The 128,775-nt window shown below is 39.3% G+C and overlaps 11 protein-coding genes, 2 long non-coding RNA genes and 1 pseudogene across 15 annotated transcripts in view; 6 read left to right on the top strand and 8 right to left on the bottom strand.

Annotated features, from left to right (window-relative positions):
* Nucleotides 1-46: 46 nt before the first annotated feature.
* On the bottom strand, nt 47-1,462 carry LOC140952177 (uncharacterized). Its single transcript, XM_073401598.1, has one exon. It carries the CDS (start codon nt 1,363-1,365, stop codon nt 355-357), a length of 1,011 nt encoding a protein of 336 aa, XP_073257699.1. The 5' UTR covers nt 1,366-1,462; the 3' UTR covers nt 47-354.
* An 8,425-nt stretch (nt 1,463-9,887) lies between these two features.
* LOC140952776 (DGAT1/2-independent enzyme synthesizing storage lipids-like) lies at nt 9,888-19,576 on the bottom strand. The gene is made up of 8 exons (XM_073402222.1): nt 19,335-19,576; nt 16,917-17,084; nt 15,346-15,419; nt 14,467-14,589; nt 13,747-13,810; nt 13,308-13,383; nt 12,339-12,402; nt 9,888-10,961 (listed from the first exon to the last, which is right to left on the bottom strand). The coding sequence occupies exons 1-8, from the start codon at nt 19,543-19,545 to the stop codon at nt 10,860-10,862; spliced, it is 882 nt and encodes a 293-aa protein (XP_073258323.1). The 5' UTR covers nt 19,546-19,576; the 3' UTR covers nt 9,888-10,859.
* Nucleotides 19,577-19,907: 331 nt separating this feature from the next.
* Nucleotides 19,908-21,829, top strand: LOC140952856 (uncharacterized; annotated as a pseudogene).
* Nucleotides 21,830-21,842: 13 nt separating this feature from the next.
* LOC140952855 (uncharacterized) lies at nt 21,843-23,342 on the bottom strand. Its single transcript, XM_073402308.1, has 2 exons — nt 22,595-23,342; nt 21,843-22,255 (listed from the first exon to the last, which is right to left on the bottom strand). Exons 1-2 carry the CDS (start codon nt 23,256-23,258, stop codon nt 21,843-21,845), a joined length of 1,077 nt encoding a protein of 358 aa, XP_073258409.1. The 5' UTR covers nt 23,259-23,342.
* Nucleotides 23,343-23,977: 635 nt separating this feature from the next.
* Nucleotides 23,978-29,189, top strand: LOC140951566 (uncharacterized). The gene has a single exon (XM_073400843.1). It carries the CDS (start codon nt 24,076-24,078, stop codon nt 25,675-25,677), a length of 1,602 nt encoding a protein of 533 aa, XP_073256944.1. The 5' UTR covers nt 23,978-24,075; the 3' UTR covers nt 25,678-29,189.
* A 2,046-nt stretch (nt 29,190-31,235) lies between these two features.
* Nucleotides 31,236-38,713, bottom strand: LOC140951620 (uncharacterized). The gene is made up of 3 exons (XR_012167311.1): nt 38,400-38,713; nt 34,089-34,300; nt 31,236-31,551 (listed from the first exon to the last, which is right to left on the bottom strand). It is a non-coding gene; the product is annotated as an uncharacterized lncRNA (long non-coding RNA).
* A 4,950-nt stretch (nt 38,714-43,663) lies between these two features.
* LOC140951616 (polycomb group protein ASXL1-like) lies at nt 43,664-60,023 on the top strand. Its single transcript, XM_073400905.1, has 13 exons — nt 43,664-43,878; nt 43,994-44,073; nt 48,078-48,189; nt 49,201-49,240; nt 50,201-50,574; nt 51,746-51,922; nt 52,660-52,687; nt 53,035-53,114; nt 53,444-53,553; nt 55,108-55,181; nt 56,455-56,528; nt 56,716-56,747; nt 57,878-60,023. The coding sequence occupies exons 1-13, from the start codon at nt 43,813-43,815 to the stop codon at nt 58,674-58,676; spliced, it is 2,046 nt and encodes a 681-aa protein (XP_073257006.1). The 5' UTR covers nt 43,664-43,812; the 3' UTR covers nt 58,677-60,023.
* Nucleotides 60,024-70,690: 10,667 nt separating this feature from the next.
* On the bottom strand, nt 70,691-74,012 carry LOC140952640 (uncharacterized). 2 transcript variants are annotated; one of them, XM_073402072.1, is made up of 3 exons: nt 73,883-74,012; nt 72,257-72,385; nt 70,691-71,628 (listed from the first exon to the last, which is right to left on the bottom strand). In XM_073402072.1, the coding sequence occupies exons 2-3, from the start codon at nt 72,327-72,329 to the stop codon at nt 70,850-70,852; spliced, it is 852 nt and encodes a 283-aa protein (XP_073258173.1). In that variant the 5' UTR covers nt 72,330-72,385; nt 73,883-74,012; the 3' UTR covers nt 70,691-70,849. The 2 variants fall into 2 exon arrangements, with proteins under 2 accessions (XP_073258173.1, XP_073258174.1); XM_073402073.1 differs by lacking the exon at nt 73,883-74,012 and having other exon boundaries at nt 72,257-72,565.
* Nucleotides 74,013-74,102: 90 nt separating this feature from the next.
* LOC140951875 (eukaryotic translation elongation factor 1 epsilon-1-like) lies at nt 74,103-78,830 on the top strand. The gene is made up of 4 exons (XM_073401244.1): nt 74,103-74,233; nt 75,421-75,621; nt 76,946-77,101; nt 78,548-78,830. The coding sequence occupies exons 1-4, from the start codon at nt 74,114-74,116 to the stop codon at nt 78,617-78,619; spliced, it is 549 nt and encodes a 182-aa protein (XP_073257345.1). The 5' UTR covers nt 74,103-74,113; the 3' UTR covers nt 78,620-78,830.
* A 175-nt stretch (nt 78,831-79,005) lies between these two features.
* Nucleotides 79,006-87,845, bottom strand: LOC140951874 (leukocyte surface antigen CD53-like). The gene is made up of 9 exons (XM_073401243.1): nt 87,510-87,845; nt 85,636-85,716; nt 84,544-84,592; nt 84,115-84,167; nt 82,450-82,524; nt 82,055-82,123; nt 81,562-81,660; nt 80,494-80,577; nt 79,006-80,192 (listed from the first exon to the last, which is right to left on the bottom strand). The coding sequence occupies exons 1-9, from the start codon at nt 87,576-87,578 to the stop codon at nt 79,881-79,883; spliced, it is 891 nt and encodes a 296-aa protein (XP_073257344.1). The 5' UTR covers nt 87,579-87,845; the 3' UTR covers nt 79,006-79,880.
* Nucleotides 87,846-90,354: 2,509 nt separating this feature from the next.
* Nucleotides 90,355-99,103, bottom strand: LOC140952528 (histone acetyltransferase KAT8-like). 2 transcript variants are annotated; one of them, XM_073401950.1, is made up of 10 exons: nt 98,884-99,103; nt 98,739-98,810; nt 96,943-97,112; nt 95,488-95,541; nt 94,849-95,013; nt 94,155-94,244; nt 93,031-93,171; nt 92,821-92,914; nt 91,455-91,605; nt 90,355-90,981 (listed from the first exon to the last, which is right to left on the bottom strand). In XM_073401950.1, exons 1-10 carry the CDS (start codon nt 99,083-99,085, stop codon nt 90,765-90,767), a joined length of 1,356 nt encoding a protein of 451 aa, XP_073258051.1. In that variant the 5' UTR covers nt 99,086-99,103; the 3' UTR covers nt 90,355-90,764. The 2 variants fall into 2 exon arrangements, with proteins under 2 accessions (XP_073258051.1, XP_073258052.1); XM_073401951.1 differs by lacking the exon at nt 94,849-95,013.
* A 4,329-nt stretch (nt 99,104-103,432) lies between these two features.
* Nucleotides 103,433-103,807, top strand: LOC140951617 (uncharacterized). Its single transcript, XR_012167309.1, has 2 exons — nt 103,433-103,495; nt 103,581-103,807. It is a non-coding gene; the product is annotated as an uncharacterized lncRNA (long non-coding RNA).
* Nucleotides 103,808-109,825: 6,018 nt separating this feature from the next.
* On the top strand, nt 109,826-120,095 carry LOC140952593 (monocarboxylate transporter 10-like). Its single transcript, XM_073402022.1, has 4 exons — nt 109,826-110,249; nt 115,251-115,867; nt 117,050-117,419; nt 119,297-120,095. Exons 1-4 carry the CDS (start codon nt 110,090-110,092, stop codon nt 120,067-120,069), a joined length of 1,920 nt encoding a protein of 639 aa, XP_073258123.1. The 5' UTR covers nt 109,826-110,089; the 3' UTR covers nt 120,070-120,095.
* A 3,655-nt stretch (nt 120,096-123,750) lies between these two features.
* LOC140951904 (uncharacterized) overlaps nt 123,751-128,775 on the bottom strand; it is a 7,229-nt gene continuing 2,204 nt past the window's right edge. The window contains exon 4 of the mRNA XM_073401279.1: nt 123,751-128,258. Within this exon, the coding sequence (XP_073257380.1) occupies nt 124,093-128,258 (4,166 nt within the window). The 3' untranslated portion in view covers nt 123,751-124,092. The remainder of the gene's footprint in view (nt 128,259-128,775) is intronic.

Genomic DNA, 128,775 nt, shown 5'->3' with positions numbered 1-128,775 from the left:
TTATGGGGATCTTAAAATCAAGTGAGTTGACAACCAGCCGGCCATCTCGACACGAGGTCAGGTTTTTATTTATAAACAGTGTATCACATGACATTCTTCAGGTGAAAATTATTCTAACACCCCTGCTTGTTAATTTTCACACCTTTCTATCTTAGACTTGGGTAACTGAGTTGTGTAAAATAAATCGAAACTAAAACAAGGCATTTAGACGCAATACCCTGCCACTAAAATGCTTACAAATTTTGTCACAGTGATCGTTTTCACTTTGGGAAAACAATATCGCTATTAAAACCTTTACATTAAATAAAATGTTAACATTCCTAAATAAACGGGGAAACAACAAGCTTCAAGCATTTAATAAATTGGAGGGCATGCACCCTGAAAGCCTCCCAGCCAAACGTTTGGGGCGCTGCCTTCACAGAGCTGGAAACCTTCCCAGGTACTTCCTGCGTGATTGTTGCCGAAGATCGCGGAACTCGATCGGCATTTTGATCTCAGCTCAGCGAATTCAGTGAATTCTTCCTCCATCTCACCGTCTTTACTGTTGTTAGTTGCTGTAACAGTTATCAAAGGCGACGGAGTAAGATTGGGCGTCCTGGTTTTTCCAATTTGAGTAGGATCCGACGCGCTCCTTGCATGCTTACGACAGTCACTGATCAGGACAGTTTCGTTTTTAACGGGCAATTTACGTAACGTAGTTGGGATACTTTCTTTGTTGGACGGACCATTACCACTCGGAACCTGCAAAGAAGATTCTTTGCCATCGTCAAACCCGGCGTCGGCCATTCGGTTGAGGAAATTGCTTTTCTGTTCATCACTATTGGATGAGCGGTCACCGGTTGTTCCCGTCCCGTTCGGTGCACAGCGGGCAAGAGATGCTTGGTAGCATTCGTAGTTGATAATAAACGCCAGTGAGAGCGCCTTGAAAGCTTCTCTGGCTTTGGTTTTACTTTCGCAGGTAAAGACAAATGCTTTGAAGGGATTCTCGGGTTTGTCACGCGCAACAAAGACGAAGGCCTTCTCGTAGAACTTGTCGAGGTTACAGAATGTAATCTTCGAGATAGGAAAACTGGCGACTAGTTTACCACAAGATTCGTCAGTGACGCTTAGGTTCTTTGAGCACAGTGTCAAAATCAGTTTCTTTTGCGTTTTTCCATTTTCTTTTCTTCTCTGCTGGTCAAACACGTGGGCGACGGGTTTTTCAGTTTTTCCGCTACCTGTTCCGTTTGCCGAGGCTACTTCTGTAGATCCAATGTAGCGGACAACAAATTGCACCCCAGCTATAATGCGGTCCTTTTCGTCCGCTTCGCTGCCTGTGATTTGTTGGTGTCCTTTTCGAGCAAAATTTGGACTTGTCTTGAACATATTTTTGTCTCTTGTATGTAGCTTTACTTCGGGCAAGGTGACTAAACACTCTGCATACCACTAGATAAGTGAGACTTGATGCATTTCAGTTGTTCTTTTATATAGACGCTCAAGAATTTTGTTTTCCTTTTGACGTCATGAATGCGCCGCTCTGCCAATCAGGTAAGTATATACGGATAAATGTTGATGACATTGTACGTCTTTCGACTCTGCGGATCGATAAAATTGGAAACCGAAGACAACAAATAAGTTTAGAAAATTGATTCCCACCCGATTATTTCTTTCAGTCTTGTTTTCGCAGTTTAAGTGTGAGTATCTCTCTATCAGTCTGAAAACGGAGACCAGAAAATGTCGCCATATTACACATTCCATTGTCAGCGATCGATCATGCCACTGGTCATGGCATACGAGTCATGACTACTAAATATGACGTACGCACGTATACAATTTGTAAAACACATAAAGCGGCAAACTGATCCTTCTGACGGCAAGTCGATGAACAAGTGAACAAAAGAATATTAAAAAATATGTATATTTATACAAATTTGCCCAATATTTCGGTTTGAAGATATTAAACATATATTTTTTGTTATTGTTCACTTTTTCATCGCCTACATTGTAGCTTGCCGTAAGGATCAGTTCACCGTTTTACTGATTTTCTACAAGTTGTTATTGTACTGATCCAGGTCTACAACTGTGATTTCGGGCACCACTCAACGGTTTGTCGCTGTGGACTTGCTGTTATTTAATACTGATTTACGTATACGATGCAGTTCTCAAGCAGAACCACCCCAAATTTAGACTGAGAACGCAACAATCTACAAGGTCAAAAACCAATTTCTAAAAAGAAAAGTTACAAGCAGGTAAAGATAAAGAAAGAGCAGCAGGAAGTTGCATACCGTCCGGCAGATAACTAACTACAATGTAAGAAGAACTGGCTAGACAGCAAAAGATGAAAAAGAATTCATAAAGTAGTGCTCAAAAACCGAAAGGAAATCATCTTACAACACACCCGGGTATATTACGTAGAAAATTCGTCTGTAAATAGCTCTTTTCTGTCTGATGACGTGGTCGACGTGTTTTCTGGTTTTGGAATCGCAGTTAGATCCCTTCGAGTAAGAGATGACAAACCGGTATACCGGTAAGATTACAGCAGAGTTGCATGTAACGTTATGAATTTACGTATTTTATTGCTTTTAAATACTATAATTCTATTATGTCTTAATGACCTTAATTGATTTATTTAACATCTATTTATAACAATTTTATTGCTTCTGTTGCTTTGCAATCTGTTCTTGAATATTTGATTTATTTACTGTGGAACAGGTCTTCAACAAAACTGGCCAGCTCTACTTATGAGCCGGTTTGCTTGTTTCTTGGTTCAGTTTTTAAGAAGGGCTTTGGTCATCCCACAGGCTGAAGTAAGCCGGATGAGTAGAAAAAGCCACTTTACATTATGTCATTTTTTACTCGGATGAAGGTGTAGTCATGTTACGTCACTCGATGACGAGAATACTGACTCTTTATAATCGCGTTAAGTAGCGCGCAATAGCCTGCGTGGGCCCGAAATCTCTTTTCCCTTTCCCTTCGAAAGCCGCCTGCCACGCAGGCTAAGCGCGCAAGGGTCAATACAGCGAAATAGAGCATACAGCGTAGGTCTCTAAGTGTACAGCACGTAGTGAGTAGGTGATGTATCCTGAAAAAATACTTTGCTACACGAAAGCCTAGCCTGCGTAGCAAGCGTTTCCGTGCGGTTTAGGAGCAAAAAACGAGGAACGAGAGTCAAACACCGCGCGAAAAATGGCGTAAGTAAAAGAGCAGGGAGGGGATGGGGAAGAAAGGAAGCTCTTGGCTCTTGTTTCGTTAACCGAGAATCCCGTTCTTTTGTCTTTCTTTGCTCCGAAACCAAACGGAAACGCTTGCTACGCAGGCTAGAAATCCGTGCGATTCGAAATACCACTGAAAAATAATGAGATAAAAGAGAAATAGGGAACTTGCAATTTTACGAGTGTGTCCGATAGGATAAGGCTGAAAGCAAGAGAGGCCGAAAAGTTTTAGAGTTGCGTAAAGGCATTTTATGAGACAAAACTCCCGAAAATGCCATCCTTTGGGAGGTGTGGACTTTCCAAGGGTCACGTCCCGTCCACCAAGCAGAAGCCTTACAATGTACCAAAATATTCCCTCATACACTATGGTCTTTACATGAGTAACGTTAAATTCAATTTCTGGGTACTCCGCATTGCTGAAAAGAGGACACAAGGTACACGGAACAAGGCATACCTGTAAAGGAAAGCCGGCAGGATCATCAGATTACCGGAACTGCGGACAACCGAAACCTTAGAAGACCAGAATTATATAGGGAACATAAACACCAGACCAGACAACCGGAACACCGGAACTGTGGAACATGAAACCCCACCGTCGTTTCTACGGCTTCCGCTGCGGAACACCAAACCACCAGACTGTTTACCAAAACTTTTAATAGATGCTTACTTATGCACGAGAGGTCGTGTTCAATTTTCTTTTTTTTTTTTTTTTTTCAAGATTTTTCCAAACAAAACTTAATTTAAGGCTAGCAATACGACAAAGGGTTGATTTATTTGAGGCCAATATCTCCGCTAACAAAATTGGCCTTCCTCCTGGCCAGAGCTACACTGAAAGAGAATACTATAAACAGTGATACCTAAACGGCTCCTGAAATTTGAATTTAAATTTACATGAAAGGTTAATGATAAACTAAAACTGAGAACAATTTTAAGTAGCATGATATAGATAGGTAAATAATTATACCGTGAATAAAGTAATTGATAAGGTACAGTTCAACGTTCGTCCACGCGGCTTAAACCATCTTCTGAACGAGTTTTGCCTCTATTGATGAGGTAAGCTTCTCTTGCTTTATAGACTGTTCACAGGTCCCGTATTTTTCCGTAAGATCTTCGAGATCGAGCCCTTTCCGTTACGGGCAGCCATCTTGGATAAGTTCAAAACTACTTAATATTGGGCTGGGGGGCCGTTTTGGGGGGGAAGCGAGAAAAATAGAGGGACTGTCCTTAAATCACTGCAGCTCGCCTTCACGGATCGCGTTGTACCAGCAACGCAGGCGTTTGATTAATTGTTAATTTGTGCTGACAACAGGTTTAGTTTTACTTTAATTAAGTTGCCGACCGTCTGACAAGTCGTTGACAAGTCGTCGTTTCTACAAAACGTACTCTTTCGTAATACCTGTTCTCCCAACTACGACTTCCCCTAGGAGGACCAAACATGTACAAATTTTATAGCGCCACTTAGAATTTATTTCTACGGATCTAAAAGCACTCTGGATGGCCTAAAAAGTGTTTTCAATGTATTTAGGGGGAAACCGTCGTTGGGTGCCCCTGACACTCATCCCCAGGCTAGATTCGGTACATTTTGAAACCAAGATGGCCGCCCGCAACGCAAAGCTTTTGATCTCGACGAACTTACTGAAAAATACAGGACCGTGAACAGTCTATTAGTTTTCTCCTTTTTTCAACTATGTGGATCTTTCTGCAGAGCGTACAGGTAATGCAGTAGATGACACTAGCGGGGGGCATAAGGCAAAAATCCTCGAAATGGGGGCGAAATGTTGGCCTTCCATTCCCAATAACCACAATTTCTTCAGAAACAACCCTTCATCGAAACAATCTCTTCTGTCAGGTAACCAATCAGAGAACTTGAGAGAATAGAGAAAACTTTGACCAAGTTGTATTAAACCCCAATGGTCTAGCCTGCGTAGCTGGCCTGGGATTAGTCTCCCACGCAGACGTTCTTAGGGGTTCGTCACGCGTTCCTGCCGCACTAACGTCTGCTGAACCGAAAGATAAATTTCTTTCCCATTGTTCGCGAATATCAGCTGGAGATCACATGCAGATTATCGGAGATCCAATCGGCACTGTATAAGTCAAGGTGTTGACAAGCCAAACACATACGTACAAGCTCTGTAGAGTGAGATACGTGACCAAAGATTTTTGCTCCGGACGAGAATCTAAGAGATAAACGTTGACTTTTTGTATATTTCTCTCTGTGAAGGCTGGATTAGAGGTCACTTGCTCATAAAGTTGTTCTTTGGGTGATGCAACGGCGGGGCTACCTTGTAACTGAACAAAAGGTAGAATTTTATTTTCACACTTAATTGTTAATTGTTAATTCACGTTACAGTCATTGCGTTTCTGTACAAATTTCATCTAGCAAATGAATTCGATCTTGCAGACAATACCCTGTTTATAATAAGGACAGACCCGCACAAAATTATTAACCCTGTCAGGAGCGCATAACCATAGAAAGAAAGGACCCACCCTGTCCGGCACATCTCCATATAGGCCCCCGGGGTAACTGGCGGGATCGTTTTGTGCAGGTGCTTTGCTACAATACTGGCTGCAAAACAGTCCGGTACTTTTGCGTATTCAAGTACGCGCGAACAGTCAAACAAAAGGTCTGGAGCGAAGCTGAAAACGGAGAGCGAGACTGGCGAGAGTAGGGCGTGTGGGCCTCGGGCGCTTCGCGCGCGTTAGGCTTTGTCGCTACTCTTACGCTATACTAAACCGATTTTGAGAAAAAAAAAATAACGACTGTTTTGCAGTCTATTGCTACAAACCACTGGCCGAAAATCACCGACTGTTTCACTTGCACGCTTTCTCTGTTTTTTCTTTCCTTTTTCTTGTAATTAAAACAGGTAAAACAAAATTACTCATAACAGGGATTTTAGAACAAAAAAGGAGTAATGAAATACTGAAAGGTTTTGAATGGGGCGCGGAGGAAATTTTACGAACACAGGAATGTTGGGCACGAACTCCCCATACGAGACATACCTTTCTTCTCCGTTTATAGGAAGATCATCTGCGGTTCTGATCTGTTTTCTTTTTAACCTCTGACTCCCACTATCCGTCATATATGTTAATTTTGTAAAACCTGGGTGCATTTGACTCCTCACCACCACATCACACGACCAGGTTCCCGCCACATTTAATCCCAATTGTTTTCAACAGCCAATCAGAGATCTCGTTGTAAAAAGCTGCTTGTTATAAGAAAGATGGCTAAAGATCTTGTTTGATTTGGTAGTATCGTGGTTTCGAGGTTTTAAGCTTAAAATTAGAATTATATATAACGAAAACAGTAGGGAAGCTGGCAAACCGGATTTGTATTGCTTATTATTTTCCACCAACCTGCACCAATGGTTGTTGACAGATATCCTGCACAACACCCGCAACCTGCACAACTGCCACAACCAGAACAACGTCCACAACCAGCACAATTCCCACAACCAGCAAACTTTCCACAACCAGCGCCACTCACACAACCAGGCCAACCAGCAGAACTACTACAACTAGCTCCACTCAACAACTACAATCAGCACAACTCCCAGAACTGGAGCGCAACAAAGCCTACTGATTTTAGACATTTCCTTTGATGCTGCAAAGTGAAGTAAGTGGTGAAATTACAACAAGACTGGACTTGAAAGTCATCTCTTTCACGATTCCAGTCAACAACCATCGGTGCAGCCTGGAAATTAACCTACAATGCAAATGCTGAAACGTCTAATAGTCAAGCCTACACAACTACTAGAGTCAGGAAAATTACGAACCTAAGCACAACTCCCACAACCAATACAGCCCCCTACACCATGACAGCGATCACCCAACTCTGACAACCAGCAAAGCTTTCACCACTCCCACAACCTGCCCAGTTCGCACAACTTCCACAACCAGCGAAACTTTAATAACCAACCCATTTTCCACAAATAGCCAAACTCCCACAGCCAGAACAACTTTCACAACTAGCACAATTCCCTTAACCAGCACAACAACTAGTACAGCCAGCACAACTGTAACATCCATTACAACTCCCAGAAAAAGCACAACGTCCCCAACCAATTACAACCAATGCAACTCCCATAACCAGCACTATATTAGCATAGACCCTGCAACCAGCAAAACTGCGAAATATGGTACAACTGTCACAAACAGCACAACTCCGACAACAAACAACTGTAACAGGGGACACTAGTTTTTATAAAGTTTGGCTTGCTGTGGGAGTTGTCGTGGTTGTGGAAGTTATGCTGGAAACACAGTTTTGGGTTGGGACAGAACCCCATTTCTGGTTGGGAAGAGTAATGCTAATTGTTGAAGCTGGGCTGGTTGTGAAAGTTGTGCTGATGCGCGAGTTACACTTGTTGTGAAGGTTTTGATGAAGTTGTGGGAATCACGCTGTATGAAGAGTTTTGCCGATTGTGACAGTTGCCACTAGTTGCGGGAATTGTGTTGGTTGTGACACTTGGGCTGGAAGCGAAGGATGTGCTGCCATTGTGATAAGTGTGCCGGTAGGAGTTGTCCTGGTTGTGGAAAATGTACTGGTTGTGAACGAGGTGGTAGTTGTGGAAGATGTTATAGATGTGAGAGTAGTGCTGGTTGTAGAAGTGGTGCCGGTTGTGGAAGTTGTGCTGGTTTGAAGAGTTCCCTCCTGCTTGTCGGTATTGTGCTGGTTGGTGCAGTGCTTCAGCGTGTGGAAATTGTGCTGGTTGTAGACGTTCTCCTGGTTTTGCGAGTTTTCCTGATTGTGACAGTTGTCCTCGTTGTGGACGTTGTGCTGGCTGTGCTGTTGGTGATGATTTTGCTTTTTGTAGGAATCGTGCTGGTTGTTGGAGTTTTGCTGGTTTAAGATTTGTGCTGATTAGGCTCGGTAGATGTGGAAGTTGTTCTTGTTGAGGGTTTTTGCTGAGTATAATAGTTGTGCTGGTTGTCCAAGTTGTGCTAGTTGTTGGAGTTTTGCTGGTTCTGACAATTTTTGCTATGCTAGTGCTGGTTATTGTGGGAGCTGTGCTGTTTGTAGTTGGTCGTTGAAGTTGTGCTCGCTGTAGCAGTTGTACCAGTTGGTGGAAGATGTGCTAGTAGTGAGAAATGTGCTGGTTGTGGGAGTAGTGTTGGTTGTGGGAGTTGCGCTGGTTTCGAAAGTTGTGCTAGTTTTGGAAGTGGTACTGGTTTTGACAGTTTTGGTGGTTGTAGGAGTTGCGCTGGTTGATGGAGTTCACTGTTTGTTAAAGTTGTACTGGTTGTGGCAGTTGTGCTGGTTTTGACAATTGCGCTGATTGTGCAGTTGTGCTGGTTGTGACAGTTATGCTTGTTGTAGGAATGGTGGCGGTTGTGACAGTTGTTCTTATTTTAGCAGTTGTGTTGGTTCTAGGAGTTACGCTGGTTGTGGGAGTTGAGCTGATTTTGGGAGTTGTCCTTTGGTGGGATTATTGATGAGTTGTGGTGAGTGGTGGTGGTGGTGGTGGTGGGGGGGTGGAGGGTATGCTAGTTGTGGGAGCTTTACTGGTTTTGGATTTTTTTAGGCGTTGGGAGTTTTGCTAGTTTTGACAGTTGTTTTGGTTGACCAACCCTTAAAGAAAGGTGCCATATTTGCAGCTTTTATGCTCAAAATTATGCCGGCATAATGTGAAGCCTTGTGAGCGCCACTAGTAACGCTTGTTAAGCAGGCTACTGATTCTAGGTTAGCCCTCCTGGCCTCCCAAAACCCACCGTAAACTACCTCATTACCAGACTCGAAGGCGGAACAGCGAAAATGGTGGTGGTTGTGACAGTTGTTCTTATTTTGGTCTTATTATCGATCTTCTTTTGAATTTTTATTCTAACCTCGCGAAAGGGATAATGCTGATTCAGATCTAACTTAAATTAATAAATTTATCTGGACGAGAAATATTGTAGCCTCACGAACCTGTAATTTCACGATAAGGTGGAAATTGGGGGTTGGAAAAGATCACTGTGGTCCTCAAAGTGGATCTTAAATAGTTCGAATGCATCGCAACAACAATATGTATGTTCAATTTTATCATCCGTTGCTTCATCATGTTTGGTCTCTCATTAGCAGGTATGGTTTTCATAGGACCGTTGCGATGGGTGATAAAAAAAAGGTTCAGCAATGGTACCCATTCACAACGTAACAACTCTTTCATGACAGCTTCGCTGGATAACAATCGCTTGTTGTTTTAAGGCTGGTTTCCAAATTCAGTGGACCTGCATTGTCTCTTAGCGGGAACACAAATACGGCACTGTCCTTCACGCCCCCTTTACAACAGGTTCAGGTGTTTTATATATAAGTAACCTGACCCATCTCATCCAAAAGCCCCACTGTAATCAGAGTGCTGAACATAGAAAGCCCAGGAAAAAACCCCAAATCCACAGCCTTCATAGCCTTCAAATACTCAAACTCAAACTTCGGACATCCTCGTGACTTTCTTCACCACTTGGAAAGCACAGTTCTTATTTTATAAAATGGAAAAACAAACGCTAATCATGAACATAGGAAAACCACCACGACCGGCAACCAGCACGGACACCACCAACAGAGTAAAAACCGTACACGAGATCTAAAAGAAATGGCTTAAAATAGCAAACGGAAAGGCTTATCAAAGCCTCCTTTTTTTAAATAATTTTGAATGAAGAAGGACAATCAAAATAGAGAAGCAACCAATTTTAAAGAAAAATATATCAATATTTATTTGACTTTCATAAATTTATAAAATTTGCCTACTATTATTATATCTGCTAATATTAGAATTGATTTAATAATCAAGCGCAAACGATTCTCCTGTAATAAATATATTATACGAAATATATTACAGAATTTGGTGTAAATTTAATACATTTTAAGGATTTTGTTTTTATAATGACTTTATGGTAATCCTAATTGTTTTTGGTCAATTCAATTCCATTGCGTCAAAAATATCTCTTTTATATAAACAAATTTGTCACACAATTCTAAATAAATAGAATTCAATCACACAAATAACATACAATTTTGGAGCACTCCCTCCCACAAAATCTGTAAAATACATCAGAATGTTCTCATCTTAAAATGAGTTTTGTTACTTTCATTATTACAATAATACATAACAGGTGATTATTATATTGTACAACTAATAACATAATTAATAATAATAGGTTATTTTTATATATTAATTACTGTCATCATTAGCTTTTTCTATTCACTTGTTAGTAGAACAAAAAGGGGAATGAAGTATTCAATTTTAGTCCTTCTATAAAAAAAATAATTTCAAGCGATAACACTATTGCCGCTTCTGCAAATATCATCAACGTGTTCAATTCTACAATTGGTTTACTTTAGGCTCTATTAAATACAAAAATATTGTTATTTCATTAAACCCCCCAGGATTCAGAACTAATTTGCTGAACTGGTTGATATTAAACTTAAATCAAACGGTGGAATTTTCTACATGTTGGTAAATAAAAGGTACGTGTTCCAATAAAGTTATTTCACACATGTACACAATTGTAGACTTGGTATTCCTTCAAGCCTTAAATTTCTCACACATTTAAAAGATGCTGGCTGAAAATCCATTCAACAAAAATATTATGGCAGTTTCGTCAGTGCATGTCCACAGTACATGGCTCTTTGGAAACACCATGAAGTAATTCAAACGGATAGATTTTAATTTTAAAACTTTGAACCTAAAGGCTGGTTTACTGCTGTTTAGATGATTTCCATCTCGCTCGCAGGGCACTGATAATACTCCCAGGTAACTGTTGGTGTGCCTCTATCATCTTTTGAATATCCCGTTGAACCTGAAAATCAATTCAAAATAAGTACTGGCAGACTGACGTTTTCCCGTTGATTTATGGCCGAAGCACAAACTGCAGAAGACAAAAAAAACAAAAACAAAACAAAACAGGGATCCGTAACTTACAATAAGTACATAGTACGGACCGACAAACTAGTTTCGTGAGATATATATTATATTTATTACAACTTTCAAATTTAGCAGGCTGCACAGTAAGTAGTCAGTACGGCCTGCAAAGTTGACTAATCAGTGAGAGGTACAAAATTCACTTATCCAGGTAACACTGAACACTCTCTGTGGGCTGACAAACCATAGCCCCATGTAAAACACCATACATTGTTACACTAAATAGAAATTTTAATTTTCAACAGTACCTTGAATAAGAAATTGACATTTTGAAATTATCATTGTTTTTTATGGAGGAAAACTGGAGAACCTGAAAAAGGCCCTTGGGGAAGGGGCAATCGAAGCAACAACAAATTAAACTGAACCCAAAAAGGAACATGGGATAGAAACCTGCACTTTTGTCAAGGCGAGAGTTAAGCACCAGCATAAAGATAGCCCAACAACTAAGGTAACTAATTAAACCCAACCTATATATTTAGATTAGATAACTAAATCATGGGAATCTTCTTAGGAAAGCTCTACAGAGCTTGCTTGAATCTCCTGACATTATAGTATATGGATATGTAGCAGATGATGTAATTAAAACGTAATGAAGGTGAGTGGCAAGGAAAAAAATTGAGGTTCCCAACATAAATTTTGAAAAATAAATAACGATTTGAAGGTAGCACATCCACAGAGTGGTTCTTGGTCTACCATTCCTGATTGAATTGGATTTTGAGTTGGTTTTTGAAGAGTGGGGAAAACTGGAGTACCAAGAGAAAAACCTATCGGAGCAAGGGAGAGAACCAGCAACAAACTCAACTCACATATGCCGTTGATGCCGGGACATGAACCCAGGCCACATTTGTGGGAGTGGAATGCTCTCAACACCATGCCACCCTTTCTCCCTAAAGGAAAAAACTATTTAAACTGCTCCATCCCAGCTATCCCTTACAGAAACCTAATATCTCAGTTGGTAAGTTAGTCTGAGAGGTTAATATCTATTACATGTAAAAAAGCTGTTCTCTTTCCAGTTGTAAAAGTTTGTAAATCATAACTGGGGATCTTTAAAATGAGATTTTTTATGTATCTACAGTATTATTCCTATCCCTCCTCCAACTTCCCAATCCCTTGACCATTATCACAAATTAAGAATATAACCCTCTTCAGGGTTATATGCTTCTGCCGTTATATTATAAAAATAGTATTGAGAGTTACCACAGGTTTTGCTTATCACTCTTATTATTACTCTTACAAAGTTCAAAACACTGCTTACTTTTCCAGCTAGCTCATCACATGACAGTTTTGGATCATACAAAATGGGCTCTCCTATAAAAGTCCTAAAAAGATCAATGGCATAAATTGCATCACTTAGGTTGACTGACAAACAAATGTTATTAATTACAACTTTTAGAACTCCTTCTTTTTCTTACAAACTGTTCAGGTATAAAATCTTAAATGCCACTACTTTTGGCTTGACAGCTGAATGTTGCAGGTCTAAGAAATTTGATTGATATCAAGCAACATCATCGAGAAAATTTTAAATTTTAAAGGTTCTTGTACATTTTCTTAAAGATCTCCTGAAAAATGCAAAAGAATCAAATTAAGAAGAAATTATCTCTCTGCAGGTGACCACAGCAAGGTACCCTGTTATGTGTTAAGAGTTTCAGCTTAATTACTTAACACCTGGGAACTAAGGTAATAAAGCTGGAATATTTATGAACAGTTTCTTTGAGGTGTTCATTTTTAGAGCTTACAATGACTCAAGCAGACAAAAAGAGAGGTATAACATTCCACTGGACTGATACTTTAATCAGCTATCTTACACAGAATTAATAATTAAATTGATGAATTCACAGAATTTTTCCGTAAATTCACATTTGTTGAAATTTGTCTCATTATGTAATGATTTACGTGATAATTTGTTATCAAATCATGCTGATGACACTTGATTGACTATAGTAATCATTGCATTGCATTATCATTGTTATGATTTGTTTGTTTGTTTGGTTGGTTAGTTTTTTTTAAGGTTATAGCTTTTGCAAGACTGTAACTACATAATTATAGTCATGCAAATAAAGCTTATGTTGTTGTTGTTGTTGTTGTTGTTGTTGTTGTTGATACAGACTGTATGAGCTTCAATGTGATTTCTGATAACTTTAACTGCCCAGTTCCTCTCCACACTTTTCTTAGGGAGGCATGTACAGGATCATCCACATTAACACAGCAAAACAATAAATTCTACCTTAATTTAACTGGAAATCCTCCATACAGTGGTACTAAAGGTAATTTTGTCCATTCATACAATTTACGAAACCACTCTGCAAACAAGACATATTTTCTAAGTCAAAACATTTACAGGGAGAAAATACCAGCAACTTTAGGCTTTGGTTATTGGGACTGTTAAAGCAGATTAAACTAATGTATGGTTAATACCATACAGTAAGGGCTCAGTTCCTGCAACAAACTGTTGCCACTCTGAAGTGACTTTGTCAAGTTTAGGGCAGCTTAAAAAGTATACACAATAAGCTACATCTTAATCCGCCTTTTCATGTACATGTCAATTAACCCTAAACTAAATGACTGGATGCATGCATGAAATTTGAGCGTAACTGACCGTCAATCTCAAATCACAGCAACTGTCCCAGTATAGGAGAAAAACTGATGCAAGCCATTTGACTTACTTCTTCCTATTTGAACTGAACGAATAGCTTCTCTGACATTTTGAGTATAAATTGGATAAATGGGCTGAAACAAAGAACATAAAAAGACAAGTTATATAGTACTTGTCTACTTGACAGCCATTTCAGGCCATTTTACTCCTGCTTATAAACAAAAGTTTTCAAAATGACAAAAATTTATTAAAGTATGCCTCCTTCCACTTGCTAAAGAAGAACCTCCGCTCACCCATTTGAGGAAAATAATTATTAAGCCCAGTTTTAAACCATTTGCAGATGTCATTACAAAGGCAGCACTTTATTCTCAGTCATTTAAAGACCCCAAGTGTTAGTCTGGCCAGAGCTTGAGCCAGCAGCCTATCCAATTTGCTGAGCTTACTGGGTGGCAGTTAACTTTATTTTAAAAGTTTAATAATATTCATTGCTTTTGAATGCTCTTGACTGGAAAGTTACCACAATACACAAACAATGATTCAGATCTGCATGCACAATGAGATATCATTTCACATTAAGTAACCGAGTTGGTTTTCCTGATATGGTGCGGTGTACTTACAGTACTTGAAAAAAATGCATGCTTGGACACTTTAAAAGTGAATATACATATTTCAATATAACAATATTAAATTTGCAAGGAAATTCATTGATAGGATCCTAGGCCGAATGACACTAACCCTATACTCATTCATTAAGTACTGTTGGTAAATACTTTTGAAGTTACTAACTCACCACTTTGGCTTCAAGTGCAACCTTGGCAAATCCTCGCCTGCCATTCCAAATCATTGTGTAATACTCATCAGAAAATAACGCTTCCCTAACTCCTCCTGGTGAAATGGCCAACAGTTCTCCATTCTGAAAACATCCCTATTTTAGTCTGTGCTGGGAGACATTTTAAAATTTACATTTTTTGTTTTAACTACAGGTACAAATACTTCATTGAAATAAAAACAGGGTATTGATAAAATTCCTTCTGGTCAGAAATAAACTGGTCATCATATTGTCCAATGTTGCAGATGTAGTAGAAACATTGTGGCATTAATGGTTTATGTACAGGCCGGCTAAAGAGTTAGAGTGATGCAGTGGTGAGAGCCTTTGGCTCCCTCCACCTCACCCATAATCAACATTCAAAGGCAAGAGACCAATATTGCAGTGCAGTAGTTGTAGCAGTTTGAGTTCCACTTACAAATATGTACTTAATCTATTACAGAAAAACAATTTTTATTCAACAATTATCGTAAATGTATTAGTTGACAAGCAAATTTTCTTCTGTATCAGTAGTATAGCAGGGACCAGTTGCTCCTTTCTTATCGGTGGAATGTGCTTATTCCTTTGAAAACATGAATCAACCAATGAATATTACATTGACCTAAAAATAACTAAAAAATTGTCAACTGGGTAAATCTCCTAAGAATAGCTCATGACCTTGTGAGATTCCCTCACATTTTTATTCATAAGATAAACACAAAAGGCTATGACATCATCAACATTAATGTATTCCACTGGAAATTGATGAGACTGAATGTAGCATTAAACAGGAGTAACTGCTGGTCCCTACTATACTATGTGTATAACAGTGATTTAAAATAATGCATGTAATGAAAGACTGACCTTAAGAATCTGTACACACTGCTCTCTGGAACGTCCTTCAACAGCACCACAAACTTCTAGAAGCAGCTGAATACCTTAACATAAAAAGTACATTGTATTGCAGATTACTGGAAAAGAGAAACAAACTCTACATATTAAATAACTTAATTCTTCAATTGTTAATGATATTAAAATCATGACATGAAAGGAAACAAAAAGACTAGGTCAACCAGGAAAAACAATAATTACAGCTGCACTGTTGCTCACAATTTGGTCACTTTGTATTAATTCATGACATTTGGTGATCTATGAGGCATTTGCCTGATAAGAGTACATATTAAATTCTTCATTTAGTTGCCAACAGGGCCGCCAGGAGAAAAACCTGTACCACATGTCAAAAGTGAGCAGTCTTTATATCACAGGTCATAATATCCATGATGCCTACCCCCACAACAAAAAAAAAATGCATACCAGTACTAGTTACTAAAAACACTTGAGCATTAACATGCTGTGCCTGCAAAAAAAAGTTTCATGACAAGACTACAGGCTAATTTAATTCACATTGGCCAGGTGCATTTATAACTTACACTGTCTAATAATGAAAGAGTTCCAAAGAACAAAGAAATAAAAATAGATGCACTTTTAGGTGTGTTCCTTTCAGAGAAGCCTAAAATGGCTCCTCAGTTTTGTACTGTCAAGACGGGCAGTTGAGTTCCTGCAAGGCTTGCTTGAAATCCAATGAATCCTTTTTGGAAAAGGATTCATCAGATCAAAAAGCCGGATATTGTGGATTAATTGTTGACAGGAACGCAAAATCTGTTTTAAGATTGAAAATCTATTTTTGGCTTTACTGAAAGGTTCAAAAAGGTTTTAAGTTGGTGGTAAAAGCTTTAGAGTGGGGGAAGAAGGAAAAATTCGCACCACAAGCGCAACTTGTGTGCGCTGAAAGTACAAGTTACTAGAGGGGGTCCTGGGGCATGCCCCCCGGAGAAATTTTGAAATCTGGGGCTCTTAGAGTACATAGTTTTTCCAGCATTCTGGAGCGAAAAATTATAGCGTTTAAACAGAGCACAGACATCATTAAATTTTGGCTTTTGGGGGGTAATTTCCAAAGAAAAGTAGGCAACATGAAATAGCCAGCAAATTTCACCAGCCGCCACCTCTTATTGAGAACCCTGTTATTGTCATTATTGTCATTAATGTCAGAGATTAGGAAACATAACAATTAATAAGTTTTTTTTCCCTAAATTAGATACAAAAAATAATAACTTATTATTGCAGCATTACAAATAACTTTTTTCCATCAAAGAAAAGAAAATTTATCTTACAGAAATGATATAGCTGTATTTAATAACAGCAACTGAATAATAATAATAATAATACATTACACTCAGCAAAACATAACATAAGGTATTTATCAAATGATTTGATCTAAAAGGATGGTTTTTTCAACCCCGTGGGTATGCCATCTATAAGGATAACTACTTTTGCAGTGTACTTCAAGCCCTATGTAAATATATACCTTCAAGTTGGAGTTATTAAGTAATTAATCCAAACAAAAGTAACAAATTCTCTATCTAAATATGTCAAACCTGGTATTTGAAAGAGAAATGTGGCAGCCACATTTCGCACCCTCCTCTTTTTACAAAGTATAAGCCTAGCAAGAATATAGTACATATCCAGTGGTAATGCTCCATGATAATAAATCAGTAATGCTGGACCTTCAGCTGGCAACTTTTCAATTCCAATCAGTTCATAGCCTGACAAAGAATTAATAAAAGGGTTATGAAAGGAGTCCTTTGAGTATTTTGGGATGATTTAACCTATAATCAGATGTAAACCCCTTCAGGGCCGCAACTAATGCCCTGGGATCAGGAACATCCCCTTGTAAATGTATGAGCATGACCACCAGTAACTCTCCAAGGAATCAAAAGGAAAATAAAACAGAAATATATTCCTGGCTGTTGAATTCCCTGCCAACTACTTTAATTCATATACCCCTCCCTGGAATATATCTGGGGTCAACATCATCCATTTGGAAGAGAAGGGATTTGAGTGAGCTGAAGCTAGCCTGTGTACAGACGCTGCCTCTCCTAAAAAAAAATCGGAGAGAGAGATGTCTGTGTCACACTGCCCTCAATAGTGTTCTTGTTTCCCCAGAATGTGGGGGAAAGCCTCTGATTGGTTGCTATGTTAGACGTGCCATGACGTAATTAAATTGCGGTGTCGTGATTGGCGAATGACAGCTTAACAAAACATTTATACATTTACTTATTTTTAGGCATTCTGGAAATAAGTATGTAAAGCTAAAAGTTATCACAAATGTTTGCCGCACCAGTTGCAGCTGCATGTTTTCTCTGCAGGTTGCTATTGCAAATAAAAGAGAACTTGGATGCAGGCTTAATCAGGGATCTTACATAACTGGATTTCAGCATGGACATTGCATGGAAGTTAATTTTTGGGCATACATGTGTGCATCATGACTCATAAAATAAGAGAAAAGAATAGCTCTAATTTCTTGCTGAAGAGAAGTGAATGATTCTTTACATTCAACCTACTCAAAATCATTGACTGGACAACATCCTGCATTAAAAACTCTTGATTGGAAATGTAACCATTGCTTCTGAGATCAAACTTCTGTCAAACCAAAAACCACAGGAAATCGATGCACAGGAAATGGACAAGCTTTATGACCTCCCAATGTAAGATGGGAGAACATGTGTAAGTATCCTCCAAAGCACAATACACTCATTATAAAGAAAAGATGACTGACAAAATAATATTTTAGCTGGAAATTCTAGTTAGAGCCCAGCTACAAAGGCTGAGAACTGTGCTGTACAAGAGTCGTGTTGGTCTGTCAACATCTTTTCAACTGACAGAGAAAAAACAAAAAAAAATTACCTATAAAAATGTATACCAGAATACAAATATTAATGACGGCATGACAAAGAGGTCTCTCCCCCCAATTGTTTTTGAGGGAAGGGGGAGTCAGTACACAGGCTAGCTGAAGCCAGACTGTCTACAGTCAGATGATAATTTTATATTTCACGTTCCTGCTTTAGTTTTATACCTGGCTAATGGAACGCAAACCATGTGTATGTTTGTACCGTAAAAGAAAGAAAATGCATGATCTTTATGCAATTATAAATAAACACAACTGGTTATATTCACACACAACAAGAATAACAGAGGGACCACCTTGCAGGGCCAACTATTAAACACCTCACTTTTTAATTAAAAATGTTCGGGAGTTTTTGAACAGTTTCGATCTTCCTTAGTTAAAGACAGACTCATGGGGGTCACCATGAATTTCCGGTTGCTTTCATGAGGTTCTGGAGACAGTTTGTTCTTCCAATTCAGCCGACACACACACGGAAAAAGGGTACTAGAGACCAGAGAATAAACTACTCAAGCACATCCACCGTCTGCGTTGATTTGTCTTGCTTTGAAAACAAACATTGATCCCCGAGGGAGAAATCTGAGGATTTCCTGTTGTATTTCAAGGTCACACACGTTGGAGTGCAGCCGCGTAGGATTTTATCATGCCATGACCACGGTCGACGTTAGAACTGGTTTTCTGCGCGAAAAAATCCTGTTCAACGGGAAGGAAGATTTTCCTCAAGATCTCCACACAAAACAAGTTTGTATGTTTTGGGAAAGGACGCTGCAGATGTGTTCGTTGAAAACAGTCAAACGCCAAAATCCTCAAACAAAACATTAAACGTAGTAAGAGGGAAAAATTTAATAAAAAAAATTGTTTAGTATACCGAATACAACAAGACGGGAGAAACAGAGCACTACTACAGTACAATTTTATACACAAAAACCCTACTACAGAGGTTTAATTATAACCCGATCGTAAAACGCGCATTTAGCGCCAAACTAAATGATTAAAATTAACTGACATGTCTACCCAAGTTTTAGCTGATTCTGCACGGTTTTTTACTCATGATAATAGGTGATGCTTTATAGTTTTCGAAATCAAAAGCAAAACAAAACAAATCACTTACCGTGCCAAAGGGTTCCGTGTGCGTCAAAAACCGCAGCAATCGTCTGTTGTCCGCCGTCCCAAAAATTATCCGCGTATGCATCGTAAATTTGGCGTCGTCTGTGTCGGTAGACGTGAAGAAACACGGCACCTCCGTACATCGTAATAAGAAAAATTGCGGGGTAAATAAATACGATGACAAAGGGCGAAAGAAGGAGCATCAACCAGTCCATCTTGCACGTTGCACAAGAACTGGTGTTTTGATCCTTTGATGTGCGTAGATAACCTGTGTGAAAACCACACCACAGGTAACCCAAGCATTGGAATGATAATTGTTCAGGAGGTGGGTACACCGAATTTTAAGTGTCGGGGTTTTTTGGGTTTGAAATTTTCGATTCCGGGATATTTTTGGATAAGAAAATTTGGCAAGTATTTTTTCGGGTGGCTTGACCTAGGTAGGGAATGGGTTCTTCCCGATATTTAAAACAATAGGATGATAGCAACAGTTGACGACGGGAAAGCGAGCGGAGAAAGGACAAAACACGACTTCCGGTGCTCAATTTGCCGCTCTGCCATTAGGGAGTTTAAGATACAACGACGCGGACGTGACGAAAGCCGACCGGAAGTAAAAATACCCAAAATGACTACCACTGCGCATGATCGTGACGTAAACAAGCCGCGTCCTTGCTCAAGACGAACGCGCTGAAGACCATTTTGACGTTGTTGACAAACTGTAAGTATTTCAACCTATTTTGACTTATTTAAGACAGTGAATTGGCACTTTTTGTTTGTATATTGAAAGCTTAATTATCCCGGCTATATTCCTCACGTTTTTTTTTTGTTGTTGTTTCCTTTCAGGCTCAGTTGAACTTGCGAACAGTAAACACAAGAAACATCAGTTGCCATGGCCTCGAATTCCAAACCGCAGTGAGTAGATTTTTGCATTCTTCGTTCAGTGAATTACGGCTAAAGAAACAAAACGATTTGTTGTATAAAAGCAATGTTGTTCCCGATTATTTCCTTCTTGTCGAAGATTTTCCCATCCTGATTAAATTTATTCACAGATCTTGGTTACTCGCATTACGCTTCATTTTGCGGGAATTTAATTCACGCACTATTTCCCGCAGAAGTTGTGTGAGATTTTAAAGAAAAGACAACAAAACAAATTAACAGAAACATGTAAAGGACTATGTTTGCCAAATAAGTGCCTCTGACGGCAAAATGTTTGCTTTATTAAGCAGTTCCTACAGAGTAGCGGGTTTATAACTCTACACACACTTGGCTTGGCCAGCCGACGTCCAAGACTTTGCCGCTGTAAACGATAGATTCAAATTATTTTCTAAAAGTGATTTCCGCATATAGTACAACATTCAAGGTTTGCTTTAATTTTCTTGTAGCTGTGCACGTATATTAAAAAATGTATATGTCGCTTATTTTTGTCGGCAGGATTATGAACTGGACGGAGGAACATGATGTGGTTTTTTGCCGAGAAATAATCTTTGTAAACCCATTCAGTGCAAAGAAGAAATCCGTTCAGCGAAGTGCCTTGTGGCAAAGAGTGGCGGATACCCTAAACAGCATTAAAGATCCTGTTTTTTTTTGTGGATAAACGCTCAGTTCGAGACCATATCGGGGTTTTGGTGCAAAGATTTAAAAGAAAAGAGGCCAAGGAATTGAAGGAAAGTGGTATAAGCCCTACGAAAACTGAATTAGATGAAGCTATAGAACAAATTATTGCCATGGAAGAGTCTGCCGATGAGCAGCACGACCTGGAAGACGGCGAAAAGAGGGACAAGATGGAAGGAGACAGGCTGAAAGCAGAAGAGATGCGCAGAACTGCTATGGAGACATTAGGGAAAACACAGAAGAGAAAGTCCGAGGAGGGGCAGAGCAAAGCGAAAAAAAGCAGAAGAAGTGGTAGTGAAACGGTAGAGTTTCTTAAACTAAAGGCGGAGCAAGACATGGATATTAAGAAGCAAGAATTGGATTTGAGAAAACAGGAGCAAGAGAAGATGGCTATAGCCCAAAATCAGCAAACTTATATGTTCAACCAAATGTTAAAACAACAACAGGAACAGCATAAACAAATGCATGACATGCAATCCTTACTAATGCAGCAGCAGCAGCTGCAAACCACAGCAATGATGAAGATTATTGAAACACTAGTTCCGAAATAAACAAACTCGGTTTTTTTTTTAATTCCTTGCGGTGCTTCAGGTCTCGGTTTACTTTGTTGTTATATAAACTTGAACTAAGTTGGCCTGGACTTCAATCCGGCGAAAGACAATCAGAACTGTAACCGTGTTAGATGTTTAATGACTGGAGTTTGGACTTTATTTCCACGTGTTTAGAAGGTTAAAAATTTACATTTTTCATGACTGGATTTAAATTGATGCTGACAGCCATAATAAAGCCAAGTTATTCGTTGTGTTTAATTTTATTTGACATTGATTTACTTTTCTTGGTATCTTCCCATATAAACGCAGAACAGTTTTTAGGTCTTATGTTGGGTGGTTACAAAACAGCATGATTAGGAAAAATAATGCTCTAGAGAAGGTGGATCTAGGTCAAAAAACTGGGATGTTGAATTACCGTACAAGCATGTTAAAACATTTTGAAGGATTGCACAGACAATGTACATTTTGCCTACTTGGCTTAGCCCTATTTTTAAATTCCGTTTGAAATCAAGAAATTTGAAATAATTTAAAATATCAGAAAAAAGCCATTCAACGGAACAGCGAACTGCACTCATGGAACTGTTGTAAGCTTGCTGTTGGGGAGTCAGTATTCGCTGCCGGAAAGGTCCCTGGAGATGCATTCGAAGGGGATATGCTGGATCCCCGTATATACACATCGGTTGGCCAGTTGTTGAGACAGCATGCGCCCTGAGACTGTTGTAAAGGCCAGACTCTGCCAACATTGCTGCGTCATGCCTCCTACCTTCTGTTTAGACAAGATAAGAAACTTAAGTTAATAAATAGAAATCAGTGTTGATATGTTATCCATGCAGTTTACTTCTTTACTGACAGAGAGTGGCAAGAGAAAATGGGCCGGTGAGGGTGAGGGTGGTCAATGGAAAAGCCCGTGAAATTCGAATTTGCTTTTCTCACAATTGTTTTAACCCTTCTTCTTATAATAAGCATAGTAATTGGGAGGAGACTTAAGAAAGAGTAAGTAATGAAAGCAATTTTAGATCTTCCTAGTAGGTTTGTTTGTAGGGTAACTGAAGTGGAGGCTTGCAAGCTAAAATATTATTTTTAGTTTGTTAGCAGCGTGGCTTACCAACTGGACCATACAAGTGTGCAATTAACCCATTCGGTAGGACCAAGGACTGAAACTTTAATCCATGTACGCGTTTGTGACCGTTGTAGAGTAGTCGCTGGTTTTCCCCAGGTCGAGTAATTGGGCGCACAGTTCCATCTACGAAACCAAAGCAATTGCTTAGTGGCGCACCTTTGTTGAAAACAACTTCCGCATACTTTTCCAGCTCCAGTGGATTTAAAATGGTTTGGTTCCACTGCGTGATTCTGTGGCTATGATGCGCATAAATCCAGCCTGTTACGGTGTTGCTTATCATACAAAGTTCTGGAACCGGTCGTCCAAAAATAGGTATCATGTCGGAGTACCGACAAGGAAAGGCATATCGCTTTAAAAGCATACAAAGCCCTTCTGTTCCTTCGCAAACCGTTCCCTGGTCGCATACGAAGAATTGCGGAATTTGAAGAACATCTTCTACCAGAGGAATGTGGTGCTTTTCAACCCTGAAGTTCGCCCTACACTCAGCTTCACTTTGGCTCTCCAGATTGAACGGCGGGTAGTTGTCGTAAGGGAAATCTAAGTTGCTTGAACTGTTTTCTTCGAAAAGTAAAGAAAATTCCTCATCCGTAATGATACCACAGGCATAGCTAGCAAGCAAAACTTCTCGGGTTTCTTTAAAAGTCGCCATTTGCACTAAAAACACTAATATAATTAGTATCTGTTACTTCGGAGAGAAAAACAAATTCGCTACTTTTCTTTTCTATCAATAAGTGGCCGCGTCGCTGAATCCCGCCATCTTAACTTATTTTTCCCGCCACAAACACGGCGTCCTCGACACAGGCCCCACGCGGCTACGGCGTCTTTGATGACGTCCGCGTTCTTGTATCTTAAAGTCCCTATTGGTCAAGCAAGTTGTTTGATTTGCGCGCGCCGTCGAAAACAGTGATGGGCTCCTGGAAAAAAAAAACATTCGATTTCTAATGTTTCTATTTTTAATGTTATATTATTTAATTAATTTTTTTTTGTAATTTTTAAGGCTCGGAAATTCGGTATGGGATTTTTTTGGATTTTGTTGGAAGGCCTAAGGATTTTTTGGGGGTTTTAGTTTTTGCCCTCATTGGATTCCCTGTCACTTGAAATCCGGAATAGCCCCCACCCCCGGGGGGATAATTGGACTTTCAAATGCTCCAGTAAGCTTTGGAACTATTTAGATATTCGGTACGGTAAAAGGTCTGAACGAAATGTAAGATACTGATAATAGCAAGCGATCAGTCTCTCACCAGTTGCTTTTCCTTTTTTAGCCGGGCTTTTTAGCCTTGACGCTGCACTTGGCACCGCATACCAAATTTAGACACAACCGCTGACAGAGAGGAAGTTTTGAGACCTTCGATCGATGAAATTAAGAAGAATGTTAATGCACTAATGCACTGCTCCCCGAGGGTCGTAACTTAAACAAATTCTGAACGTGAGTGTTTCATTACAGAGACAGAAAATGAGAAGATAAAATGTCCACAGCAAAAGGTAAAGACCCTATTCTTGACAATTTGATCTGGAGCGACATCGAGTACAGACTGTTTGAATTTGTTGATCGCTTTCCGCTGCCACAAATAGTCAAAGTGACAGAAGGTTACTATGGGCCAACTGAAGATTCTTGCATCGGAGCCGATCAGATACTTACCCTACACTGTTTGAAAACAACAGAAAAGGTTTTATCACGGGACAGGAAGAAAAGGGAACTGAACATTCCATTGAACTGCTCTCAGAAGGTCGAGATTCGCCCTGCTGATTTTCGCGGCGTCTATGAAACCGTGGAGGAAATTAGTAGGATTCCGGCGAGATTTGTACGTGTGACTCAGGGTTACTATGGTCTGGACGAGGATTCAGTGTGTGTCAATCCAGGGGACAAGCTGGAAGTTATTCGTGTGGAACATGGTCTTAATGGAAAAGAAGACTGTGTTCTTTTTCACAATGAAGAGCGTTCTCCAATCCGATTATCTTTCAGCGTTTCAGCTGGCTTTCAGTCCTTACTCGACGGACGGGAGTATTACCTGAAAGAACTGGTCGCGACATCGCCTAAATTGCCACTGTACTTTCAATTTGTTGATCCTCCATGTATAACTCGACGATCAACGGAACAAGTGTTCAACAATTCTCTTGGAGTTTTGTCACTGGAAAAGGTATACCAAGATTCCACTGTGATCTGCACCACTAAAGAGGGGGATGTTAGGACAGTGGTTAGTTGTCCGAAGCATTTGCCAATCACAATTAATGTAGCACGTGGAGCACTTTCAGATGACAAGGATTATGTCCGCCTTTGCCGTGTTTTCCATGATGGTGTAAGTCTCGCAAAGATTGAGAACATGGAGATTCAAAACATATATGCATCCAGAGACACCATAAGAGAGTATGAGTATCTTGCAGATGTTGTACCACCCCCGGTTCCTCCTCGTGACAGTTCCTCAGAGGAAAAAAGTACCAGTGAACCCCTAGCTTCTGACGATATTCATGACTACACTTACATTGATGACTATAATCTACCACAGCCACCCGCTTCTGTAGCAAAAGATGATACCACACCAGTGCCGGTCAGTCATTCCTTTCAAGGGGAGACTGATTTGAATAAAAAACCTGATGAAACAGGACCTAATGACTATGGTGGGGATGGGGGTGAAGATTATTTATACCTGGTGCCACCAGCGGCAAGTAATGGAACAATGGCGGAAAATGAAGAACCTGTTGCTCCACCGCGAAAAACAAAATTGGGGACTAGCATGAGTTTGGAGCCTAGCACAAAACCAGCAACAGCTAAAAAGCCACCACCACCTTTGAAACCCAAGCCTGCTGTAAAAAGAACACAGTCTGTACCACAAGAAAGGGAAAAAGTCTATAAAGTACCTGATGACGTGTCGCAAATGACAGTGAGTGAGGTGTCACAATTCTTGAGTCATTTCCGCTTTGGAGATTATGTTGAGGTGTTTGCTGAAAATGAGGTGGATGGAAGTCTGCTTTCTAGTCTGGATGATGAAGAACTGAAGTCTCTTGGATTGAATGCTTTTCAGTGCAAGAAACTGAAAAAGCTGGTGAGTGGGTGGAGACCAAAAGAATAAGCAAGTTCAAGGTAGATTTCTACAGTAGACAGTACAATAATAATATTGTAATTAATTTCCTAATTATTAGGAAATACAGTGTGATGCACAATGCTTTATCTTGTGCATCTTTGGATAGTGAAAAATAAAAATAATGTAAAATCCATTATCAGGTTAAACAAGTATTCAACTTAGGTTACCAGGGTTACAACCCCAGCAAAATGCCAACCCTAATACAGTTCAAACTCCTGCAAGCAACCACCCAAAATGGAAAGGTTTAGTTGTTGCTTATGGGAGGTGGTCATTTATGAATCAAACCATGGGGGTCTCTTTCAAGAAGAGGTCCGAACTTGTGTACTCTTTGAAAGAGAATTTATCGCATTCAATTTCTAAGTTATGACAACAAGCTGTCACTGAAAGTTTTTTGTATACTCTAAGAAGAAAAGTGCATAGTGCGAACATGGAGGTCAGACTACATGTCAAGAAGGGGCTTCCAGAACAAAGGAAAATTGTAAAAGTATCACCCCAGTCATGGTCACAGTAACTTGCAAGGAGCTTAGACTCTAGGGATTTGGCTGGAAAAATTCAGGTATTTTAGGGAGGTGGTTGCTTATGGAAATTGGACATCAGTGGTGTAGCCATTCATTTAACCATTGCCACTCCTCTGTGGAGGAAAGAGAGCAATAATTGAAAGCAAAATATTATTCAAATAGACAAGCGGGCTTTATTGTAGTTGATACCTTGGCAAACTCAAGGTAATTCTCTTAAATGTTTTATATCTCTTATATATCATAAAGTGTTCCTTTAATTTAAGTAAGTGGAGAAATGTTCACGAAGTTAACTTTATCCCCTTAAGTTATTGTAGACGGTTATGGAGAATTCATTTTAGTACTAAATGTGCTTAAAAAGATAAATAAATAATTGCCAAATATTCTTGATTTTAAAATATGAAGACAGTTATGTTCAAAGAAGAAGTTATCCAAATATGTTCAAATATCTCTATTGTGCAAGAAATTCTCCTTCAAACTGGTACTTACAGAATAAAGAGAATGGATTTTTCTTGAAGTTGCGTGAAATGTGGTAGTTTGTTATTGTGTATTAAAAATAGCAAGTGTGACCCAGAATTTGATTTGGGAAATAAGTGTATCACTAAAGCATTTTATTATCTTAGTCTAGGTGACCAAGTTGCAAAGCCTAAAGTAATATTTTCTCTTGGTCTTTAACACAATTGCACAATATTGTAACATTTTAAAATGTGTTCACTATTAAGTTAATATTTAATAGCTACCATTTTTAATTGGTGGATCTTCTGTTTTTTCAACATTAGCATACAAACAGTCTGGGTTGTAAAATGGTGTAGGTCAAAATGAAGATGAAACGGTTTCAACCTGGGTAGATTCTCAATTTCTATTTATTTTGTTTCCTAGCCTTAATTATTCTTGATAATGTATAATAAGGGCTTAAAAAATGGAGGAAACTGAAACTCGATCTAGGTTGAAACCATTTTAACAATGAATTTCATTTTGACCTATAAAATTTATATTATCATATTTACTCAAAAAGGGCTGGTTAGATTTTACAACTTATCAATGTATTTGCCTTTGGAGTTCAGGTACTTTAATATGTAGAGCCTCCTAGCTACACTGTATGCATTTTCTACAAAACATTTGTACCAATAATGAGATGCTAATGAAAAACAATGACAAACAGAGCTTCACTTCAAATGCATTTATTTTATTTAGTATGGTAAGGTTGTATTTACTGCTAGTAGCTAGATAAAATGTTTATCACTCATAGTAACACTCACTAATTGGCCCAGTAAAGGCATTACCGTTGGTTCCAAATTAACAGGCCTGAATCTCAACTACTCAGCGGGACTCTTGTCTCTTAAATAAATGAACAAAATTATATTTACTTAATATTTTGGGAAAAACTTCCCTAACATCCCACTATAACTTTCCATCTTAGCTTTTTGTGCAGACAATTTGATTAATTCCATATTGTCTGGAATTTTTAAGAGTTGAAAAAGTCAATATTTCACCATCAGCTCAAGGTGACTTTTAACTGGTTTAGGGAATTGACTTTAAAAAAATGGAAAAACTGTGAACCTCATTATTGTTGTGTGGATAAACATGGTTCGTACAGATTTTTGTATCCAAAATTCGAGACTTTTTCCAGACTTTTTTACTTTTCCACGATCAAGGTTACCAAATAGGTGATCAACAGAGATCTTGAAAAACACAGGAACCAAGTTTTTTCTCATGATGTTTGTAGGCGCCCAGTTTTTCACACCCTTTCAAAATAACGTCAGTTCGCTGTGTCATTACTTTCCGTAGTAGCCAATAGATAAAAATCGAAATCGATAAAAATCCTCAGCGATCAAGTGATTTTTTAGCAATTGATAATGGAAAACGGTGAAAATCTAACAAGGGAAATCTCAGGCATCCCTTCAACTATAGATGACGTCTAAAATTCAGGCTGGGAAATCTTTTATCTAGGAGCCTGTTCACGTGGAGATGGGGGACCCCAGATAGGTGAGGTAACATGGGGTGGGTCACCCCACCTATCATGTAAACGTGATCAACTTAAAATGAGAGATTATATGGACAGGCGGGTTACCCCACCTAAGCGGATTACTTACCTGGATTTCCCCACCTCCATGTAAACAGGCCTTAAGGTTGTTTTTCATGTGATACTTACCTGCAAGAACTGCGAATGTAAACTGAACCATTTTTGTTATTATATACAAAAGGGTTTTGGAAATAATCTTGTGTCTGTAATAGTTTCCACATTTCTTATTTTCATGTTTGTTGATCAGTTGTTACTGGTGGATGTGTTTTCTCGGGTGTACTATCTAACGTATGCCAAAAAACAAAAATGTCAGAGTTCCATTATAAATCATTAAAATCATGAAAAATCGATAATATTGATTTGACACAGCCATCTAGTTTATAGATTTTCACGGATTTCCATTATCAATCTATAAAAATCACTTGATTGCTATCGATTTTTATCAATACCGATTTTTATCGATTGACTACTCTGGGTATTAGGTACAGTAACCACCATGCAATGTGGAAATAAGAGAGTTTTGAAGCCTCTCATTCTGTGATTAAATCAATAAATGTCTTCGCTAAGGGCGAAAAATTCACACTTATTAAGCACTTATTGTATCTTTGAAAAAAAAATTCCAGACATTTTTCCAGGTCTGGAAAATTGCTTTGCAACTTAAGACTTTTTCAAGAATTCAAGAATCTGTACAAACCCTGGATAGAAAAATTAAATTTTGAGTGCTGTACTTCCCCACTTTACTAGCTGGAAGCTTTCCTCTAGGTCTCCTTTGGCTAAGAGGGGCAGGCAGCTTTGGAGTCTGACAAGAATGAGTAAGGAGAGACATTATGTTTTAGAAAACTAGGTATTTGCAAGGACCATGGCTGTGTATTTATGATAGTGTGGTTAGAGAGTGTTTGTTGGAGTATAATCTTTGTGCAAGTGGGCTTGCATTTGTAAATAAAAAATAATATTTTATTTTACGTCTCAACAACTCAGTTTATGTGTGTTACTGGCATATCTTGGCATGTTATCTTAAAAAGATATTTTTGTAACCACAGTTTACCACTGGTGTAGAGCAATTAGAGCATGAAGAATGACACTCATATCTTATCAGGGTTGTGCTCGAGAAGAGCCCGGTGGCCCATGGTGCCCGACGTTTGCCCTTAGGCAAATAGAAAATCTTAGTTTTTCGATACAAGTAACATACAGGCACCCTTGTTTTTACTGGTTCAGAGCACCAGGCTATCTGGATGCAGATTGTGCAACCGTTTGGGTATGTACAATCGGGAATTTTTTTTAATAACTGACTAATCATGCAAGTGCCAAATGTGCAAGCTGTTAGGGGGTTCTGGAGGCATGCTCCTGCAGAAAATTTTGAAAACTTGATGCCCTGAAACATGCATCATTTCTAGTGTTCTGAGAGGACAACTTCTGTCTAAAAATGTTCACTACATCACCTGTTATTTTTAAAACTTATTTTCAATAGAAATTAAATATTATTATTACAACTACTCAATTGTATTTTAATTTTCCGGCAGTTTTCTTTAAGTTTACTGGATATCAGTTTCAGTTAAGGTAATTCCCTTGTTTGGCACTGCACATCTCCTAGGGCACATACTATTGCAACTTCAAAGGTGGCGGTGATTTTCACCGCTTGCCTTAAGAGAGGCAATTATGGCTCCTTTTGTAATCCTGATGCCTTTAATAGCCATTTTGATAATTCTGTGTGGCTAAAAGGGTGTTTGTCTGAAAATCGTCCAAGTCCCCTTGTGCAAAATGATCATTTGAAGCCGAAACTGTCCCTTTGTTGTCGTTTTCCAATGAAACGAGAACAGTGATGCCCTTTTTTACTTGTGTTTTCTACTTGCTATGGCTCACAAAAAAATATATCATTATTAAGGGGGAAAAATCTGGATAGTAGAAGTATTTTTTTGGATATGAATGACTTGAATTTCTGCACTTAGAAGCACAGAGAAGTAAGAGATATTGTGAAAACTGCCCATTTCTCTCCTTTTTTACCACATGGGGTAATTAATTTGAGGTCACCTAATTTATTGCTATAAAATAAAAATTTTTGACAGTTGTTTGAGTTTTGAACATTTCGCATGCAACTAGGAAAATACACTCAGAATTACAAGCACACAGGGCAAAAACAAGCATGGTGACCCCACTTTTTTTTTTACAGTTTTTGAATGTGACATATATGGCTGACATTTGTGCCAAGTTTGAAAAAAAACTGGATAGTATATCATAGAGTACTAAAGTGATGACGTCATAAAAATGAAATTTCTGAAATTATGGGATTTGTCAGGATATTCTAAAAGAACAATGCAATGAGTATTTTTTACGGGGCAAATTGTCGCTGAGATGTTGGCCAGTTATACTCAGAAAAACTCCATACAAACCCTTCTAATTTTTTTTGGGTCGACCCAACAAAATTTAGAAAGGTTTGTATGGAGTTTTCTAAGCATGACTGGACTATGATCTCAGAGACAATTTGCCCCAAAATGCTCATTTTTGGCAAGTAGGCCTCTTGGACATTGTTCTTTCAGAATATCCTGACAAATACCATAATTTCAGAAATTTTTTTTTATGACGTCACACTTTAGTACTCTATTTTCAAGTGAATTACCTCTATTGGATGTTCAAGATTGTATTAGTAGCATAAGAACTCATTTGAAAAGATCACAACAGATGGGAATTGGGATTTTCCTTATCCCAATCGGACATTGGTTGGGATTCGTGATTCTTTGAAGCAAAATCAGGAGAATCCCAACGAAATCGGGATGGCTGGACGGTCTATCTGGATGAGACATCAGAAAGGCTGAGTCAAAGAGAAGTGAAAAATAAGATGGATAAAGAATTTTCTTGAAGCATGCATACATCCCTGGGCAAATGTCAGACTCATTGCCAGGATCTTTCTTATCATGTGCAAGTCCTAGCAATGAAATATAAAAATACGGAATCAAATTTTGAAAGTCTTTAACAACGAGTGAAACTCCTTAAACTTCCTAAAGATTGAAAAACATGGATCAAGATGAAACTTGCACCTCTTGAAACATGTAATGTAACAAATTTAACTCATCAAAAAACATTGGAAGTTACAGAATGCTTTTATTTCAAACAAAAACCACTCATGAAAATGTTACAATTTAGTATTTAAAGTGAAGCCTTAACTGTCAAAAATTTTTTAGATAAAAGAGTGATAAAAGTCAAACTTAAATCGACACATAGAAGATGAAGAATATTGACACATCAAGTATTATTAGTCAGAGTACTATTTTGTGTCAACAATCATACAAAGACATGCAACTTCAAAGCAAACATTATAACAGCAGATATCTGAAAATAATAAGAAAAGAGAAAGAACATCAATGTAATACACGAGAATAAAATAAAATTACAGCCTAGGTTTTCATGTTCTATGAGGATAGGGGAATCTTTCTTTACATTTTTTGCCGCATCACTGCATGAATATCAGAAGAACATAACATTTTCAGTTTAAAATTTGAGCGCAATATACCACATAGTTTCCGAGAAATTATCTTTGAAAAACTCAAAACTTTACAAAGAATGTATAGGCTCATTAATGTTTTTACCACCCAGCAATTTTGCAGCTTTTTAGATGGCTGCTTTATTTCTTTTGTTATTGCTTGCTAAGAGCTGAAAATTACACCAACTGCTCAAATTAATCAACTCTTTCAACTTTTGAATTTAATTTGAGCATATAGTGACGCCTTCTATGGGTTAACTTGTATGCTAATCAGCGAAAGTGTAAACAATGACATCAGCAAAGATTCGCCTATAACCAGCATGATGGTATACATGTAAAAAAGCAGCATTACATTTGGTTAATTAATTTTTAGTTGTTTAACAAATAATGCAGACCTTAATTATATTGGTACTTAATTTCACATTTTTTCTCGACTGCAAAAAAAAATTAAAGACCCGCAAATAAAAATCTTCGCAAAATTTAGGGATGCAAAATTTAATACCCATAAAGAAAATGCAATTTATTTGCAATAAACAGCAACAACATATAAGTTCAGATTGTTCACTGGTTATACTTGTATGTCAGTTCCACTTTCATAGTGTAGTCAATCAAGCGAAAGCAAACAAAACATCAACAAAACATCAATATGCCATATGATGACGTCTTTTCACTACTACATGTAAGACCAGAGTTCACTATGTTTTTAAATAACATTAGTCCTAGTTTGCACTAGAATGCAACATTTTGAAGGATTCTGGTAGTAGTAGAAGTAGTAAAAATGACACCATCATGCAAATGGCCTATTGAACCCAATTGTTCAAGTTTATTGTTGTTTGATTGAAAATAAACGAACTGGAACTTTTCAGTGAGCTCGATTACTGAACCAAATTGATGCAACTACTTTGAGTTTGTCCAGCAGAAAGACAAAACATTCACCGCGATCATCAATTATTACCTTCAGAGCTGAACCCCTATCTCTCCTTTTTTTCTCAACAACAAGCTTTCACTGATACCGACAGAGAAATAGCACAGGTGGTAGCATTAACCATTGCTTCCAGAATTGTTAGCTTCAAGGTGGGTTTCACAAAACCACCGTCCCTGACATCTTACCTGTGTACTCAGGTTTGAAATCAGAGCCAACACAAAGCTTATTGACCTCAATGCCTTGTTTGAAACCAGAAGAAACTGGCTTTATGTTCGACTGTTAAAGTGTTTGATCTCCAAACGTTCAGTTGTGTTCAACTGACAAACTTTTGGGTGAGTTTGATTATGTTTGATTACCAAACCCAATCGAAGTCAATTGAACCACTGAGTTTGCTTGAGTTTGATTACCAAACAAGTGATTGACTTCATCAGGCATTTTGCAGGGTTTGCAAATTTTATTGATGAGTGGAGTCACTGTGACTTCTGCTTCTCAAATTTTGGAGTCATTTTGGAATATTTGGAGTCAAGTATCACAACGAAAAAAGCCATTTTCAGACTTTCCAGCACGTGGTCCTGGCATGTATACACTGTTGCGAGGGATACATGAAGTAGCTGTGGCGGACCACCTGGAAAGCTCAAATCCATGATGGTGGTCATCGAGTAAACTTTGATCGTAATTTACCCCCTTCCCGTTTTGTCGTGCAGTGTAATTCTTTAATTTTGATGATTTAAATAAGGTTTAAAACGTTTATCATTAACATAAATTGTATTTGTTGTGAAAAAGGTAAGGACAAAACTGTGTTTGTTACCGAAAATTTCTGGAGTCGAAGTGACTCCCTCCGTAACCTCTGTGGAGTCATCAGAAAAATTTTGGCGTAAAATACGCCAAATTTGGCGTATTTGCGAACCCTGCATTTTGTATCTTCAGTTGTAATAAAGTTAATTTGTAGATTTCACGCATTGCTTGTTCCATTTTGTCTAGAGATTTTAAAAAGTTCAGACTTTTTGAAAAATTAATATTTAATGAAGTTTAGAATGCTTACTTAGCAAAATTTAATGCCCTTTTTTCTTATTTGCCTATTGGAATTGCAAAAATTAAACCCTGCAAATACTGTCTCACCAAAATCATGAAATTAAGTACCATTAAGGTTTATTATTTTAATTCACCCTCCATTTTTTTTTTCCGAGAGTAAGAAATATTGCAAAATGTCACACACTAGAATATACAATGTACCGTTGATCCAGGTAATGACCAAGGTCAAATGAAGGGCTCTATAAAAAAAAAGAGACAGGCCCTAGTGTCTTCTGATCTCGTGTAAATCCTTCTATTCTATTGCAAGCAATCAAATCGAAGAAAACTTAGAAGGGGAAGCTAGTGAGCATTTGCCAGGAGTTGATTAATGTAGGTTTTATTTTGCAAGTATCTCCTCAGTTTTAGAGGTTAAAACATATTATTTCTCACCTACTATGATAGAGGTTCCATTTCTGCTTCTATTTCTTTGGCCACTTTTTCTGCATCATAGTTCTTGTAAAAGTCTTCATACTGTTTTCTCTTGGGATCAGCATAACCAAACTTCCATATACATCCACCCACCATACCAAAGGCTATAGACCTTGCAATGGCATTCCTAAGGTGCCTCTGTACAAATCCACGGAGAACCGGAGGTGCCATTACTTAGGAATAAAATGAGAAAATAACAGGGAAAATACTATTGCAAAAACACAAGACCTTAAAAATAAATATTTTGTGAATGAAAAAAAACCTTACAAACCAATAGAGAGAATTAAGCATAGCCGTTGTGTCATTTTTTAGAAAATGATCATGGCAAAAACATACAGAATGTATCAGAAATGGGTCATCAAATAGGATTATAATATAGATCTGCATTATGACATCATAAAATAGATAACACAAGTTTTGAAATTTTTTGTCAACAACAACTCTGTTCACTTTCAGCAATAATCAATTTTACTTTTCCTATAATCAATTATCACACTGCTTAAGGTATCAGCCACCCTTCAGGACAGTCCGCGCGCGGATCGCTGTAGCGTTAGTTGTTTTTATAAAAACCCCTATAAACCATATATTTTTTAAAAGCTTAATAATTCCAGATTATGGATTTGAACTAACAAAAACGATTTACTTAAATGTGTTTCGAAATTGGAACGCTTTGTGTAAAAGTACACGTCTCTATAAATCATGTTCCACTCCCGCCGGAAATAAACGGAAGAAAACAATTAACACTGCATTCGCTTCTCAACACGTTCCACTAAAAAACCGTGTCTCAGATTTTTGACAAGTGCGTTTGTTTTTCTTTTATTAGCAAATGAAGTTGGGGAAGGCAATTAGTCAACACTCTCTGTGTAAAAAAAGCTCTAGCTTTAAAATGAAAAGGAGTATTAAAATTCGCAGACACAGTTTTGTAGAAGAGATATATGGCATCACTCTGGCCAAATTTTAGCCAAATTGATTGAAAGGCTGCCGACTTGGAGTTCAAAACGTGCGAGTCGATCAGCAAAATTTGAGTTCGGAGATAAAATAGAAAATACATTTTTGGCGGCATCCTACCTGGAATGAGATTATAACACCTAAATGTTTATTCTGATTGATATCAGAGAGGGATCAATTTTCTCTAACAATAGGACTTTGACAGGTAACATGTAACAGGAACAAACTTTTTATTGCTATCAACATCTTCAAGTGAACAGTTTAATTCTCCGTTGGAAAACTTCCACTCTTTTACACCACGAGAAGCACAGTTTAATTCTTTCTCGAGCGCCAGGCCAAGGAAACTAAAAAACTTTGAAGCCGCCAAATGCCCACCACCGATTGCTCGAAGGCCAAGAACTGAGGCCCGGTTTATTTCAAACGCTCTGCTCTTCTCGGAAGAATTAAAAACAGAATTTGTCTTGTGCGACGGCCAGCTTTCATTCTCGCACTGGATTCTCCAGGTAGAACCAAGTCCATGCTTAGTCGCTACATTTTCCATGACTTGGACTCTTCCCTGGCAAAATCGACAAGATACAGACTCGTCCAGTTTCTCAAGCAGCTTTTCGCTCAATACGATAGCTCGACCGCTTATTGTTTTCCACGTTCCATCAGCAGATGGGGTCGATGAGCTTAACTGGCTTTCTTCATCTGGTTCTTCAAGCTGGATTTTGGAGCGGCTTGCACTCTCACAAACTGCAGCATTTTCGCTTTTCTGAATATCCAACTCCTCGAGCCACTTTTCTTGCTGATAAAATGAGCCTTTGTCGCTCTCTGCCAATTTTGCGGCCCATTCTTTGTCAAACTCGCTCCTCGATTTCTTTTTCGCTCTTGGTTTCGATGACGAAAACAGACACGACCTTTTCTTTTTTTTTGGCGGCATTTTCACCGAAACAAACGCTTAATATCCACGGAGAATACTAAAGGCTATAAACAACGCAAAGACAATTCGCACGTGTTGTGTCTAAGCACGCACTCGGTATCACGTTACTAGTTCACAGGCAAGTTAATTGATATATGACACGGGTATGACAGATCTTGTTAACGATCAATTAAAATAATTAACGAGAAAAAATCTTTTACCCCCGATATCTTTCGACAGAAATAATATTTTCTTCTGATTTTTTTGTTAAAAGAAAGCTCTCAAGCATATCTATTTGAAAACGTTGAAACCTCAAATATGGAAAAATGGCAATTTTAAGGGTGGCTGATACCTTAAAGTGGAACTAACCCCTAAAAATGTTTTTTGCTAAATCAAATCTTATGATAATATTTCCTTGTGACAGGTTTGCAAAAAATTACCAACAACATGATTGAAAAAATCCCCACAATTCCACAGCTGTTTAAAGTTAGTCCTCTTTGCTGTTTAATGTTCTCACTTATGTCCCATTACTGAGCATTTGTGGGAGCTGGGTACAACACTGTTGTTATGTCATCGAAGGAGACCATTTGCTGTGTAATTTGAAATTTATTCCATATAAAAGCTGATACCAAACATTTCTACCAAAAATATCAGCAAAATTTCTCATTAGATGCAATTTCCTTCAAAAAGCAGAGCCCACTTTACTCTTTAAGACCCAAGAGTGACCAACATCAATTTTCTCCTAACAATGCTAACGCATCATCAAAAGAAAAGATTTATGGGAATTACTTGAGATAATGATCACTAAAGGGAAATGCTTTGATATTTTATCAAATTCTCTCAACTAATTCTTCAAGAAAATATATGGAAATCAGTCTTGAGAATTTGTATTAATGCAGATTTTGGGTCTTACAGAGTTAAACAAAAATTTTTTTATAAAAAATTATTTATCACAAACAAAATAGAATTCTCGCCGAATGATAGCTGTAAATCTTCTCAAAGTTTCGTAACCATCACATCAAACCTTAACAGTTATGACATAAAGTTGATCAAAGTTAAAATCACCTGTATTAACAACCAGGACCTGAACAATCGATGAAATCGATAATCAATAGCAATCGATAACAATCAATGACAATTGGTATCAATTAATCGATTGATATTGATAATCAATGGACAATCGATCACGAAAAATTTTTGTGATTATTGATCATCATCAATTATCAATATCAATCGATAATCAATGGGAATCGATAAATTAACCTAATAGATTGTTATCAATATGCAATATCAATCGATTACCTATTCAGTCAAACATTTCAATTGTCAATTTCATCAAGTGCTAATAAAGTTACACATTTTGATATCACTGCTTTTTATTTGAGAATTCCACATGGAAGATCGAGGTGAACAAGGACGTCTGCACAGACATATAAAGAAACTAGAAGAAGAAAAGAAATAACAATAAGCTTTATCATGTTTTAACGACGACTGTGTCCCCGCTCAGTTGAATCTTTGCAATGAACTCGAAGCTAAATCGATCAAGTTTGTACTACTGACAACGAATTGTCAGTAATTAATTAATTATTTGTGCTGTTTTTCACCGAGCCACATCAATGAACAATTCTCAAACTTTGCTACTGAGGTTTAAAAATTATATACGATGTGCGTACTCTCCCGCGATACTTGAAGATACGGAGACATGAATTTAGTGCCAATCGATGGCAATCAATGAAGTGCACGACCACCTAAGTGTGATTATCGATTGATCATCGATTGACCGATGCCAATCGATGCTAATCAACAGTAATTAATCCATTGTCATCGATTGCTCGATCGATTTTCCGATCATCGATTTTCATCGATTGTTTAGGTCCTGTAACAAAACAGCAACCTTAGAGGAAGTTTTACATTCAGTACGATTCTGATTAAGCGTCAAATCATTTTCCACTGGTAAAACGTTTGCATCATAGCTATTATAAGTTTAAATACCTTGACCTCTAACTCTACAACCTTTGGGGAATAAATTTACACAGTACTGGACGATTTTAAACCAGTTAAGATGATAAATTTTGACCGGGCATTTAATTTCGTCCCCACAGAACACTAAACAGTTAGTTCGTATTTTCGCTCTTTCCTCACAGATTTAAATTTCAACTTTTTTTCAGTGGTTTAACTATCTGTCATAATCGTAAGTTTTAAGACAGAGCATAGCCGCTGTAAAATGCATTTCCATCAACCATCAACTCTACAGTTTGAACATGTACCGGTATATTGGTCGGCGCCGGTCATTACATCAAAGATCCATAACAGTTCATTCGGACATTAGAGGCTAAAAACGGACCAGAAGAGGTTCTAACAACACTAAAATGTAATGGAATCTAAAATAATGTTACAGATAGTGACAATCAAGATCAATTTACCTGAAAAGACGTGGAAAAAGACTGTAAAAACGTCGAAATTCACACACCAAAGGTTGGTTGCACTGAGGAGTTGAGCATAAGTTGTTTGGGTAATTCTGCTGACCACCTATGGGTGGAGGTCACGCAGGCGTGGATCAATTTGAACGCGAGTTATTTGTCTAGTCACGATCCAAACTCGAGTTTATTTTTACTAACGGTTAACTACAAATCATGTTTGAGTCTTTCTTCACTGTTACTCACACGATTGAATTCTTCAGCTGATTATTTTAAAATTGCGTTAAAAGGGCGAAACATAACATCAATTTTTAGCTTAAAACTGATGTTAGATAAAGAAATAAATGGTTTTTTTAATAGCTTTTTTCATTATTATTTTAAACAATATTTTATCTTTTGACACTATCTACGACAAGTCAAGGGACCTGGCTATGGCACAATTGAAGCTGAACCGCTACACATTGTCCACTGAAGACGGCAAACAACAAGCTACCTGAAATTCAAACAAAGAACAGCTGAAAGAAAGCAATTCACCTGAATTCAGTTTAAAGAAATAACTGCCGTCACGCTGTCTGTGTCTATCAAAACAACAAATCTGTACATGCACCACGCTTTTTTGTACATTTCTTTACCGTCACTGCACTACTACGACGTGAAACTGCCTAATTTCACGTTTTGTGGAGGAAGTCAACACAAGACAACCACTCTCTTTTTCATTTCCTGCACTTTGATACAGCCCTTTTAAATTCAACTCGGCGATCCAAGAAAGGAGCCAACATTTGACGAAATGAACGAGATGGGACAAGCGCGAATTTTTACGTCGTCGTTGGTTGTAAAACTCCCTAATACTTACTCAGCATCATGACAACAGATATACATTGAATATTAAGGACATCTAAGCACTCATTTCCGATTCCATCTCCTTGGCTGCCTTTTCGGCGTCAAAATTCAAATAATAATCTTCATACGCCTTTCTTCTTGGCCAAGCGACAAAATACTTGTAACTGAAGCCGAAAGCCATTGCCAGACCCAATGCTCGTATAATTGCATTTCTGAGGTCACGTTGGACAAATCCACGAAGTTGAGGAGGAGCCATACTTTTTGGCACCGTCAATGATCTTCAAATGTCTTTCGTTGAATGTTGCTACCTAAAGAGAAATAAAAGGAAAGTTAGACAGGGGCACCCAACGAGGATATAGTTCAAAACCACTTAACATAGCATTGTTGAACGTATTTTAGTATTTAAACGGTAGATATAGGCATATTTTTATCCCATAAAAACTTTTCATCTGTTCGGATTTCCTAGTTGAAAGTCTAGTGATCCGAAAATTATAGGGATCAGAACTTACCTTTTCGAAAATTTAAGCCAGGAAAAGGCTCCTGAAAATTCTAGGTGGCCTTTTTTAGGGTAAATATCCGTTTAAAATGGGTAATTATACCATTTTGTAGATGTTCGAAAATCCTAGGAGAGGCAGGCAAGCAGGAAATTTTACAACAAATGCTCCGAAAATTCTAGTTCTTCAAATCGTCTTCCGAACAGACATTTTCCCGAAAATTGCCTTTGGGTGCCCCTGGTTAGAATTCAGTGCTTGTCTACTTATTTGACCACCGATCAAAATCAAATACTATACGAATCATTGACCTTGCAGAGTTTAAACTGTCATGATCTGATCGTCAATGTTATTCGTGAGCGCGCAAGATATGACCCGCTCGATTAGATAAAATTTGTAGCAACTGATCTTCTGGAATATTTTGGTAGACAGTATAGTTAATTTTCATTTTTAAATTATAAAGACTATATTCAAATTATTCTGATTGTCATAAGGTCGGCTCACGATTTAGAGTTTCTGGTACGATCGCCCGAAACTTCAACCTTCAGACCCTTTCTCTCAAGTGTCAGGCTTTAAAAGGAAACCCACTGCACTAATTCTTACGGATGAAATGCAAAGATGACGACAACATATTCCACAAATTAAGACGATAAACTGATGTTCAAGTGCCTCCCAATTAAGGCGGCCAATAACATATGAAGAGCTAAATTTTCTTAAGTCCTATTGTTTTTATCGAATGTATGTTCCAATTTTCATGCGATTGCCAGTGGCCAATATCAACTCATCAAAGCGGACTACATTGGGTGACAACTAGAAATCGCGATTAGACGATAAAGCCGTGTGTAAAGTCACGTCCGTAAAAAATGCGAGAAAAAATAAAATAGTTTTGTCTGATCAATTCTTTATTTGCAACTACTTTGTTCCAATAGTTTTAGTACAATTAAGAGCCCAAAAATATAATGTCTTTTGCTTGGTGCAGAGTTTTACATATAGCCCAGTTGCCCAGATATAAAACTGAACATTTACAATGTGGGCTCTTGTTATCGGCTCTTTGAAATTCAGAATAATTTGCTTGACGATCTGCTGAACTGAAAATAGCGGAGGTAAATACAATACTGATACGAGCAAGCTTGGTACTCTGTAGAAGGTGCCTCATCAAGAAGGTAAACCGGAGGAGAAACCGAGAGCCAATACAACAGCCAGAGAAAACGACATTCGTTGAAGTGCATAATCTAATTTTTTCTCTTAAATATATGTTCATATAAAACAGTCAGACTGAAACAAACTTCAGTAAAGTTCTCTTTCCTTGTCTGATTATAAGAAGCCCTACACGGCGAAAAATTTATAGCCATATGTGGACGGCTTGCAAGCAAGACGACGTTGCAGTTACAGGATTCGCACTGTTGGAAAACAGTTACCGTTCGGCCGAGCCCCTGCGATGCTCACTACTTAGAAATTTAGGAAATTTGGGAATGAACAGGAGCCTATCCTGGAATGAATCAAGAAACCTTCATGGCTATTGGATCGAAGCTGTAGTCAGGTGTCTTAAGCAGTTCCTTGTTGTGGGCCTTGGATATTCACGAATCGTTTTCTTCGTGATTGAAATCAGTCGGTTCTTACCCTGATACATTATAAAAGTCCTAGGAATTGAAATAAAGAAACTTTAAACTATAACATACCACACTCTTGATACCAGTAGTTGCTAAAGCACAACTCAGAGAATTTCTTTGGAGCTCAGTCGGATCGAGCGTTAATTATCACTGAAATTGAGCTGTAGCTAAAAGCTGGGTGCTTCCTCTTTCGTTTTTGTTATGCGGAAGAATGATACATGAATTTATGATGGACAGCTGACTTTCTAAGATAAAAATGCAAAAATCTTTCTCATGGTCGCTCGATCAGTGATTTTCTATTGGCTGTCAATAATAAGGGTAAACATGACGATATGTCAGATCATTGACAGAACCTTTTTACACACGCTCAGTCAAAAAACGACTTTTTGGAACTGATATTTGCATTTACGTTTTCCGGTTTCGATCAGATTCTGCTTTTCTCGATCCAGCTTCAAGAAAGAAAGAAAGTTTCTTCTTCTGCTCCCTCTAAACTGACAAAAATGATCCAACGTTGCCTCACGGTAAAAAAAGACAAGTCGAACTAGCTGGTTCAGGTTGTTCAGAAGTTGGATAAGTTCCACTGCATTCTTTAAAAGCTGAGAGGGTCGTAGTACGTGAACTGGTGATCTTCTTGAGAGGATAACTGATAGCTACTGATTCCAGTAGCGAGTATTAAATTCTCATTAAATTGGATGTTTAGACAAGATTTCCTTTACACTCTAGGTAGCCTAAGAATACTGAATTGTTTATTTACTTTAATTTAATAATTAGTCCTTGTAAACGGATTTAAAATATGTGCCCTTTTATTCCTCCGCATTTGTTAGGCTGTATTGTATTAGTTAATACAACTGTATCAGCTTTTTAGCCTCCATGATGATGTTTTGCTTTGTAACCCGGCTGTGCTGTGAAATACGCTATGCTTGGAGCACGAAGACAAGCAAAGAGGGAATTTTATACTCATATCGGTAGAATGACTTTCGTTTCTATCACATATTAGATTACCTAATTCCGCTTAGTGAATAGACCAAAATAATAGCCCCTATTAAAACTTTTAAACTGAATCAACATATTTAAACTGATTGATGAGGCAAGGTGGCTTTGGCCTTTTCGTTTTTGTACTTTCGAGAAACATAGGGGATAAAATCATATGTAGAGTTACGGTCCATTTCTTGCTCAGTCAAGCACTATACGGTTGAACTCTTAAACTGCAAAATCTTTTGTACTATATGCTTGAGTCTCTTTGTATTTATGGCCCGGCGAATTTAAAGAGCAAATGTGCCCCAGAGAGGATCTCGGTTTTGCGGTCGTGTGATACCCATAATGCATTTAATGCTGCAGCAGAAAAAGCCGGTACCGAATATATACATCTGGGTCATTGGGCTCTGGAGTCCACACTATTCAAATCATGGAGACCTTCGAGAGATAAGTGGCCAAAAACAACATTCCGTGGAGGCTATTCACTTAGTTTTGAGGTACGTTCTCAGTGTAGGCTTACATAATGTGATAAATCTAGGTCTAGGGGCAAAGCCTTCGGGTTTTTACATTCAATTTTAGTTTTTTCAGACTCGTCTGTGATCGCGTGACTAGTCAGAGTATATATATCTGAATTGATTTTTAATTTGTAATCGTTTCGTAATGAGTGTTCGTTCATTGGCATGGAGATATTGATTAATTTTATGGCTTTGGTTTTGATTCCTTGGCTAGTACTTCAGTCAGAATATTCCTCTCTCCAAACTCAAAAGCTCGACTACAATCAGTGGCAGGTCTCAGTTCTTTGTAAAGCCGGAGCGCAGCAAGAGAAAACGCGCATAAGAAATGTCATAAAAAAGCCCGTTCCACGTCCGTTCTGCGATGGCAATCCGAGTTTCTCTGAACGTAACATGGACTTTTAGGAGATTATAACTGACTTGGTTCTCAACATGAATCTTAAGCTTATGCGTTTTGAGAGAGCGGGGGACTTGGGAAAATGCCTCTGGGAAGGGAGCTCAAAAGGTTTGCTAGCTGCTTTTTATCTCCTTGCCCACTCTTCTCGAGTCTGTATTGACTATATTGGCTGCCTAAATTTCAATTAAATTTTCCGTCGTCGATAGTACATCACAGTTCGCTAAAAGCAGAGTCTACTTTCCGTTCATTACTTATAATTTATGATTTTAATTCGCTAAGTTCCCCTATTTTCTCCAGCATTTTGTATGAACTCTCACCCCGAAAAATTCTATTGCGTACGGTTCGGACGGAAATTTAGACTCGACCCAGTGTTTTCACGTGCACGATGAGTGCCGGCCTGGTAGAAAAACTTCCTGTTATGTTCTAATGTCACGTGATCGATGTGTTCGTTTCGTCCGCCAAGCAAGATGGCGGTTTGAAATGCCTGAATTATTCGGCATATGACTCTTTATTTTCACCCATGCCAAGCCATTTCTCCGTTTGAGAAGGTCAGATTTCGACAGCAGCATCGATCTTGAACTGATCTTTCAGGAAATGAGCGCGGGAAAAGGCGAAACGAAGAAGAAAAAGGGTTTGACATGGGCTGAAGCGGCCAAACAGGTATTAAAACTTTATATGGCCGCACAAAGAAGTCTATGTCAGCTGAGTGCGAGGTCATGTGTAGTCTCTTTGATGTTATTTTACCCGAATTGAGCTATTTTTTCGTTGCCTTTAGGTATTGGCGAGGTCGGCTGATCCTCTCACACACAAAGATATCCTTAAAGTGATACAGGAAGAAGGTTTGCGCGATTTAAGGTGAGGTGAAGCGAATTTCGAGGCTGTGGTAATCGTAATCTCAAGATGATTGACAGCACATAAGCGTCAATACTTCAGGTTTATGGGTAGAGGTCTCTCACTGATGTAGAAATGATTCCCTTTGCTATATTTGGTCGATTATGCTCGCAAGTTTTTCCATCCGATGCAATTCCAATCAACAATGAAATGCCGTCCAACATGAGGTGTAACAATGTGGACGTCCAAAATCTGAATTTACATGATTTCACTCCCCAATTTAAAAAAAATGTTTATCCGAGAAGCTACCATTTCAATTCTACTCATTACTTGAACTCTCAAACTTACATGTTGCAAATTTTATTTTTATTTTGATTGAGTGGAACTGAAAAACATTCCTACAAGTAGGTTAGGTTTCTTTTAATCGAGGGACATTTTTTTTGAAGGGAGACTGGAGAAGAATTTGTTTTGCCTAGGCTTTTTTCAGAAACAAACAGGAATATTTTTACGGTAAGCACTTGTTTCCATATCTCAAACCGCCCTCTCCCTTTTCACTTACACTTACATGAAATTTCTAAGTTTCTTGACTCAGAGACTTAGTTTGTGCTCAACAAATGTCGTCAAAGTGCAAGTCTCTTCAATTTTAAAGGAAAAAAAAATTTCGAGTTAAGAGCAGGAATCGATCCCGGAGTGCTAAATCAGTTGTCATATGCCGTAACCACTAGACCACCGAGGACTCGCTGCAGGGAGTGGGAGTAATTTAACTACTGTAGCGAAAGCCCTAACCCTAAATAAAAGCTAACCGTTAACCCTAATCAGTATTTTCTGTGCTTAACCCTAATCAGTATGGTCAGTGCTTAACCCTAATCAGTATTTTCAGTGCTTAACCCTAATCGGTATTGTTAGTGCTTAACCCTAATCACTATAGTCGGGGCTCACTCATATATGTATACATATATGCAATAACTTTGTGTAGGCATCACAAGGTATCCAAGGGCGGTTTGAGATATGGAAACTAGCGTTTACCTATTTTTACAGTTTTAGGGTCCTTTCATTTTTTATGGGGTAGGTTGGGGGAGGGGGGGCTGGTGGGGTCCTGTAGAATATGATGACCCCCTCTTCATCAGAAATGGTTTTGGGTGACCCCCATTGTATCCCAAAATACTTGAGATGACCTTCCCCCCCCCCAAAAAAAAAAAAAATATTAAAATTAAATTATGATGGGTGAACTTAAATCAAATAGAAGTTTTGAATGGCCATCAGCAGAGAACAGACATGGTCTAATAGCTAACGTTGCAAAGGGGTCTGTTTTTAACAGTGAGAACCTCAAGAGAAACTTCAGTTTTGAAGCTTCCAAAGCCAGGAAACTTATATACAACTTGCTCTGCGATATGCCTACTGAAAAAGTATACCAAGATTCGAACCAGAATACTTTGACCTTCTATTATAAACTTTTATTAATTAAATTACTCTATAGCATGTTTATAGGTGAAGCACCTGCAACTCTTTTATACTTGACAAATGAACCTTGAACTGCGTACCTCAGAAGGAGTAATACTTTTTAATCGTCACACGTTTTAACACGCAGTTTCTTAAAAACTCTATTGGCTATAGAGGTGTTATTCTCTGGAATGCTGTCTCGACTCATGTTACACACCAGTTTACTGTTTTTTATCGCAAATTGAAGAAGGACTGTTATTTTAAGGAACTTGATTTTTAGCACGTTTTCGGTTCAGTCCCTGCCCAGGCACTAGTCATGAAGATTTTAAATGTTTTTAACTATTTTATGTTTTAAATGCTGTAGTCAATTTACTTACAAGTAACTAATGTAATTTTATTTTAACATTGTATCTTTTTAGAATCTTACTGTATGTTCTTAGAGTTTTTATTGTAGTTGTATTTTTGTAAGTAATGTTATCCCTATTTTTATATAGTTCTATAAATATGTGTGTTTTTTTTTACACCACCCCACGAGCTTTGAGCTTTAAATCCTATTGTGTTTAAATAAAGGATGTATGTATGCCTTCCCCGGGGATTGAAGGACCAGCAAATCACTTTAATACTATGACAGTCTCAAAATATCATTACTTGCTAAACATTACAGCACTAGGCAAACACTATCAAACATTATCAACATACTTATAATACGACACCACCTACACTACTCAAACATCATTGCTACGCTATACAGTAGGTAACACTAAACACTAAGCACTTTACCTTAAGTAACCAAATAAAACTGCTACAGTACAGTACAGACCACGGGCATTGCAGCATTACACGTGTGTTTCATGCTTGGAAATCCGCCATATTGCATGCAAATTCCATGAGAAAAACACTCATGAAACACTCGTGTAAAAATAAACACACAAAGATACACAAGAAAATACACGCAACTGTACGTGGTGATAGCTTAAGTTCTATCAACGGCAAGAGACATTCCATTTTTTTTTATTGTGGAAGGAGGGATTATTTGTTTCACAATGATATGTTTGACTTGGCTTGTTTTTTATTTTAACATTTTAGTGGCGTAGAGTTGCTTTTTTGTGCATGATAAAATAGAGGGTCCGGGGGCATACTTCCCAGGGAAAATTGGAACTTTCTGAACATCAGTTATCAGTCAGTTATCACAGATGCCATCACTGCAAAACTTGAAAGAATTTCTTGGTTGACCCCCCCCCCCCCCCTTAACACCCAATATTTTTTTGCCTGGTCCCCCCTCTAAAGTCATATTTTTTGGCATGCCCCCACTCAAATCCCACCAGCCCACCCTACCTGTTGAAAAATGAATGACCGGTCCCTTGGGATTAAAATTGTGGTTGCTAATGTTGTTTCCGAATTTTGACATCTTTTCCTGCTACTGTTCTTTCTTGACATTTCCTTTTTGGCTTCATGGATTCTGGTTGGCTGAATGCTTAAAAATTTAAATCTCCCAACTAGGTCTCTTAGCTAGATATTTCAATCAGACAGTAGATCCTCATTTAATCCTCAGCTGCAGTATGACCGACAAAAATCAAAAGCTTTTCTGCTAGTTATGGAAATCCAGTTGGGCCAATAGGGAGTTCAAGATACCACAACTGTGACGGCAGCAAAAAATGGAATTTGCCTTCTTTCAATCTCTATCGCGATTATTCCAGCAAACTCTCCCGGAGTGGAATTCTTAAGAACCATATTGAACTTCAGAAAGAGAAAGAATGATTGATTTACATCCTCTGTAAAATGTGAAATTAGGCATTTTCATGTCATGATTGTGTAGTGACAGCAACGTAAAATGTGTGATGCTGGTGCAGAATTGTTGTTTTCCCCATTTAACCAATTGCTGTTTTGACTTTCTCATTGCCATTTCTGATGTGTCATCTTAAACTCCTTGATTAAAATAGTAATGTTTTCCTGTTGCAAGGGAACACTTTAACCACTGGTGTTAGATTTCCCTCAAAATACACATTTAATCAAAAATGGGTTTTACCAAACAGAATTTTGTCTGTTACAGGAATTGTTTTTCAAGATATTCAGATGTAAACTCCAGTTTTGGAGTTTTCATTCAGTTACAGCTGTATTGTGAAATATCCAGACCCAAAAATCCCAATTCAGATTTAATTTCTTAAAAAGGTACCATGAGAGTCTAAATAAATGCAAGAAGAAGCTCAAATGATTTTTTCTTGAAAAATATATTAAAACAGTACCACAGTACATGCATTCTTTCAAGGTAATCTGCCCTGCAATGTAATTGTCTTTAAAAACAAAGCACTTAATGTCTTGTTTGTTGTTTAGGGTACTTTTTTTTAAGGGTGAGCTATTTAGTCTTATTATAATTTTTTTTACAAGGCATGGATGTTGGGTAATTTTCTTAGCAGTTGATGTTTTGTATTGTAAATTACATTCCTGTTGGCAAATTTCAAAATTGATTGGTACTTTTTCCAATTTCACAGTTAGCAATCACCAAACATGTAGTGAAGAACAAAAAAGACAGTCAAATCTAAAAAAAATCTGACAAGAGTCTAAAAATCATTCTGATTATTATTTTTTAGTCGCGGAACTGCTCCACTAGCATGCTTAAATGCTATGCTCCATCACCATTCCCGTGGCCCTAATGACTTGTTCATAAAGGTGGAAGGCCGGATGAGCTGTTACAAACTCAATGTATGTAAACTAATTTCTGTTTGTTTTAATTAATCTATGTTTGTATTTTGGCGTTTTGATAAAGGAACACTTCAGTCCTAGTTCACCTTATAACCGCATAGTGGTGTAGGGGTCTGATCTAGTGGTTAGCTCATTGGGCTTCTGTTCAAGTCTTGTCACTGCGTCATTTCCTTACAAAAGAACTTGGCTCTGTTCTGTCTCAATCTTCAACCAGGTGTGTCTAAATAAAGGGTTCACACAGTCTTGAAAACTTCTTGAATTTTAAGAGAATTCTTTGAAAAGTTCTTGAATTCCAGTAATTTTTTTCTTGAAAAGTCCTTTGAATTTTTTTTTAACTTTGAATGTCATGGCTTGGAAAGTGTTTTTCAATGCTATTTGGTTGTCCAAGACAGAATATAAATCATAGCTCAGAGAAGTTAAAGGTGGTTTACACAAAGCGTTTTGTGTTTTGTGCAATAATTAACTATCAATTTAAGACAAGTGAACTGTGTATTATAGAGACGTTGGTGGAGCAAACAGTTCAAGCCTTGAAGTCCTGTTAGAATAGATTTGGAATGTGCATTTTTTTACTTCTGTGAAACTGCATTCCTGGTACAGCTGTAGGTGGTCCTTTAAAATTGAATGTGGTCCTTGAAAAGTTTAAAAATGGTTACAATTTTTTGTATGAACCCTGAAATAGAGGATAAGCTCTGGTTTTCTTGGCCTCATTGACTTGAAGTGTGCCTTTGCCTCTTTGAAGATACAAATTCTCCATACTGATTGCTATACATTTCCTTAAAAAATTGGTTAAGAGAATTTGATTAGAGATCAAAGCATTTTTTATTTTTCCAGCCAACTAATGTCAGCTGGTAGCCATACCCTGATCAATGAGTGAATAACAATATTTAATATATATATATATGGCACACTTTCACGTTCATATATTATTTTGTTACATTACAGTGTAGTACATCTAATTTTATTTAGTTGCTACTGAATCTTAACCTCTTGTGGTAAAATCTTATTTCATAGCCAAACAGAGTTGAAACCTCAGGAGACAATTCTGGTAACTGTAAGTAAACATTCCTTACCACCTTTAAGCAGCATTGCAAAAGAGAGAGCATGTTCTTGCGGGGCTAGACCTACAGATATCTTGGTGAAGATACCGTAAAATTCCAAAAATAAGCTTTGGGGCTTATATTTTTCAAAGGCCCTTTTTGACGGGCTTATTTTTGGAGGGGCTTATCTACGAAGGGAAATTTGCGTTTCAAAATTGATTGGGCTAGCCTTATAGTTAGAAGTAAATTTACCATTTTGCTTTGTTTTACTTTGTATTTGAGGGCAATTTTCCAAGGACAAGCCCCCAGGGGACTTATATTTGGAGCGCAATTTAACGGAGGGTTTTTTGTGTTACCGGTTTGGGGGGGCTTATATTTGGAGGGGCTTATACATGGAGGGGCTTATTTTTGGAATTTTTTAGTCGTTCACTTTCAGTCAACTATGAAAAAATAAGCTTATACTTATCTGAATATTATTCAGTCAGTTTACAGCCAGGGAATTTTTTGGTTTTGTAAGTGGTAAATGATACAGTGTACAGTCTTCAGTGATTTTTGTGGGAGTTTTCTTCGGATAATAATTTTGTTTTATTCCAATTTTACCTTGATCAGTAATTAACCATAATTCCTCGAGCCTGAATAGGCTCTGAGTCAATAGCCCATGAGGCCGAAGGCCGAATGGGCTATTGACTGAGACGCCATGAGGGCGACAGGAATAATGATTATTCCTAATATTATTACTAAAACAATTATTGTTTTAGTAAATCCAACAAGTTGGTCAAAAATATGGAGACAAAACAACTTTAGCTGGCAAAACGTGATTCAGCCACCATTGTTTTGGTTTTCAAAGCTGGCGCTTTTCGCTACTAGTGGGCTGTAACATATAGCCTAGTAGTAGCTTAACCAATCAGAATGCAGCATTGATAATAGACCACTAGTTGGATTTTAATAATAATTATTATTTTATTCCTTGGCAGCCCAAGACTCTGACTCAGACTCAATGGATATGCCTGATGACTCAGATTTCAACCATTTTCTTGACAAGGACAGTTTGAATGGCCTTAGTAATGGGAAAGTGAAGATACCCATGGGAACAAACAGTGTTTTGATGCCACAGCTGAAACCTCCCCCGCCCAATCCTTCTCCAAGGGATCCCAAGTCAAAGCCATCGCTCACCAAGGACGGAAGACTACAGAAGAAGCGTGGCCCCAAAGGGCCTCGCAGTTCAACAGCAACTAAAAGACCCAGGTTGACGAGTACAAGACCTGTCCCAAAAATGGTTTTGAAAAATCTGAAAGTGGGAACTGATGAGAGTAATGCTGGATCAAGCGCCAAGAATGGCAATGGGAAGGTGAGTTGATGCAACATTGTACTTTCCATGAAATTCTGTTGCTACATGTAACTAGCATTATTGTCAAATCACTGGCAGTAATGGGAAGGAAGGAAAATTAATGTGCAAGATAACTGAAGAACAGGACATACGTGTAAAATTGTACCTACTATTAGAGGCACCAATTTCCCACACTGGCACCCAAATTCTGAAAAATTAGTCACCAAAATGGTGGCTAGAATTTATCACCAAATCTTGTTTGTGAACCTTGTGATTGAAAAGTGTTTGAAAAGAAATCTGTCGTAGTGATCGAGTGAAAATCTGACATCTTTTTTTATTGCAGAAATTCAGCACACTTTCCAAATATGTCACAAAGAAAATGTGTTCCTGAATGCCAGCTTAGATTTCATGTACTACCCATACATTGTGCATACTCCACAGGGCTTGCAGGGTGCAAAGAAAGTCAGTTTTTCTGTAGCTAGCACCCACTAGCGCACGAGTCACTTTAACTAGCCCGATGATGAGCAGGATTGATAACAGTTCTTCTGTTATTTGCATTCCATAAAAATCTTCACTTGCCAGGCAGGCAAGTTAAAAACAGAATTCACTTGCCTGATAGCAAAATCAACAAGCCTGGGTTATTGGACACGACTTTCTTTGCACGCTGCCTTGCAATGTCCCTTTACGATGTAGTTCTCTTTTTTTCGACAGATTGATTGTTTATTTGCAAGCTAGTTGACTAGAATCATATGGGCTGAATTTAATGCCTATAGGGGAAATCTATAATATTGTCCTCACTGTGATGTTTGAAACCACGTTCTCAAACTCATTAATAATTCATTAAGAAAATACAAAGGAAATTAATGTTTAATGAGTGTTTGGAAATCGGATGAAACACTGCTTAGTATTTGCATCCTTAATTTCTCCTTCAAAAATGATTTTGTTTGAGAAGAAATATCAAACATTCGACACAGTGTTTCGCGGAGTATTTTTGACGAACTTCGAGGTGTTTCATCTGGTGATGAAACACTGCATCTCATGTTTGATATATTACCTCAAGACCATATTCCACCCTCCCCTTCACTTGTGACCTTCATTGATTGAGTTGAGACTTTTACTAATCTTACTGAAAGATATAGCCTATAATACTCATAACTTTCCCTTATTGATTAATTTATTTATTTTCTAACAGGTTAAGCCTTCATCTGTGCTCATTCCACCATCATCCCAACTCATAAACCCATCTAGAGCATCAGTAACAGCTAACTCCATAGCTAGTCACAGCTTCCAGAATCTTCCAGGGACGGCTGATGACATGGATGGCAGAGAAACGCTGGAAAAATTTTCTGACCTTTGGACAAATTCAAAGGTAAAGTTTTCACATTAAATGTTGTAAAATGCTGCTTCATTCAGTCTAATCAAAATTTTATTCATTCCAAACTTGACAGCAATGCTTGGTTTGTTGTGATGGAAATAACTGATTAATTATTATGCTAATATCATGGGTGACGAAGTACTCCTTAATTTTGGCGCGAAATTTCAGCGCTAATTTGTAATTTCACATGTGAAATTACAAAATTGCCACGGCAACCTTCCGTACGTCTCAGTGTCAAGATGGCGACGAAGTTTTAAAATGCCGTGAATGAAGATGTCAGGGCACAAAAAGACACATTAGAAAACCTGAACACACAAGAGAACATCAAGAAGGATTCTTACAGGTATTTTGCCGAAATAGTCTGAAAAATTCTGAACTTTATAAGCCAAATTTAAGGTCTAAACATTTGAGGGGAGAGTGGAGTTCTCAATCAATACGATCCAGGATAAACATGTCAAAAATCCAAGATTGCTAACGTAATTCGTCACCCATGATATTAATAGGTAATCAAATGGTATACTCATAAAATTAGGGAATAATTTCACTTGCGTTTTGTCCAAATCCTAATAATTTCCCGAGCGTTTTACACATACTCATTTTAGTTTTTATTTTCTTTTAACATTTACGTGTTGTCACACGCTTTTGATCATATTTGCATGGAAAAGGCGAGTTGTAAATTTTTAATTATTATTATTTTTATTATTAAAATGTTTTATGGTTTTCCTTTTTAGCCAAGAAGGTACAAGAAAATGAGTGTTGGTAAGTTTTCAATAAATTGTTTTGAATGCCAAAAGTAACAAGACAGCAATTATTTGTTTTAGGTGAAATTACAACTTAGACACAAGAATAATATTGACTTGTAGCTGTCACATCCAACTAACCATTTAGCTGATCTGAATTGCTTCTGAAAGGAAACAAATCAAAATATCATAATAATTATTAATGAAAAGGATACAGTATTGTAGAAAATTTTAATGGAAAATGTGTATTTGTACATGTACACATGTATTGCGTATCATTGACTGATTGTACAAGTTTGTAATTTGGCAATCATGGACCTTTTAATTTTGTCTAAAAATAATATTACTGTTGTCAATCTTTCTTAGCTGCTCAACTGAAGAAAACCAAGGAGGGAAGAATAGATATCTCAACTCCGGATTCCATTCTGACGAGTATTCCCTTGAGAGTAAGTATAGTCAACTCTGCAAGAGTATAACGCAAAACTTCCCCCACTGTCACATTTCTTTTTGTAAACTGTTTTTTTGTAGGTTTATGCATTCTTTGTGTGAAAATGAAACCTTTCCTATGAACATAAGAAAGCGTATTGCATCATAACAAAAGAAATAATTTTTGCTTCCCGTCTTACCTGGATCATTACTTAATAATGCCATTAGGATGCTCAAGGCCAGACTGCATGTGCTGCCAAAGTGTGCACAAGGTAGTTCTTACTACTCATAGCACATACTTCTATGATGCAGTCTAACTAGCAGTTGTTGAATACTTTTCTTTTTTCAGTCACTTATAAACCAGCGTACATTCAACATGCTTCCAGCTCTCTATCAATATCAGTTAGTGAAGCTACTGCCAAGAGTGGACAAGTCAGTAGGCAGTGATGGTGGCCTCAGGTATGTCAGAAGGGGTTGTTCCTGCCAGTAATTTCTGTTGTGCAGAATTTACTGTCAAACTTAGAAAACCGTGAACACTTGAATTACATGTATGGCAGAAATGTTATCAGATTGTGTAGTAACCTGCCACCATCACGTTCAGGTCCTGGTTGTTCAAACATTGGATAGCGCTATCCAATGAATAAATCACTATCCAGCAGATAACACACATGTTTCCTGTAATATTTACCCGATGGATAGTGATTTATCCAGTGGATAGCGCTATCCTGCTTTTGAACAACCTGGGCCTAGACATGCATCCAAATTTCAGAACCACAAACTTATTACCATAGCTGCTTGCAGTTTACATGTAGTTTTCTTGGGCCTTATTGGTTTTTTCCTCACAACCATATACATTTCATGGAAAACTGAATCACAGATTATAGCTGCTTCCAAGAACACCAACAAAGTTTCCCTGCAAAAACAGCCGTTTCTCCTTGATGCTTGGGACTTTTCGCTAAGAGAGACGTCTGTGCGACTGCCTCACAAACAGAAATTCTATAGTGGTTATATAAAATCTCTCCGGAATCTGGTCAGAAGCTCTGTTTGGTCGACGTAGTAGTTACTTTGTTTTAGCTATTGTTTACGAATGACAGACAAAAGACAAAAAAAAATTATTATCTATTACAAAACACTGAATATTCGTGGAATATATTCTTCTCTAGAAGAAGCATTTGAGTTTTGCTGGAGCTTGTTTGCAGATGAACACAAAGCTTTACCAAAGTTGACCAGGAGAAACATAAAATGAAATAAATTTGTATTTAAAACCCCATGACTACCGGATTAATTATGTAAACATAGATTTACATCATCAGTATGGAATTTCTGTTGCTGAGACGCAGATGTCTCTCCTGGCAAACAACCCAGGTGGCGAGGTAGAAGGAGAAACAGCTGTTTTTTTGCAGGCTATAACAAAGTTCCTCTCAAAGGAAATTGATGGTGCTCCTGCAAGTCCAAGTGGCACTGTAGTGTACATCATGTAAACACATGTGATCAATGGAAACACCTCTGTTGTCTTCGGCAATTAGATACAATTCCAGTGTTTTACACTAAGTATTCAGTCTCTTAATTCATACTTTTATCTTCTGTTGTAATTAGATGGTCTCTCTGAGATAGACATTTGCGGGGGATGGGGGGAGGTACTCACTGAAGCTTTATACAATTTGCCTTTTTACATACTATAATTGTAACAAGCATTTTATTGTTATGGAACACCAATATGGCCACCGTGATGTCATGTGAAAACCCTCTATATTTAACTCAAGGTTTCCTTGTCACTTTCCCATTTATAGCCCTTTTTTGGTCTTTTCAGAGACTGAAATGACAGATTTCCCTGCCCTTCAACTAATGAAGTCCCTACCCTTTCAAATACCTGAAACTTGATAAGGTTGCTCTTTCGGGCAGAGCCTCCCTGTATAGGCCATTATAGGAAGTTCCCCCTTGGATACCAGTCGCAGTGGTGTCTGTCTTAAGAAGTGGCTATTTATAATAGTGTGTTGTTTTTTCTTTTGGCAGACCATCACATTCTGCTTTCACAAATGAGTTCTTTGCTAGTGCGTGTCATTCATGGAGAGATCGTCTTCAAGATGGTGAGTATTGTCATTGCTTCAAGCTCAAGTTTTTTCAAACTTGCCATTTGGCAAGGTAAAATTATCATAAAATGGTCGTAACACATGATGATGTTGGTCTTGTTTGTAGGGTTCAAAATAATCAAAAGAGCTTTCCAACTTTTGCAGTCTCAAAGCAGGATTAATACCCCCAACAACCACAGTGGAAGAAGTGGATTGTGTAGTTCCAGAAAATATCCATACCCCCCCCCCCCCCCCAAAGGAGGGCACTTTTGCTTTAGACCCCCACCCCCTCGGAATTTCAATTCCTTGGGGTGCTTGTCATACCCTGCTACTCTGTGGAATTTCCATGATTTTCCAACTTGATTGGGAACCCCCTGGAGAGAATATTTCCGTCAAAAATGCTGTTGCACTATACCATTATGTGAAATGTAATTGTTTCTGATATAAAGTAAGAAAAAATTTTCTTATTCATGTTGATACGTGGTCTAGTAAACTCAATTTTGCCTTGTAGAGTTCTTTCTTAGCTAATAATTTACGGTGAGCCACTGCCGAAGAGCAATAACTCGCCAATCTTACTTGCAGCCCCCGGAAAGAAAGACCTCAAAAAGCCACCCCCAGCCCCTCGGAAATTTGCTCCTTTTGGACCCCCCTCCCCTCAGAATTTCTGTTGCCCTCAGTGGGGAGGGTATAGATATTTCCTGGAACTACACGTCATTAAGAAATTGGGGTGTAAATATTTCAGTAGCAGCAATGAGGGATTTGAAAAGAGGCGCTCTGCAGTAGTGGGCAAAAGAGAGAACGGGCGCGCGCGAGGGAGACACGCGAGGGCTTTAACCTTTAGAAACAGGCTGTTTCCTCTTCCTTTTCACTTTTCTTTTCCACTCTTTTATCGGTGCCATGGTTTGCGTGACCTACTTACTGCTTGAGGGCTGGAATTCCAAGATTTGTCTATCTAGGAGCTGGCCGTTAATAAAACAAGAAAACTGGGTCGAGTTAACCTTCGCAAAGACTTCTGGGACTGTTACAAGGGCCGAGGCAAAAAGAAAGATCGGCCAATAGCTGACCGGCATGCCCCCAATAACGATCCCAGAAACACTTGCGGCACGCATTTTGGCTCCAGTTTCCGTCTTGTTTTTAAAGTGGCGAATGGAAGTTCCTGGATATCTGAGGCGCCTATTCCCTCTTTTTATGCTTAACGCCTCAGTGTTTTAGCTCCTCAGATTGTTTGCTAAGCATTATCTTTAAATGTTAAAGCAGTCGTAAGAACTTACTCATGAATTGACCTTTCCAGGAGACTTCATGACTGATATGCAACTAAAGATGAGACAAGAAGAAGAAAGATTAGCTAAGTTGGATCCCTGGAAGGTGAGATTTTGGTGCCTTGACAATTAAGTAATTTTACATTAAAGGTGAGAGATCGCTGGGTTCTTTAGTCCAATCCCGTGATCTGTTTCTAGTGACACGCGGAAAAGGTAAAAGACCTGTTTAAGCCAGTGGACCTGAAAAGAATGGAACTTTTCTAATAACCTGATTGTTTCCTCGTTTGTTGCAGGCCAAGTTTTTTGAACCTGTCTGGGGCAAGAGGTTAGTAATTTAGTGATAATTTTGGTATCCATGCATTGCAAGTTAGAACGGCTGCTTAAATGAATGTACATTGTGTACAGTGGAAGCTCTCATGGGCGGACACTCTCGGTACTCGAAAAAGGTGTCCATAACTGGAGCTTACCGCTTATGGGAATGTAAAAATACAGAGTTTGTATGGGAGGTAAGAAAAGCGGGGTTTTGTGATGGCGGTCGTAAGTAGAGCTGTCCGCTTACAAGAGTGACTGTTAGGAGAGCTTCCACTTCATTTTTAGCCGATTGGTGCAGCACCGTGGTATGTCATAACCACGAAACCAACTAAGCGCTAACGCTTTAGGCTATAGCTGTTCATCTTGGACCTACGATTAGCCACTTAAGAAATGAGAGGAAATTGGGTCGAGTTAAAGGAACTGTGTCACAAATGTTATCATAATTCAATTCGTAGAAACTGCCACCAAAGTGAGTGAAACAAAAATAATGGCTTGAAACGTTAAAAGGTGTTCATAACACAACAAATACAAAAGTAGGCACGGATGGATAAAAACGGATTGAAATTGTCGGTCTTTGAAAACTTGCTAGCCTAACGGCTTGTCAAAGTTCATTTTTGTTGTTTGTACCGTTTGATATTATGCTAGAGAGGCATATTTGAAGGACAAGAAGCTGTGATTTTGTCGTTCACTAGTAATTTCTTCGTTAACGTGAAGTTCCTCGGCTGATACGGAAGCGTAATTGGCAATATTAACAAACTGAACCAGACAGCCGTGATAGACCCCTTAAAGTTTCACAAAGACTTTGGGACTGTTACTGGGGACAGGGAAAAAAATTGTCCAACACCGGACCGGCGCGTCGGCAGTAACGATCCCAGAAGTCTTTGCGCTAAGTAAACTGGGCCCAGTTTTCCTCTTGTTCCTTAAGAGATGGATAGTTCACTGCCGTTGTGCATACTAAGCCGCTTACCCAAACATTGTTGGAACGGGTTTCTTTTTCTAACGAAATTATTTTTTATTGCCACTGGTCGGTTGAACATCTGAGTAATCTGTTGATCACTCCCCTCTTACTCCTCTCCCTTCCCCTCCCCTCCCCTCCCCACAGAAATGTATCTTTTAATTTATTTCAAGAAATTTCAATTTCAGAAAACTTTCGGATACCGAAGAATCTTCGCAAGACCTTGCCCATGCTTATTTCACTGAACCACTGTCCCCAGCACCTGCTGTTCCGAGTCATAAGGATCCTAATGTTGGCAGGTCGCAGCTCAATCCTCCAAAATCAGCCAGGATATCAAGCGCCATGATACAACCTCTAACCGTCCCAGTTAAGAAACTTCCTCCTCACTGTCTTCCCAAACAAAGGGTGTCTGAGTCTCGGAGATCAGAGGCGGCGAAGCAGCTTAGAGCGAACGCAAAAGCTGGGCCGTCACGACCAAGGTCCATACCCATCTATCGGATGGTCACCGTCGCTGTTGCTAACGAAGCTCTTAAAGCCGTAAGGACTTGTGCGCCAGACAATATGCTCACTACTAGTACGGTATACTCAAGAAAAAGGACGATTAAGACTCCTTGTAGCGAGACTGCTTCTGATGGCTCTTCCATGGAGCCATCGGCAACTTCATTATCTAACGCGTCTGTATTTACACATGAGGCAGTAGATCTGCCGAAACCTGCAACACTTATAAAACAGAGACCACCATCGCGGGCTGCAATGCGCAGTCAAGCGGCCAGTAAAGAGAACTCGACACGCCGTGGTTCTGCCACGGCTGGTGTCTCAAAAGGCTTTTCAGTCAACTCTGTCACTTCCAAAGCCTTCAGCAGATCGATGTTACTGAAGAACTGTTCGTGTCGGCTGAAAGCCATGGAAATCTGCAGAAAATGTGGTGCTTTCTGTCACGATGACTGTATCACTGCCGCACAGCTTTGCAATGCGTGTGTCAACTAGCTGTCGGTCCGAAATCAAGAGAACAGTGTTTGGTCAAACGCTGGTTAAGTGATGACCAAGTACTCTTGCTTATTTTTGAAATGCTACTTTAACACTAAAAGAAATGTTTACTTGAATGAAGACAGCAAAACTTGAGGAGTTTTCTGTTTTTGGAATATGAACTATTTCTGAAAACAGGGCGTTAAAGTAAAAGGTAAAATTAAGTTAACTTAGAATACGGAAATTCGTTCGCTTTGCGGTAGGGGTCTCTAAAAATAAAGTCTTCTCGCCCGAACTTGCGTCACCTTTTCTTAATTTGAAGTTGTTGCCCTAAACAGATACCCAGGCATACCCTTTCTAATTTTATTCCTTTTTTCACGTTTTAAGAATGACAAATACACATGCATATCCTTGTCTTAACTGCCTTCAAGGCTTAAAGCCTAAGCGTAAATTTCGAATGATGCTTTCTGGGGGATGGGCAATCTGAGCGGTTTCCGTTAATCACCTTGACTGAACTTTTTTTATGGGCAGAATATGTCACTTGGATTTCTCTGACGAAACGTCACGCTTTGAAAATCTTTTACGGTGGTAGATTGACTTTGTCGACTTAGTTGATAAAACCATAACAGAATTAAAATGACAAGCCAGGAGGTTTCTAAGGTGGGCCTAAAGAAAAGCTACAAGTTATTGTCACAAAGCATGTCTGGCGCATTCCGTTTTATGACTAGTCTATTCTGGTGTCTGAAATATTGGGAGGTAGCTTAAAGGAGGTGTGTCACGAAATTTTTCAAACTTCAAACAAGGAGAACTGACACCCAATAAGGTGAAACGTAATAATAACTACTCACAGCAAGAGAAGAAGTTATCAATAACTGAGCGAGTACAGAGTAAGGCACAGGGTGTCCAAACTCGAGGAAGAATAAACGGGATTGCAATTGGGTTTTTTCAAAGTTTGTTAATTTTTCTGTTTGTAACGTTTGATATAACGGTGGGGAGACATTTGTTTAATTAAAACTCGGATTTTGCCAGTAAAAGTGAAAAACGGACGAAATAATCCAGATAGCCGTGACGCAGCCCCTTTAAACAAACAAAAATGTTTCAGATATCATGTTTTGAATCATCATTTCGCCCTCATTCTCAAGCAACACGTGTCACAACAGTTTGGCCTGGGAATGAGTTTCGAATTGATGCGCAAACTTACAAGATTGTGTTTCATGTTCCAAACATTTGCTTATTTTACAGTTGTTAGTCCACATGAAGCAAAGAACAAACGTGAATAATTATGTGAATTAGAGTATTGTAAATACCACCACAAATACCACATATGACCAAAGATGTAAGATTAAAAACAGTCTGAGAATTTTTGTACTTTGTCTGATTGTAATGTTAGTCAATGAGCTTTAACCCAGTGTTAGTCGTGTAGCACCAGGGATGTTGTTGGCATCCATCTGTCTCGGGAGAATGGAATCAGCACCAAGGTTTAGTCAGTGGTTGAGTTGCAGAGCCTGCTGTGGCTGTACAGTCCGATTCTGGATCGGCAGGCTTTGTTGCAGTTATTGCAGATGAATTCTGTGCGTGGCTCTGTGGGTACTGATGCTGCCCTCAGCCGTCTGCGCTCTCTCATCCCAATGCTCCTTTCTTCTCTCCTTACACGCCTGAGTGCCTTGACCGAAGGTCTCCAGTGACCGGTCTGCAGCGACAGCTTCCCAACCTGCAGGGTTGACATTTCCTGCTTTAAGATCTCGTTTACAAACATCTTTGAAATGAAAGGTAGGGCTTCCTGCAGTTCGAGTTCCAGTGGCAAGCTCGCCGTGGAGTATGCCCTTTAGAATCCTTCCGTCCTCCATGCGGCTGGCATGGCCAAGCCACCGCGGCCGTCTCTGACTGAGCAAGGCGAACACACTAGGTACTCCCGCCTGTGCTAGGACATCTTTCTTTGGAACAAGGTCTTGCCAGGTGATGCCAATATCCTTCTGAGGCGGCGCAGGTGGAAGGTGTTGAGTCTGCACTCTTGGCTGGAGTTGAGGGTCTAGATCTCGCTGCCGTAACGTGCTGAGCACCTAGACCCGGTACACCTTCATCTTGGTGTTGATGGTCAACATGGTGTTGTCCCAGACCCTCTTTCCCAGATGTGCCAATGCTTCTGCTGCTTTGCCAATCCGTTTTTCAGTTCTGTGTCTAGCGAGAGGTTGATGGAAATAGTGGAGCCTAGGTAAGTGAAGTCCTCCACCACTTCGAGAGTGTAGTCGCCAGTGGAGATACTTGGTGTGCTGCTGACGTCTTGGCCAAGGATGTTGGTCTTCTTGAGACTTATGGTGAGACCAAACACGCTACAAGCGTGTGCGAAGGAACTGATGAGTCGCTGTAAGGCACTCTCAGTGTGTCCCTTAGCAGTACTTTCCGAACCTTGGTCTTTGCTCGGAGACGTGCAAGGTTGAAGAGGTTTCCATCACTTCTAGTGTGAAGGTACACACCATCTTCTGACTGGCTGAGGGCGTAAGACAGCAGTAGGGAGAAAAAGATGCCGAAGAGTGTGGGAGCGAGTACGTAGTCAAGCCGTCGTGCTGGACGGTTCCTTGCATGTCTTCATGGAAAGACGTGATCATCTTTAGGAGCTTGAGTGGCATCCAATTCTCTCCAGGAGAGTGAACAGACCCTGCTGACTAGGTCAAAGGCCTTGGTTAGGTCGATAAGGGCAAATGCAGGTGTTTCCTCTGCTCACCACACTTTTCCTGAAGCTGCCTCAGTGAAAAAATCATGTCAATTGTTGACCTTCCAGCTCTGAAACCACACAGTGCCTAAGGATACAACCTTTCTGCTAGCGTCTGCAATCTGTTCAACACTAAACTGGTAAAGGCCTTCCCAATGATGCTGAGGAGGGACATTTCAGGGTACTTATTACAGTCGCTGCAGTCTCCCTTGTTCTGGTAGAGCGTGATGATGTTGGAGTCGCGCATATCCTGGGCACTGTTCCTTCCTCCTAGCACTGTAGCAAGAGCTCATGTAGATGATGAAGTAGAGCGGTATTCATTCCAGCCTTGATGGCCTCTGACGGGATGCCATCGTTAACTGGTGCTTTGCCGCAGGCTAGACAGTTGATTGCTCTGATTGCTCTCTCATTCATGACAGGCAGGAGGCTGGTACTCTCAATTGCTGTGTCAGTGATGATGTTCTCCCTATAGTAGAGCTGTTGGTAATGTTCAGCCCATCTCTTCAACAGTTTGCCCCGGTCTTTGATGATATCGCCGGCAGCTGACTTTAAAGGTGAAGTATGCGTGGCACTTGGGTGGAAAGCTATCTTCAAGTGATCGTACATGGTGCGGATATTCTCGCAGCCAGCAGATAGTTGGATGTTCTGACAGAGATTCAGCCAGTGGTCCCTGGCGAGGCAGTGAGCGATCCGTTGGGCATCGTTGCTGGCTTTCCTGAATGCAGAAGGCTCCCTCTGGTAGTGGGGAAGTGCTGCCCGCTTGGCTGCTATCGCTCGCTCGAGTTCGGCAATGGCAGCTTCAAACCAGCCTGGGGTCTACCTCCCTCTCTTGCTAAAGGTGTCCATGGCCGAGTTGTAAATGGCGACATGGATGTTGTGCCATCTTCTTTAGCACTTGATGTGGGGCAGTCGGTGAGGGGCTCTTGAATGGAGTCGGCGAAGTGCTCGCACAGGTCTGGGATTGCTGTCCTAGCTGTGTTGATGAGTAGGCGGGTTGTAGGCGTCCTTTCTGCTTGGAACAGTGGGTACTTATGGGTTGAAGGGGTACCTTGCTGCCCACCAAACTGCCCACCAAAGAGTGGTCGGTGTTGCAGTCAGCACTGTGGTAACTGCGGGTACTGAGAACACAGTTGAGCAGGGGTCTTCGAGTGATAACGAGATCCAGCTGGTGCTAGTGGCGGGATCTGGGGTGGCGCCAGGATATTCTGTGGTTAGGCTTGTGTTATTCGTGGAGCATCGAGGATATGATTATACGAAATCCAGAGGTGTTAACGTTCAAACGAAAGGTCTGGTAGTTCTGGGTTGGAGAGATCCTTTAGGCTCGTAAAGTCGAACGTTGCGTTTGGGTCGTGAAGAATTACTTAGTTTTGTTTACTACCAAAGGTCGTTTTGCTAAGGTGAAAATTAACTTCAAAATATGATCCGTCATAAGCTCATTCAATAGTGTCGAACCCGAAATGGGGTTCCTGTGGTGCGTGTGTGACGTAAGCCGAACCGGTCAGGACCGGTTTTGGCACTAGAACACGAGGAAAAGGAGAGCGAGCGATCTTGTGAGTACGAGCGAGTTTATCAAACGAGAAACGAATAAATTTTGTTGAAATCATCGCAACAAAAGGTGGCGACCCTGCCAGGACACCTGTGATTCGAGAAAGTAACAGCGAGCGGCGAGAAGTGAGCGACGAGAGGAATTTTACATGTAAACACAGCGAAGAAACACCGAAGTCAACAACATGAGCGCCGAAGGCGAAATCAAAACAATGCAGGAGAAGATTCAAGGTAAACTGAAAATGCTTGAATTTACAGCGGGAGATACAGCGAAAGTAATCGAGACCGGAGACCTGAAGACAATTGAGAGGCATGGAAGCGCATTGGAGCACGTTATTGACAAAACACATCAGCTCAAATTGGAAGTTCAGGAGTTGCGTATTGAAAGTGGGAATGACCCTGTAGAGGTCAGACTTTGGACCGAAACTTTAGAAAGCCAAATCAGTAAATTTGAGGGAATTCTTAAAGAAGTGGAATATGTAGCTGCCGGTATTAGATCAATCGAAGAGGAAAAACGCGAGGAAGAGAAACGGAAACGGAATTTGGAGGAAAAGATCCAGCTTGAAAAGGCTAAACACGAAGCGCGAGCGAGTCTTGAGAAAACGGCGAAGGCATCCACGGAGGAATCTGGGAATTTGAGCAGTGTCGGAGCGAAATTGCCAAAACTGGAGATAACTAAATTTCAAGGGACTTTCCTGGATTGGATGAGGTTTTGGAATCAATTCGAAACTGAAATCGACAAGGCTAAACTAACTCAAGTTGCTAAGTTTTCTTACCTGAAGGAGTTACTAGTATCCAGTGTCCGCGCGTCCATTGACGGACTCCCTTTCACGACGGAGGGTTACGAAAGGGCCAAAGCTATATTGAAAACCAAGTATGGTAAACCCAGTGAGGTAGCAAACGCACATATGCAATGCATAATTGGATTATCCACAGTTCATGGTGGACACCCAGCAAAAATCCATGATTTCTACGAGAAGCTAACAAGTCACATACAAGTGCTAGAGACCATGGGCAAGGTTAACGAAATAGGAGGGTTTGTGCGTGCGACGCTTGATAAATTACCTGGAATCAGAGCAGATCTGGTACGTCTAGACGATAACTGGCAAGAGTGGGGATTTGCAGAGCTAATCGAATCCCTGAGGAAGTGGTGTGACCGTAACCCTATTGTCAGCGAAAACCTTAAACCTGAACCGCCAAAGCCTGACCTGCGAAGTCGTTATCCTCCGAACCGTGACCCGCGAAATCGCTTCCAAGCAAGGAAAAATCCTGCTTACCAGACCAAAGATGAGAGTGCGAAGGTGGGGCGTAACTGCATCTATTGTAATGGCGAGGATCACAGCTCCACCCAGTGCAAGAAAGTCCCTGGCTTGCACCAGCGCAGGCAGATCTTGAGTGACAAGAAACTATGCTTCAACTGTACAGGAACAAGACATCAAGCACGGGAGTGCCACAGCAAGTACACTTGTCAACATTGCGGTGGCAGACATCACACGTCTATTTGTGACAGGCTGCCTAGCAACAGTCAAATGATGTTGGCAACTGGTGAGGGTTCTGTTATTTATCCGGTGGTAGTGGTGTTCGTCGATGGGATCAAATGCAGAGCATTACTAGACACAGGTGCGGGTAGTTCTTATGCGTCAGCGGCTCTGATTGAACGGCTTAACAAGCGACCAACTCATATCGAACATAGACAGATTGACATGATGCTTTGCTCAACAATTCAAAAGGTACAAGGGTATTCAGTAACGGTTAAAAGTGTTGATGGGAAGTTTGAGATGATGACGAAGATCAATAAGGTGGACAAGGGTGTTCTACTCACAGTCCCAAATCCGAATTATGGAGAACTGATCAGCAAGTATCGTCACCTGCAGGGAGTGGTCATGGATGACGATGACAAGAAGAGTGAGTTACCCATTCATGTAATACTCGGCGCCAGCGAGTACTCAAGGATCAAAACTGAGACGAAACCTAGAATTGGTCAGCCGTCTGAGCCCATTGCTGAGTTCACTATGCTGGGGTGGACGATGATGTCCACAGGGAGAGAAGCCGCGCTATCCAACGTTTATTTGACGAAAACATCGGCAGCGGACTACGAACAACTCTGCTCTTTAGATGTTTTAGGACTCGTAGATAGACCAGAAGCAGACCAGCAAAACGTGTTTGCCGAATTCTCTGAGCAACTGAACCGAAGTGACGAAGGTTGGTACGAATCGGGTTTGCTATGGAAGCCGGGTCACGATCACCTGCAATCGAACGAACGCGGAAGTATCAGGAGACTACAAGGTCTAGTGAGGAAGTTGCAGAGAGAGCCTGGTCTGATAGACAAGTACGATGAGATCATCCAAGAGCAACTCACTGAAGGGATAGTTGAGAGAGTTGTAGACGAGCCAAACGAGAGAGTATTTTACATCCCTCACAAACCTGTGAAAAAGGAAACTGCCGTGACCACAAAACTCAGAATTGTATTTGACGCATCGGCTAAGCCAAGTGAAGATAGTCCGTCGTTAAACGAGTGCTTAGAAACGGGGCCTCCCTTGCAGAATCTGTTGTGGAACGTTCTTGTGCGAAATCGCCTAAAGCCAGTAGCCTTAGCAGCTGACATCAAACAAGCCTTCTTACAAGTACGCATAAGACCTGAAGACCGGGATGCACTACGTTTCCACTGGCTCAAGAACAAGGACCCTTCAGTTATTGAAGCCTTGAGATTCACGCGAGCGCTCTTCGGGTTGGTCCAGTCGCCATTCTTGTTGGCGGGAACACTAAAGTTGCACTTGCAAAGCCTAAGAGAGAAATACCCAGTGGAGGTAGACGAGATCTTGAGGAGTCTATACGTTGATGACGTTATCACGGGGGGCAACACCAAAGAAGAGGTTCAGGACCTGAAGAAGACGATCATATCAGTGTTTGGGGATGCTAAGTTTACCATGCACAAGTGGAACTCCAACGAGCCTCAGCTAGAGAGTGAGAATGTTGTTCCGGTGCACGAGCCTCAGCTAGACGGTGAGAATGGGGTGCCTGTTGATGAACAGCAGAGTTACGCAAAGCAACAGTTGGGAGTTAAGGAAGGTGAGAACGTGAGAGTCGCACTTGAAGGATATCCAATCAAGTCAGTCCATGGGTGGAGTGACAGTACTGTCGCACTCCACTGGATCAAGGGGGGAGGTACTTACAAACAGTTTGTGGCCAACAGAGTCCGCAAGATCAACGACAAAGATTACATTGAATGGAGACATGTCGACTCCAAACACAACCCAGCCGACATAGGAAGCAGAGGCTGCAAGGCAGATCAGCTGTGTAATGTGTGGTTGCCGGGACCACAATGGTTGTCCAAGCCAGAGGAGTGGCCGGGAGACGTAGTGACAGAGCCTAACAAAGAAACGGAAGCAGAAGCTAAGCTTACTAAGGAGGTGTTTGCAGTGGCAGTGGAGGCGAGGGACGACTTCGATGAAGTGCTGGAAAGGCATACCTTCTGGCGAACGATCAGAATCAGTGCATGGGTCATGAGATTCCTTCAAAATTGCCGGAGCAAGAAGTGGAACCGAGTAAGCGGACCCTTGACAACAGCTGAGACGGAGATACAGGTCAAGTGGTGGATAAGGCGGGAGCAGCAGAGACACAGTGTAACAGACAAGTTTCTGGAAGACCAAGAAAGGCTCAACCTTCAGAAGAATGACCAAGGAATCTATGTGTGCAGAGGAAGAATTCAAGGACATTATCCGGTGTATTTGCCACCCAGGGTAGTCTTATCAGAAAAAATGGTGCAAGACGCCCACATCTTGACGCTACACGGGCGAGTCGGCCTAACGATGGCGCATGTGAGACAAGAGTATTGGATTCCCCGTCTCCGGCAACTGGCGAAGAACGTGGTTAACCACTGCTATGGGTGTAAGAAGTTCCATGTGACAAAGCTCCAAAATCCACCGCCTGGAAACTTACCAGTGGATCGTACAGAGGGGACATTTCCGTTCCAAGTAGTAGGGGTGGACTACGCCGGGCCCATAACTTACAAGATTTCGAAGAAGAAAGAAGGCAAGGCATACATTTTACTGTTCGCATGCAGTCTAACGAGAGCGGTCCATTTAGAGTTACTAACTGACCAGACCACTGCTGGTTTCATCAGGTGTTTGAAACATTTCATTGCGAGACGGGGGAGGCCTACGAAGATTTATTCGGACAATGGAAGAAGTTTTGTGGCTGCATCCAGGTGGCTCAAGAGTGTTATGAGGGAGGAGAAATTGCAAGACTATCTGGCCCACCACAACATCCTTTGGCAGTTTAACCTCGCCAGAGCCCCATGGTGGGGCGGTCAATTTGAGCGGTTGGTTGGAGTTGTGAAACAGTCATTTTACAAATCTATGGGACGAGCGTACCTGACATTCGGAGAGCTTGAAGAAGTTGTGCTTGAGGTGGAGGTGGCCGTCAATAACCGCCCGTTATCCTATGTTGAAGATGATGTTGAACTTCCGGTGCTAACGCCAAACGTCATGATGCACGGGCTACCTAACCTCCTGCCAGAGGAGGATGCAGAGTCAGTGGAGGATGTGGAGCTACGTAAGAGGACAAGATACCTCCGTCGCTGCAAGGACATTCTGTGGTCAAGGTGGACTACAGAATACATCAGAAGTTTGAGGGAGAGACACAATCTCAAACACAAGACCAAGGTGCTGACACTGAAAGTTGGAGATGTGGTGCTAATTCAGAGTGAGGAGCGCAACCGTGGAAAGTGGAACATTGGAGTTGTAGTGAAACTCATCAAGGGGCGTGACGGCGTCGTCCGAGCAGCGAGGTTGAGAGCGGGGAAGTCCTACTTGGAGCGAGCAATCCAACAGCTATGTCCAATGGAGCTGTCGTGCGACGTACGGGACACACAGTTGAGAAATTCGGTGCAGCTTAATCCTCGAGCCAGAGAGTTCGCCCCTAGGCGGGCTGCTGTAGCTGCGGCGAAGCGGATCAGAGAGATTGCAGAGCAAGAGAACAAGTGAACAGACCCAGGGACGAGTGGGGTCATGAACTGTTAGAACTGTTAAATCTGTTAGAACAGTTAAGCCCATGGAGCTGTATGTTCGATTTGCTCCTCTTGCGAGAACTGATTCAGTGACTTGCGGAGTCACGAACTATTAGAACTCTTTAAAACTGTTGCTGTTATATAAGCATGGAGCTGTGTGATTATATTTGCTCCACTTGCGTGTATCAAATAGGGGGAGAGTGTCGGACCCGAAATGGGGTTCCTGTGGTGCGTGTGTGACGTAAGCCGAACCGGTCAGGACCGGTTTTGGCACTAGAACACGAGGAAAAGGAGAGCGAGCGATCTTGTGAGTACGAGCGAGTTTATCAAACGAGAAACGAATAAATTTTGTTGAAATCATCGCAACAATAGCCTGGATGGAAAACGTCGAAAGGGAAGGGAGAAATCGGACGCCGAAGTAGTATAGTAGTTTAGGCCTCATTGGACAGGAATCTTTTTAAAGGCACGGTAAAACCGGCGGCTTGTTTTGCATTATTGCTGCAAAACGAGTTATGGAATAGCAATTTTGCGCGTTTTACCACTCACGAACCAAATCTGTCTTGCAACAAATCCGATTATTGCAGGTTGCAAAAAGTTGTTGCAGAAAGTAGAGAGACGTCCTACTCTTTTCATCAAAATCTGTACATGTTACGCGTTTTACCGGCCCAAGGGAAACTTGTTTTTGCACCAACGTGACGTAAATCCGGTGTATGTTTTTTCCCTCGTAAATCTAACCAGTCAGAAGTCAGTATTCGGACCTGCAGCAACCTGATTTAGTGCAAGACGGGTTTGAGGGTGGGTGGTAAAACGCCCAACATAGCTTTTCAACTCGTTTAGCAGCAATGTTGCAAAACAAGTTGCACGTTTTTGTTGCCCGTTTTTCCGTCGTTTAAGAAGGGCAGGAATACATGAACGCCGATGATGACAAAATCTTATGTCTCTATCTCATAAATAAAATGCTGTGGAATCCTAAAAATGCTATTTGTAGGTGGCTTAACCAGTTGGACAGCTTTTCTAGCTATTTATAGGTCGGTGAAGCTCTTGCCTTTTGATTGGGTGACGTCATCTAGGAGGCCAAAAAAGCCAAAACCAGGTCGTAAAGGCCAAAATCAGGCATATGTAACCAAAATCAGGGCAAAATTAAAGAAAAGGATTCACGGGCCATCTATGTAACTTGTCTGGCAGATAAACAATACGAGTGTTGTGGTGGACGGAAAACAATAGAAATGTGGTGGTATTGGTGGTGGAGGGAAAACAATAGAAATGTGATGATGGTGTTGGTGGTGATGGAGTGACAAAGATAGAAATGTGGTGGAGGGAAAACAATAGAAATGTGATGATGGTGATAGAGGGGAAACAAAAGACGTTTAGTGGTGGAGTCGGTGGCAGTGGAGGGAAAACAATAGAAATGTGATTGTGGTGGGGAAGGGAGAACAATAGAAATGTGTTGAAGTGGTGGTGGTATATAGTCTACACAGCTTCAATATTCTCGATTGATTTAAGCTATAGACCACACTTTCTTTTCTATTTCTGTGAAAACCCTCGGCTCGTGATTTACAAGCTCTTCGATATGGCCGCCGTGACGTCATGTGAAAACAATGTATAGGGTCGATAATGTGTAGGTGGAGGAGGAGGGAAATAGAAATAGAAATAGAAAAAAGGACGGAGAGAAAGTGGAAAATTGTTTTTCGAGGTAGAAAGAGCTAGTTTGCCTTCGTCCTCATTAAAGGTGCACGACTTCTTAGTTTTAAGTCAACCAGTCAAAAAGCAGGACCTTCGTCTACCTAGAAGTAACTGAATAAACTGTCCAACAGGTTAAGCCACCTAAAAATAATACATATGACCTTTTTAATTAGATTTTTCCGCATTTCGTTCATGAGATAAAGGCGAAATACCATGAAGTCATCAGAGTTCATGTACTCCTGTACTCCTCAATGAGATTCCTGCCCCCAAAGGAGGATGATTTTATCCCTACTAAACTACTACCGTCAGACAACTGAAAGTTTTGTGCACCTGTCCGCCAGCCAAGTGAGCTGAAGCTCAAAATCGCATTCATACTGATTGTCTTAGGTCGCTTATTTGATTAACGTGCAAAGAAAATCATTATACCGTTACTTAAGGGTGTTCACTTTTCCTAAAAGGCTATAAGGATCAGTGAGAGAGGAAACGATTTTACCTAAACTTTAGAAACTTTCTTTAAATGCACTTTCAAATTGTGAGAATGGTGTCACCGGTGTTGGGGGGATATTATATGATGCATCATTCTCTCGCGTTTCAGACATCTTCGTTTGAAGCCACATCCAAAGAACGCGTATGATATTCTATATCAATGAAAAATTTTATTGATTCAGTCCATTTCATAAAATAATTAAGTTAAAAATTGGTGTCAAAATTATTTCATACGATTAAATATGTACAACATAAGTAACAATTTGATAAAAAAAATTGTAATATACTCAAAATGTTAAATCCAAGCCCAGCTAAACTCGATATTTTAGTGAGCGTTTAGTACCATCAGCCCTTTCACCGCAGTAGAGCCTACACAAAGCACTGTAGACTCAACACTGACTCGATTGGCTATTTTTCAAAAATTGATATGTATGAAACAATAATTCAGTTAATTTACCCTTAGTGCGAGTATCAGACAAACGGAGCTTGCGTTTTGGTATTGCTTATAGAACGAGAAATTGTCACAGTTTTAGCCGATCGAAAGTGAATTTCTAGCGAAATGAAATCGCGTCGGCGAGATAAAAAAGTAGGTAACATCCATTCCAGGGCGCTTTTGCCGTTCCCTGTTAAGAATGCGGCTATAAACAAAATCAAATTTGAGGAACTATATTGAGTTATCGAAAGGGCTCATAAAAACTAACTAGCTATTCAGCTTGTAAAATTGTCGTCTTCTTATCTAGTTTCGATCAGAACTTTTTATTTTCACCTTAATTGAAGTTTCTTCTTCAAAGTGAGAGGAAGAGGCAGATTATCAAATCCATTTATTCCTGCAACATTCCTTACTTTTTCTCTGATAATAGCAAGACAACGTGACTCAAGGCTTGATACGTTTGGTTGAAGTGCCCTAACCAGTAATGCCCGAATGACTTCTGAGGTGCTCCGGTCAATCGGCGTCAAGCCGCAATTGTCCGTTTGGTTAATACTTGCGCCCAGTGACACTAATGATGTTACAACGTCTTGAAACTGGCCAATCACAGCTAAATGGAGAGGGGTGTAACCACAGTAATTCTCTTTGGAGTCCAGGTCCGCTCCACAAAGAAACAGCGCCGCCACACTAACCTCGTTTCCGTTTTGCGCTGCCACATGCAAAGACGTATATCCTGCGTGATTTCGCGTGTGGACATCCGCGTTGAAATGATACAGCTGCTCTATGAGCTCGTAATTGTTAAGTGCTGCAGCGAAATGAAGGGGAGAGTCCCCGTAGAAGACGTTACTCCTGTAATTCGCGTTGGCTCCGAACTCACATAGTATCCTGACGGTGTCTAGTAAGTACTCTGATGAATGTGCTCTAAGAGCCAAAAGTAAGGGTGAATAACCTAATGAATCAACGCAATTCGCGTCAGCCCCGCGTAACAACAGGTTGTAAATATGGCGTGCTGGTGCACTTGAACTTATGGCGGTCCTAAGTTGGCTGTCAAGTAATCTTTGATCAGTTGAGTGCAGTACGTCGTACTTTAATCGTTTGAAAATGCTCACAGGCCCTACAAAATAAAAGAGATGTTTTAAGACCAATCCGCAGTTCGGACCAATAGTTACAACTAATCTCAACAAATGCTTGAGTGCTTTTAATAGAGATTTCTAAGAAAAGACAAAAAACGTCAGTCTAATTTGATATCCTCTTGCGCATTTTTGTCAGCGTATTACTTCAGTTACAACATAGTTTATGGCCATGAGCCTGGATATGAAAGCCAACAAACTTCAAGAGATAAAAACAACGGCGCTGCCGATTTATGTTGTCAGCTCCCTGACGGTGCACAATCCATTAGCTTTTTTGTTCACCCGACTCGTAATTGAATTAATCAGTTCGACATTGGTGGAAAAAGTCAAAATGGTAGGAATGCTATCAAACGATGTGAACCGTCAAGTTCAAATAAGCTAACAAAACATATAACAAATAGGTATTAGACAGGCTTCATAACAATTCCATCTCATTTTACTAGGGTTACAGCTTCTTGGTTTTATTTTGTTGTTGTTTCTATAGTTACCATTCACTGCTACTCCTTATCGTGTTAAGTTTTAACTATAATATATGTTTCTGAATTAGCGTACAAGACGAAATTTTTTTATTGAAGTGTACGTTAAAACAACTTTGCTAAGAAAAACACTCACTTTGTGATCTTTTCTTTCGTCTAGTTCCCGTCATCTTCAACATCTGCTGATCACACGTAGTAAACTTTTGCATGCGTCAGCGTTCAAGTTTACTTTTTGCTTGCCGTTGCTTCATGCAAACGTTTCAACCTGCACAAGATGGAAAATTGAAGTTGCTCAGAACAAAAACTTCTGCCATGATGGCATCCCATTACATTCAATGTTTCAAATTTTGTTCACGGGGACTAGGCAAAGCTTTCGTTCGTTGCAGTGCTTCTCATGGTCAACAACAAGATTTGCGGAAAATGACGACAGTATGAAAAAAAGTTTGAGCCTTGCTCGCGCAAAAAGGCACGCGTCAAATTGCTTGCGCAAAATCAAGCACGACCTGGCACTTGAGATGGGATCAAAACAATGGATAGTCTGCTATCGCCATGCAAACACGAAATCGGTATCAAATACGCAATCGGCCCTCTGATTAAAAATCGAAATTAGGAGGTAGGGTCAGAATAACAATTCACAAAGAGCCGCTGAAGTACGTTCTGATTTCATCGACATCAAAACCGAAGTGTAGTAAGGATCATTAATATGTTGGTCACTTGCGGTACATCGCGGTGGTCTCCATTTTTTGATTACGTTCACTTCTCAGATGACTTCCGGTCAGTATAGCAATTTCAAATCTAACCAATACTTTTTGGTGCAAAACCACTTGGTAGTGACGTTTAGTTCCAAGCGTTTAACCTGAGTGGTGGATTTTCCTTAAAGAGGTGGATGGGAGAGCACGCCACGGCCGAAATCGCGAGACCTAAAGAGTTTCGCGTTCTTTTTTGTCTAATTTTTTCAGAGGCATAACAAGCGTTCTATGATACTTATCAGATAAATCGCATCTATGAAGTATATTCCCGCTTAGTTTTTAATCTCTTTGTGATTGTGCCTTTTTTAAAAATAGTTTTAATGCTGATGCTAATGTTCCTGTCAATTGTACGCATAATCAAATTTTATAGCCGACAATACATTCTAAGTGTTGGTTAAAAAAATGAAAATATATTTAAAGGTTTCGCTATTACACCGCTTATTTTCCTATTATCGAGGTTTTTAGGTGTAAGGCGATCTGTCGCGCTTCAGTTGATGAATGCTTTGTCTATTTCATTTGTACATTAAGTTTTACAAGGAACGCAGATAGTTGAAAACCCCTGAACAGGTAACTAGCAGAAGGTTTTAAAGAAATAAGAAATTCATGGCATTGATTTTATATTATCGTGGGATACAAAAACTATTTCTTTGAAAATAACACAGATAATTTGAATAATAAGATGCATGCGGAAACATTGACGTCGTTTTCAACAACTACCTTTAAATTCTCCGCTGCGAGGAACCGGCTTTTACATGTAAAATTCTTATTCAAAAATAAATTGACATCTGAAAGTCTGATGGAGCATAGCGTTTTCACTCACATAGACATTTGCTAATTTACTGAGGATTCCTTGGAAGCTTTGGTATTTTAGTTTTGACCAAGCGTCCGTTGTCAAATCTACATTTTCGATATTTTGTCGAATCTACTCGACAGCCCCCGAATATTATCAGCGGGTACTATACACTAGTGATATCAATTAAATAAACTACAGATCAAACAAAGAACTAACTTACATTCAAGTCGAAGTTGATTTGTCTATAAAAAGTACTAGGAGTTATTTCCGTGCCATGTGTCGCTGTAGAATAAATTTATAATTCTTTTCACCGGGTTCGCAGCTGATGGTTTCTTTGTTTTGACTTTCTTTGTTCCGGTGTTTTTAAAATCGCGAGAAACTAGGTACCACAATACCATTCTCTTGTAACGCCAATCAGTCAGCGGTGACTGCCTTAAGGACAATTTCCAAGATGGCTGCCGCGAGTTTGTCCTTGAATGGCTGCACTGAAATAGAAAATTTACTGGCTTTCTGCAAAATACCAAAGGAAAGAGTACGCATAGAAGAATCTGGACATGCTTCCTCTACTAAGGTGTGGATTTTTTTAGTTTTTTTTTTTAGCTCCTGCAGTTTAGTTGAAAATCAAAATTGCCTTTCCGCTTAATTTGGCCCGTTTCATTAAGGTTTGTGCCTCTGTCGTGCCAAAATTAGTTCATAGATTATAACTATATGCTTCTGATATATTAGAATACATTTTAAAAGCTGAATTAACCGGATTTTCTTTCATTTTTTTTGGCCAAAAGCTATTTTGTGTGACTGAATTTATTTCGACTTCTGAAACCATGCCATGCATGCTTGAGTCGTGCTAACTATGTTTGACTAAAGTTAATCCAGCTTTTTTGCATAACATTTGAAACAGGCTTTATTGTTAACCTGTCAGCATTGGTTTCTGCATGCTGGAACCTATGGAACGTTTTCAAAGCCCATTGAAGACTGGCATAACTTAAAAGGAAATGAAGTTTCTTCACTCGATCAGTCAGTGAATTGTCGACTTGAAATAAGTTTTTTTTTGTTCAATAATGAGATTCAAATAAATGACTTTGTATGGGACTCAAAACTCTTGCTAAGGAAAGCAGGTTTTTAAATAAGTGGTTCAGATTTTTTCTTTGTTGAACAGAAACCAGCAAAATTTTGGACATTTTTTTCAAAAGTGCCAACAGAAAATCCTTGAAGGTGTGGAATTGCAGAAAGGTAGCTCATGCTCATTTACATCTCATCAAATAACAAGAGAATAATAAAATAGCACATTTGTTAGCGTTGTTCTTTTTAGCACTCAATTAATTTCTCACAATTCTGTACCTCACTGAAAAAATCATTGTTGTTGTCTTGACTAACAGACTCTTGAAGGATGGCTTGTTTTAGGAGTTAAGACATTTATTCACCTATTTATTTAGTAGCCTGAGAAGCAGCCCATGTTTGTCGACGCTACCACTGGTTTCCCTGCCAAATGATGTCTGGGAAACGAGTGCAGAAATTCCATACTGATGATGCGTCCCTATCCAGATCTGGGTAGTGCTTCTCATTGGTCGTGCCGCGTGGGAAATTTATTTCAACCAATCAGAAGCACTACCCAGATCTGGGCAGTGACGCATCATGAGTATGAAATTTCTGCGCTCGTTTCTCAGATGTCATTTGGTGGGGAAACCAGTAGTAGCGTCACCAAATTAATGTCGTCTGTTTTCTCAGCCTATTTATTTAGTAATTTAAAATTTATTTTAGGTCCCATACCTGACTCTAAGTTCTGGTCAAACAGTGCATGGTGTGCGAACAGTGGCTTCTTATCTTTCTGCCATATCAAGACAAACATTGTTGGGTAACTCAGCTTTGGAGCATGCTCAAGTTGATCAGTGGCTAGAATACTGGCAGCTCCAGTTAGAGAAATACTTAAATGATACAACTCAAGTATGCGGAGCTCTGAAGGTAAGAATTTGCCACACATCCTTAGCCTTTATTTTAAGTAAAGACCTTGGTGAAGTAGGTGTACTGGTATTTTTCTCAAGATATTGTAGTTGATAGATTTTATAAATTTACAACATTAGCATTAGATGTGAATTATATGAAGTCCAAAAATCACATGAAAGTTCAGTCCACAAGCAGTTTTACAGTGAAGCATTCCTAGGGAGAATAAAATTTGAACTTGCAATGTTGAGCTCATTATTGATTTTAATATCCCATTCTCCGGTTGAAGAATCAATACATGTAATTAAAAAAAATACTTGATTCAAGAATTGAATTGTGACTGGATTAATAAGGCATCAATCTGCAAAGTGGCAAAGAGAAGTCAATCTATGAAGTCACTTTACCAACCTTGAAAATATTATTTACCTGTACTGTAACCTTAACCTGTGGAGCATGACCGACTGTCCCCAAGACTGAAATGAATAATCCAATATTTGAGTGAAATCTTGAAACCAATAATGAAATCAACATTAAAATAATCAAGTTCACAATAGGGCCATTAAGAGGAAAAATAAGACGCGAACTTTCCGTATTAACGGCACATTTCGTCTAAAATAAGACGTGGCTTAGCTAAGACGCGTCTTATTAGATAAGACATGCTCGTATAAATGGTACAGTTCGCGTCTTATTTAAGACGCGTCTTATTTTTCCTCGTATAAATGGCCCTATTGTTTTCTTCCCAGGGATGCTTGACCATGTAATTCACTGTAAAATACTAACAAAATTATGGGAAAAGTGGTGCTTTCTAAAGCAGGGATGTTCGATCTGTTTCACTGAGAATTGACAGAAACCTGCCTGATCAAAATTCCAGGACTAAAAAAAACCTTGAATTTCCAGTTTGTCTAGTGGACAAACAACTCTTATATTTTGTGTCCAGCATCATTGCTTGCTCTTCTAAGGGTGTGTTTGATTGACCATATTCCAGAAATTAAATGGAATAAGGTCTAGAAATCACTTGTTTTGGCATTCATTGCATTGTAATGTCTAGTAGTCTGCTTGAAATAAAATGTGTTGCATTCAGGTATATTTCCAAAATATTTAATATTGCACAGTACAAGAGATTTGTCACAAAACTTTTGCGTATTCTTATTCCAGAATACAATTAATTGAACACACCCTCAGTTTACGTTGCCCATTGGCAAGTGAGCTTTTAAAGTCACTTGCCCAACAAGAAAGGCTACTTGTCAGAGACCACTGGACGAGACCTTTTTTAATCCCTAGAAACCCTCAAGGTTTTTGTTCAGGAAACTATAAAGGTAACTTAAATATTCTTATTCTTGTTCAGGATCTTAACAAGTTTATGTCTAAGAGAGTGTACCTTGTGGGTCATGAGCTGACCCTAGCAGATATCATGTTGTACTATGCTTTGCATCCTGTTATGTTGGAATTAACTGTGCATGGGAAAGAACAACTCATAAACTTATCAAGGTGGTTCAATCAGGTATTGTTTCAACTAAATATTAATAGCAGAAGTGCATGCAGCGGAGCATCATGGGTAAGAAAATTTGGTTATCAATGCATCCAAGAAATTTTGGTTCTGACAAAATCGTCCGTATTTATATCCGCCCCTTCATGTAAGCTGGGGTGAAAGTTTGCACCCACCTGTTTTGGGAGTAAATAGCATAGCTACCCGAACTTATAGAGATAAAAAACAACAATACCAAAGCCAATTCTTTCTTTCAACTTAATTTTAATGTCTACAGATGCACATTGACTTGGATAACAGAGAAAGAGCTAGAGTAAGAGATGAAAAACAAATGAGACCAATTTTGTTGGAATTAAAACATGAACATTTTGTAGCGCATTGGGAAAATGAGAAGTGGTAGTAGCCACCAAGGGGAAAGTGAGTGGCAGTAAGAAAAAGTGAACAGGAACACATACAACATTTCCTCCATAAAACGTGTGCTGCACATGCAAAGTTGTTGTTTTTTTTTTTTTACTAAATTAGACCTACTGATTTTTTTTGGCCCGTTTCGTTGCTGTTGCTGCTTAGCATTACACTATTATATATTTTGTTCGAGTAAATGATGGATATTAATGAGAACTTTGCTTTTAGTGCTGGCTAAATCTATATATATTAGATCATAATATTTAAAACTTGTGTGGTGGGTGTGGTTAGGGAGGCCAAGGCAACATAAAAAAAGCATATACAGTGTAAAAACATCCCCTTGATTTAGAGGTCAGTTTTGACAGTGCATTCAAGTTACAGAATGATTCATAATTTTTGGCAACAACTTGGATATGCTGCAAGACAGTGCATTACCTAAACTCAGGAAAGATGATAAAGTACAACACTATGGCCAAATTCTAAATCACAAGAGCCCAATGGTGCCTTGTACCAGTGGGGAATTTCAAGTGTTATGAGTCTGAAATAAGTATGTTGTTTGAAAAAGAAATTCACTGTACAATTCATTATAACCTCTTATTATATAATCACCAATGAAATACCAGGTGAGCTTTTGTGTGAAAACATAAAAGATTAAAAGATCACTGTTGCTACACTATGGCTACATAATAAATTGCACCTTTTGCAACAAAAAATATTTAAGTGAAATTGTTTGGCATTTCATTGGTGTTTATATAATAAATAGAACATTGCATGGCTGCTTGGAGATTCATGAAATATATTTCAACACTCAAAAGAGAAATTTTGTATCTCTGCACGGCCATGTAATATCCTCTGTTTAGTGTATGGTGCAATAACAGTCTTCTCTTATTGATGTCAACTATTAAAAATTAAGTAAGTTCTTAAAAAGTCCCAACATTTTTCAGGAAGATGTCAGTTGTCTACTCTTTATCACAGTCAAAGTATTTGTGACATGTGAAGGATCAATTTTCAAGGTTGTGACAAACATCCTGATGTACTTTTATCTTTTTTCTGATGTAGGTGCAGTGTTACCCTGGAGTCAGACAATATCTGCCAGAAGTCTCGTTCCTACGTAACACCCTCTATGGCTGACATCACAAGGTCATCTTGAATTATTGGTATATGGTATCAGGAATAATACTACAGTTTTATATATGAATTTTAACATCTGCAGGACATCTTTTCATACCTTAGGAAAAGTAATTTTAGTCTGAAAAAATTGTGATGGATGGTTTTAAACAGCAGCAAGTAGGGACATGTTTATTGCTAGTGTATGATTCCTCATGTCTCATTAATCTTGCTTCTTACAACCCTTAAAGAAAACCAAAAAGACATTTTGAACTGTAAAATTGATTTTTGTGTAAGTGATATGTCATAGTTATTTTAGCTAGAAATTGTACAATTAGCAGACCGTTCACAAGCTTAATATTTTCTCAATCAAAACCTGAGGGAACATGACATGTAATGAGTGAAACAAGCAAGAAGCATGAGGGGTCAGGGTTTTTTTGCTTGCCAGCCCCCTCCCCTCACCCAACCCCTTGTGTTCTGCATTGAAACATGGGTCCAGTTTGTATGTTCAGCTATAAAAAGAAAAGAAAAGAGAGGGTAGTGAATAGCTACAGTAAAGAGTGTGGAAAAAATTAAGTGCTAGGCAAACTGTTTGAACAATTAACTGATGTAATCAACAGAGGAAACTGCAAATTGCAATGTATTGATTAATTTATATTTTATGGTATTTTGCTCACTAATATTTATTGACATTACTTGTATTATTCACAGATACTAAAAATATGCTTATCCTTACAGTGTACCTCACTTTATAAATACCGGTAGTTGATCTCACTCTTGCACACAGAAAATTACAACAATGAAACAGCCTTAAAATAAAAGTTATTACTGATAACTACAACCACAATATTTTTTCAAAATGTAAAAACGTCTCCATCTCTACTTGCTAAGTCAGGTTAACAGTCTAAATAAGGAATGTTCTTTTGTTATCATAAATCCTATGGAGTCTGCAAGACCGTCAGCTATAAATATTATTATTTGGATAGTTATAATAAAAAGAAAGAAAAAAAGGCCATAATAATATTATATTTACATTCATCACGCTGTACAAGGTGCTTGTAGCTTTTAGTTGGCAGACAAATAAAAAATTCCTGGGTACTGCTGTAGTTTTTGTTATAGTTCCACAAAACAATCTTGACACCCTGTTGTTTGGGTTGACCACTGTTAGATGTCTGAAGATTAATAAATTAACTTTGGGGTTTTAGCACTCTAGGCACTTAACCCAAAAATGCATGATAAATTTTGTCTATTACAAATGACTAATGACCAGAAATGCTTAGTAAAACTATTGTTCAATAAGGCTGAGAATTGAGTTGTATTTAGGATTCACTTTAGCCCAATTCCTTCTCGCAGCTATACTTGATTTTTTGCTTTCTTCAAATTCATCAGCATCTTCCTGTGGTTCCTTACTTGCACCAGCTTTGGGAGGTATTGGACCAGCATTTACTGGTATATGTCCAGGGCTTTTCTGTGTTGTAACTTCTTGCTTTTGATGATCTTGTTTTATATTTAAGGGTACCACTCTGGTGCGCTTTACGGATCTGTCACCAGACTCAATCTCTGCAATAAGCCGGCAGGTTCCTCCCAGAATAAACATCTTAAAATAACCAAATTGATGGATTAGTGATCAGCTGATTGCAATAACCCTCAGATTAACACTCATTATCATCACTGAACTGATGAGTTAACAAGTAAATAAATGGTTGCTATTTGTAGTAATTGTAAACTTGTAAAGTGTGAATTTTTAGCTTTAACTTAAAAGTTATGGACACTACTTCCTTTGGTGCTACTGGTACTTACTATTCTTTGTCATGGTGGGTGATTCCATGTTCAGTTCTTAAGTTTCATAATTTATTGTTGTAAGCATGTTTTTTTAAAACCTTTATAATCTCATTTACCTGTAAAACAGCCACGGCAACAGAACAAGTAGCTAAAATGATGTGATTCCCCTTAATCCAGTCCATCAAGTGTTTATAACAGTCCTAACAAATAAATAAATAAATAAACATTAGAAGTGCAAATAACACAGGAAGTACAAAAAGTCACTTTAATAGAGACTAAATCATAAAGTTTGTGTTGGAGCTTTTTATTCTTATTGCACTTATAAGAGAGTGGTTCAACCTGCAACAACCTAATTTGTTGCAAAACAGGTGGTAAAATGCGCAACATCCCCTTTCAAATTGTTTTGCAGCAATAGAGAGATCAAGAGCAGGGTTCGCACGCACCTTGAAAATCCTTGAAATTTGAAATAAAAAGTTCAAGGCCTTGAAAGCCCTTGAAAATTGCAGTCGGTGCTGGAAAGTCCTTGAATTTCAGTGCTAACTTTATCCAACCCAGATTCTCAAGTACCTGATATGAAAGAGCTTCAGGATAAAATTGCTCATGCTGTGGTAGAACTTAAAAATACATAGACTCAAGGCTCTTTTCTGCACTGAATGGAGTCCTTGGAAAATGGCAAATGTGTCCTTGAAAGTCCTTGAAAAGTCCTTGAAGTTTTTGTCCAAAAAAGGGTACGAACCCTGTCAAGAGTCACATTTACGACAAACAGCAAACGTCAGATTCAAGTTGATTCAGATTCAGATTCAAAACTGTGCAGAACAATTCTTGTGGATAAAACTGGCATAAAACTACTTATTTTTGAGTAGAAGTAATTAAACAGCAAACGACAACTAAGGGGAAAACTTGGTCACGTGGTGCAAATTCACATTTGCCATTTGGATTAAAGGTGTCTCTTAATCTCTCTAATGTGGCAAAACAACTTGCATGGTTTCGTTGCCCTTAGTTTTCTGTACCTTTAGTAAAATAATATTAATATGAATCTTCTGACCAAGCCAAAGGGTCAACCTTATCACCTACTATGGACACTTGTGCATTAATTTATAAACACAAAACTGTAAATGAATAAAATGATATAAGGATTTTGGCAATATCATTCGGAATGTTATTCTGGAATGATTCTTTCATACCTTTAATCTTTCCTTTGTTGTGTCATTATCAACAAAACAGGACTTGTCAGAACTTGATTTGTGTTCAAGGTTCAAAGGCTTTAGGCCGCAACATTTGAACTGTTGAGGTAAAGAAAGAATGCATAAGGCACATATTGATACATACAGAAGTTCTTTTCTTTCTGTGCAATGTACACCAAAGTGGCTTTTATTTTCTAAGGAAATGACCTCTGCAGGATTTATAATCATTGCTTGCCTATAAAGGAAGTTCTGTCAAATAAAAACAAGAAACAATTAAGTTTTTATCTGATAATCATATTTGACAGATGCCTCAAAGGTGGTTGAAACATAACTTTTTTTCATTTCTCAGTGTACATTTCAAATAATACCCCTTGTCTTGTGTGATAGTTTATCAAAAGCAGTGTGAACAAAGTTGTTTAAAATAAGTTAAAGCCTTAAAGGTAAAAAAAATAAAGAAAATATTTGACTGTTTTAACAAAACAATATTGGTCACCTCTTGTTGAATGATAATTCTAGCTTCATCTGAGGTTTCATTCCAGTTAGTTTCAATGTGATCCTGTATCTAAGTTGATAAATGTCAGAAATAATGTTAGACTCTTTACCTTTTACTTTGCCTAATTAACCTCAAAATAATAACCTTTGAAACTTTACAGGGGCAGACTAAGAGGGGATGGGTGGGGTACCTTAGGTTAAAAAAAAAAAAAAATCTATCCCCTCCCTCCTGAAATGCCCCTTCTTCACCACAACTAAAGGTTAACCCTCCCCTCTTCCTGATCAAAATTCCTAGATATCATAAACTTTGTCGACAAAAATAATGATGAAAGAACTAAAAGGAAAAAAGACACAACAGTACAATATAGCGAGTAATATTTATATTCTGATCAGGACCTTGTCTTTCTCCAAATAAAGATAAACGGCTACTCCAAGTTCCACCATTAAAAGCAACAGCATCAGTGCAAAATACTATAAGGAAGGAGGCATGATATGTAAAGTTAGTCGATTTTTTTTAAAATGCATGGTCATACAATAATTATTGTTTGTAAATATTAAATAACCCATTTAAGACTGATGAATAGACCTTGAATGGTCCTCAGTTTCTACATACTTGGACTAGAATAAAATAATGATAGTTTTAATTGTTGTTTCAAATGCTTTTTAAAACAGTTGATAAATTAGGATGTCTGCCTCTTTTTTCTTTCCAAAAAATTCTTTAAAAGCATTTTGGGATCATATTTTCAGTATGTCATAGTCTAGCAGTGAAATATCAATAGAATTCATTTTGAATTAATTCTTTATTTCAGCAGCCCCACTACCTAATTGATTTAAAAGGGATCTTTCACTAGAGCACTGTTGCTTATTTTGTGAAGCTTCAATTCATCATATCTGACAAAAATGTATTAGCGGATGAATTTTGTATGGAAGCTGGTGGGAAAAATAAGCCTTCTACTGGCATTAATTAAAGCGCTTCCCTTTTCTAGGTCCTTTGGCTAACAGCAATGGAAGCATGTCTCTTTCCTTTGTTTGAGCTACAGCTGCACACACAACTCTCTGTCTAAGATAGAAACATTGATCTGGCCCTTGGTGTCCATCTAAGAGAGGTGTCTGCCTAAACCCTTTCACTCCCAGTTGTAGGAAAAATGATGCAGCCTTGGGATTCTAAGGGGGTGTTTACATGAGAAAACTCGCACTGGCACGAGTTTCATACCGGGATGACTTTTTTTATTTCGTATCGCGTTTACATTATGACTGGGTCATTTCATACCTCGTTATTTGAAGGTACACTTCATGTTGATAAAATACACGTAAGATTCAAAATCGCAACCATTACTCATCGTTTCGAGTTTACATGATACCGTTGCGAGATTTCATTCTGGAGTGAAATTCTCGCCCCGGTACAAGAACCAGGGTGAACTGACGCCGGGGTGACTCGCGCGGGCATGACATTTTGTGGTGGTATCATGTAAACAAATATAGAGCCATTAGAGGGAACTGGAGTGAACTCGCTCTGGGGCGACAGTCGCCTGGTGTCATGTAAACACCCTCTAACTGTTAAGTCACTCTGTGTATGAAATCCTATGGTGTGAATTAGAACATTCAAATGAAACATCTCGAGTAATACTTGTGCTTGGTACTATTTGCTTTTCACTGTTTTACAAATTATTTAGAATTTTCGTCTGTTGTTGACTTTGACCACTTCTAGGGGTGGATGGGTAAGAAGGAGTCAAAAGAAGAACCTGATTCTGAAGGAAAGGAAGGGACCAACTCTGGGTGTGTTGTCCATGTATCATCAGGTTTAAAAACTCGAGGTGAAAGCCTAGAGTTTTTAAACCTGATAATACATGACTTCGAGTTTTTTGAATGCCTTCAAAATCTCTGATATAGATCAACTTATTCTTGCACTAATACTTAGATTTGGGATTATTTTGGTCTAAAAATTGGACGTAAAGTTTAGCCATGTCTTTATCAGATATAAAGACACTCATTTTTTATTAATTTCGTTTGTTTGTTCTTTATGAATTATTAATGAGTTTTGGAACTTGACTTAAATCTTACCACTTTCAGTGCATTTTGTTTCATCAAGAGGATTCCACATGCTCCAAGAAATCCTGAGAATAACATTTTTTTTCACGACTTGTCAGTTATGCTACAAAAAATTCACTCTAAAGATCATTAATAAGGATACAACTTTTGAGAAAGATAATGTCTTCGTAACAACATTATTTCATCAAACTTGCACCACAGCCTCTAGAGTCTTATGAATGTTTATCTTCAGAAATGACATATTATGACGAAACATGATGTACATGGTTTTATTGGTCACTTTTATTTAAAATGCTGAATATAATAAAAAACTAACTTCTGTTTGTTGAGTGAATGTAACACTTAACAAAGGAAATTAATAAAGAGCAAATTAATTCGTTTGTTTTTGTTTTTACTTTTTCACAGCAACAAAGGGATTTAAAAATTATTTGCTTTACTTACCAACAATAAATATAAACGAAGATAGCAGGATGTAACCAATAGTAACATACTGTGTGTAGATGAAAACAAAATGAGTTAAAAAAGATATGAAAGGTGACATGGTTAACTCCAGAAAGAGATTTTTCTTCTTACACTTTAAGTTATACTGTTATATTGTAGTCAAGAAGAAAATAGCTAGTAGGAGATTTATTAATCTAACCTATGGCAATAATATAACCTTGAGATGAATGGAATAAACAGAATAGGACTTTGGTGAATATACAACCTTAAGAACAAAGCAGAACTCAAATTCAAAGCCTCAAGCCCTCAAGTTAATGCATTTTGTCTTTCCTTTTTTTCTTTCATTGTTAAGCTGAGTAGAGACTTACATTAATGAAGTTACACTAATAATCCATTTCCGAGTTCCCCCAGGCCTCTGTTTCAAAACGAGGGTAGGTGCTCAGCCTTTGATATGGAAATCATTTTTCATTCTCATGCAAATAAAACTCATTTTAATAAGAAAGGTTGTGCACCTAGCCTCATTTTGAAAGTGAGGGTTTTTAGAACTCAGAAGTGGCCTATTTTAATTTGTTGCTCGCTGTAAAAAGTAAAGCAGCAAAACATGGTAGAGGATGCAAAACAATGAAACAGCTTCAGCCATGGTGGATCTAGGGGAGGGTCCCGCGCCCAGGCCGCCACCTTTTTTTTGGGCCCATGCAGGGCCGAGAAACATTGGTTTTGAGGCCGCCCCCCGTCTTATCTTAGGGTTTGGATGAGCGGCCCCCCACTTGACTGAAATTCTGAATCTGCCACTGTCAGCGTCAACTGTGTCAACTAGCCTTACTGTAATGGTTAGTTCCAAGTAAACTGCAGAACGATCTCTATCCGCTCTCTTCTTCTCTAGTTATACAGCCAATAGGTAAAACATTAAAAGACCTTAGTCTAGCCTTATGTAAGAAGTAAAACCGATTCTCCCCTTCCTTATCCACGTTTGTTAATGCGGTATGACAGAGACTGGTCTTTTCGCCAATTTGGTCATTGTTAAGTTTGGTTGAGAAATCGTTGCAAACATTTTTTTACTCATCGTTACTGGGTGTCCTGTGCGGCACTCACCAGATTTCCACCGAGGTGTTTATACTCGGTGTCCTGTGTTGTGACCCAGATGCCAAGACCCAGCATGACTGAGCCGCCGAGCTGCCGAGAAAGAACATGAATCGGTTTACGTGCAGTGCAAAAGAGATAAGCAATATTTTTAAATTGCATAACGCTTTTTTTGTTTCAAATATCGTAAAATTCCGTATTGTGCTAAAGTACAGCTACTGGCGTGTCTTCCCAGGACTTGGTGGCTTTCTCTTTTACGGTTATAAATTTCTTAGCTTTCCTTTTTAGCAAGAGACTTTAAAATAACCGGGGGAAAACGCCTCTGGTCAGCGATAAAGCTACAATAATTAAACATTGACGAGGAAGGAATTCCTAATTGTTATACTACCACAGGAGAAATTTCTCCAATTTGATTGGCTTAGAGCAGCGGTATTTCAGCTTAATTTGAAATGCCTACATGTAAAAATTACAAACCTCTTGCGGGTAGTAGTATAAACAAATAATAGCAGGATTTGCACATGATATTTAGCAAAAATACCTTTCGTGATATTTCAAAATTGTCTCAAATTACGTATAACAATTTTGAAATATCACTCGTGGTATTTATGCCAAATATCACTACAAATCATGCTATTACCTATACAAATTTCCGCAATATTTTCTACCTTGTAGTGTAAAAAAATTTGGAGACCAAAGGCATCTGTTGGATAAATTATTAATTGGAAATTTTCCGTCAGGTACTTTAGAAAGAGAAAAATGTTTGCTATGAAAGGTTATCTTGGGTGTATACAAGAACAATTTCCATTAGGAATCGATATTTTTTCTATTTGTTACCTTACCCGACGTGATTCGAATCTGATTTGATTGCGCTGTATGAACAACAAAACAACTTTCGGGGAAATTTAGAAAGTTTTAATTAGAAAAAAGAGAAGCCGTCTTGTTAATTTGAGTACAAAGGATTCGGTCAAACCCAAAAAAACATTAGCAAAAATTTAGTAAAAACTATTACTCCCTTACTGCATGGTTTGTTTTTATTATCATTTGTCAAAAGTCTTTAGCCAGTTTAGTTTGTTCAGTGTGTCCAAGTACAGCTTGGAAGGAAGAGAGATTTCTCTCTTGTTGGAAGCTATGACATGCAAGATTGATTTTTTTGCTTCCTTTGTTTAAACATCTGACCATGGTAAAGCTGAATTTAATTTATAGAAGGAACTTGTCAAAATGCTTTCACGGTCGTCAAACAGTGTTTCGTAGAATTTATAATCTTCCTTGCTTTTCCTTCTTAATAAATTCTGAAAATATTCGGAATTACGATAAAGTAAAGAAACGATGCCTTTTGACAGAAGTATTTTCACTGAGCTCAATGATTGTTTTGAATCGAGTCAGAACAAAGCTTATAAACTTGATTACCATACCTTAGAGACCTTACACTTAAACCCGTTTAATATCTAACTTTAAAACATGAAAACGGGAAAGGTTGTTACATCATGCGTGATCGTTACGTGGAGTTGGGGTAACAATACGAAGTCAGTGGAAATCACGCGACTCCCGCCTTTCCGCAAGCTGGAGTTTCAATACGGGATTTGTATACAATCTTGAATATTGTCTGTATTACGATGCTTCTTCTATTTCTTCCTATTAAACGAACTGAATAAGTCGCATATAGAACTGACAACAAAATGATGCACAGTTTGGATTCTCGAAGGCCAAGGTAAATTACATGCTTTGTCTCTCGAGCATGACGAGTTTCTTGCTCGGTGTTTTCGGCAAGGTTGTGCTTCGCGCAGATGTTGCAAAAATTGCGCGAAACATTAATTTTCCTGTGCCCCGAGTGACATCTTTAAATTAATTTTACTTCCAGGATTTCTGATCGAAGAATTGTTACTTACCCATACCAAAGAGTTAAAGGTAAAGAGTGTCCATCGAACGCATTTCGAACATTTGTCCATATGAACCATGATTACGGCACTGTTACAGCTAGCTCAAAAATACCGTATTTGACAAAACTCTGTAGTCCCCTTGGACAGCGAGTTACGCTCTTCCTGTAGTCTTATTCTTGGTACGCAATTCTGCTGCGATGTCGCATCGAAATCTTGACATCTTTTCGATGAGTGTTGTAAACGGAAGCTTTCTTTATGGTGTGCTTGGCGTGTTCCACAGACGCAATTAATCTTCAATGCTTGAGCAATCTTTTTGTAATTCAAACCAACACAGCACCAGAGCAAAATGCTAAGGTCACGAGGTCGCGCTCTCAGATTGAGACCCCAACTATAGTAAAAAAAAAAAAAAGATTTGAATTACCATAACGCACTTTCTCCCCTCCATCGGAATCATCACTATGGAAGGGAAAAGCAAACATTTATTGTTAATCAAGTAGACGCAATTAAGTTACTCTGTTCACGAAATTATTTTGTTTGATGTTTTCAATAATATATATTAACATTCAACTGCTTATACTTTATAAATCGAGCAAAACTTGGCTTAAATTCTTCAGATGTCAAGTTTTACTCATAGCTAATGGATAACATAAGTGTTATTACGAGAATGAATGTGAACTTTCGGCTCGTTTAATATCGATTTTGAACTGGGCGATGAAAATTAAACAAACAAAGCTTCGAGGTTTCTTAATTGCATTTCGCAGATTATTGACACGGTGTATAATATTATATATCAACCAAAGTTCAAACAAAGTCTAGCTCATAACATATACAGTAGCCATCTTTATCGATTATCATAATGTACTGATATCCCGGAAGTCTTCCACTGACAAAGTTGTGCAATGTTTACAGTCAAGCGATTACATCACTCTCATAAACGTCCACAAATGATCTCACAAATTTACCAAAACGGCTAACGAGTTTTTTTTTTAATAACCCATTAAGATGCCTTCTTTCTTGATTTTCTACAATCTCTTTTTGAAACACAAGGCTCCAGAATACTTTGTTATTTGCTGCCAAATATTTAAAATTCTTGATGGCCACGAACAACCAAAACAAAAAGAAAAGAAAAACAAAAAAAGACAAAAAAAACAGCCAAAACAAAAAGAAAAGTAAAAGAAAAACAATTCTCAATTATATAAAGAAGCTATCTTTATTTTCCGAACTCTTTTTTCCGTCCCTAGTCCCTTTTCATGCATTCTTTGTTCTTAAAGTCCGAGGTATCACTGCCTCGACTCTGTCTCGTCGTCACTGGATTATTCTAGCCTCCCACGCAGACGTTGTTAGGGGTTCGTCACGCGTTCTGTCCACGTCAACATAAAGGCCAGCTTTCAATACCAGCTTTTAATCGAGTCACTTAGTTGTAACCTAGCCTGTTCAATCCAGTCAACAAGAAAACACTAATTTACCAAGCGGACAAAGTATCTTCAGCAGGGTACTTTATCAGATAGTTGTTGCATCGACACGAGAATCATTCTCGCCATCAGAGATCACGCTATTGACTCTGTGAGAGTGGTTAATTCAGAAACTTAGGTACAAGCTTTAGGTGCAGTGATTTTCTGGGATAGTTTGTGTGGACAAGGGTTGTATTAGTTACGATTGGTCGATTATATTCACAGGCCATCACTAACCAATCATCGGTAACGCTTCTCCACCCAATCGATCCCAGAAATCATTGCGCCGAAACTCTCGAAAGCTTGCATGTACCCGTTCCCTTTTTTCAGCTTCGAGTGTGGGGAATAGCGAAAAGAGATTTGGGGTAAAGGATGCACTGTTTTAGAAACTAAGAAAGGAGTATCAATATCACTGATGTTACTAAGAATGAGTGCATTACCAATCACGAATTCTTTGGACTGAGCTTGTAAACTCGTATACAAATTAAGAACACGAGTACGATATTGGTCCGGTTACAGGCTTCTGATTGTTTCTTTGTGGAAAGAAACGTCCAATCGGGTCATCGCTTTAGTTAGACAAACCAGAAACATTGTGGGGCATTTTGGTTGTTTACCACTTACATGGGCAAACCGGTCGGTTCAGAGAAACGGCCGCGAAAGCCTGAAACTGGTACCATATATGGCTTTGAAGGAATGGAACTCAAATTTCCGTTTGAACCATTCCCTCAATAGCACCACCTTTTCAGAAATTCCGTTGCTCCCAGAAATTTCCCTCTGGAACGACAAAAACTCGCTTTCTTTTCTATTTTAATTTTCTCTCTTTCAGATGGTGTATGTGCTAGCATATATGGAGAACTAGCACTGTAGCTGAAATTAACTATTACAGGATAAACAATGAGAGAAGTTTTTTAAAATCAAATGACGAGCACAATATGAAACATATGCCATTTACGTTCTTTGTGGGTCTTTTATTTTGTCAGTTATAGTAAAATGCGAGACTATATAAAAACGCACACGGGGAAGTTACTAAAATGAGAAACGGGGAACGGGGAAATGAAAATTGGGAACAAAAACAAGGAATAGCTGGTGAACCTTCTGACAGGGCTAAAGTTTGAGTTTTTTTTTCCCATTTTTCATTTTCCCTTGCACTGGCTCGTTCTCGTTCTCGTTCCCATTCCTCGTTTTAGAGAAGTAATGTTGATTACCTTTAGTTTATTATAAATTATTTGCTTTCTCTATTTTCTTCTCCTTCTTCATTCCATTTTATGGCAAGAAAGTAATACTAGCCATTTCACTGCCAGAGTCGATTATGAAGACTATGAATGTTTAATAAGTCTGAAAACGAAATCCTATGGTTACCATGGCCATTCAACTGGTGAATTTCTCTTGAGTTTTGATGTCCGGCAGGCCTCTTAGGCATGGAGGGGTTGACGCATGCTCCCAACATTACTGGGGACAACTAGCATCTATCATGGAGGCTAAATCAGTGACAAGATAAAATCATTAAGAGCATGTACATCAACCGGGGCGGAGATGCTTTAAGCTTAGTTCCCTCAGTGCATCAGCAAAGACATCTAATCTGTTTGTTCCAGAGTTCTTCATCCAAGTGGCCTAACACCATGCAGTTCAAATTAGAACTATGCATCTCACTGCTTCTTTAAACTCACTGAAGCTACAGGTACGTTCAGTTTATGCAGCATGCTGTAGCTTGCTGAACAACCACTGACCATAACATGTTCCAGCTGTAGGCATCCATCACTAATCCCGCAACCTGTTATGTCACAAACATTCCAGAACTTCAGCAGTAGCAGCATTAGTGCTTCACTTTCTTGATTTTCTTTCCTGGCGGCGCCCACCTCAGGCAGGAAGTGTCCACTGAAAGTACTGGCTTGCGGTAATGCGCACTCTTGACATGCTCCTCGACAAGTTTAGGTGTGACACATATCACGTGTTGGCCTTTCCAGTACTTTACCATATTAAGTGATTGTAGCGTGTTGATGATATCCTCCTGTGTTATGCTTGTCATGTTACTGTGAAAGAAGGTAAATATTTCGTTTCCTCTGCATTCTGATGACCATCATGGGGATAATAAAACTTTCCTTTTCAGAGTGGACTCTTTCTTTCACAGATTGTGGACTTAAAGAATTGGGGTAAAGGAGGGGCATCAATAAAATCGCCAATTTCGTTTTCACACCTCAAATACACGCAAAGAAAGTAAAAGAGATAAACCACGGTTAAGTGTGGTGTACGTTGACTTTATAGAGATCAAACAGTTAAATAAAGTGAAAAAAATGTACAGCTAGATTGTCAGTAAATTCAAAGATCTTGAGACAACAAAGAATGGGTTGGAATGTGGACCAAGCAATCTTACTGTTTTTATCAAAAATGATATCACATTGCACAGATTATGTACAGATTTAAATCAACTTGTGAAATATAAAATCATTTTATTCTGATAAGGTTTAACAAGCAATACTTTCTTCGAAAGCAGACCTCCACCAACCTAAGATCTTTAATTGACAGCGTTCCTCTGAAGTTGCGAAGAATGTCCAGTAGAATCCATGACCAGTAACTTCTGTAACTAAGTTTACCCAAGTCTGACAGGGGCTTTTCTGGTGATCCAACCATCTGTTCTATCTTGGAAAGTTCATAACCTGCAAATAAGGTATTAACATCAGTGGTAAAACTTGTTAACAGTGCAAGGCCATGTCCAGTCCAGCACAAATGTAGTATACCAGAACCTTTTAATCAGGTATCAAATGGATGGCCAGGGTCAAACCAAGGGACTGTTACGGAAATGACTGCATTGCAGAGACAAGAACTAGATGCATTTGTAACAACTCAACTTGAAACTAAGGGCACTTTATATTTGTCAGAACTAACAGGCCAGGTCATTCCTGTTTTAAGGAGAATTTCACTATTAATCAACACTATCCAGCCAGATCAGTCAAATCCTTAATAGTATGCATGGAGAATATAGTTTTTCATCAAAAACTCTTGGAAAAAGGCTATTTAATTTTCAAAATGACCAGTCTGGTCACCAGTTCTGACTTTTGGAAAGTGCCCTAAGAAAACAAGCATCCCAAAAATGAGGTCCACAGGGAGAAACTGTCTCTTTTTACTTAATATTGCATCAAACACAACATGGAAAAAATGAAAATAGAGAGTTTTTGAGTCATTTTTACGTCAAATGGCAAACATCAGTTTCAAGTTGCGAACTTTTCAAAATGAAAAATGAGCAGATACATGTAAAAACATGTCAAAACAATGGATACATAAAACTGGCGAAAAAATGCTATTTTTTATGAAAGAAATGAACAGTAGATGAAAAGAAAAGGGTGCAAGACACTAGACAGGAGGGGCACTTCGCCACTCGTGCAACCATTCACTCCCCTTTCTAAATATAAAGAAAAAGAGAGACTTCTTGCAGGCTAAAATGAATCCCTATAGCACTATAGAAAGACAACTTGAGTAAACAAGTCTTAGACCGCTCTTTAAACACATTAACTGCCTATAACAGAAAGCTTTCTTGTTCTAAGTGAACATTAGACTTGGTTTGACTACATTGTATGTTTGTAGGTGACCAAGGCCACACATACACATGCTTGTGTGGGGCACCTCCTTAGCAACTTGTACTGGAGATGCCTCACTTAAAAATTTGACAGTAAGTAAAAGAGGGGTGTGTGTGAGTTAAGGCTTTGAACCTCACAATGGTAAAACCCACTTTTTCCATTCTTTGAGCAACATCACTATTCATACAGTGGCAAATGCCTCTCAGATAAGTAGCTACCATGCATGCATCCTGAGAATATTTCAATGACAGTTTCATAATAGTTTGTCTGCAAGTTGAGGTAAGGCTGTTTACTCACTGAAGGCAATCAAGAATTTGCCATATCCCTTTCTCTGGTATGGTGGTAATGTCAGGATACATGCTACATTATTTCCATCGGGTGACTCTTTCTCCTACCAAAAAAAAGGCCAGCAACAACCTTCACTAAGTGTAAAACATCATCACAGAAGCACAAAATATGTGGTGATTTATCAAAGTTTAGTTTAGGGTATTACATTTTCCAACATACCTTGGAGAAATATCCAACAAGATGTGCTCCTTCCCTGTCAACTTCTGTTAATAAGTAGAACAAGAAAGGTTCCACATCGAAGTACAAAGTCTTGTGGTCTAGGAACAACTTTGCCAAAAGACAAATATTCTGACAATATAACTGTGAAGAGAATCAGAAGATCATACAGACTTAATGTAAAAAACATAGAAGACAACTTCACAACAATGGTGAACAACAAAGTAAAGCATGTAACAAGTACATGACAGATTGCTGTGTAGTGCTCCACCGGTATTATAGAGGTCACATGGTGCTTTCAAGCCTGAATTTTTTTCAGGCTTTATTTTTGCAAATGCTTACAATGTAAGTTACATACCGAAATGCAATGACCTTTCAGATGTTAAAACTTTCTCTCACGTTAATTTCAAAGAGAACCACATAATTATTCTGTTAGACTGCAAGCAGTCTTTCTACATTGTATTTTTCTAGGATACAATGTCATACAAAATACAAGATTTTTCATAACAAATAGGTGGTAAAAGCATTTTGTATATGTTATGACAACATAATAATAATAATAATAATAATAATAATAATAATAATAATAATAATAATAATAATAATAATAATAATAATAATCCCTTTATATAAAAAAGGCAAGAAGAATGATATGAAAATGGTAAAGTTTTATCTGAAACAATTCAGAATTCTAATACATTGTACTTTCTATTAAAATGTTGACATACCAAGGCTGGGCTCTAGCAGTGCCCATTAGCCCCTGCTGCCTGACTATTGTTCCTGGGCAAATAGACAATCTAAGTTTCTTTTTTTTTATAAAAATCATGTGCTGGAAAGGCACCCTAGCCTTTAAAGGATCAAAGCACCTGACTCCCTTCAATTTTTCTTAGAGCACAGCCAGGAGAGCCTTACATAATATCAAATAGCCAGTTGAATTGCCTCTGCCTACAGGTGGAGATTGTGAACCCTGTTGTGTTTTAGTTGATGTATTTGTGTCAGTGATTTGTTCAGCCACACTCTGCAAATACTGTCAAGGGAGAGAGATTATTTAGAGATTAGAGAGATTATTGAGAGATTATTTGAGAGATTATTTACTATTATATTCATTTATGTTGCTATTATGGTACCTTATGTTCTTTTCCATCCACTTCATAAACTGAAACTGTTCCTTTCCTATAAATTTCCTTTCCAGGTGGCTGCCGCATTGTACACTTTCCCTACAAAATAATTATTATTAAAGGTGTTCAGTGATAAAACCTCTTAGTATTGAACGCACGTGTGTGAGAATTAGGCACAAGTGTCATGTTTAAGGCACCTAACAAAATGCAATGGATAGCTTAACTGTGGACCCATACCACAGCTATCATGGGACTTAGCACTTAATGATGTGAAGAACTGCAGTGAAGATAAAACAGCACATGAAAACTTCAAAATAACCATGAATAAATCAGTGAGTGAGTCAGTCAGTTTACACTTTCCTTTATTACTACTGACCTCACCTCACCTCACCTGACCTGTGTAGTGGGACAGTTTGTGATATTTTAGATGAGGTAGAAAATGCTTCTTGTCAGTCAGAACTGCTCTTTTGCAAACATGCGTGTAGCAGAAGTCTCACTTGTCTTGTTGTAAAAAAGTTACTTGTGTTCAGCACATTTCAATCCTTCAACAAAATGGTTGAGGGGAGGCGTGAGAAGGGGGTTAGCAATCTCCCAAAGTTTTGCAACAAAAACATTAATCTGGCTTAATAACAAGTTAACATACCAAACATAAGTACAATAAAAGTGATACTTATAAAACAACATAATCTGTCATGAAGCATACCAAGTGATCTTTGTATGTTTTCTCAAACTTCATGTATTTGATACAGTATTCACAAATCCACAGCTTTGGTTGTTTTCCATACTCCTCAGGAAAAGGTGAAAAATACCAGGCATCTATCTCATATTTTCCAAACTGAATTTTGTCCACAAACTTGATTTTAGTAATCTTAAGAAAGAGGAAACAAACACAGCGAGATTACATTGACAACGTTATGCAACTATACAACATATATTGCTTTTCAAAATCAAACTTTCACTACTTTGTTAATACAATTTGTAGAAATACATCATTTTCTCTGAGCAACACATTCATAAACGTTGGGTGTTCAGAAATAATAAATTTCTCCACGTGAAGAGCAAAATCTTTCACAAGCAACCACACTAGGTTACTGTTCAAGAAAGCAGGATTTGTATTCTTCTACTTGCCCACTCACCAAAATTAATGTGAGTAGAGATCTTTCTGAGTGACAACAATAATTTCATTTACAGTATAGTGGCCGGTAGCTTGGAAACTTATAATTGTTGTGAAAGTGCTTGCCACATGCCATTTACAACCTGTATAATATGTAAACAAACAACCAACCAAACAAATCATATAAAATAATATGTAAATAAATGAGTGAGTTTATAAAATACATACAGCTTCATGTTCTTTCTCCAAAGCAGCTGTTGTAGGATCCATTTCAGCATAGGTCTGAAATAAAACAGTGAAACATGAATCAGTGTTGCAATAAATTGACCTGCTCCTTGCTTCACTACAGGAGAGTCTTACCAGTTCAACACCTTAAACAAGAAAATGTTTGGCCTCAGTAGCATAAGCCAGTGTTTTATGGTACAGTTTTCAGTAAGGACTGTCTGAGTTCAAATCTTACTCTTGTCACCTCAGTTGGATTTGTTCCTGCTAACCCTGAGTTCAATTACTTAACCTTCCTTGTACACTGCCAGCTTGTTCCTCTCTTTGCCTGCTACTTAGGATTTTCAACTAGTTATGCTTAGTTTGAAATTTTTGCATGAATATCTCTGAGAAAGGAGGCAGCATGGCTGAGTGGTCAGCGAGTCAGACTCGCCATCCAGCAGTCCTTTGTTTGGGTCATGCTCTGGCCACTTGCTGGATTTGTTCTCGGTTGTCCTGAGTTGAAAACCTGGCTACCCTTATAATTTGCCAACTGGCTGCCTCCTGCAAGTTGGGGATTATTTATTTGGATTATCTGTTTCAAACCAGTATTCGAGTGGAGTACTTGTAGACAAGCTGGATAAAATTCTTTCCACTATTAAACCTGCATTGTAAGACCCAAAAGGGGACAATCTGCTACACTTCTCTTCATACAAAGCAGGGTGCAAAGAAAGTCTGTTTTACAGGCTGCCATTCGGGCAAGCTGTAGCTGGCATGTACTAGCCCACAGGTCATTTCAACTAGCCCCAAAACCCTTCTTGATTAGCAGGATTGATTACAATCCTTCTGTAATTTGAATTTCCCAACAAAAAGCCACTTGCCCATCGGGCAAGTTAAGAACAAAAATCACTAGCCCGATAGAAAAATCCACTAGCCCCGGGCTATCAGACACGACTATCTTTGCACGCTGCAAAGTCTTCATTCAGTTTTCTGTTAAAGGAGCTGTGTCACAAAATTCAGCCAAATTAGGAAATTACAAAATGCCCGTTAGATTGAGAGAAACATAAAAATAACCACTTAAAACATTAAATGAAGGTTAAAATAACACAACAGATACAACAGATTCCACAGACGGACAAAACTGAAGAAGATTGAAATTAGGGTTTTTGAAAACTGTTCAGCCTAACAGTTTTTCAAAGTTGATCTCTGCTGTTTGCAACTTCAAAAATAATGATCAAGAGACATATTTGCTTGTCTCGAATCTCTGATTTTGTCATTTACATGTAATTTCTTTGCTTACATTAAGTCCCATTTAGCGATTGAAGGGCGAGCAATTGGACTGAATGAATGAATGAACTGGACTGCCGTGACACAGCCCCTTTAAGTCATATTAATTACTTGAAAGACAAGGAAATTATTTGTCCTTCTTAATTAGACTTAAAACTCCCACAGCTTACTAAACATCATATTTCTAATAAATACCTTTTGGACATGGTTGATCTCATCATGTTTACGTTTCTGGTTTCTTGTCAGTTTTCTTTCGGGCCCATCAATATCAACTTTTTCTTCCAAAATAGGAACATGAACACTGTCATCTTTCTGTTGAAGATCAACTCTTTCCATAGGCACCCACTCATCCAGACGTCTATTGACTAAGGTAAAACAAACAAGAATGGTAATCACATTGTAATTGGACTGAATAACAGAGCAGCCAGTAATTTTTCTTTCTCGAAAGGACATGCATCTGGCTTAGTAATCATTAACATTTTGGTTGAATAAAAAAAAATGTGGTTTCCCCACAATTTGACGTCTGAGAAACCAGCAAAGAAATTCCTTACTGACCATTTCTGACTGATAAGATCTGGGTATTGCTTCTGATTGGTTGAAAATCAGAAGCAACACCAAGACCTGGATAGTGACAAGTATGGTCACAGGTGGATCATCCAAACTGTTCCAGGCATTGTGCATTCCTAAACTTACAAAGGTGAAATGTGTCATCAGGAACAAAAGCCTAATCAAACTTGCCTTGTGAAAAATATCCTTTGGGTAGTTGGGTGGCTTCACTAAGCTTAAAATGGCATTTTCATCCAAATCTCTATGGCCAGTGTAACCCACAACATGCCATACACTAGTATGGACAATCCAAACCCTGATCCTGTCTAAATACAGGACACTATTCACATTATGATTACAAGCCTAAACTGAAAAGATGAGGCGTCAATCAAATACTCAGAAAATTCAAAAGAACTCTTTTCACCAGCAGCAAATTGACGTACGTTAAAACTGTCTTTAAATAAGAGTGCAGTACCACCCCCAGTGCGGTCTGCACGAGGACAGTGAAGCAATCGCTAACCAGCAGGAGTGATTTCTCTAAAAACTAAAGCATCATTCTGTGTAAGCCAAGTTTCAGTAATGATATACCTCTGGCCAAGCAGCCTAAAATACCAATTCCCTCTCACAATTAATCACAATTTTCAGGGGCACCCAACGACAATTTTTGGAAAATTATCTGTTCGGAAGACGATTTTAGATCTAGAATTTTCGGATCATTTTCTGTAAAATTTCTTGCTTGCCTACCTCTCCTAAGATTTTCGAACATCAAAAAAGTGGTATAATTGCCCATTTTTAACGGATTTTTACCCTAAAAAGGTCACCTAGAATTTTCGGGAGCCTTTTTTGTGGCTGGAATTTTCGAAAAGGTAAATTTTGATCCCTATAATTTTCGGATCACTATACTTTCAGCTAGGAAATCCGAACAGATGAAAAATTTTTAGGGGATAAAAATAAGCCTTTATGTACCGTTTAAATACTAAAGTACGTTCAACAATGCTATGTTTATGTGGTTTTGAACTATATTCTCGTTGGGTGCCCCAGAATTTTGAAGCCCAGCTGTGTCAGTTACTGGAAAAATTCCATTTATTCTAGAATTCAAGCAATTATTTCAAAGGGCTACTTGACAAAGAAACTCTGAAATTGCTTGTCGCCATTGAAAGGGCAAGCACTAATATACGCTGTCAAGAGTTTTGAAATGCAACATCCCATTTCTGCATGAAGAACCGTTCAATATTAAGTTGAAGTTGTTATTTTAGCTTGTTCAGTCAAAAGAAAGTACATATACTAACTATTGACTAATTTCACTACTTCCAATAATCCTTTGGCGTAATGCTATTAGTAGTGGTCTCCAAACGATCTCGAACAAAACAAAATCCGAGGAAATAAGACTTAAATAAACGAAAGTCTCAAAACTGTGGTTTCGTGCAAGTTTTAATAACACTTACATCCGTGGTAATGCACGTAATACTCAGTTTTTCCATTCTCCACTGGTCTGACGTGTATAATTTCAGCGGGATCTACCGAAAAAGTGAATTGTAAATTAGAAGTCTTCCAACATGTGATGCAAAACGAAGAAAAACATCGACTTACGCCATTGCTGATCTGACGGTCGCTGAACCAAACACTGTCTTTCTGCGTCTAAACTCGGAGCTTCCGACGTCCTTCGAGTCTTAGAGCTTTTATCGTCGACTTTCTTTGGTTTTGCGCCAAGATCGCGCTTTTCGTCGACGGTTTCGAGACCATCTTTCTTGATTTCTCCGTTGACACCGGGCATGTTGTTTTCGGAGTCCATGTGGTGGCGGGAAGGCTATCCCATCATGCATTGCAATTGCAATACACGCGCGTAGTGCGCGGTACGAAGACCCTGAAAAAGAAGGACCGTGACTTTCGACATATTGGGAAAAAATATATATTCCCAACCGTTAAATCAACCTTCCGTCTTTCTGTTTTTCAAATATATTTATTTGATGTAGCTGATGAGATCCTCTATTGAAATCCGGTTCCTCTATTTTGGTAACGTCGGCCCTTGCTTCCAAAACTAAATTTGTATATTGGAACGACCATTGTCTAGAAATCAGTATAAATACATACTTCGCTAAAAAGGAAAAATTTCATTTCTCGGAGAAACAAACTGGACAACATTCCACTCTGTGAGAGGTAAGAGCTTTTTAAAATGTCGAAAATCGGAGCTAAGCTTTGGAACTCGGAACTCGATTCGCGATGAACTAGGTCATCTCCCCAAGAGAGCTTTTAGAACATATCAATAACATGTCGCTTTCGATATTAGAGGCTGAGGATGATTATGTTGAAGCACCCATTCTCCTTCAGAAAATAGCAAACAACACAGTATGAATAGTTTAATCTTCAGTTTGGCAGTTATAGTACCTGTAACTGTTACAAGTGCTTGATTTTGTAAATGTTATTTATTCACGTTTAATTTTTGTTAATTTCAGTTTATTTTTAAATAGCCATTTGATCACTGGCTCCTGTACCCCTGTATCTCCGCCCGCTTCGACTAACACCTGCTGCTTGCGGGCGGTAACGGACTTCATGTATGATTGATTAGATTGGGGGGGGGGGGGTAGGGGGATATAAATGTCAGTTGTCAGTTAAAATTTTGGCCATTTGTCAGTACTCAGTTAAATGTTAGGTTTTTTGTCAGTTGTCAGTTAAATGATTATTAATAATTAACTATGAAACATATTTGTTTATTTTTTAATCTGAAATTTAGCTAAAAAGGGACATATATAATGCGAATTAGACATTAAATTTGAAAACTGATGCAATACAGTAAAAAGCCGCGTATAAGAACCTAAATTTTAAGGACCGTTTAGGCTAAAATGTTCGATAATTTATTACAGCAATATATTCCATATCACATGTGCCCTGTAGTAGTTATCTGTGCTGATCGCTTGTGCCCCTGTCAAATTAAGAACCTATTTAAGAACCTAAGTAGCCCTTAAATCCCACTTCATGCCATTTCTTTAAGAATCTGTTTAGGCTAAGTTGGAAAAATCTAGGTTCTTATACGTGGGTTTTCACTGAAGTACTTCAATTTTATCAGTTATGCTTTGAAATATGACAGTTAAGCGTCGTGCTGCTAAGATTACCCATATAAACGCACAATTGATCACATTGTTTGACGAAAAGGGTTGAACAATGCGATTGGAAGGTCTCAAAAACGGCTTTCGTGGAAAATATTAAAAGGACAATCAGCAGGTCCTTTGTTGGTTGTCAGTTAAATTTTAGGCGATTTGCCATACAGTTGTCAATTAACCCCATCCAGACCCTCTCAAGAAGGGTAAGGGACAGAGGAAACGGTCAGTTGTTTCTCTCCCCTCCCCCTCCCCTGTCATTCCTCTTTTTTGCTCTCGTCCCAACTTTCTTAACGGACTCGCGCAGAAACGCTTGCTACGCAGGCTAGATTACTACTGATAGTTTGTTCATCTGTAGTACGTTCCGGTAGGTCTCGACGATTTCTTGACACCAGGTTCGAAAGTCAAGAGAACGGTCGTTGACCTTTACACTGGTCGCTTTTGAGTTGAATAACAGCCAGTTAATATATATTAGCTCTCTTCCCGATTCATGCCATTCAATAACCACTAGTTAAATAAGTTTGGGTACATTTTAAGAACCATATGATATTAAATTTTTCAGTTTCAGAAGTAACCTGAATTACATGGTAAGCCATTAATTAAAACAAGAGGCAACACTCGACACTTCTTGATTGCTTCCTCTTGAGTTACATTTCTCGTTGTCTTGCGTTTTATGTCTTCGGAAAAGGATTTTGTTACCGATGCCGCGCTATAGATTATACTACTATATTTTTTTCTAAGTATAATGCATATTGCTGCCTTATATTTTTTGAAAATCAGAAAAACAGTTTTTTTTCCTTTCCTCTGAAGTAAAACATGCGCTTTCGATCTGAGGAAAGGTGGCATTGTGAAAGCCACATTTGCAAAGCGGAGCTAATCGAAAGGTGAGATTGATTTAAATCTTCTTCCACCAAGTTATATAGCGAAATAAACAACTAAAATGTCCTTACGGCTCTACGACGCCAAAACTCATCATAAGCTTTATTTTTTTTAGTACCAAGTTTGGCCATGCATATTCAATATTTTTAAAGCACACTGATGAACAGGATAATTAAAAAGATGGAAATTGTAAGCTACGCAACTAGAGAGGAAAAGACTACAACATGGTTTTATTACTCTTTATTTTCATTTGTTATTGAATTGATTACTTTGACAATCAGGATATCTGCCAACTACATGAAAAGACTCATTTGATATAAGTATTACATCAGTTCAGTATTCAGCAGTTCATGTATTCGCACCTTCGGCGCAGTACATCTACACAAAGGACTGTTTTCACAGCTTAATTATATCCTAGAAACACGGTGTTATTCTGCGATTGGAAATTCAGTAAGGATTTGTTCTATCAATACAGGTAAGGCTAACTACAGTTTTTCGCGGGTGACTATACTTTATATAGTCCCTGCTCATATAAAACGTATTTCCAATGAGGGCATTTTACAGTGCGGTTTTTATACTGAGAAGACTACCAGTGCATGTATTGTACGCAGTTGCAAATGGACGATACGTTTACTAGATTAAAGATACTTTAGCCATCCGTAATGTCATGTTACAGAAAAAAAGTTCGATTTTTATCAACTAGCTGGCGAGTTTTACGCAAGAGATATAGATCCTGATAAAGGTTTTTTTCGGTTTTCCGCAATTTCCCGCGTAGATAAGTGAAATCGGCGAAAATGAAAGTTAGCCAAGAGCCCCACGCACCTTTCCTGTCGTTTCGGCGATATAATACTTGGGTTATTATCCTGTACCTGTTTGTTTTGTTAGCTGTGTAGTCTCGCTTGTGTCCCAAGTGGCCCACGAGATTGCGACAGCTTGTAAATATGTTCTCGTGAAACGGCTTTAGTGTGCCTACGGGCCGTGTTTCAAACGTCGCGCTACTGCCGTGCTAAGCTGGCTCGACTGTAGCTCGACTGCAGCACGACATTAGCACGAGTTGGTTTCAGACGTCGAATTTAATTCAGTCGAATAGAACGGCTCTTGCCGAAAACAAAACACAAAAATAAAGAAACGGTTTGGCAAACTTTTAAATGTATTCCAATGTATTTATAATTTATGAATTGAGTTTGGCACGGCAGTAGCGGGACGTTTGAAACCAAGTCGAGCTACTGCCGTGTAGCAGGGCAAGGCTTGCAGTCCTACACGGCAGTAGCACGACTGGGTTTCAAACGTCGTGCTACTGCCGTGCTAAAGTCGAATTTAATTCGATCAATTGAGGTCGGTACGGTAGTAGCACGGGCCTTATTCTGATCAAATCCTGCTCGCTCGGTAGCAGGAAGTATGAAGTAGAGGGGAGCCAAGGACGAATAGCAAATTGTGATTCATCTCACTTTGTGAAATATTTCCATCACTCTAGTCAAAAAGGTGAATTTTTCATTACATCCTACATCTTGTTAGGCAATCAATCCTCCAAATTTTCCTAAAACTTTTATGTATATCATTAGTGTGTCCAAGAGGACATGCATAAAAAAATCTCTGTGAATGTGCTCATTTTCAGAGTTCGTAATTTACAAAGGAAATCTAGCCATTTTACAGAGATTTAAGCAAATTTTTAAGTGGTTCAAGTCAGTTCCAGTGTCCTGTCATGACTTCACCGCACCTGCTCGGCACGTGACCCAGGGCGTTCATCCTCACTACAAAAAGGCAAAGCATAAAACCGCAGCTAGCCCTTTGAAGAGGTTCTGTCACGAGAGTTTTTTTTTTTTTATTAAAGCGAAACTGTTTCTTTGTCAATGTCGAATCTACATGTGCGACTACCTCTTGTAAATGACCACTTCTCGTACGCGACCGCGACCACTTTTTTGGCTGACAATTTTACAATTTTACAACTTGCCATCGATTGTATCTTTAAAATCAAAGTGATCTACCAGAAGCGACCACTTAGCGCATGGTTTGATCTGCACCAGGGGGGGGTAAGCTACTTCCCATACATTCTCTTAAATGAAATCCAAACGATGTTCTCACAACTTGCAAAGCGATCAGCAAAGGTCTTGCCAGCGGATTTGTGTAGTGATCATGCGCATTACGTCAAAATCTATAGATCAACGGTCTTGAGAAGAAACAAAAACATGGCGATCGAAGGCGGGACTGTTTCTCACGATTATATTTTGGTAATTCGCAAATTTATTGATTATATGTCGCTTTTCAGGCATAGTGTGTAGTTTTCTTTTTCTGTTAAACAATTTCCCTCTGCAGAGTTTGGAATATGCAACATATAGCTCGATCCGTACAGCTGATAAGAACCGCCGAAGAGCTAGAGTTGAGCTATCAAGCAGTGTTTTGCTGCAAACCTTAGGAAAGTTAAAGTCGCTTCAAGGTACAGAGCTTTCAGTAGTAGTTGTGATTTGTTTATTAGGATCGTTTTGAATTTTAACTTTGGATTCAAGGTGTTGACTGATCGTAATAAACGAAGTGAAATGTTATGAAGTGTGAATGTTTATTCAGTTATGATTGTAGAGCTGTAAGCTCATATTTATAAAGCTCTCTGAATTACTTGCTTCCGATAAATTTGACACTTTCTCCAGTAATTTTTATCAGCATCAAGTTATCCTTACCCGGCAAAAACGATGTAACCTATAAATCGATCGAGCGCATTGTTGTTGGTTAAGATCTAACACGGTTTCCCCCACAATTTCAGTACCGAAAGACAAATACGATATGAAAGAAAAACAAAGATGCATGATATAATTTTTTTCAATTTTTATTTTTTCAGTAAGCATTTCTGATTTCCTCTGCCGGTCGCTTCTTGCTTCTAAAAAGTCTAAAAATATTTACTGTGGGAAAAGTACTGCAATTTTCCGCTGACCACCACGCGGGGTGACCGCTTTGCAAGTTGTGAGAACATCGTTTCTCGGTCCCAGACCTCGTCTCTTCCCCCCCCCTGATCTGCACGTTCGCTAAATGTCCTACACTATCGATAAACTAACTTACACTACGCAGAGTACGGAAGAACTTTTAGTCTTTTGTTTAGCAATACAGATATTTAACCTAGAACTTGCATGCTATAAATTTTCTTCCAGCTCTTCTCTGTGGATCAGCTCTCGTAAGCGACCACCCGCCCGTAGGCCCGCTACTAAATTAAGTCTTCGCATTTTGGGTGGTCGCTTATGAAGAAAGGCTCCAGCCGTATTTATTTTTTGCCTATGTTCTAAGCCTCTGCGTACGTACTAAAAATTTCGGGAGTCAGTTCATGACCATAATCACGTTTTCCACACACTACCCGTTAGGGCTCGAAATGATTCGCCAAACCCGGGCTCCTCAACCGTGCGTTTTATTTTTAGCTTTTCAAATAGACCCTCGATCTCTGTGCTGAAATCCTCTATGGCCGGAAATAAAAAGAATGTATCTCTTCATACTTGGTCAATTTTCCCAAGTTAAATAGTTCGGCCCAAAAAAAACTACCGTTCACTCATTGAAGAACAAAGGGTGTTTCAAATTTGACTTTGAGGTACAAAAACAAGACGAGTGACAGTTGATTCGACTTGACGAAGCATTAATAATTGTGAGCCTATGAAAACAGGGGGTGAACAAAGGGTGCAAAGGTTTGGGTGAAATCCTGGAAGATTTAGGAAAAACTTATCTTCCGTGAAGCGGCTAAAAAATTACTGTTTTGCTAGCAAAGTATATATATATATATATATATATATAGCTAAGAAAAGAACACTGCTCAAGGTTATCATATCCTATGAGGTTCAATGCTAACTTTTTTAAGAGGCAAGTTTTAAGATCATAAACCATGCCAGTTCCATAATGGGAGGATTTATTGAATATGATTGAAATATTCCGCGTGGATCAGAGTGAGAATAAATTAGGAAAATTAGTGAGTCTTTCATAGTCTTCAGTAATGGTAAAAAGGCTTACGCGTTCATAGACCTTCGCTTATCCCTCTTGAACTCTAACCTTGAATCTTGCCAGGTCTCGTCTTACTTATGGGAAATTGCAAATTTGCGGTCCACGTAAAATTTAAAGTTAACCATAAGTAGCTTCTGTTTCTTTGTTAAAACCGCAACTGTTTGCAAAGTATTTTGGCTGGCACACACGAACCTTCCATCTTCATCTGGCTCACCGTGGTTCAATCTCACACTTCAGGCACTGAGTCAAAGTAAAAGGCACCCAGATAGCATGCAGCTACAAGTCGGCAATTTAAGAATATGATATGGCAAAACGCCTTTTCTGTTTGTAAATTGAAAAGTAAAATTTCATATTGCTTATTAATTTCTCAGGCAGGTCGCACAGATGAATGATTTTAGTGAAAAGTAATTCTTGCCAGTAGCAATGTCGCGCCAGATGCGTGGAATTTGAAAAACAGAAACAAGAAGGAAATAGAAACGGAAATTCCTCAGGAGGATAAGATCGATCATGAACCCATAACTTATGGGCTCCTTATGGGGTGTTCCTGGATCGGACTAATATCTTGATTAGAGGACGGCTCGAGTATCTGCAGAGCCAGTTACAGGGTACTTAAGAGACTTGTTTATCAGAAAATGACTTTGCTTCGAGAAATGTAAAGGTCTGTTAAATTCGTACATAGCAAAACTAGGTAATCATCAGAAAGCCGTAACCTACGTGGCATGCGGGTTAGAACTAGAAAAGAGAGCGCATCGCTAGAGAGGACACTCGCGAGGAGAGAGGTAGGAAAACTTAATTCTAATGGCACAAATGACTTTTTAACTGAATTCCTTATTTGACCTATATGGGAATGTTCCAGTGGCGTCTGTCATGGTTGAAGATCTAATTGAGGCCCCCGATGAGAAGGCGAGTTTTTAAGTTAACTAATTCAAATTAGTTACTTAAAACTTCTCATCGGGGACAGCAGGAGCCGAGTAATCGGCTCCTGGGGACATCAAGAGCTATAACGGCTCATGGGGACACTCAATAGTTTTCAAATTTATAATAATCACTAAATTAATGGACTTCAATGCGAGATGACCTTCAGGGGCACCTTACGACTGTTTTCTTTTTATATCTGTTCGGAGAAACAAATATTGCCTAGAATTTCCAATTACTGTACTTGAGAACGGCTAAACATTTCTAGATGAGCGTTCCATTTATAATTAGGTACAATTTTCGTAGAAAATTTCCAATCAGATCTTAAATATTCGGGAAAATAACACGGAAGCCCTTGTAATTTGGAAAACACTCAAGTTCCCCTAGGATGACAGCAAATTTTTATAGCGCCGCTTAGAATGCATTTCTAGAGATCCAAAAGTACTCTGGATATCCCGCTAAAAAGACTTTTCAATGCATTTAGGAGGAAACCGTCGTTGAGGGTCCACCTGGTTAGGGTTCTGAAATCCCCCCTTCCAACCTGTTTTTTTTTTCTTAATCCCGCAATCCCGCTGTCCCGTCCCTTTGTACGTCCGAATCCCGATCCCGACCAAGGTTTTTTTACGATTTTGTTGCTTCCCAAGTTACTGAAATATACGTTATATAATTCCCACCTTCTTGCAATAGGCAGCTTTAGGGTTCTTGACTTTACACCTTTAACGACTGTAACTTTATTTTCTGTTTTGCTCAATATTTTTTTTCGTCCGCGCATCCGTACAAAAAAGAACGGTTTACTTCGATCTGAATCCTGGCTCTTTGGAAAGCAGCCAGTTGAGTTGGGTAGATGGATTTGTTTACTTCAAGGTTCCATGAGGCGATGAAGCCAATTTCCTACGCTGACTACGGGTCATGGAAACTGTAATGAACACAGACTGAGAAAATTATGGAAACATAAACCTGCCATGATATCGAACAGCACAACCAAATGCAGACAACCCCCCCCCAAGCAGAAAGTATGCTTTTCCACCCTTCTTGGACTTTAATGGTCCTCGATGTTTTCTTCTTTTGCACTGCTACTTGCACTAATTCCAGTTTCAAATCTCATTATTTTCTTCCCTTCTTAAATCCGCACATAAAGGTGCGAAGTACCGGCATAAAATTTCCGCACAAAGACTACATATACCACATGCAAAGGTGATAATGGATAAATTTGACAGGCTTCATGTCCCGCTACTCAGTTCCCTTACGATTCCCGCATCCCAGCCCAATAAAAATAGGAAATCCGCTCCCGCTTGTTATCAAAATTCCCGCTTCTCGCTCCTTTCTTTGGCTGGAATCCCGAGTATCACCACAAAAAATAGCCAAATCCTGCATCCCGCCAATTGTTTTCACATGACGTCACAAAAATTCAAACTAAAAAACTATCGATCCCACTGAGATTTTACTTTCACGATGCATTAGAGCAGCTGAAAACAAATTTTCATACAAATTTTCGGTTCAAAATGGTTCTTGCTTTTGTGATGGAGTACGCTTGAATTTCTAAGCTTTAGCGTGGCGCGACATTTACCGTAACGGCCAAGAGAGCTGTCACTAGGTTAAAAAAATGACTTATTTCAGGAAATTTTGCTATCTAAACAGTTCATGTATTAGAAAAAGAATTACTTTAATGTTTATGAGTTTCTCGAAGAATAAATTCACGTTTTTGTAGCAAAACTCGGTAAGAGATGTTTCTGTGCATGTTGGTTTCCGTCCGCCATGTTGGAGCTCATCCAGGTGAGCACTAGCATGGCGTCTCCATTTGGGTAAAACATTTCTTCGGATATCTCGTATACGAAACATTCCTCTGACCTGAATCTTGGCGAGGGTCTTTGTACATGCACCTCCTTTCATTTCCCAGATTCTGGACTTTGTCTATTGAAAGGTTTTGATTTTTATTTTGATCTATTTTGAATGGCGTGACACTGAAAACCAGCAATTGTGAACCCTCGTCGTTGGGTGCCCCTGTAGCTTTTTGTTATGTCTCGAGAAAAGCCGCCACCCAAAGCAAAAGAAACTTAACCCTTTTACCCTTTTAAAAGAAAGTTCGATTAGCAGCAGCCTGATTAACCTGAACGCACTCTTAGCGAAAGAACAACGACAGGTCTCAGAAGAGCGGATAAAAACGAGCCTACCTCAATAGTGGCTAACAACCACTAATTAATTTTTACAGCAAAATCCTGGGACACGAAATGAATAGTCCTGTGTAAACGTTCGTCAAAGAGGCTTCATTTGAATGGAAACACCAGGGTTTTTATATATTGTCTACAACTTTATTACCGTAAAATCCTCTATTAAGCCCCCGGGGGCTTGTTTATTTCAGCCCATTTGAGGGCCGCGGGGGCTTAATAGAGAGAGAGAGGGGCTTAATAACTTTGTTCCCATTGAAGAGGGTGGGCTTATTACAAGGAGGAGGCGTATTTGAGACGGAGGTGCTTAATAGATGATTTATGGTAAATCAGGTTAGAGCAACAAACAATCTGAATAATTTCGCCATAACGTATGTCGGTCTCGGGGTGAACCGTGCCCTTATAAGCTAATAACGTGCAATGGGAGCTACGCTCAGCCTCGTCCCCAGGGCGCTTTCCCTGGCTTTGGAGCCAAAGCCAGGGAAAAGCGCCCTGGGAACGAGGCTGGGCTACGCTAAGCGAACGGACGAAGGAGGTGTATGTCCCTCGATCCCACAAGTGGACCCCACTCAGGGGCACCCAACGACAATTTTCGGAAAATATCTGTTCGGAAGACGATTTGAGATCTAGAATTTTAGGAACATTTGTTGTAAGATTACTTGCTTGCCTACCTCTCCTAGGATTTTCGAACGTCTAAATAATGGTATAATTGCCTATTTTTAACGGATTTTACCCTAAAAAGGTCACCTAGAATTTTCGGGAGCCTTTTTTCTGGCTGAAATTTTCGAAAAGGTAAGTTTTGATCCCTATAATTTCGGATCACTAGACTTTCAGCTAGGAAATCCGAACAGATGAAAAATTTTTAGGGGATGAAAATATGCCTATATCTACCGTTTAAATACTAAAATACCGAAGTTAATGATGCTATGTTAAGTGGTTTTGAACTATATTCTCGTTGGGTGCCCCTGCCCACTTTGCGTTTGGACAATTTGGAAAGGTTGTGCAGGTCCCTTGTGGTCGAAAAAAAAAAATCAGTTTATGCCTGATCTGCTCTGCGAGCAGAGTCTCATTTCTGATTTTTCTAGGAAGATCGAAGGAGACTCTGCTTGTTTGCAGGGTACGCTTGATCAGACCCCATCCAAATAGCCGCTCACTTAACCATTTTCAAGGAAAGCTGTTGCTTTGCTTATACAGCTGAAAAATTTTTAAATATTGTAAGTACAAGTAAGACAAAAAAGGAACGCACAGCTGAACGCACAGTTTTTTCGGATAACCTGTTCTGACACGTTCTAAAGAGTTGCTCGGAGCGAACATTCCCTTAGTTCCACTCCCATCCGATCCGGAAGTTGAAAGTTATTTATCCTGGGCTAGGGTCAAACCGGCTTGCGAAGTCACTCTAAAGACCAGCTTTTCTTGTTTTCCACTTTTGTTGGTGTTCAAAGTTCATAGAAACCCACAAACATTTGGATTTATTTTTCATGATAATGTTGGTATTATCATTTTCCTAGTTTTGATTGGTTAAAACATAACACAAATCAATACAGGTACCAGTCGTGGCTGAATTCTGATTTTTTTTAAAAATCCAGCTTTAGTCCGGTAAAACCGTTTTTTCAGCGGACCTCAAAACCGCACAACAGGTCCTTAACGTTTTAACTGCAGGCGACAAACATTTGAGCTCAGTGGCTGGAGCTGCTTCGGTGTCGAATAGAGAAACTGAAAAGGGCGCTCAGAAAAAAGTGCTCGACGTTATTTCCACCTTTTATCTCATGCAGAATGACAGATTACTTCAAAGATTTTCGCGATTCACGTCGATCATGGTTCGTTTGTGCGTCGTCGTTCGTAGTGCAGTTCATTATTTTTGGAATACACAGTTCAGTGGGGATTTTCTTCATTGCCTTTGGAAAGGAATTTCAACGCAGTGAATCCGCCACAGGTAAATTCATTTTTGTTAATATACTCTAGATTGGTACACTGTCTTTTAATATTCCATTTCATTTCAATACACTGTAGCTTAAGAGGGCAATGAAATAGAATCCTTGCAGGTAAGGTCAATGGCAAATGCATGACCGAGAAGTAATATTTATGAGGCATTGTTCCCATGCGTTTTAAACAATAATTTTCAAGGACGCAGCATTAACAGGCTTCAAAGTAGCTAAGCATTACACACAATTTTCTGTTCTTTCCATGGTAATCAACTTGCTTGGGAAGGGGATATGATGATATGAGTTATTATTTCCGACAATAAATGTTACAAGACATTCATATTATTTATTTACGTTCTGTCCGTTAGATGACAGGTAGCAAAAACAAGCACTGCTTGTTAGAATGGCTGGTTGCTTTAAAATACGTGAGAGATTCATTTTTTAAAGTCATGTTTGTGCCCTTTCGTTGACCGCCATCTGTGCATGGGTCCGGGAAATTTGTTTATCAAATACTTGTAATTTTATATAGTTTCCGGTTTTAAAAATCCGAAAAAACGTGACTTTTTAATTAGTCAGTCATAATTGTCAAGCCCGGGGGGAGAGCTTGATGTTATATCCCTAAGACCGTTCTATATGATATATATGGCTGATCCGTTTGCCTCTTCAATACAGTCAGATCCCGTTTTAAGATAGGGACATTGAGGGGGCCAGAAAATGTCCATTTTGACGGGGTGTCCGTACTTAGGCGAGTGAAATTTAGAGAAAATGTAAGGGCTTTCTTTCCCCAGGGACAATTGACTGAATTGAAGCATACTGCCAGTAATAACGAGGTACCGGTATTAAACGGGTGTTCTGAAAGCGGGATTCGACAATAATTGAAAATGGCTTCCAAGTAATCAAAGTACAATTCTCAAGAGGTGAATAAAAAGGAAAAAGATCCGTAACCCAATTCCTGACCAAACCTTACCCTACTTTAGACTTAGACCACCGTGGTTGAAATCTATACCTCTAATATGTAATTTTAGACTAAACGACTCAATACCCTTTGGCACCGTGCATCACCTCTAAGGCTAAAAAAGAGGGAGTACCCCCGGGATGGAAGCGAAAGCAATATATTTTTTTAAGGTTTTAGCGGCAATCTACATGCACTGGGGCTCTAAAGCCCTCTTCTCTTGACATCGGGGTAGGCTGCGCTAAAAATGTATGGGTACCTTTTTTCGAGGCCCTCTCGTAATCGAAAATTCAAAATAGTTAACATTTTTCAATGAAATGGCATATAAAAAGGTATATTAAGGGGTGGCACATCTAGGTAGTTCCTCCAAGATGAATTTTTTTGAGAAACCCTACGCGCCTCTTTATGGGGCCGCGGTTCGTACAAATTCCCACATGATCAGCTGTGCATGAAGATTCTTCCGACGATATAAGAAGAAGGGGTGGAAAATTCTTTTAATTATGTTCATGCAAAATTTTCCTGAGGACAAATGAAGTGCGTGTTTCATGTTTCACCTAAAAACTAAAAACTCTAATGACCCATCTTCCGATTCGGCTGATCCAGCTTTCATCAGTCCAGAAAAAAAAGCAAGGTCATATTCCTCCGATCTCAGTTCCTCATCCTTCCGCCACGTGCAAATACCTGTTGAAATGTCATTTAAACCGCCAAGGTGGTTGTCGTTTACGCACACTACGACCAGTCCAGGAGCAAATTGCCTGTTTCTGACGTTCAGTTGGTGGAGAGCGTGTTAAATTGTACGCGGCGAGCACAAAAGGAAAATGAGGGTAAAAAAATAATAAAGAGGGGAGGCCTTTTCCGTCCCATTTTTCCCTCGTCAATTTTCGCCAGCGCCCAACTATCTGAACGTGTAGAACAGGCTATGGAAAGAGGGAAAACGCCAGCGCGTGAGACTGAAACTCGCCATCCGCTAGGAAGGTGACACGCGTCTCCGTTTCTCCTCTCGCTCGTGGCAATTTTTGCGCGCTTTAATTGAGGGACTACTTGTAATCTGTTGTTTACGTTTAGGATTACGGGGAACAAATGGAGGAGTGCAGCTTCTGCGAGCGTACGGCTGGGGGAAACTCACATAAATTTAAGTCTGTTAAGTTGCGGGGTTGCTGTGTGCTTCCTAATTAAGCAATGTGAAGTTAATATAGAGCTGATGTTTGTTTTCCCTGTTAGCAGAGTCCTCTTTTCCCTGGTATTCGTCGGGGAAAAGAGCCCTGGGGTACTCCCCTATAAAAGTGACGGGGGCGCTCGTCGGAAAATTTCGAGAACACCCATAAAAGGTACCAGTAATCTTGCTTTTCGGGCGTGTCCCAAATTCATTTCCACCCCTAAGAGGTATCAATTCAACAACAACAAACTATATAACTGGCACTGCAAATTTTAAAGGTAATAAAGACAACTTTCGAACACTTTCTTCTCGAGGACTTTTTGAAAGTATTGTCAGAAATCTTCATCCTGATAAAGCGTATCATTTCTAACAGAATCTGGCAGTAGTCATTTTAGGTTTACGCACCCTTAGCGGTACCAACCCACAAATATAAACCTCTAAAAGGTACGACGAGCACCCCCGTCAATTTTATAGGGAGTACCACCCCCCCCCCCCTCCCCACCGGGGAAAAGAGGCCTCAGCTTGCAGGAAGGCAAGGGCAGGGTTTGAGATAGCCTGCGTAGCAACCAAACAAAAACGCTAATGCTACGCAAGCTAGACTTGAGAGACCGGTAGACACTGGTCGCGTTGTCCAGTCAAACTTATTTTTGCTAGGAAATGCTTAGGAAAAAAAACCTTATTTACTCGTATAAACACCTCCCTTAATTAAACGCCGCGGATGGAACCAAATGATCAATAAAGAGGGTCTCAATGGGGTGAACCTTTGACCGGCAAACGGTTAGCTTAATGGGATAAGCGCCGGTCTGCTGGGCGGGAGGTCGTAGGTTCAAACTCCGGCCGGACCAACACTCAGGGTCTTTAAATAACTGAGGAGAAAGTGCTGCCTTTGAAATAACATCGGCAAACGGTTTGACTTTCTAGTCTTCTCGGATAAGGAAGATAACCCGTAGGCCCCGTCTCACAAGCCCTTGCACATGTAATAAATCTGTGGGACGTTAAAGAACCCACACACTCTTCATAAAGAGTAGGGCACGTAGTGCCCAGTGTAGTGGTCTACCTCACTTTCACACTCACGTATGGGGGCATCATTACTCATGCCTTCACTACTTGTAAACTGCACCTTAAGCAGTCTGGCAAAGTCCCCCAACCAGTGTTGTAAATTATTCCTGAAAAGCTCTGAGGGGAGTGGAAAATAAGATATTTACACATTTACGCTTTTACATTTACACGCATAAATTTAACCGTCAACCGTCAAAAAAGGTAATTTTTTACCGCCAACCGTAAAAAATGCAGATTAAAATTAACCGTCAAAACGTTTCAAGGTATTTCAAATCAGCTGATCTTCACAATATTCTTGCTCCAGAGGAGGCTCTAAACTGGAAAAACCAGTTCCCTTGTTCTCTAAAACACTCTTTCTAGACATTACAAGACCGCACAACTTGCTTATATCTGAAAATATCTTGAAATCATTATAAATGAAAGGCTAAGAGAACCTCCAAAACATAACAGTTAATATTAATTCATATAGAAGGTAACATTTACTTAAACTCTTGAAATAAATTTCTAAAATTTAACTGTCAAAAAAGCTACACCATATTGAGACCCTAAATAAACACCGCCCTGGAATGAAAGGAGCACCCAAACAGAAGTGTGCGACGTTTATTCCTGGATTTATAAGATTAAACATCTTTCCTTTATACATAGTATTTGTCTTATCGTAATTGTTGTCAGTACATACAGTAGGTAGTATAACTTTTGTTGTTCTATATAAGTCTTATTCTTTTGTATGCGCATTTGATCATATAATTCTATAAAACGCCAATGCGTTAAATCGAATAAATACGATATCTTATGATAGTTTAGGGGCGTAAATAAAAGATAACACACAGAGACACTGCAGGCGAACTAAGCTAAATAAGGAAAAACGGCACGTAACCAGACGGCTGCGGCGTATGAAATCATACGACAACTTTAGTGGCCCTCAGTCGTTTTCCAAAAACAATTGAATACAAGTCTAAACAACATTGACTGTAAGAGTCACACTACTAAACATTCGGCTGTTTTCAGTTTTTATATTTTATTTTACATACAGGAAATTTGTCTCAAAATCGTAATTTGTGGAGACATTTTTCTTTCTGTTCTTAAAAATGCTCGCCTTAGACGACCATGCTGTTTATTACGGCATCAAGTTAACTAAATTTACAACATTTACTTAGGCGCCAATTGTGCACTCTGGAGAATGCGTTAAAAGGAGAAAAAAAAATCTGAACGGAGGTGCATGCCAGAAGCAACTTGTAAATATTGTAAATATCTTATTATCCACTCCCCACAGGTCTTTTCAGGGATAATTTACAACACTGATTGGGGGACTTTGCCAGACTGCTTAAGGTGCAGTTTACAAGTACTGAAGGAATGAGTGATGATGCCCCCATACGTGAGTGTGAAAGTGAGATAGACCACTACACCGGGCACTACGTGCCCTACTCTTTACGAAGAGTGTGTGGGTTCTTTAACGTCCCACAGATCTATTACATGTGCAAGGGCTTGTGAGACGGGGCCTACGGTTTATCGTCCTTATCCGAGAAGACTAGAAAGTCTAACCATTTGCAGATGTTATTACAAAGGCAGCACTTTCTCCTCAGTTATTTAAAGACCCTGAGTGTTGGTCCGGCCGGGGTTTGAACCTACGGCCTCCCGCTCAGCAGACCGGCGCTCTCCCAACTGAGCCAAAAGTGTTCATTGGTAAAGGCTGAGTTTCGAGAAATACAAAGAAGCACGCATTGAAACATGCGGTGATTCGCTTCCTTACTTGTCGTATATTGGGTCAAATTATTGTAAGTTTGTTACTTGTAAGTGTTTCCAGAGCCGAACAAATTGTAATTTCAGTGTCTTCTCTGTTTGCAGCCTGGGTGGGATCGCTTGCGTTTGGTATAATGTTTTTCATGGGACCGCTGGCCACCGCCCTATGCGATAACATGGGATGCCGGGTAGTCACGTGCGTTGGAGGTCTTCTCTCATTTGTTGGACTCTTCACTACGTCATACGTTACAAATTTCGTTTTGCTGTATTTCACCTATGGCCTACTCTGGGGAGTGGGAACAAGTTTTTGTTATTTCGCTTCTTTAGTCATTTTACCCATGCATTTTAGAAAATATTTATCATTAGCTTACGGAATCGCCATTGCTGGAGCTGGACTGGGCGTTCCGCCGATGACGTGGTTAATTAATCAACTTATCGGATATTACAACTGGAGAGTGACAATACGAATTCTTGCGGGAATCACGCTGCTCATGTGTGCTGCAAGTCTGAGCTACGGTCAAATTGCTATATCACGGAGGCTTTATCTTAAACTAGACAAGAAAGAATTAATTAGAAATTTACACGGTGGTATTCATCACAAGCTTAAGTTACATTTATTGGAATTTATTAGTTTAAACCCCTGGAACAACAAGGCTTTTGCGGTTTGGGCAGTTTCTTTGAGTTTTATCGCGTTTGGAAACTTCATACCGTTCGTCTTTTTGGTAAGTACAAATTTCTTGTTTCGTTTCATGGCATATGTTCCGATAAAAGCGGTTGTTTACCATTTACCAAACTTTTCCGCAAAATCCGGTTGGGAAGTAAATGGAACGCAACTTTTTGGATGGTTTCAGAGGAAAATTTCCGGCAGCAACGGAACATCGAAAAAGGTAGTGCTGTTTTTCCGGACGGAATGTTCCAAACGAAAATTTGTGTTCCATTTCAAGCCATTATTGTTACCAGTTTCAGGCCGCGGCTGTTTTTTAAATGGAACTAATTTGTACAAATGGCTAAGGCGATTCCGACACGATATTTACCAGTCCTGAATCTTGCTAACCATTTTCCCAGACCGTGAATCGAGCGGTTTACCCATGTAAATGGTAAACAACCAGCCTCACGTTCAGTTGCTTACAGGTTGTTAGTTTTACTTTTCTGCTGGCTAATTAAGTTACTTTTGAAGTCACTTTTTTTGTTCTCTCTCGTTTTCTTCAAACTGGTGTGACATCCTCAATACAGTAGGTAGTCACTTGTGTGATTTCTTTCTTAGCACAATGGCGACACAACACACGCTCCTTAAATGGGCGGTGCTTCCTCTTTTTCGGGAAGCGCGGGAAAACCGGTAGAACTAGGTTCTGTTTAGATCATGTTCTCATTAGTAGAGAAAGTGGCACGAGATCTTTAATCCAATCACAGAAGTTACGATACAAAATTAAAGAAATCACAAAGGTGCGAGTGGAATCAAATAAATTACAATAGAAATACGTTAGTTTAACACACAACTCCTTCATTAAGGCGAGGCCTAGTGTAATAACTTTCAATATGAAAATGAGTTTATTTGCTCGAGAACGAAATCATATTTTCATATGAAAAGATAAGCGCCGGGACTCGCTTTGATGGCCTGGTGTTGTACACTGAGTATCAACATTTCTTGTGTCCCTTTTGCGTTAACTTTTTGTTCTTGTCTCACGGTCAAGACAGAACTAAAGAAGTGCGGCGGTTACAGCAAAACCTGTACTAGGGGGAGAGTCCGCTTAATTATTCATACCCGTCTTACATAAAAGATATGGAAGAAAATCTTGGAACCTACCCGACTGCTTTCAGAGTGTTGGCTTAATAAGGTTCCTAGTTTCTTTTAGCGCTAGGGTGTAACCGTTGTGAAGTTAAAAGTTGTTCTTGTGTTTCAACAGATCAGCATAGCAAATGATATAGGTATTCCAAGTTCCAAGAGTGCATTACTCATTGGTTTCCAGGCTATCACGCAAACAGCTTCCCGGATAGTATTCGGGAGACTCGGAAGCAGTCCGCGAATAGACAGCGTCACGTCAGTTCAAATCATTGGCCTTGTGCTGGCTATTAATGCCACTCTCTTTCCATTAGCAAGGACTTACTCATCTTTAGTAGTGTATGTTGTCGTGTTTGGCTTGTTTGATGGATGTCTAGCCGTCATGTTTGGGATGGGAACATTGCACATTGTTGGAGAGAAACTGGTAGGTCGGGCCTTTGGAAACCTTTGCTTTGCGGCCGCAATCGGAAACTTACTTGGTCCTCCTGTGGCAGGTTGGTATAGTGTTTTAAAATTCATTGTCTATACTGGACAACCTGTGAGCATAGCCACTTTTTCTCAAGAAACACAACAACTTGCATGTCTCGCCATAATTCAAGATGGCTGCTCGACTTGTACCCCAGACAATCCCAGAAATGAGCGCGTGCTTAGTTTGGGTCCCAGGCTATCACTCTTTTCCGAAGTGAGCTATAAGGACGTGCAATCGGCATTATAGGCCTCATGTAAGGGGATCCAAGACAGCTTTGGATTCTGGATTCCACGCCATGAATTCCGGATTCCGGATTCTCTGGCAATGGAACTTGGATTCCGGATTCCTAGAGCTGTTTTCCAGATTCCAAAGCCCAGGATTCCGGATTCCAATTATAACAAAATGACCAGACAACTGTGACACACCCCCTGTCCAGTTGTATCGAAGTGGACTATGTGGAATGACAACGAGTTCGAGATTTTCTTAATACTGGGTATTGCTCACGCGTGAACCAGCGTCATTTTGGGGGGAAAACGTGATAGCCGTCGCCATTCTACTACGAGTTTTAACGAGAATGTCGTAGCTGCGGGAACAAGGTCTCAAATGTTAGAAGTTTTAGCATTTTGCAATCGGGAGAGGTCTTAACCTCCTTCAATAACGATAACAGTGCTAACTTTTCTGGTTGACAAAAAGTACGATGAAGAATTCCGGACTATTATCGATTTTTAGTCAATATTTAATCAGTTTATGTTAAAGCGGCCTAAAGATAATCAGTAATTATTAAAAACTGAATCACTGGATAATGCAATTCTAGCATTTTGATTGGCTTGGTCGTTATGGTATATGAGCCATTATACCATGCTCTCCATATATGGTCGGTGTACGCGTCAGTTTAAAATTGGAAGCTAGCTGAGATTTTTTTTCACGAAGAATAGAACGGCGCCCGAAGCAAATCGTTTTAATTCATTTCTTAGAATACTAGAAATGCAATTTCATCGAAAGAAAACAGACAAAAACAAACAGAAAAGCCACAAGAGCTTGTTTGAAAGTTTGTCGAAAAACACATGTAAACACATGGAACTAAAGTACCTTGACCAGCTACGAAAGAAGACAAGTGTTGTTTCTTCATGATCGCGAAGCGATTCGCCGATCGAGTCACCCGCCGATAGATAACTGCGGCTTGTTTATCTGACATCAAGAATATAAATCACAAGTAACCAGCTACAAATACAGGCTATGCAGCCATTCACTAGAGCAATCGAGGCGGCAGTATAGCTTCTTTTCTCGTTCAGCAAAACCAGCTTGTGGCTTCAAACAACTTCATAACAAGCGACAGTGGTAATAGTTTTTCTCCGTTGTTCTTACTTTTATAACTGCACCGAAAATCCAAATTCACAGTAATTTCGACGGCTGTCACTTAAAAATTCTTTTCCTTCACATTATCTGCCAGGTTTTTTTAGCTGTTCTGCTGTGTAAAATCCTAGAATCCCGATGAGTTTTTAAAAAACTAATGTTAATCGCTACAATGTTTTGATTTTTCATTCATGCAGTCCAGGCGAGTCCGTTCGCCCGTCGACAGTTTTGATAGACGTGTGACATATGAATAGCGGAAGTCTCTTGTCTTTTCCGGTTTGTTCTAGTCGGGGAGATTCAACGAGATTTTGTGGGCGTTTTTAATAAAACAATTATTCCACTCGCGCTTGTTGCATATGAGATGATTATAGCCAACTCGGCGCTACGCGCCTCGTTGGCTATCTATCATCTCATATCCAACGCGCCCTCGTGGAATAATTGTTAAGTATTAGCATTAGTGTGATCTAAAAATCTCAAATCAAAAATTTAAGTCTTAAACTATGTCGGGACTTGTAACATACAATTTCTTTTGTCTTCTCTTCATTGCAGGATTTATCTTCGACAAATTCGGAAAATATGATATCGCATTCTTTCTTTGTGGAGCAATTATGACTTTCGGAGTGTGTTTGTTGTTTTTTGTTCCATGGTTAATGCAAAGAAAACCCGAATCGTGTAGCGAAGAAAGCGTAATGATTCTAAACGACAGAGAACACATCAAGAGATCCACTAGTTACGGGAAAACGCCGAGGATGATTTTCAGTTACCCCACTGAGGCCGCATTTTTTTCCAGTAAAAATCACCATGACAGTGTATTACAGCATAGCGTCTCCATGGCAGTGCTGAGACAAAGTGACACGCCACCTTTAATGATGTCGGCAATGTATCGCGCATGGTCAGCCGCTGCCCAGTTGCATTGCACGGACTCGCTAAATGGCTCGTCCGGATATGAGAGCGACTACAATAGGGACACGACATCGTCGCAATCGAGTGAAGTGGTCGACAAAACAATGGAAAGCAAGTTTGGTTCTGTGACTATAATAACACCAGCTATGAGCTTTGATGATCTAGAGGTCGTTGTGCAAAATGAAAGACTTATGAAAGGAGGCTGGAAAGCTGGTTCTATAGACATGTTCAGTGTATTGTTTGAAACTTCGCTAGAAAATGAAGTTGTCAGTCCTCAAAAGTCAGGAATTGAGAATGGTAGCCATAAGAAAGAATCATTGACTGTTAGCAACACAAGAACAACAACAAATGGCGTTAGTCTTTTGTGGGGGGAATACATTTTGACCAATTTTGACTCTTGCCGAGAAACAACTATATAACAATTTTTTAACCAGAGTGAGAAAATTAACTTATTGGTACTTATCGCGAATTAAGGACCCGCGAATAAAATTCATCGCAAAATTAAATGCCCAGTTTAGTAGTATAAACACATAATAGCATGATTTTTACGTGATATTTGGCATAAATACCAAGAGTGTAATTTCACGAGCCGTTAGGCGAGTGAAATTTGAGACAATTTTGAAATATCACAAGTGGTATTTAAACCAAATGTCACGTACAAATCATGCTATTATTTGTTTATACTACTACCCGCAAAATTTTTGTAATTTTCACGTGTAGGTATTTCAAATTAAGCTGAAATACCACTGATCTGAGCCAATCAAATTGCAGAAATTTTTCATGTAGTAGTATACTAATCGCGGAAATAAAACCCCGCGAAATACTGTCTCACCAAAGTCGCGAAATTAAGTACCAATAAAGTATATCAATTAACGCGGCCTCATTTTACGAGTGCCTTTTTATTGTCTTGTCTCCAGATAATCGATTTTATCACTAGGTTTTTTGAATAATTAATTCAATTATATTTAATACATTTAATTTTTTTTAATTTATAGAGGTGACTTTTTGTTAAAGGTTCGTGAAAGGGAATATAATCAAACAACAGCCCATTGAAACTGCTTTCTAAACTTTTTCAAAACGGTTCACCTCGCCCGTCAATTCAAAATGGCCAGTCGACCACTCAAACAGCTCAATGACATGAAAAAAGTATGGATGAAATAGTGTGGCGACAATCACGATCCTTAAACTATTTTGCTTCTTACATCTTGTTGTGAGGTAAAGCCGAGGGTGGTAGAATGAGTTTTATTGGAAGAAATACTGATTTTTTTCGAAACCCCTAGAAATTTTACAGAGTTCCTCAAAGAGAAATAGGCGGGAAATTAAAAGACGGCGGGCTGTGGACCAGGGAAGCAGTATTAATTAGGGAAATTGATCAATTAAACTTGTAACCTTTCTTAATGTTTTATATGGCAAATCCTTTGAGCGAAAAGTATCGTTACAAGTTAATTAATCCACCAAGACTTTCTGATTTGAACCGTTGAGGTTCGTTTTTGCTATTTAATGTTTGTAATAAGATTACCAAATAATTTTAGCTTAATTTTTTCAATCCTTTTTAAGGAAAGCAACAAAAACTTCTAAGAAGTGTAAAGACATTTGATCGTTTATCTGGTCAAATTACTATCTCGACTATTAAAAGTATAAAATGGACAACAATAGCGTAATTCTTTTTTATTTGTCCATTCGTTATCTATAAATAACCTTTTATTTAAAATTTTGATTTAACTTCAGTTTTCTTTCTTTATTTCCCAAAACGAAAAGCAATGGGAACTTCTAATACTAAGGCTATGTTTCACTGTACCAGATAGCTTCTGCGCCGGCACGAAAACTGAGCCGGATTTGATTTCGGCGCGATTTCTTGAACGGAGCGAAGCTTCGTCAAGCCCAGGGGCGGATCTAGGGGGAGGGTGCAGGGGGTGCGCACCCCCCTTCCCCCTGAGATGACCTGCGGTTTTCTAATACAACTGGTATTCTGCAAAAAAAAAAACTATGTGGTTTATTGGTGTTGAAGTAGAGCAAGAGACGAGTGCACCCCCTCCTAAAAAAAATCCCGGATCCGTCCCTGAAGCCTCCTGTCTTCACAGTGGAGAGTCACACATCGGTTAGGTGTTCACACTATACCGTAATCGTAGCCTAATTTATAAGTAATTTGTCCCGTGTAGAGGGTTACTCGCCTACTTAATCTATCCTGGACTTTTTCAGACAGAAAAACGTCACGAACCGTTTACATGACAAACAAAAAGTTGGCTCAGCTAGAAGGGTGACTTTTCTCCTTATAAACACTTTGGTTTGCCCAGCTAGCCTGGTCAACTCGGTCAAGGTGGGACAATCAGAGCATGCCCAAGCGCTGTTGACTCGGACAAAGGGGTCAAATTGTTTTCTCTCAACGAAAAGTGAGCGCGACAAACTCAAATGTTTCCACAGCGAAAGTGAGTGGGACAGCCTCATTACCAGAGTTCTCTTATGACGTGGCGTGAGTAAATGCAGGCCCAAAGTTGCCCAAAGTACACAACAATGACGATACGTCGTCTTAACATCGGGCAACTTCGGAGCTAGCTCAAGGTCGTCTATCATTAGTGAGGGACTTATTTTCATTTCTGAAGCCACTGCGATAACTTTGTGAAATAGCCTTTGGGTATTTACGAGTTAAAAAAGGATAATATTTAACATTTCAGAATAAAGGTTCAAGTTTTTTAGAAGTCCATTACACAATTGACAAAACAGAAACTGGAAACTAGACAACCACTAAAAAAAAAAAAAACCCTAAACAGGTGTCAGAGTTACTCAACTGCTTGATCTTTGATAGTATGTTAACATTGTCCTGGCTTTTTTCCCTTTTTTAAAAAGTAAAAGGGTGCCCAAGAGGGCAGGGTTGAGTGGGCAGAGAAAGTTGAAAAAGTTGGTTTGAGAGATAGCAGTTCCATTTCATTTGAAGGTGATTACTGCGCTCGGAGTACACTGCTGCTAGTACCCGTGTTCCGACTTAGAACGTAATCGCGTAGTAGCTCAGAGTTAGTTTTCACCCGCAGTATCCAGTTCTGCCGTGTTGTTCGTGCACACGCTTTCAGGTAGAATCTCTCGTCACCTCATTGCAGAATGAAGAACTTCTCGTCACACTGTCTTAGCAGGATTTACAAGGGTCACACGAAATACTCATGCTTGAAGGTAGTAGTAGCAGTAACCTTTATATAATAGGCTTTTCGCGTTCAGCCGGGTTGATATGGTTGTGCGCATGCGTAAGGTACTTGTGGGAAACTGGGACACAGTATGACGTCAGAATCACGTGTTTTCGTTTTGGAAAACTCCACCCCCACGAACTTTTCTCTCGCTCGAAGATTCTGAATGTTTTCTGATGCTGTCTCTGATTGTTGTTTTGAGAAGCTGATTTATTGCTAGTCTGAAGGCTTTGAATCATAATCTTGAAGATTATCTGAAGAAAGTCTACGATAATTGTGTCGGTTTTATTCAGTACTGGCCATACCGCGGAGTTAATACGTGTGCTTCATTGGCTAAATTGGTACCTTTTGCAATAATTGCTTAAGTGATCGACTTTCTTTAAACAAGAAACTGTTCTCCTTTGGAAAAGTTCGTTCGCTGGAACTGAAAGAGCCTATTAGAATTAGGTAACTTGTAAATTTTACATGCGAGACAGGGTAACATGCTTGCCAGGGGCACCCTTCTGGCGGGTTATCTTTTTGCCATGTTAACAATAAAGGCTTGAACAAACAAAGACACAAGCTTAGTACATAGATGCAACTTTTCAACTTGCGTCGGCTTGTGTCCCTGTTTAGCCAGGGCTTGCATGCACTTGCGTTGACTTACAGTGTCTCGCTTTCACTTTTTTCGAGATCAAATTTGCACGCAAGTCAATCGAAGTTTTTCATTTTTGGCCACTTGAAGTTAGTACTGAGTTGCAGTGTGCGCAATGGTTTTTTTTGACAACTTGCGTGAGTGGGTGGCTGAGAGAGTGGGTGGGTGAGAGAGTGAGTGGGTGGGTGAGTGAGTGGATGAGGGAGTGGGTGGGTGAGCGAGTTGGTAGGTGGGTGAGTGACTAAGTGAGTGAAGTGTACGCACATCTCTAAAATTGCAAGATTTGCGTGAACTTTATTTACATTTAGAAATGTATAATTATTTCAATGTTTTATTTCTTTTGCAGGTTGAGCGATATGTGCTGGTGCCTATTTCTACGATACAAAGTAAAGAAAGCACAATCACCGCAATGATTATTAGTGATGCTTTTATGTTTAATGATCGTTTCACGTAAAGGTCATGCGGCTAGTTGAACCAGTTTTTTTCCGGTATTTCAATCATTCATCAAGTGTTAGTATTTTAAGCAACTCTTCATTGCGTTTCGCACACCGATGAAAGTGGGTTCGCTGATACCAATTTGCGATGGTTTTGGCAACCCTTGTTAAACTTAAATTAATTAGGACAACTTGTGACCCTCACCCATGACCCTTCAACGGCGATTCTTCTTGCAATTTACTATAAGGCACTATCTCAGTTTCCGACAAACTTGAATCTGTAGAGGTGCCGCTGGTGCTTGAATCATCTGTAGATGAGGTTGTCGATGGTCGTTTTTGAAGAACGTGACTGTTCTCGGGTAAGTCGCGAAGATTCAAATACTGTATAGACACCTCATTTTGCATTAGAAGAGGCGCTATGTCGTCGTGGATTGAAGATTTAGCTAAGTCCTCGTCTGGATTAGAGTTATTAAATTCTTCGCTGAAAAGGATATCACCACTACCTTCAGTGAATTCAAACTCGCGACATATTTCTTCAGTTATTGAGTTGTCACTTAATTTCTTAGAGCATGCATCACGCATTTGTTCGGCAGCTTTAGAGTCACTCAGAACATCCGATGTGATGTCGCTCAGAGAGTTTAATGTGGGAGACAAATCTCCACCACTAGCTACAGAATGCGATTTAGCGGTAGCACTATCCTGAATTATAGACTCGGTTTGCGTGGCTATCTTCTCTTGCCTTAGATGACCATGGTGACTGTTAGAACACGCATGCTCTGAGTTGGCTAGAAAAAAAATGTCATTTCGTTTTCGTTGGGCTTGTTTAGGCGGTGGTGGAAGTTTCTCAGGATCTCCTGGCCTCTTAAAGAGATTGCTGTCGCCTAAATCAGAGAACACCTTCAGCGGGGGAAACAAGGTATTTTGGTCAGCAAACTCTCCAAGAGATGCTTGATGTTCGTGCTTCATTTCGACGGATGAGCTCGTTGATTCGTTCTCTAGCTTTTCTGTACTTTCAGAGGTAGATTCGCTTTCCGTGTCCATGTCAAAAATTAAGGCATCCTCGCTGCGTGAAAACGTTGTCCAAGTACTTTGGCTAGTTACCGTGTGTTTGACTTCCTTCTTGGCGTTTTCAAGGGGTATGGGTGAGCCTCCTGAAAGATTAACTCTTAGTTCTGTGGGATTTACAGGTACATCTTCTTTCACTTTCACCAAATGTATTTGATTAGAAATAACTTGTTGATCAACCAGATTTTCAGTATCGTCGTATTGGCAAGGCAGTCCCCCTATCTGTTGATGAAAGTCCAACTTTGACAAACTCTGAGCCTCCCTTGGGGTAAAATCGACCTTACTGTCTTTGGCGTTGTCTTGCACAGGAACTGCAGTTATTGACTTTTCATGATTTTGGGTGGTGAGTTTGAGCTCGCCAGGATCTCCCGCGGATGAACAATCCTCATGCTGTTGTAACGAAGCCCTCTGAGAGATGTCTTGAAAAAAATCTTTGGTTTTCCTTTGAAGTTCTTCACCAAATGGATTTGACGTGGGACCCGCAGAGTTTGAATCCAAACGATTTTGTTGCATTGGCATCGCAACCCAGTTTGATGTGAAGAGACTTTGAGGCTCAGATGGAACGAAAGCTGAACAATAAGCCTGGCATTGTTGATATCGATTTTGCCGAGAGAACTCTGTCGTTTGGTTTTGATCATTGCCCAAAAATGGGTTTAATCTTGATTCCTCTGAACTTAGCTTTATTTGAGTTTCCTTTATTGCATCAGTAACTGCATCTGATGCTAACTCATGAGATAAATATACTTGCGATTCGGATCCATTAACCGTGTCTCGCTGGAGAACGTCACCATCGCCAGGGGGAGAAGACTGCGTAATGTTTGTACCGTTATTTTGAAGTCCTTTGTGCACCGTATCTGATAGTAGCTCCGTAGGAAGTGGTTGATCTAGGCTTTCTTCAATATCATTGGTGCTCAATGGTAGGTACACTGTTTTTTGTGGCAAACATTCTGGTGTTTCATTGTTGGGTTTTTCTCCTTCTTTTTCCAGTTCAATGGACAGATTTTGATGCCAAGCAATGGTGTTTTCCACTTTGCTCGACGTGAGGATATCCACTTGACTTGCTTGAAGTTCCATTTGGTTTCCATCCAAAAGTGCTTGCTGGAACGGATTCCTTGTTCGAGGGGGTTTTATAAATGGCTGTTGTGGTAGACAAATGGGAGGGGTATAATCAAGCCCTTGATCTGAAACAGGATTCGCGGGAGAATTCCAGTGTCCATCGAGACGCTCATTTTCTTTCCTGCCAATGACGTCAATAGGTTCACTAACACTGTTCAAATCATTCAGCGATCTTGCATTATTTGAAGTCGAAGAATTTGTTCCACTTGACGGTTTTGAGGGGAATGCATCCATGGATCCTTCAGTGTCTCTTTGTTCCAAATGACTCCATTCATTGAGCACATACTCCTGCCCAGCTTCCGAGAAAGATGAACATCTGCTACGATGTCGAGTTAGACCTTCCTGTGGAGGGGATTGATTAAAAGTATGGACCTCTTCACTTGAATCTGGATGCATCGCGCTTGGTGTTTCAGTTAATGAAGCGACATTGAAAACAGCTGATAAGTTCTGTGATACGGGTCGCGGTGTTGGGATAGGGGTTGGTGCTGTTGTGTGGAAAGTACTTGGAGGAGTATGTAATGGTGTTGGTGCCGGCGTGTTGACGGAATTTGACCATGCACGAACTGGGGTCAGAGGTACACTGTGATTTGCCGAATAACGTGGCGTTAAAGGCAAACTCTGCAAAGCTGGCGAGAAAACAGGGCGAGGGTCCTGTTCGTCTCCAGCCTCACCTCCTAATTCTTCTTCCTCGATCTGGCGAGCAGCGACTGCCTCAAGTCTCTCACTTAACAAACTAAGTTGGTCAATAACCGCAAGATGAAGTCTTTCTTTTGGTTGTGTGGTAGTTACATCTTTTGACGAAGAAGAATCAGCAGCAAAATCATTTTGGCAATCATCCAATTTTATCTCGGAAAGGGAGGTACCATGACCTGCTGATGTACAATTACTCTCTACCAGATCGACATCTTTGTGGGCGTTGATTGTTTCACTTTCTACCGCTACTAACTGTCCTGTTCGCGGGATTGCGGGTGGCGGTGGAATACGGACAATTTCGAGCACCTCATTGACGTCAAGGGTTTCTTCTTGTATAGCATCTTCTCCGTTACAAGAGTGTATCTCTTTCCCCGCACTTAGACTACTATCTTGAAATTTTTCTCCGCCCGACGCATCATTGTCAACTATTTTACCCTGAAAAAGTTTATGTAGAGATGGTTCGATAACCAAGTCGCTAGTCTCGTCCTCTTCATCTTGAGCTGCTCTTTTTTTACTATTGCTTTCTGGAGGCGGAGCAAGCCTAACCAGTTCATCATCTGTGACTGAATCCATGATATCATCAACTATTTCTCTATTGTCTGACAGTTCCATCTGCAGCAGCTGGTCTCTATTACATGGAACAGAAATATTCTCATCTAGTGTAGCACCAAACACGGGTTCATCCTCCTGCGTGGGCCATTTTTGTAGCACAGCAGTCTGTGGGTCAATGGAATGGGTGGTTACAATGGAAAATGTATCATTTGTTAAAGACAATTCCTGCTGCTCGACATCATTTTGATTCATTTCGTTATCCTCTTGTAAACCTGCCTCAACATTGATAGGTATTTTGAGCCCTTCCTTGTTAGACAAGATAATGCTGTCTTTATTTACTAGAGTAGAGCAAGTTTCGGATGATAATGGTAATTCTTGTCTTTTCCTAAGGGTAGGTTGTAAATCCGAAGGGGAATCTATATTTTCTGTTATTTCTGTGGATGGTAGCATAGAACCACTAAATACACTGCCGGGATGCGATGGAATAGAGGCATCAGTCTTTTTTAAGGAATCAGCATCTGAACTGTTGCGAATATGACGGGACGCTTCAGCGCCGATAGACATATTGTCAATAGCTTGCTTATAAACTGCTTCAACGTCTGTTCTGCTTGCTAGTCTTCTCATCACAGGATCAACGGTAGTTGCCCTAGGATTTTCTCGTCGAAAACTATCAAACCGTTGGTATGACCCTATTTCCACGGGATCCAAGTGAGAAACCGACAAGTTTGGTTCTGTGACAAACATCCCACTCAGGGTGTCAACGACGCTTGCGGAATGAATACTGAGCGAAGGAAACACCTCTTCTCTGGCAGACTCTTGCTTCCGAACAAGGTCTGGACGAATCCGCATAACAATAAACATAAGGCCTACTCCAGTCAGAACAAAACAAGCTGATACAAAGAAAACCGTCGTGAAGGAACCCGTGGACTTGTACAGTTGACCTTTTAAGAAATGAAAAACAAAAAAGAAACATCAATATTTCTTCAACGATCGACAGTTTCACTGTGGCGATATTAGTTCATGAAGTCTATAAGTGTTTGTAAAGAGAAAACAAATCACCCAGACAATAAATCGCTGAAAAAAAGAAATTTTGTTTCCGTCACAAGCAAGGGAGGAAACTTAACCTCTTACGGAGAGGGGTTCAGAGATTTCAGCCTCAAGCAATTAACGCTGAAGTCTTTCACAGGGAGAACTCACTCCTGCCCGGCCATTTAGTTGATGGGTCGACGAAAGCTTATTGAGTGAGTAATTATGAATATGCTAGGGGCAGGTAGATAAAGACGTCAAAGACGATGTGAATCAACAAACGCACTATTATATTGTAAATAAAATTAAGGCTTTACGCACTTGGGAAACTTCATCTGAAGGCCTGTGTGATTTTTAGCCACTCAGGTTGTTAAACAAATTGAAAAATATGTCTTTTTGTCTTGAAAACACTTAAGGTTTATCTTTTTAGTA

Source organism: Porites lutea, chromosome 11 (assembly GCF_958299795.1).
Source record: "Porites lutea chromosome 11, jaPorLute2.1, whole genome shotgun sequence".
Taxonomy (NCBI): domain Eukaryota; kingdom Metazoa; phylum Cnidaria; class Anthozoa; order Scleractinia; family Poritidae; genus Porites; species Porites lutea.
The sequence above is the reverse complement of the archived record's forward strand: the minus strand, read 5'-3'. Positions and strand labels throughout refer to the sequence as shown.

Excerpts from the sequence above, each read along its gene's own strand:
- LOC140952640 (XM_073402072.1), bottom strand. The coding sequence starts at position 72,329 with ATGCAAAAGTTTACTACGTGTGATCAGCAGATGTTGAAGATGACGGGA. Across the intron at positions 71,629-72,256 it reads ACGAAAGAAAAGATCACAAA|GGCCTGTGAGCATTTTCAAA; the intron begins GTGAGTGTTTTT and ends TTTATTTTGTAG.
- LOC140951874 (XM_073401243.1), bottom strand. The coding sequence starts at position 87,578 with ATGGTTCATATGGACAAATGTTCGAAATGCGTTCGATGGACACTCTTT. Across the intron at positions 84,593-85,635 it reads AACACCTCGGTGGAAATCTG|TATGTTACTATTGGTTACAT; the intron begins GTGAGTGCCGCA and ends ATCTACACACAG. Across the intron at positions 82,525-84,114 it reads AACAAAATGCACTGAAAGTG|TATTTTGCACTGATGCTGTT; the intron begins GTAAGATTTAAG and ends CCTTCCTTATAG.
- LOC140952177 (XM_073401598.1), bottom strand. The coding sequence starts at position 1,365 with ATGTTCAAGACAAGTCCAAATTTTGCTCGAAAAGGACACCAACAAATC.
- LOC140951875 (XM_073401244.1), top strand. The coding sequence starts at position 74,114 with ATGGCTGCCGCGAGTTTGTCCTTGAATGGCTGCACTGAAATAGAAAAT. Across the intron at positions 75,622-76,945 it reads AAGTATGCGGAGCTCTGAAG|GATCTTAACAAGTTTATGTC; the intron begins GTAAGAATTTGC and ends ATTCTTGTTCAG. Across the intron at positions 77,102-78,547 it reads TATCAAGGTGGTTCAATCAG|GTGCAGTGTTACCCTGGAGT; the intron begins GTATTGTTTCAA and ends TTTCTGATGTAG.
- LOC140952776 (XM_073402222.1), bottom strand. The coding sequence starts at position 19,545 with ATGGACTGGTTGATGCTCCTTCTTTCGCCCTTTGTCATCGTATTTATT. Across the intron at positions 17,085-19,334 it reads ACACGGAACCCTTTGGCACG|GCTATGAACTGATTGGAATT; the intron begins GTAAGTGATTTG and ends ATTCTTTGTCAG. Across the intron at positions 13,384-13,746 it reads TTCAGTTCAAATAGGAAGAA|AGTGGTTTCGTAAATTGTAT; the intron begins GTAAGTCAAATG and ends TCTTGTTTGCAG.
- LOC140952593 (XM_073402022.1), top strand. The coding sequence starts at position 110,090 with ATGACAGATTACTTCAAAGATTTTCGCGATTCACGTCGATCATGGTTC. Across the intron at positions 110,250-115,250 it reads ACGCAGTGAATCCGCCACAG|CCTGGGTGGGATCGCTTGCG; the intron begins GTAAATTCATTT and ends CTCTGTTTGCAG. Across the intron at positions 117,420-119,296 it reads ACTTGGTCCTCCTGTGGCAG|GATTTATCTTCGACAAATTC; the intron begins GTTGGTATAGTG and ends TCTTCATTGCAG.
- LOC140951616 (XM_073400905.1), top strand. The coding sequence starts at position 43,813 with ATGAGCGCGGGAAAAGGCGAAACGAAGAAGAAAAAGGGTTTGACATGG. Across the intron at positions 56,529-56,715 it reads CTAAGTTGGATCCCTGGAAG|GCCAAGTTTTTTGAACCTGT; the intron begins GTGAGATTTTGG and ends CGTTTGTTGCAG. Across the intron at positions 56,748-57,877 it reads GAACCTGTCTGGGGCAAGAG|AAAACTTTCGGATACCGAAG; the intron begins GTTAGTAATTTA and ends TTTCAATTTCAG.
- LOC140952528 (XM_073401950.1), bottom strand. The coding sequence starts at position 99,085 with ATGGACTCCGAAAACAACATGCCCGGTGTCAACGGAGAAATCAAGAAA. Across the intron at positions 93,172-94,154 it reads TGGATGGAAAAGAACATAAG|TTATATTGTCAGAATATTTG; the intron begins GTACCATAATAG and ends TTCTCTTCACAG. Across the intron at positions 91,606-92,820 it reads CAAATTCTTGATTGCCTTCA|GTTATGAACTTTCCAAGATA; the intron begins GTGAGTAAACAG and ends CCTTATTTGCAG.
- LOC140951566 (XM_073400843.1), top strand. The coding sequence starts at position 24,076 with ATGTCCACAGCAAAAGGTAAAGACCCTATTCTTGACAATTTGATCTGG.
- LOC140952855 (XM_073402308.1), bottom strand. The coding sequence starts at position 23,258 with ATGGCGACTTTTAAAGAAACCCGAGAAGTTTTGCTTGCTAGCTATGCC. Across the intron at positions 22,256-22,594 it reads ACACTTGTATGGTCCAGTTG|AAGGTAGGAGGCATGACGCA; the intron begins GTAAGCCACGCT and ends TTGTCTAAACAG.